General features: G+C 39.6%; 3 protein-coding genes across 4 annotated transcripts; 1 reads left to right on the forward strand and 2 right to left on the reverse strand.

Moving 5' to 3' along the window:
• Window positions 1-8,743: 8,743 nt before the first annotated feature.
• On the reverse strand, window positions 8,744-36,802 carry CCDC169 (coiled-coil domain containing 169). Its single transcript, XM_059466684.1, is given in 9 exon segments — window positions 8,744-9,536; window positions 9,538-9,582; window positions 12,910-12,986; window positions 16,288-16,341; window positions 16,542-16,640; window positions 29,962-30,002; window positions 30,099-30,209; window positions 30,656-30,738; window positions 36,726-36,802. Coding segments are annotated over 9 exon segments (612 nt in total). The 3' UTR covers window positions 8,744-9,511.
• A 5,025-nt stretch (window positions 36,803-41,827) lies between these two features.
• On the reverse strand, window positions 41,828-59,265 carry SPART (spartin). Of its 2 annotated transcripts, XM_059493409.1 has the most exons (9): window positions 59,152-59,265; window positions 53,410-54,245; window positions 52,069-52,266; window positions 50,966-51,070; window positions 49,078-49,207; window positions 48,095-48,289; window positions 46,945-47,103; window positions 46,776-46,866; window positions 41,828-44,044 (listed from the first exon to the last, which is right to left on the reverse strand). In XM_059493409.1, the coding sequence occupies exons 2-9, from the start codon at window positions 54,241-54,243 to the stop codon at window positions 43,858-43,860; spliced, it is 1,899 nt and encodes a 632-aa protein (XP_059349392.1). In that variant the 5' UTR covers window positions 54,244-54,245; window positions 59,152-59,265; the 3' UTR covers window positions 41,828-43,857. The 2 variants fall into 2 exon arrangements, with proteins under 2 accessions (XP_059349392.1, XP_059349393.1); XM_059493410.1 differs by lacking the exon at window positions 50,966-51,070.
• Window positions 59,266-90,026: 30,761 nt separating this feature from the next.
• Window positions 90,027-96,292, forward strand: CCNA1 (cyclin A1). The gene is made up of 9 exons (XM_059466204.1): window positions 90,027-90,187; window positions 90,373-90,524; window positions 91,627-91,867; window positions 92,089-92,210; window positions 92,882-93,105; window positions 93,719-93,923; window positions 94,791-94,904; window positions 95,568-95,701; window positions 96,024-96,292. The coding sequence occupies exons 2-9, from the start codon at window positions 90,390-90,392 to the stop codon at window positions 96,073-96,075; spliced, it is 1,227 nt and encodes a 408-aa protein (XP_059322187.1). The 5' UTR covers window positions 90,027-90,187; window positions 90,373-90,389; the 3' UTR covers window positions 96,076-96,292.
• Window positions 96,293-106,741: the final 10,449 nt, after the last annotated feature.

The raw sequence follows: 106,741 nt of genomic DNA on the forward strand, positions 1-106,741 counted from the left end.
CATTCACTCCCTACCAAGCATGATTCCATTGGTAATAGTGATGGCAATAGTTAATCCCAGAAAGCAATACCTGGATTTCTCCATGCCAAAACCACTGCTTCCAGCAGCTGAAACAGGGCCTTCTACCTGAAAAATCAAAGACAAAACCAAGATTCATAAATATGAGTCATTAAAAGTCATTAAAAACCTTTGGTACAAAGTACTTTCCCCTGATGTTTCCATTCTGAAAATAAAATACATATTTTAGAAAAATAATCATCAACATCTAGCAGTATATGTTCTTTTATTTATTTTTTTTCCCTGATATTAAATAATGTCTTTATTCCAGAAAAGCTGCATGCACATGTTGTCCAGACCAACTTCAATTTCCTACCTTTTCTACCAAAAATCAAGCAGATAAATCAAGTGGGAAAACCAAGCAATTTTCCTTGAAAACTATTTGCATTTCTCTGGTTTGTGTTTCCACTACCCAGCTAAGAGTCAGATGCCACAAAATAACTTTAGACATGGCCACCTTTAATGCTTCCTGCACAGCCTTGGTTTAAAAATGCAGGACAAGATGTATACAAATAGAAAATGCTTATTTGATAACAGTGTCATTCCTGGAGAAAAAATCTTCTGGTATTTCTGCTCTCACTGAAGAAGCCTGAATTTATCAAGAGTCACCAGCCTGACTAATCAGCTCCTAGACAAAAGACTTGATATCACTGCTTTGTTAAAATTGTCAAAATCACAACTTCAGGCTCTTAAATATCAGTTATGATTAAGGTCAGTGAAGAAATAGAAGAGGGAGACTGACCTGTTATATTTAAAAGAATTATTCTTGGGCAACAACAAAGTGAAATAACTAAACTGGTAAGAGCATCGCTCATGGAGATGTGCGTAATCGAAATGTTGATTTGCCTGGTGATTTGAGTGGGTGAAAAGGTCACACAAAATCTCTTCAGGATTCCTTAATAAGGAAACCTTTTTCTTTCCGTTGACTAAGATTACTCTCAGTGTTTTTATATACATCCATTTCAAAATGTGAAATAGTATTTGAAAAAAAAGGCAACTAATAACCTATTTTATTTACCCATTTCAGCAGTGTTTTCTGTTTGTCAAACATCACAGAATTCTGAATGACTGAGAAAAGCATGTGTGATGCAATGTACACACAATGACATCGGTGATGCATTCATTTCTGCTCTGTAGAAAACTCCAGTAACAAGAAACCCTCCAAAGGCTAAACTGTTCCAAGGACATTTGAGAGTGCTGAAATGGAGCACAGTGCAGAATTTTCTGGTTAAGTTGCATGTCATCGTGAAGTGGCAAATAACTGAAATGGAAGCTCTCCTCACTTGGTTTGGATAAGATAAAGCAGAATTGATAGGAGCTCTCCACCATTCCTGTTCATCATCCTGGACTACTGGCTGGCTGGCTTACGCTTCCTCCCATTCAGCATCTGAGTACTGCAAATTTTAACTTTTCCCATCTGAGTACATCCCCCCATTCAGCATCTGAGTATTACAATTTTTTAACTTTTCCCATGCAACATACAGAGTGTCAGCAGTACATTCCCCTTCTAGAAAATAACTTGTCAGTCCTATAAAATTCAGGCCCTCTTTGAATCTACTCTATAAAGTCCTTTCAAAATCTGTGTCTTAGCATAAAACATATTCTGTGTTATCTGGACCATTTTTTAGGGGTCCAGAATTCTACTAGATGCTCTTAGGCCATCTTCACTATGTTATATAGGGCAAGTACCTCAGCTATGCTTACACTCCATGACTCAAAAAGAATGCCAAAAGCATGCAGGTTTACTTTAGAATATCTCTTTTTTTTTTCTTTATATAAGAATATTACCAGTCCATTAAACTTGTTAAACTTTATCTTTACAAATAAAGAAATTATGGCCTCAGCAAATGTCTTTTGTTCTGTATCAGAAGTATATCCCTTGCCTCTAAGCACCACTTTTGATTTAAAAGAGTTCCTCAAAGGCATTTCTTAAGTAAACCTTTCAAAGGTTTTTATAGGGTAACCTTCTTCCTCTCCCCCACTTTGCACCAATGCTTATTTAAATTTGAAGTTTATATGAATTTTGATTCTACATTGTTTTTATAGTCATGCTGAACTTTTCCTCAAAACAACTCAAAACTTGCACAGACCAGTTCTGCCTTTCACTACATAAACCTGTTATTTAGATTTTAGGGTGGGTAATTTTGGGTTGGGGATTTTTTTGTTGCTAGTGGGGTTATTATGTTTTTGCACCTCATCAGAGCACTGGCTGAGAAAGCTGCAGGGTGCTATGCTCTCTGCAGTGTTAGCATGTTCTTTTCCCCATTTTCTGTATCTTTGGGCACACACTGTTTCATCTTTCCTACTTGGAAATGCCATGGGCACTGCTCCTAAGTGATGGTTGTCCATAGAGCCATCCTAAGCAGTACAATTAAAGTAACTTCCAGTGAAAGTTTTGATGGTGAGAGGAGAGAGGACAGACAGTTCAGAGGACATATCAGGCACCACTGTGGCTGGTGCTGGCAGTAGGAAACAGACGGTTACCAGGCCAGAAAATAACAATGGAATTCTTCTATGGCTCAGGCTGCAGGTGACCAACTTTCACAAAACAAGTTGAAGCTCTAAGTCTGCAGCCCTGTGAAATGCTACAGTGAGAAATGATGTGCTGCAGATATCAGAAAACAGAAGAATCAGCAATTAAGGCAATTAAGTAGGCAGGGGAGATTACCAGGAGGAGTGAGACAGCTATTTTTGCCAAGAATTTTGGAATATGTGCCCTAAAAACTATTATAACTTCCCCCTACTGAATGCCAGCCCAGGAAACAGTGTGAAATGCCAGATGTCTGCAGCGCCTTTAGTACAAGCTCCATCTTTGTATCCTTCTTATCGTTCTCAGGAAAGGCTAATTGCAATGATATCCACATAGTGACAAAATGAGTCAACAGTGGAGAATGTGCTGCTATCCTGAACCATGAGATACTGTCAGATGCTGGTATCTACCATTAAAAGCCTTCATGTTGAGTTAATTGTTGATTTTTAAATTTTTTTTTCTGGTTGTCAGATGCCTAAAACCTGTGGCTTCCAGTTACATGAGAGATCTTAGCATGAAGTAGGGTCATGGAGAGGACAGAGCAAGTGCATGAACCCACCACCCCTGTAAGGTAACTCTTACACACGTGCCATGTGCTAACCCTGTAAACCCCGGGCTGCCAGGAACAATCTGGGGCATGATAATCCTGTAATTATCAACAGCAGGTGCTAAAGTGCTTAAAGTAAATCACTCCTGCAGTCAGCAAATTGTTATTTATGTCAGCACCACCAAAGAGTGCAAATCTGATAGGATGGGTGGCAGCCAGTGACCCCTGGAACTGGGGGCTGGGAGCTGCAGGGTATCCCTGGGCAAGCAGGGCAGGGCAGGGCAGGGACCATCTCACTGGCCCCACCAGGAGCAGTACAAACTGGGGACAGAGCACCAGGGGCATTTCCTTGGGGACAGGGACAGCCAAGGCTGGGGCAGGACATCTGCCTGCAAGTGGAGCTGGGGATCAGGGAACCAGGGTCAGGCCCAGCCCAGAATGACTGAAGCATCAATGCAGAGCCAAGGAACTGAGTGTGGTTTTATAATATTGTTTGTTGGTTTCTAATTTTGATCAGACTGGAAAGAGATTTCTTCTATCTTCTTAAAGCCTTTTGTTGATTTGGATTGTGAGGAATTCCTATTACTTTTCCAGCTCAGCATGTCTGTGGGTACACCCAGAAACTCCAGCCACTGCAGATATTGATAAAATATTAGCCAAGGCAGCAATGAGCACAGCACAACACAGTATATTTCCGGGATTGGTGCTTTGCTCCAAATGTCTGGAGTAAAATCTTCAGAAAGAAATGGTCCTCCATTCCTCTCCTCTCCAGCCAGTGAAGGATATGGAGTTCTCACACCTCTCTGAGCCATGGCACAGAAGCAGCCTCCTACACAGGTGTTGATGAGACTGAAGGTCTGGCCTGATAAGTGCTTTCTGATGGCAGCCTCAGGCAAGGTAGATTATTTCATCCAAACATTTTAAGCGTATTTGGACAAATTACTGTTGCCCAAGGAATGTATTGTACTAATGAAATTATGCTGTCAGCCATTGCAGGCCTGGCAGGAATTGCAAACTATTTTAATCCTCCAAGAACACATTTGCCCAGGCAATAATTTGACATGTCATCAGTAAATTCTTAGCTCAGCTTTTTAAGAGACAGGAACATACAAAAAAGGATTGATCTCTTGGTTACTGATTCCTATCACAATTGCATCAAATTTTCTCCTAAAGTCTGTAGCAAATTGATCTATGGGCTGTATTTTCCCACCTGTATATTGGAGGTCTACAGGCCTTAGGAGGGCTTTTTAGCATAATGCAGTAGCTTGTTGGTTTGATTTCAAAAGAACATGGAGCTTGCCAAAGGTACTTAAAGGGAAGATCAAAAAGAAAGGTAATTTGTCCTTGTAAGTACTGATGAAACATGAGAATAGATCTCTGGGCCTTGTAAATTCAATGCCTAAGAACAGGTCCTCTGTTGAGTGCTGGGCTGCTGTGAGACAAAAAGATCAGCCCAAAGGAGAGTCAAATTGCAGCTCAGTATTACTTCTTGGCTGAGACCCTCTACTGATCTTGGGTGTCACTGTCCCTAGTCAGAGCAAGAGAAATAAAAAAAAAATGACAAGAACAGAGTTCAGCTTACATTTCTATAAGCTGGACAGGTTATTCTGAATCTGGCATCCTATATTTTCTTTCCAGTCAGGGGAAAGAAATCCAGTTGATGTGTCATCTGATCCATTTTAAGCATCTCTAGAAGAATGAGAGGAGCTGCACTCTGAAGGTGTCTGTTTTGGTTTTGTTTTTTTCCCCATTGACTACTCATTGAGTATACAGTGATTAGCTCAGATTTAGATGTATGGCTTTTAAGCTGCAAACTGGGACACATTATTCCCAGGCTACTTTTCCTTCTTTTCATCTTTTTAAAAGATTTCTCAGTATCCTATTCCTAATCAGCACAGAATGAGTCAAGAGTGCACAGCCTTGTTGATTCATCCTTCCCCCAGAATAACCCTTCAGCTGTGCCCAATTTTTCTGGTCCCCAGTCTGCATTGCTCTGTTACACCACACCATTCCTGAGCAGATTCCACACAGGACAGTTGTTGTTGTGTGGAGGGATCAGACAGATGCAGGGGGAAGCGCCTGTTGCAGGGTGGTGTGGGAGTGAGGCCAGTCCTGGATCTCACATGGGGTCCTTCTCTTTACAGAGCTGACATTTTCCCCTGTGACAAGACATGCAAAGCAACTGGTGTCACTGCTGACTCACACTGGGCTGTGTTCATCAGGAAATACCCTGACATCAGTCTTTACTGGTAAATCTCTACAATAAGATGCAGCAGCCACAGCTGTTTCTGCACCAACAGAGCACCAATATTATCCATCTACATCATAAGACAAAAGAAAACCCATTTGATTTAGGTCAGGCTTATTTAGATTCATTGTGGTTTTACCAGCTGGCTTCCCTCCAGCACCAGTGTATGTATCTTTGTGTTACTTCTCAGCAGCAGAAACATACTGTTCTCCCCAAATTACAGATGGGATGCTGAAGCAGAATTCATCTTCTCCCAGGCAACAAAGGGAGGGGTGAGAAGTTACATGGGAACCAGAGCATAGGAACTTTACCAGCCTAGAAATGGAGCCATTGAGAGCCCTTTCTGTGGGGTGGTGCATTGAGCTGCTCCCAGAACCACAGGCAACCACATCAGCATGCTACTCCTGTAGACATGAGAACCTCATTTGATCTCTACATGGTTCTTCTTAGTTGGTAGTTTAGGGCAAAGATTAGTGAAGTGGAGGAAAACTGGATTCTAAAATGTAACCTATAAGGTACTAAATCCAATGTTTGTATTTTTGGAAGAGAGGGTTAAACTTATCTGCCAAGTAAATAAGGTACTGCCACCTTTGAAAAGCCTCATTATCCAATGTAGAGCTGTCTGCCATTAGTGTGACACCTGTGTGTAAAATTATAAGACTGTGGCAATTAGCTATAATTTTAGTCCATGCACATTATATATGCTTCCAACTAGAGTTAGTTCAAAGTACATGTCATGTTTGAGACCAGTTTGGCAAAACCAGTAGAAGCTTAACAACACAGAGTTTCACTTGCTCATTTATGAATTTATTTATTTGCTTGCTACTGTGTCTGCATCACATTTGTAAAAAGGCCTGCACAGCATCCTTCTCTACTGGAAATGTATTAAGCCTAAATTATGCACTTCATCTTTGCCAGTAGAGATAGAATATCATAAGAATCAGGGAAACTGTCAGCTGTACCACCTAGTCAGCTTAAATACAGAGAACCCATTAAATAAAGTATTTAAGCAACAAAATATCATGCTTCTTATTAATGATATCACCCCAGTTCTCTGTAGCCTGTGGTTATGCTGCATAATTACATAATAATCAGCCACACAGTCAATGCCTGTCCAATAAACATTTTAATTTTTTCCATCATAGAACAGTACACTGCTGCTAACTGATTAATTAAAAACAAATATCACGACTCAATACCATACTTAATCATGAGACTCTAAAATAAAAAAAGAAAGGGTTTTTTTTGGAAATAAGAAATGTGTGCTTACCGGCATTTGAGATTTTAAATTTATATTTTCCAGAAACACTATGGGGTAAATACTTAAAATGCCTTAGTTACCTCAGAATCATGACTCATCTGAAATTAATGGAATTACATGAGTAATCATGTAAAGGCAGCATACTGTCAAGTGCTGAGTTAGGATATCAAATTCCCCAGTCCATCAATTAAAGCCACTTACACACTACAGTCAGTATATCTGGAATATCAAGTACATTCAACACTGAAGGAAGAAGTTTGGCCAAACTCAAACCTTCACGTCTGATCCTGTCTGCCTCTGATGTTTAGCTCCATTCAAACACTGACCACAGCTGTCAGCAATCCAGTTTCCCATTTTTGGTTTCAGATTTCTTCAGTGTCATGTATGATGCATAGAGACTTGAGAGGAGCCAACTTTATCTTGGAATGGTTGGCAGCATTACAAAACATCACCCTGTTGTGAAATCAGGGGAAAACCAGACATCACTACACTCCCATATCTACTTTAAATAAACCTGATTCTGTCATCTAGGCCTAAAATAATACTGCATACTATGAAGTACTTGAAGGATTAATTAATCCTAAATGTGCTGAAATATTCATATCAAAGATATTACAGAAAGCCATCTAACTGTTCATTTTTGCAAATGTTAAAAAAAGCATTTCACAGGACAACAAAACAGTAAGAAAAGCTCAAGGTAGCACAAGATAAATCCAGGAATTTCAAAACACTCATTCACCCAACCTCACCAAATCAAACAAATAATTCCTACATGTTTTGGGAAAGCCAAAAGTGTAAAAGTTTTATTTTGATCCAAAGACATCTACACTTTTGAAACCAACAACTCTTTTTTTGCTGATGCAAAGAAATTTGAGTTGTCAAATTTAGTTACCATGTTTGTCCTTATTTTCAGAAAACCAAGAAAGAAATGAAATGCCAAGTAATTAAAAGAGTATGAGTATTGAACTATAACCATTTTGCACAACAAAAATTACAGCTGGACATACAATTACAATGGTAAAAAAGCACACGTTTTAGCAATTAGTTATCATGCTACTGCATTTCGAATCCCAAATGAAATCAAATTGTTCTTGGCAATTTGAAACAGGGACTAAATAGGACATAGTCTGCTCTTCTCCCAAGTCATTCCTGTACCAATACATGTCTCTTTTAAGGCTTCAAAAAAAGTCTCTTTTTATGTCCTCAGTGAGGAATACCCTTGAGGGAAGCATCCAAGTCTCCTGTTGTGAAAAAATGTTCTGTCATATTTGTGCAGTTTTTCCAGTTATTCTGAGGTGCTACACAGACCAGACTTGAGTGCACTAACATTTGATTAAGAGACAGCAGTAGGAAATGCTTGCTGCATGAATCCAAGAACTGGATCTTTGTTACTACTGCAGATGTCCCTTGTCTTTTATGCCAATAGAGCCATTATGGTGATTTTTTTCCCCTCTCCTTCACCACAGTGACAAACGCCAGCACAACAAAGATTTGGGAATTTTTAATGTGAAAAACATAAACAGAAGAGTGCTAACCTAACCAGCTGTGCTATGTTGTGAGGAAAAAACCAGCCAGGCAGACCAACCTGCTTATGAAAGAATGATACCATGTGCACCATGGTAACCTGACAAATATCTGTAATGAATTTCATACTATGTAAGAGAAAAAAAACAGGGATTTCCATACTGAATATGCTGTACCATGCTGCATGTCTTTGCTCTCTGCATTTCAGAATGACACCATTCGTTTGTCTTTTACTATGAGTTAATTACAGTGTCACTTTAATGCTGCCAGGAATAAGGAACTATTAGTACTGCTCTTAAAGAGGGAAAAAACTTTATTGCAAAGAGTTAGGAATGCTCTTAAAATAATAAAGGGCAGTCATGCAACCACTTTTGCTCTGCCAAGAGCTTTTAAGATGTAACCCAGAGGACTAGAAGCTTCATTACCAAAACATTTTTCCCATTGCCACTTGAAAAAATTTTGCCAAATTGAATGACTAAAATGTGGGTAATAAAACTGCAACAATAATTGCATGCTTAAGAAGAAGAGACAAAATAGTTCTACTTTCACTGAAGAGATGACTTTTAGGACTGGCACTATTTTGGATCCTAAAAGCACAAGGATCAATGTCACTGAAGAAGACAGAGATTTTTATGACCCCAAGACTGTGGATACAAGGGTTCATCTGAGAATTCAAATTTCAAAGAGCAACATACCAGTATCAGGATATATGTTTCTGTATAGAACATATACAGTGTTTAAAAGAAACAACATTCCTCAAGATAGGCTCTGAAGATTCCTTAATAAAAAGTGACCAATTTTTCTGTCATTTCTATCCATTACTAGTGGCTGAAGCAGCTAGAAATGGTGCTGTGCTTCTAAACCATGTAGACAGAAAGTGGTAGTCAACATGGGATCTGTGGCAAGCCAGCTTTTAAAAAAAGTTATATTTAGACAATACTTCAAGTTACATCAGTCTGCCTTCTTCTTCTTGGATTGAGGTCAAAAACACTAGAGGCTTGTTTGTTTTCCATGACTGCATAGTTCAAGGATCTACATGGTGTATAAGACATTAAATATCCTCCAAGTTTTCCAACACCCTCAGAATCACTGATGTGAAGCAGAATGGAAATGGTCAGAGGTCACCAGTACAAAGACGGCAACTAGAAGATCAATTCCATTAGGCAGAGGAACACATACACTAAGGCAGCCAAGAAGACACTGGGGTCTGGCATTGCAATAAGACACAAATACCATTATTTTCAATTTAGAAAATTTCAGTCAAATTAAATTTTTTAAAAAGTGACTGGAAGTTTTTGGCATTAATATTAAATCAGTGCTTTAGCTGTGGAAGGTGGTTCACTCCTACAGTCTTTTTAATTGATAGTTTTTGAGGATTAACCATCTTTGGGTTTCCTGGAACACTGTGTCTTCCTCTGAAAAAAAATGGGAGAAGTTAGTCAGCAAATGTCGCATTGCCTGTACATTTTAATGGCTAAAAATGTGCATGCTTTCTATATTTGCATATCTGATTACTACTGTGAATTAATAAACCTGAGAAAGGAAAAAACAAGTATATTTCTGGGTTCGCAGGTTAGAAGAGAATCTAATTATTCTGCAAACGCAATCTTCATCTCATGATTCCTGTTACCTAAATGATGTCATTTGGAGAACATGAACAGAATACTAAATATTGGCACTAGAAGAGTGATAACTGGCTACAGAGACATTTTCTTTAGTTAAAGAATTCCCACCAGAAAAGGGGAAAACACTTCCTGTAGATGTAGTTACAGCACTCTGCAGGTATTCCACTCTGGAAAGTCAGGCTCTTGAACCCATGATCACCAGAAGTGCTTGCAGGAGATGCTGCCACCAGACTTTTGAAGTGGTATTCATCATGGATACATACACCATCTACATGAAACCAGCTAGAGCTTCATCTTGATCATCTAAGAAATCTGTGGGAATATAAATAAATCTCCAGGGAAAGAATGGGGCTTTCTCAGTCTGCGATGGTCATTCTCCTGAATAAGAAGCCTGCCTTTCTGCTCCTATGCAATTGTCCCTTTGTTTCTCTTCCTGTTTATTACTGCAGAGGAAAGACAGTACTTAACATACTCTAACAACAATATACAGAGCTTCAGTGTCTTTCTCAAGCAAAGACATTTTGAAGGAAAATATATCACATCACACTGTTATATTTGTCATGATACCCAGATATGTGATAGAAGTGATGGTATCTGTGCAAGTTTCAAACTTGTGGGGAAAGAGGGAACAAAGTCAAACTTAGGGCTCACTAGTCTTCTTGGGATTGACACATTTTGTTCCAGCTCTTGCAAGCAATCTTGGTCTTAGAGAGAGAACTGTGCCCATACAGATATGGAGGCATTTCTACTGAGAGTTGGAAGATCACAATCTAAGGCCCCAGTGTGCTTGAAAATCAATTATTCAAATTCAAATCAATTGATTACTCAAAATCAATTGATTAAACTGTAGATCACTGTACAGCTGAACAAAGCAGAAAATGCCTGTGTGGATTTCTGCAGGCAGCAAAACCTCTTCCACTCAAAACCAGCTAGACTTATAGACTTAGAAGCCAGGTAATTGCAGCAGTGCAGTGTTGAAATTCAGCTAATAAGCCCCATCATAAATCTCAGTGTAACAGCAGAGGTCAGAATGACAATAAATTGGCTGCACAAATTGCATCAGAGATATGAGCCATCAAGACCTCCATGTTCTTCCCAGCTGTCAGCTAGCCTATCTTCTTGTCCTGTAATAACCACAGAAAGGACCTCTGCTGAACTTGCTTCTGTTTTGGATGGCCAGGAAACTGAATGCATCAACAGTTAGTTGTTGGAACTCTTGTTACTGAGAATTTTTGACTTTCTGTGCTGACAGGCACTGATCTCTATACCATCTCACACATTTAATCCCAACCTTAGCAAAAAAAAGGAAAGAATCCACATTAGTGTTCACAACTACTACACAAAAATGTTTTCAGTGTTCATTTAATACACAGGTTGGGCTTTCTGTACCTGTTCCTATAGTTAAAACAAGCATTAAGCAGTTTCTTAGTATGGTTTGAATTCCAATGCAGGTATTTTGTAAAAGGGGAACAAAGATGAGATAAGAATTCTAGACAGAAAATGTTCAAATTACTCTCAAGAACATGCACGTCTTCTCTTATTTTAATGAAATTATTTCCCATTAATGTCAGCTTGAACAAACAACCCCCAGGCTATAAATCAAAACATAATTAAAAAGGAATAATATAAAAATGGCTGTAGTTACCTTGTGATGTTCATGAGGTACATACTTATATTCTAGTATTTTCTTAAAACACAAACTATGCCAAATCCCTGCTCTTACATCCATGTTGCCAGCAAAGATCAAAGTTTGTCCTGAAAGTTTAAAGTTACTGGCTATAAAAGTAAATAATCTGAAAACTAGGTTCTTATATACTAAGGACAATTCAAAGGATGAAAAATTATCTTCATGTGTTTAAAGAACATTGAAAAGTAAAAAAAAGTCCTCTTAGGGAAAATGGATTTAAATGGGATATTTTGTTACACCACACATCTTCTGAGACCAGCAGTTACAAGACACTTTATTTTCTTTTATACTTTATTTTCTTTTGTTTGATATAAAGAAAATTATATGACAGAAACACACTGTTTCTGTCATATAATGGCAGGATAAGTAATGATCTACTAAAATAGATTGTGAAAAACCCCACCATAATCACAAATCAGTGCTAACCCTCAGCAAACCTCCATATCTGGCTGATGATATTTAATCTCACTGCAGAGGCAGTGAATGTTCCTGGTTCTAGCTTTCTGACCTTCTCCATAGGAACCATGTTAAATATCACTGAGGTCAAAAGTGATACAGTGGCATATGGGGCACTTCAAACCCACACAGTGCTTTTTATGTATTGAGAAACTTCAGTTATAGAACTGATTTCATATTGTACTGCATCAATTCATATTATTAATATACTCTCCTGGAACATGAAGATTCACTATTACAGTTTATGAAATCCTGTGATTCTGTGCTTACACAGAATGAAAGGAAAAAGCTGGTAAGCAAACAGGTCTACACAATATCATGTTTATAATTTACTCATTACATTTTTAGATTATTCCAATATATATGTGTATGCTCATTTTAATAATATAGGCAAGTGGGTTTGTGCAAGACTATCCACTGTGGGACACAAAATACATAGAAATCATACTATCTTAGGAATTTTCCAAATATAAATTATTTGGGAGAGTTTCAAAATTAAGTATTATATCTGCGTGCTTCCACACTTTTGTAAGCATCTGTTTATGGCCACTGGAGGCAGGTGACTGGGTAAAACAGTTTTTCATATGTGCTCCCTATATTCTTCACACTTTATACTCTTAACGTATTCAATTCAGTTAAAATATAAATCTTCTCAAATTTTAAGCTTATCTACAAGTATTGCAATCAGAAATTAATTTTATTTCTATGTATCTCAGAGCAGGTGGACTTTTTTCAAATTTATATTTCTAAACCATATAACTAAACAGAAGTCTGTTAAACAGTGATTTAACATATCTATTTTCAACATTTGCAATAAATAAAATTGATGAAAAGCAATATCAAAAATTATGTTGAGTAATACTTTGTCAGTGGGCTTATGCTGGGATATTTATCATGAACAGACAGTTGCATTGTTCGAAACAGTACTTAGCAAAAAAAATCAATCAGTAAACAGGAATATAAAGGAAATTTACCTCAGCATCTGTTTTTCTCCCTTGCCAGTCAGAGCATCGGGTTTTTTCCTTTCAAAAATTTTAGGTTTAGCTGAGGTCTGCAATAGCCAAATTTTTACAAAACAAGTTAAATCCTAACCCAAATCACAGTTACAGAAGTAAACAGGATTTGCATGGATTTACTTTATTGAAGTCAAGAAATTTTTGTAATTGAGGAACTCCAGTATTAAAGATGCTGGCTAGCATAGTTTATCATATTATCATATCTGAGCAGATGTGATTCTGTGACACATGAGGCAAGACCAATGCCAAGGTTCCCTTCACTGTTTTTGTAATTTATAAATATAGAGAGCTGCTATATATGATTATTTTCCATAGCACTGTTTTTGCTGGTACGGTTTACTCCAGGCCTATCTCAACTAAAATTAGCCATGGTTGTACAAGCAGCTTTCCAGCTGTAGCAATCTATAACCTTGGGCCTTTTCTACAAAGAAATCCCAGTCACAACTCAGATGCCACTCTGCTAGCAACAGTTTGTGGCAAAAATCTGGCCAGAAAGAAGGGCCTTTTTAAAGAACCACTATAGCTCTTCTTTGCTTGGCTCTGAAACTGATTTCTGAACACCATCAGAGAGTGCCTTTGAGATCTGTGGACTCCAAATCCTAAACCAATGCTTTGCCAGACTAAAAACAAAACAAAAAATGCAAACAAGAATACACCAGAAACCATTACCTCTAGCATGAGCTCTCAAGATTGTGAAATTTTTTATTTCTTTTAAAACTATAATTTAAAACTGACTGCATCCTTATGGGCCAGATAAGACAAACATCAAAAGCACTCAGAAGATAAATATATTCTGTAAATAAATTTTAAAAAAGGCAGAAAAACACTCAGTAATAAAAAGGTAAATAAAATAAATGACTTCTCAGAAACATCTTTGTCTTCTGCTTCTGCCACAGGCTTCAGGAGGGATCCAAAACAAAGCAGGAAAAACCTGCTGGCTTTTCACCACCTGGTATTTTTTAATACCTGCCAGTAAAAAACTTCTATTCTATGATTTTTTTTTCTTACTGTCACCTATAAAAAATTACAAACATAATGAGATAAAACAAAGGCTTAAAAGAACACTATATTCTCTGTAAATAAGAGAGTGTCACTAGGATACACTGTTGTCACAGGACAGCAATACCTTGTGGTATATTTACTGTGCAAGGTAAGGAAATTGTTAGCCTATGGGTAAATCCTTCTGACTCAACAGCAGCCAATATTACTGTGCAATATTACTCTAGAACATTGATATTTCAGTACAGTTGAAAGAGTCTGTACTGAATGTACATCTACTTCTGCCTCTATTGTTGAAGTGGACTGTTAAAAGAGAAGGCAAATTTTAACACATACAGATTTTAACATATGCAGATTTTAAAATAATATAAAAGTCAAATCAAAGTCATGGCAGAAAAAGACCCGAAGGCAACACATAAACCACTGATCCTTTTGAAATCAACAGTAAACCATAGAATCATACAATATCTCAAGTTGGAAGGGACTCATAAAGATCATCAATTCCAACTTCCTGCTCCTCGCAGGACTACCTAAAATTAAAGAGTGTCATCCAGTTGCTCCTTGAAGTCTTAGTGCTATGACCAATTCCCTGGGGACCATGATCCAGTGATTGACCACCCCTTCAATGAAAATCCTTTTCCTAATGTTCAATCTTGCACTTCCCCTGATGCAACTTCATTCCCTTTCCTCATGTGCTATCACTGGTCACCATGGAGAGGAGATCAGCAGCTTCCCCTCCTCTGCCTCCCTGGACGAAGGTGCAGTGTGGGGTGAGGTCACTGCTCAGCAATGTGGTCACCCCTCAGCCTTCTCTCATCCCAGATGAACCAACCAAGTGACCTCAGCTGCTTCTCATAAATCTTGCCCTTGAGGCCAGACCACACAGTTCACCCTCCCTGGGACACACTCACATAGTTGGATGCCCTTCTTAGACTGAGGTGCTCAAAACTGCACACAGCAGCTGGGATGTGCTGCCCTGCTCAGATCAGCAATGTACAAGGTAGATTTTTAATCTAAACTACTCACACTCTGCTTAGAGCTCAGGAGGAAGGACAGAAAAGTCCCCAGGGAAATTAATTTCATCTTGACCTAAAACAGATGTGATACTTTGCACATGATTCTTTCTTCGTGGATTACATAGGATTCCTCTACGACTACTTTAGAATGGCTATTTGATGTTTAGAGAACTAAAGATAGGAATAGTAATCTGAAGATGACTATTTTGCTCTCATATGATACTGAAATCATGAGAGTAAATAATTAACTGCTGAAAATATAATGTGCTAACTACCTTGAGTGTTGATGGCAAAATCCTAGATCCCAGTGCCTCACTAAGCAACATGCCAGTGTATATACCTCACTTCAAATGGTGTCTTATGCATATTTAAGTGTTTTCATAGGAGCTGAACATGGGCACTCCTCTTGCTAGCATGTTCAGTAATAAAATCTGCTTTTATTTCCTTTCTTCCTCCAGAAGTTCTCAGTTTCACTGCTAATGTAAAAATATTAACAGTTATCATGAGCATTTTCCAGGCTTTTTCTTGGTTTCATGCTGGAAAGTTCATTTAAGCAATTCTTTTAGATTTCCCAAAGTAGCAATGAACCGTGTAAGGGAATCAGTTGCCTACTGTGCAAACACATGCTAATTACAGGCTTTTACCCCAGTTAGCTATGAAAGGGACTCAGTGGCAGCAGTTCTTGAATATCACTCTAAGCTATTACTTTTACATTATTTAGGAATTTAGAGCTTTTCAAGAATAATAATCTTTACAGATTTCTTTACAGGTTTCTCCAGTTTGTAGTATTAAATTTCATGTATTACGTAATTTCCATCAATAAAATTTAACCTGTGATTTCATCAAAGCAAGGTGTTTTATCCCTGCTTTATAAAGTTAACGGAAATATATCCTGACTTTAATTTTGAACTGGTTGGATAGTTTATCTTTAAAAGAAAAAAGGAGACATATGAAAAGGAGGAATTACTACTTAAGGTGGCTGTCACTACTGCTGACAATTCGCTTCTGTTCTATTCAACTGCACAGCAGTCTTGTGACTAATGGATGGCCAAGCATCAGAAAATTGCTTTAGTTTTCTCAGTTATGGGCACTTTACTATGCTAGGGAACACTGAAACTCCAATCGATACAAAAGCAAAAAAAGTATTTTAAATAAACTGTATGATCTTTCAATTTATGGCTCTTATATTTTTTGAAAATCAGCTTTTGTAAGGTATATGGTATACAAATGAAGTAATAAAACACCCTGATCTAATGGCATTACAGATAGTGTTTTTATATTAAGAAAGCATTGAAGTTATTGAGTCACACATGTTACTTACCTGTAAGATCTCTGAGAAGTACAAGCGCCGCTCATCATTAACTTTGTGGTAAGCCTACAGTTAAAATGAGATATAGGCTCATCATTAAGAACAAATTTTAAAATCTGAATCATACAAAAGATTCAGATATACAGCAGAGCCTTTTTTCAGTGACACATTTTTTTGGAACTATTCTATTGTGTGTTCCACACACAATCTGTTTGCCACACAACATAACAGCTTTTACAGTCCAGAGGGATAGAGTGATTACAAACCTTTGCTTCTTGCTCCAGTCTAAGTTCATAGTCCTTTAGCTGGTTCTGGAGAATTTTCTTTTCTTCTTCTAGCTGTTTAAGAACCTCCTTTAGGGAACCCTGTGATTATGGTAAATAAAACAGTGTTTTACATCTATTTCCATTCTCTATAAAGATGACATCACCATAGTCCTTATTCTTCAAGCATTATGATGTTTGTCATTCTCTTTGGTTCCTGTGCATTTTTTGTTTTCATGGTGCTAGCTGGCACACTGCAGAGGCAAAAGCAATTAACCACATGCTCCAATTACCAGCTATGCATTACACATTTCCACTATGTTGACACAGGTACATATTCCACACTGCTGCTCCTTGGCATCTTAAGCAAATTCACCTTGTGGTAACTAGTCCGAATTGCTCCTTTGCTCTAAGAAAAATTCCCTCTGATTGCTCTTTTTTAGTAGGAAGAAGCTTTCACATCTTACCAGGACATCCATTTTCAAACTGCTTTCTGAGAGAGCTGCTGGGCTGGTTGAAGAACCACATGGGACATCCAAAGTAAGTCATACCAATTTGGCTAGAAAGCAATACTTTGTGGGGTGTGCAGCCATCTACATTGTCTACAATAGGAATGAGTAACACCAGTAGAGTCCATTTTTGGTTACTGGCACTAGCCAAATCTTTGCTTGTTGTGTAATGGAATTAAAACACACACCCACACTTGGGAGGACCCAAGCAGGTCCTCTTCTACTACTAACACAGGGAATTGCTTTTCATAATCCCATTCATAATTTGATCCATTCCATCCAGTGGAGACACAATTATATGAGTTTCGTCCTCCAAATTCAGGAACACTGCATTACAATAAAGAGGAATTTGGGCAAACATACCAGGAGGCCTGTGTGGATGAACAAGCAGCTCCTGGACAAATTCAAACACACAAAGGAAGCCTAGAGAAAGCCTAGAGAGCCTTGAGGAAGCCTAGAAACGTAGACTGGTAGTCTGGGAGGAATACAGGGATTGTTTGAATAGTCAGGGATCAGTTTAGGAAAGCTACAGCCCTGACAGAATTAAACACAGCCAGCGATGTCTGATTTACTTGTTGCTTCTATAGATATGTTAGTGATAATAGAATGTCTAGGGAGAATGTGCATCCTTTCCAGAGAATGGCTTGAGAGCAGTCTTTAGAAGGAGGACTTGGGATGTTGGTAGATTAAAATCTTGGCATGATCTGGCAATGTGGCTTGCAGTCCAGAAAGCCAATAGTTTCCTGGTCTGTATCACAAGTGTGGTGAACAGGCTGAGGGAAGTGATTTCCCTCCTCTGCTCTGCTCTCTTGAGACCCCACCTGGAGTACTCCATCCAACTCTGGGGGTCCCAAGATAAGGATCTGGACTTCTTGTAGCAGAGAAGGACCAAAGAAGGACCACAAAAGTCACAGGGCTGGAGCACCTCTCCTCTGAAGACAGGCTGAGATATTTGGGGTTGTTCAGTCTGGACAAGAGAAGGCTCTAGGGAGACCTTACAGCACCTTCCAGTACCTGAAGAGGGCCTACAAGAGAGCCAGAGAGGGGCTTTTTACAAAGGTACGTAGTGACAGGACAAGGGGTAATGGCTTTAAACTGCAAGAGAACAAGTTTAGATGAGCTATTAGGATGACATTTTTTACTGTGAGGGTGATAAGGCACAGGTACAGGTGGTCTTCAGGGTTGAATGGGACTCTGAGGAAGACAATCTGGTGTAAGGTGTCCCTGTCCATGTCATGGGGGTTGGAATTAATAGATCTTTAAGGTCCCTTCCAACCGAAATCATTCCATTATTCTATTATTATTCAAGGTTGGTTTACACCTGTTTGTTCTTGTACTTAAATGTGGTTTAAATAACTGTTCTTCCTCCTCCCTGCAGTTTCTCCCCAGCATGTACATACTGAAAACATGAGCATCTTTTTTCCACATTCATTTTATGAGGATGATTAAGCTGAACTTGCAGAAATTATCTTTCACACACCAGGCTGTCCTTTCATCCTAGTAATCCCTTTGTACACCAGGCTGGAGCTCAACCTTCTTATGGCTAGAGAACAGAACTGGCCTACATTATGCAGTACTCCAAAAGCCATCTCATTGCCTTGAACAATCACTGATACTTCTTTACCTATATAAATTTTAGGATTGCATTTTCCTTTTGCACAGCTGCACAATAATGGCTCACAGTCAAGAAGGCATCAGCTAGAATACCTAGATGCTTCTCTGCAGTTGTATCTGTTCTCAACTCATAACATAATTTCTTTACTCTTTTCTAAAACCTTTGGTCTACACTGTTAAATTTTACTCACATTTTTAATAATCTAGTCTTCACTGTCTTTCTTTTTCTAAACCACATCCAGATCCTAATTATATTATATAATTGGTTTCAGGAGAGAGATATCACAATCTAATTCTACTGTGTGTATCAAGGTCATGCATTAAATATTAAGGTTCATCTTAAACCTGGTCCTGGAATACCTGTGCTTGTACTCTCCCAGCAGACTCCTTCACTAATCACTGCTATCATGTTCCATTTGCCAGCTCTTTACTCCTCTAACAAATCTATTCATTTTCATTTTCTCCAAATTACTCAGTCACTTCCCATGCGACATGATATCTTTATCAGAGGTCACAGTGAACAAGATTACTTATTTATTGTGACAACAAATATATTGTTTTATCACAGAATGTCAACAGGTTTTCCCACCATGAGCCCCTTTTAATAAATCCATATTTCAATTTCATTTTACAACAACTATTCCTCTCTTTATACTGAAAAATGAGCTTTTCTTCAGTGCACAAATTGTGCACGTTTATTAGAACCACTTGCTATCATATCAGTGATGTGACAAGCCAGTTCTTTCAGAATCCTGAGATATGGATTACCCATTTGCCTCATTTCAAGCATTTCAAGCATATACAGCTCTTTGAGTTTTCATTAGGATTTGGTTATTGTCATTTCTTCTTCCAAGTACTTGCTGACATTACCTATTTTTTCCTTTCCTGCATTTTATAGTTTCTGCCTTTATTTAAAACTTAGGCAATACATACATGTTTAATTTAAAGTGAATGAATTCATGATCACTTGATCTGACAAGTTTTTTGACTGGCTTTTCTGCAATGTTCTGGTAGATCTTAAAAATATAAATAGCATTGTGTCTCTTTCATCTATTATTTTCTGATAAAATGTGTTAATTATCCATTGAGTTTTGTGCCTCATCATTATTAGCACTTCTTTTTAGTCTTTATTTACAAGTCTAGCATACAATACAATTTCAGTCAGTAGTCTAATAATATTATATTAAAATTCATCCATCCAACTATTATATTTCTATATATATATTTGACTGGATGGATTCAGTCTGAGCTGAGGGTATCTACATTTGAGTGTGCAAATGTGAACTGAACTCCTACTAAGAGTCAGAGTGAAGACAATCAATGATGTGCAGTGATTCATTCAGCTAAGTAGCTAAAGAGCTCAGCTCAGTTCAGTTCCATTTGAATTGCTCTAGAGAGTCCAAGACATTCACGTGTGGCAGATATGACACATGGGTTACACAGGACACCTCCTCCTGGAGCATTAATGGGCTACTGTGCACTGAAACATCTTGAAAACTCTTTGCTTACACAACTATTCCACTGAAGATGCCAACTAACTAAATCTAGACACAAATCTCTTTACTTAGCTGACTATATTAATAAGACCTGTAGCTGCCTATAGTAGAAATTAAAAGACCTAGTGAAGAGGTAGACAGCTACATATGGAAAAGTAAAGTATTTTTTTATTAGCATAAAAGAAAAATATTTAAGAGATTCATATTGTTCAATGTACATTTCAATATTATTTCCCAGTACTATTGTGACTAAACTTTGTTTTCCAAACCATTCTCAAGATTAATTCATCCAAATATCTGACTAAGACAGAATCAACAACATTATTGTCAAAGTCTTTCACGTCTGCTACATACCACATCTATCTCTGTTTTGTTCTTTCCTGGCAAGTGTGTACCTTTAACACTTGTCATCCCTTCGTGGTTTTGCTATCAATGCTATTACATTCCTGGACAGTCAGGTTCTTCCATTTGTTTGCTCAGGTCCCCTGTGTAAAATAAGTACCTGGTTTGGATTTTTTTTTTTCTATTTCTAACACGAGCACCTCCTTAGTCAAAATAGATGAATCTTTTCCTTTCTATACTGATTACTTGACCATTCCCTTAATAATAATAATTTATTTCTTCTCACAATTTTAATGCTTTACTAGGCCTTTGTTTACCAGATTTTCCTCGTAAACACTGAAACAAGATAAGAATTCTCCAAATATTTTTCCATTCTTTTTTCCATATGAATTTATAACTTTTCCCTTTTTATCATGCTAGTCTCAGATGCAGAAGGCCAGTATCCACGTATGGTTTATTTCTCGGAGAGTTTATGAATGCTTGCTGCTGGTAAAAAAATTACATCTGCCTGTTTTAAGTCTCCAGTCTTTTCTAGCATCTGCAGATTATTGCAAGTTTTATTCTTTTACATAATTTTCTGCATAACATGTTACTTTTTGGTTCCAAATTTTTTTTTCATTTTAAAAATTCTGGGTTTCCTGAAGATTTCCCTAGGGAGAATTTCTATTACAATCAAGATTTTGCAGGAGCATGGCGAAAGGCACAGTACTTTTAAAACATTGCAAGAGAGAATAACCCCTCCCCATTGTTCAAAAGAAAAAAAAGAGATACAGAAGAGTTGTATCTTTGAGGAGTATTTTGCCCCTGATTCAACCATTATTAACTTTAATCTGTTACAACAGGCATACTGGAGACATGAAAAGAATTGAGGAGTAGTTGCAGGTTTTTTTCCTAATTAAAGCAGAAGTGCCTTGGATGCAGATAAAATCTTTGTCCAAATACAGAAGGCTCCTACAGTCAATTCAGGCAATGTTGGCCAATTCATGGAAAAAAAGTAAGCTGCAGATTAAAGAGAAGATTTGGCTTAATTCCACTAGGGTCATGTGCTATTTCATTTCAAACATCAGTGTCTCTACAGAATTAAACAAGACAGAGAAGATCTCAGCACAGTTGAACTAGGAAACTATTTTTTTTTCCTTCTTGACCTTAGTGCACATTAAAAATTATAACCACCTGAGAGAATATTTTGTACAAAATATTTTGTATCACCTACTGCATATTTTGTATCACCACAGTAAGCTCAAATACAGTAAATACAAAAGTTCATGCTCCTCTCCAGATTTGTTCTATGTAATTCCACAACACACTATTTATTTCTTTACTAGATTGTCCATCATTGTTATATAAGACAACAAGACTTGGTGTTGCAGCTGTTACTTACAACAGAGCAATTTGGTGTCTCCTCAGTGATGGTACTCATCTAATTTCTTTGAGTTCTTTCACGTACAAAGTAAACTACTTTTAGATCTTTTTTCATTAGTCCTTTCAGAAGCACTGTCTATTTTTTGCTGCCAATGCAGCTGGTCCACTGCAGATGCCTGGGCATTCATTCAGCTCTGGAGCAAGGATGTTATCCAAATGCAAGCAAACAAACTGTGCACTACACTGCTTTTGATGAGCAAGCAGACGGAAATAGGTTGATAATGTGACTAAGAGTACACAGTTACCTCATAAATTGTAATAAACCTACCTCATAAATTGTAATAAACCCACGATTACAAATCCCTTGTGAAATAAGAATGCTATAAAATATTCAAAATTTAGATTGGGAAGTGAAGCTCCAAATCAAAGTAGGACTGGAGTTGGAATTACACTTCAGGCAGAATTTAACATCTTAGTGCTAATAAAGCAGTCTATGCAATGTCTTACATTCTTCACATCTGCTTTTGTCAAATAACAGGGAGGCATCTGAGCTGTTGCTATTGTGACTGCCCATACGACCAAGCTGAATCGAGCTGCCTGGTTTGCTGCTGAAAGCCTTCACGGAGTACCAATACAAAGCTTTCCAGTTGTCATCCTTCTAACAGGGTACAACCTGGCAAGGATGTTCTACTCCTATTACCTGGAGAAGAAAGCCTCTTCTATCTTACAGCCTAAAATTTAACACAGAAATAAAGTAGTTTAGTTACATTTTAGCCCTCTGCTTCCCCAAGACTTGAATTCTCATATCTCATAGCCTGAGAATGCCCTTGCCACCGTCATACCTAACTAGTGCTGACACAATTTTTGAAGCCAGGCTGTCAATGAGTCAGAAATACAAATATTTGCATGGAAGTAGATAGAAAAAGTGAAAAAGGCTGAAAGGTCATGTCTATTTCTGAAGTAAAGGCAGGATTTCAGGCACACTTCTTGGATTTTTCTTACCAACTCCTATTGGTTTTCCATCTCTAATATGCAGTCTCTTTGAATCCCAATCTAGCTGCGTTTCTCACAGCTAATACCTATTAAATTTACTCAGCTATCTCAGCCTGAGAACTTCTATTCCTGCATCCATGAACCTTATTGAAGACACAGAGCTCAGTATGGCAGTACTGAAGTTCTTGTGGAAATCTCATGACACAGATGTTCCTACTCAACTAAAAGACCTCTCCAAGTCCCCAAACACTATAGAATGCAATTTCAAAACCAGACACTAAGAAACTTTAAAGGACAAAACTTCATAGAGGTTCTAGAGGTCTACTTTAGCCAGGACTGATTGTAAGTTATCTCCCACTCCCACTTTCAAGGCAGTAATTGGGGAACTAGCAGAGTCCTTGTTTATCTGCAGGTTTTAGCTGCTGTACATCAGCACAAATCAAGAGGTGAGAAACAATATCATATCAACTCAGCCAAATCATTAAGAGCTGGATTTGCCTTTCCTGAATTCTGTGGGAAGCATGCAGAAGGAAACCTCACCAGAACAGATTCCATTCTCTATGATCATGGTTGTAGAACCAGCTTAGTACTTCACACTGTAAAACTACACAAAAGTTCACAGATAACAGAACTTAAGGCATACAGTAACACCGACTTGTAGCAGAGTTCTTACATCATGAAAAAGACTGAAAACAAAAAAAGGACCAGTGATAGCTCAAGAGAGCCAGAAGGAGTTTCTAAACTATGCAGATATCCCCCAGAATGAAAAATTGTCCACAAAACTCCAGGATGAACCAGTATGGTAAGTTCAGGAAAAGCTTTTTAGAAGTAGTGTAACTGAATCCTGATCTTTTTTTAAAGATAGATTCATTACAGGTTCTTCTACTAAGCTTTGAACAGTGGGACATTGTATGCCTGAAAAGAAGACATAAGCTGACTTAAGATCTTTAGTTTTCAATATATCATCTATGTCAAACCACTCTGAGCAAGCTGGTAAAAAGCTAAAAGACACGCTGAGATTTTAAATGAATACTTCCTTTATATAGCAGAATTTTGTGGTGCTTAGCATGATTCACTCTCAGAGCAAAGACACATTCATCTTGTGTCCAGCAATGACCAAGTCCAGAGTTTTACAAAGGGAACACCAATTCTCCAGTTTCTTTTTACCCACCATTTTCTTTTCGCTTGACTGAAGTTACACATTTGGCTTAATATTGCAAGAAAATGAAATTATATGGAAAGATACTGCGAGTGAATTTTAAGGCCACCCACACAAGTTGCTCTCATTCCGGATTTTTCCTTGCCCTGCTCTCAGTGGCAACAGAGGTAACAATTTCTAACAATCATTTCACAACAGACAAGGTGAAAAATCCATTGCATCATCAAGCAGCTCAAACTTATTTTCATCAGAGCCCTGCTCAGGCGGACTAATAATCCTTATGGCAATTTGCTTCTTGTTTAATTTTTCTCCATGATTTAGAACAAAAGCAATATATCTGTCAGTTTTGCTTTAAAAAAAGCAACACAAGAAGCCTTTAACATATCATTTCAAACTCATTAGTAGCAAAACCAAATAATACATCTTTAGTTTTACTGAAATGGAACTGGATTTTAGATTGGTATCAATACGTTCACGAGTCATGCATCGCATAAAAAAATTATACCTTAAAATTATTTAGCCTAGCGTATTTCTCCATGCAACATGCACTTGGATCCTCTAAAAGCGTCAGCGCAGGCGGGGAAAGGCTCCCTGCGCTTGCCTAAATGCCAAGTGCCCCCTTGTGGTCAGCACCATCCTTAGATTCCAAACCAGACCCAGAGTGGAATTGCTTTAGTGTGCTGTACTAGTGCACAGGGGTGGATGCTCACTCGCTAAATCCTTATTTCAGTGGTCTCTGCACAATGCTCACAGGGGTTATGCGCTGACTTGGGAAGGGGAAGTTAAAACGGAGACCTCCAGCGCTGTGGTTCAGACTGACAGAGCAAGGAACTGAGGAATTCTTGAGAACGGACAAATAGGAATGTCACTTGACTCCAAGATTTTTCTCTGATTGTTTTCTTTGAAACACAAAGTGGATTCTGCCTCTGGGCACACCACAAAGTGATTTGAGTAAAACAATTTCCTGGTTTGAGCAAGGCCACCAGGAGGAACAATTAATGCCAACTTGACAAGGAAAAGAAAAAAGGTCTCTTGGAGGTATTTGAAGTATTTATTTGAAGGTCAAGTATTTATTTGAAAGGAGTAGGAAGGGGAAATCTGTGAGGAGGCAGGATAACAGCTTAGGGCAGTCAGACCAGAGACAGACCCTTCTCCAAAATACTTCCAAGTTTCATGAAAAGCTAGGATACTAGATTTCTTCTTTCCATAGAGCTACTCATGGATTAACCCAGGAAGAGCAGCAAGGTTCACTTAAGAGTCACTTGCTAGGAGAATTGTCAACATTTCCTATGACATTATAAGTGCTGATGTTCCCTATAGGCACTTATCAACACCTACTGAAATACAAAGTCTTCACTGCATGTTTTCACAAACCCAAGATTCCCTTCCTGTCATACTGCAATCACGTATGTCTCCAGAGTGACACTGCCACACATTCTGCTTATAGCTTAAAACTGACAGCAAAAACTCTGAGGTGGTTGTGTGAGGCTATCAGCTCTGTGGTCACAGTCTTTATAGAAAGGCAGCTTTGCATAGCCAGTATCTGGCCCTTAACGTCAGAATTTTCTCTTGTGTGGTGCTGGACATTCAGAAAAAATGGTGATTTATCCCAGAAGCCCTGGTTCCTGGGCTAATCTTAACTAGAGCGTTGCTAAGGCAATGCTATCAGGAGTGTGCTCTTCTGAACTGATTTCGCAGTGTGCTTTTCTGTATTTGCATACTAAAGCTGCTATCTAGGGATTCCTTCCTGCAGAAATGGTGAGAGACAAAGGAATAGTTTTCTTTCTGTTATATGAGAAATTATGCTTAGCAGAGAACATGTATTTTACCAAACCTCAGTTTATAAAAAAATGCAAACAAATGAAAGCAGCATGTTTAAAAGATACAAGTAAAATTCACATCTTGTTATACTTTAGAGAGAATGCATTCCTTCTGTAATTATTTCTGAAGAACTATATGACATTTGTATTTTTCACTGGGACATAAAGGAAATTACTGACTAAACAGTTTTCACTGTTGGAACTCCCTGTGCTTGTCACTTTTATTTTTAATCTGCCCTCAGTACACAAAAATTGTTTTCTATACCCTGGCAGTAAGAATTTCTGTGTTCAAGGTATTGGTTCTGCATTTATTGCTACATGGCATCTACATAATTTTTCTGAATCAAAAAAAGGATTATCTCATATCAGTATAAGGACTTCAGAATAATAACTGTATATATAAATGGTGTAGGGGTGTTTTTAATAGAAAGAAATTACCCTTCAGTTCAATTCTAATTCTAAAGCAAAAATAGTGCAAGCCATCTGCAACAATTACTGCAATTTTTCAACACAGAAAATCCTCTGTGCTTCCTTGTTCATCACTCCAGAATTTGCATTTGTATTCTTCTCTTTCATTCAGGTTTTTATAGATTGCTGACTGCCAGGTCCCTGATGACTAATATCTTTTTTTTTTATTTTGCCTGTAGTGCTTGATATTAAGAAAATATTTTACTCTACCTATATCTAAAGAGATCGAATTACTCTGCAGACATGTTTTTCTCCCTCTATTCACTATAGTAGGACCTTAAATAACTAGCTTGAGTGAGCTAAATCTCTTTAGCAGATCTGAGATAACTCCTCTGTTAAACACAGCTGAAATTGTTTAATAAAATAAGAACTGTTAAAAGTTCTTCGAATAACCCTAATTACAATTTTAAATTTCTTGGGAAGACAGGTTATAAGTACTTGAAAATAATATTTAATTTTCTAAATATGTTGCTCAAAACAAAATCTACTGAAAATCTACTGTCTACTGTTGCCACATTGTAGGAATTGTATCACCTTGCTGAAAGAACCACTTTTCAGTCTTTCCATAGAGCTTCACACAATCACAGAATCAACTTTTTTGGGATCTTCAAGTCCAAACATGAACACCGCACTGCCAAGTCTACCACTAATCCATGTTGCCAAGCATCACAATACTTGTCTTTTAAATACCTGCAGGGATGGTGACTCAACTACTTCCCTGAGCAACCTATTCCAGTGCTTGACAAGCCTTTCAGTGAAGAAATCTTTCCTATGCAATACACTTAGGAAGTATATTTTCATATAGGAATATATTTCCTATTCATATGCAACTGCAAGTTGAAAGCTGACTATCACAGTGTACTTTTGATTTTACAGACACAAGCACCATGCTTTATATACCCACTCTCAGCATTTTTACTTTGAACAAATGTATATTGATGACTGGCTGAAAACTGTTTTTCTACCACTCACATCTGCTCTTTATTTTCACCCGTGAAGAAGCTAAATATTCTTCCCTAATCTACTGAACAACCCTCAAAACCCCAAAAGAACTTCAACAAACCTAAATGCTTGAACACCACAAAAAATGTGGTAGAAGATAAAACCAATGTTTTATCTTCTAAAATATATATATATATAAAGCAAAGCAGCTCTTCATTCTCCAACAGTATCTGTAAATAAACACTTACTTTTCTAATGGCTTCAGTTTAAAAAAACTAAAACCAAAACAAAAAACAGAAAAGCCCACATAATACCTTAATATTTTTCTGTTCTTTCCATCTCCCAAAATCAAAACAAGAAAAGAAATGAAACATTTCATTAAATCCTTAAAGCACTTCCCTTTCTGATTAGCAAACAGGAAGATTTATTAACTCTAAGGTGGAAAAATTAAGTAAGGATTTGAAACTGCATGGTCTAGTACATGGGCTCCAGACTTTACCAGGCTTCACTGAGCCTAGGACTCCTCAAGCTCTTCCAGACTCCTTCTGGCAGTATGAACCTTTCAGTTGGGCTGGCATTCTTCCCTTTATGGGAACAGTAATCAAACCTCTGTGAGCCGTGGCTCATTGGTGAGCAGGCAATGCAGTGCATAGCAGGGATTAGAAATGTACTGGCTTGGTGGGAAAGGAGATTATCCCTTGGGTAATGCCTCCTGGAGTGCCTGGCAAGGTGTAATTGGATTGGTTAGGAGAGTACTGGCAATTGGACAGAAATAAATACTTGTGATACTATAACTATGCACGCCAGTCTGTGCTTTACAGGCTGACAGGAATAATATCATCCAAAGCAGACTGCTGTAAATTTTCTAGATTAGTGTTCTGTCTTCGAGACTTTTCTTTAAACATAATCCCAGCTCTATTATCAGATGAATTTAGTGAAACAGGAAAGTGGGATGGGGAAGATTCTGTTCTCTTTTTAATTGGCTGCTAAAGAAAAAAAAAATCTTGCCTACCTAAAAAGCACCATGGTCTTTAGGACAACACTAAAACTGGAAAAAATGCTGACTGTTTGAAAGCCTTGGATCAGATCAGAAAAAGCAGTTAATTGTTCACATCCCGTTTACAGCAGATAATTATCCTTCCCACTAACAGAGCATGCAGCCTCCTCTAGGCTCACTAAACTCCCAACAGTCTTCAGATTCTGAAGTACCAAAAAAGTCTAATGGTGACACTTTTGCAAATACAAGCAACAGGAATAAAAATCACAACAGCCCTGCTTCATAATGTTCATTATCACAATCTATTACAAGGCATTATCACATCTTTATCTACCTTCTCTATTTCTAAAACTGGGTAAAAAGCAGAAAAGTTGTCAAATATTTCAGCAGATGACAGGCTAAGGCAAAAGCACTTCTGAATCTGCAATTATTTTTTTACTTCATTTACTACCTTAGAAAACAAAATTACCATAATATTGGCTGGGTTTTTTCCTTGTCATTTTATCCTCAAGATTGCAGAAAAAATATTTTATGCTATGTTGAAATAAAGGGCATGAAGTATGAGTGCATTAAGGAATAAAATTTAAAAAATGAAAACAGATACTTCCTTCCGTGATGCAAAAATTTACTGTAAAATGAGAACTTTTCCTGTGACTATATCACGCAAAATGTTACTCCAAATATTCACTTAGGTTATCACAGTTAATACAAAACTGGGATTATTGACTGATACAACAGAAGATTGTGTTGCCATGCAGAGAAGCCTCAAGAAGCTGCAGAAACAGGCAGAGAGTTCTGTGGAGTTTAAATGCAGTCCTGCCCCTGGGGGAGAAATAATCCTCGGCACCAGTATATGCTGGAGCAGACTGGCTGGGAAGCAGCCTGGGAGACGATGTCTTTGGGGTCCTGGTGAGCAAGGCGACCCCAAGAAATCAATGCACTCTTGCTGCAAGGGTGGCCTGTGGCTGCCTGGGCTGCATTAGGAAGATGCTGCCAGCAGGTCAAGGGAGGCAATCCGATCCTTACCCTTAACACTCATGAGATTTAGTGGCAGTGCTGGGTTCAGTTCTTGACTCTTCAGTACAAGAATGATATGGACTTCTCGGAGTCCAACACGGGGCTATGAAGATGATTAAGAGACCAGAGCACCTGACAGATGAGGAAAGGCTGAGAGATCTGCAACTGTTCAGCCTGGGGGACAAGAAGGCCCAGTGTTTCTTATCAATGTGTAAAAATTTGTGATGGGAAGGAATGAAGAAGAAACAACCAGGCTCTTCTCAACAGTGCCCAGTGATAGGACAAGACTGAAACAACTGGAACTCCATTTGGTCACAACTGAAGATATCTTTTACTGTTAGAGTGGTCAAAGGCTAAATGATTCCATGCAGTTTAATGTTTTCCCATTTATTCATAGACCTAGTTCAGCTATTCCATCTCGCAAGCTGTACTGCAGATTGAATTATAAAACCTTCACTCAGGGATAAATTTCACTACATAACTCTTCCCAACATTCACGTTTTACATACTTCCCACATAAGAATTTTACTCAATATTTTATAAACAATTGCATATATGAAACAATAAAAACATAAGCAGAACTGATTGTTTTTTCTTCTAGACCAGACTGCTGCTACTTTTTGTCATGAAAAAACAAAGACTATATGAGTTTTCCAACTAGACTGTGATTTGTTGTTAAGCCAGCTAAATGTCACAGTACTTACCACAGGCATTTTATCAAAGGTGCGAACAAGGGACAGTTTATCTACAAATAAGCAGAAAATTGTGACCTGTTGATATAATTTCAACATCTCTAATAATCACTAATTCTACTGAAAAAGTTACGAATATCCCTTTCTACCTGCTGGATTTCCACGAATAAGCTCCACCTTATCTCGAAGAATATTAATTTGCCTTTCCAGCTGCTTGTTCCATTCTACTTGTGTCTCATATCTGGTTTTCCATTCATTATCTTAAAGAACAAATACAGAATTATTGTATTTCCAGATTGGTTCATGTCATTTTAAGCAAAAGCATTTTTAAATCTGTTCCTTTTAACTAACTGGAGACTAAGAAAGTCTTCACTTAGTAATCCTCATAATAAGCATCTTTGCATATAAAAGAGCTTGGAAATATAAATCAAGGGAAATTTTCACTAGGCTTACTGTGGTCAGAATATTAACCAACTCTGTGAATTTATATTATTCATAGCTTCATTAATAATTAAAAAAAAAAAAAGCTAGCATGGCCAGACATAGTATTTCTTAATTTCACATCTGAAGCACCACAGTTATAATAGTAACGTCTGAAAAGCAAAAATTTAAATCTCTAAATAAAAATCTGAGCCCTTGTAGATTCTTCCTATAATAATTATTTGTGTTTCCTAATCAATTAGAAAGACTGTTGTAATTCACTTACCTTCATTTTCAGTACTGTTAAGACTTTTTTCCAGTTCTGTTACAGTGTTTCTCAGTTCAAATATTGAGCTTTCAAGCATCTGCCTGTGGTATTAAAAGAAGTCAATAAATTGCTACACAAGCCAATAAACACCTCTTGTACTAGTCCTATTACTGAAATCAGAAAAAAATCAGATCAAATATATTTTCAGAAGATTGATTCAGAAGATTCAAATCTTTTGGTCATTTCTATGTTACATTATCTTGTCCATTCTTAAATGTATTGAAAAATGGTTACGATGGTGGTTATTACAGTGCCTTTAAAACAATGAAGCATTTCTACTTTGCAAATAAAACTACTTCCAGAAAAACCCAAGACTGACATTTCCTAAAATATAGTAATTTTCTTGCCATCTATCAGAATTAAAAAAAATGTAGAGGGGACACTGACTCTAGATTTTCATCTAAAAGAAGATGCCCAATGAGTATTTTTTTTAAAACAAGAATATGCCTGAGAGATGTGCTATTTGAAATTCTGTATTAGTTCTTCATTTTGACTTACTGCTCAATGATTAATAGTCATTTCCTAAATTGCACCCATATTAAATTCAATCAAAACAAATTATGTTTTATGACTATCAGAAAAGAAAGTGAGTAATTAAAGTGAGTGTTAAAAAAAATACAGGACCTCAAGCCACCATTTCTTAGGAAAATATATTTTTGTCCATCTTGTATACTGGTCAGCCAGAAAGCTGAAAGGTATGATGAAAACCAGGCTCTTTCTGCCTTGGAAGGTAGCCTTCTGCCTCAGAAGCAGAAGGTAGCAGGGGACTTTGACAAGAGCACAACCCAGCTGGCATGCTTCAGACAAGGTGCTGGGCGACTCTCATCCTTCAGAGTGGCCAGATGGTAGTTCAGTGTCTTACAAGGAACCCTATGATCTTGATCAAATCAAGAGGACATTACTGATAATTTATTGACCATATTCATGCTAAAAGCCTGGGGGATGTCTATGGAGAAATGCTCCTGCCTGTGAGGTCTCAGGATGTCAGACCACACCAGGACAGGTGCAAGCAAAAAACACAATGCACAAAAGCGCAGAGGCAGTTTGTGGTTTTGGCCTTTTAAAGCCAGGTTTGGAAGGCCAACATTTCAAAAAAACAGTCAGTGGTTCTGGAGTACCTCAATTTTTCAGTGCCCAAATTAAGATATTCCAAAAGAACTGAGAACACAAACTCTACAAAGAAGGCCCTTTGGGAAATGCTTTACAATGCCAATATGATGACTGATGTCTTTGAAAACTTAGCCTAATTCATTAAATGAGAGAAAATTATTAGGCTGTAGTATTTGGGGGGGGGGGGTGTTTAAAGGAGAGCTTCCATTGTCAACACAGATATTAATTTTCTGAACATGTCCACAAGAAACACTCTTCAATAAATAATTATCTAATCTCTGAGAAATCAAATCTCTGAGGACAGAGATTGATTACTGAGAAATTGTATCACCTCTTGCACTCCTTGTGCTCACATTCGGTTGGTTTTGCACTCCTTGTGCTCACAATCACTTCTTTTTCATAGCTTGAAACAACAGATTTCAACTGCAAGCTGCAGAAGCAAACCAACTGCTCATAGGGAGTTTAATAGGTAAGCTTGGAATAAGGAGGGCTGAAGAGCTGAAATTGCAAAGAAATATAAAGAAGAGTAATTTAAGGTAAGCCAAGTTTGTTTTCAGTGAAAGAGACACACTGGAGAACAGCAGGACAGACATTTTGAATGGCAGGGGGGAGGTGGCGCTTCCAAGCCCTCCTTGCTCCATTGCACTTTTTGTCTTTACCAACATTAAATTAACACAGGGGGCACATTGGCAAAAAATAGCTGGTAACTTGCTAGAGACAAAAAGGATAAGGTGAAACCCAGCCAAAGATAGCCTTGAAGCATGACTCAAAAAGCTTTAGATGTAGGAAAACCAAAGGAAATCTGATTGCTGCTGCCTGTTTTCTCCCACTCCAAATAAAAGAGGCAGATGGCTAGGAAGAAGAAAGACAAAATCTTACTACATTGCTGCTATCATTTCAACACAAATAGATAAGGTTTCTGCAAAGCAGATTTCTATCAACTTCTCAGAGCTTGGAAAAGAGGAAATTATGATGACAGTGAGTGCTAAAATGGGAGTTTTTAAAAGGAAATAACTCTGAAAATTAGAAACAGTCAAAGCTGTAACCAGACCTGAGCTGCATCAAAATGAAATTGTTTTCATTTTCAAAGAAATCTCAACTAAGTGCTCAGGTGCAGAGGGAAAACACAGGAAGAATAAACTCTTTAAATCCAGTGTTTCCAGTTTTCAATTTCTGTTACCATTCCAAGACTAGATAAAACATTTCTTTCATTAGATTTTATTATTCTTTCTGCGCCATTAATAAAACTAGAAGCCAGATTCCAATTATATTTTGTTCTGATGAGTATATGTACGAAAATGGTAGATTATCAGGTGTCACACTGTAATTTCTAAACTGACAGAAAGTCTTTTTTCCATGTGGCAACAGAAACCAGTTTTTTAAAAAAATATAATTGTTATTCAACATTTAGTAGTCCAGTAGCACCCAGAATGCATCCAGGGTGAAACCACTCTGTTTTAGGCAATGTATATTCAGTAAAATGCAATCCCTGCCCAGAGAGAGAAGGGATGTAGAAATAAATAACTTGGAGAGGCTTGGTAAGTATTGCTGGGGTTTAATGTTAATTTTGCATTTTTGGAGTTATTTCTAATTGTGATAGGAAGTGAAGGTCATGCCACGTATCTGTTAGCATGAATTTAATGCAACTGTGTATAGCTGGCTACCTGCCCAGAGACTTGGTCTTTGCCTAGAGGGACTGCATTGCCCTTTTTACCTGCAACCCCACATAGACATAAATAGTCTATTCAAGGCCTATAAATCTTATCCATGTCAATGGACAATTTACAGTCATCACAGAAGAAAGCCTGTAAATCCTGAAACCTCACATTTAAGTTATCATGAGAACCTAACCACATCCTTGCATACTAAGCATAACAAAAAAAGCTCTTATGAAGAAAATGAGAAAAAAATATGCAGTTCAGATAAGAAGGCTCTGATTGAAACTACAAAAGAAAAGAAAATGCTAAATTGCTTTTTAAGGCTGTCTACAGGTGCTATTTTACTTGACAATGGCAGCCACTTAGGATGAAAACCATTTTCCTGCACGTTTTGCTACCCAGGTCTGGATATCTGGAACATGTATCAGGCAAAAGGCTGCCTGGAGCGATTTTCTATAGTCAAGAGAAAAACTCAGGAGAAAAGTCAGGAGAAGCTCAGGGCAAGTCATCAGCTCTAGGGCATCCGTTCTATAACATAGCAGATCTTTACTGAGTCCTGTGGAAGATAAAATTCACAGATGCCTTCAGAATCTACGAACAGAGCAGAAACAATATTGCACAGTGCAGGGGCACCACATGGAAGAGCACACACAGTACTGAAAGCTCAGACTCCTGACACTTGCAGTCAGCAGTGTGCTGGGAAAATGCTGCAGCTTTCCTGGCAAGGAAAGCCACAGGAAATGAAATCTCACAAGCTGAAGTAAAATACAATTCCATCAACATTACTAAGTAGCTGACATGCATAAATATATGTCTTTAAAACCTCTCTGTCTAGTAAGAAGTGCACTGCAGTATTATATGCCTTCTCTCTCTCTCTCCCAGAAACATTTGCCATTACATTTCCCAATCAAAACGTGCACTGAGTCTTGATCACAACAACACAGAGTCAGATTTGAGCTGACTTTCATTACAGTCAGAAAAAATTTTGAAAGATTTCACAGTACTACATCCACAATCATTGAGAATCAGTAGGTACATTAGGAAGAGACCCCTTATGGACATGGATGATTCAACTTACTCTGTGAAGTAGAAATCTCTTCTTCATGACTGCTAAATGAGAGTGGTAGGTGGGCTGTTAGCAAACTGCCTAATTGGCACAACAATCAGATATGCCAGTAAAAAGAAGACAAGGGTGAAATGGCAGTGAAGGAATGCAGACATCTATCTGCAAGCCACTCATCCTCAGCTTACTTTCTGCCCAAGGGAGAGAAACTGGCACCTCCTAGGGTGTGAGTCATCTCATGCTAGAACAGCAGGGCTAAGTAGGTCAGATGAATCACACCTTCAAAAAGCTTTTCTGTATTCATTGACTACACATGCCACTGGTTTAGATGGAGATGTCTAACAAGCCTGGTCACTGGCAATTAAGCTGAATAAATAGCTCCTGGGAAACAGACAATAATAATACTGTCAATTTGCACACAATGACTTTCACTTGGACCTGAAAGTCTTTTACTGCCATCACCATAAAGGTTTTTATTAAACATATATTTTGCTTTTATCCATAAGTAAGTCACCACAACTCAACTTTTTACCTGATCATCATTAATAGCATGTGTCAGGTAAAAGAACTGGTGCATGCAGAGGATAACTGATCTACCTACCCTGAGACACAACTAAGTCAAGAGATTTATTAAAGGTCATTTGCTTACACATTGGTGCAAGCATGTCCAAACTACTTTTTGTGCCATTTTGAATACATAAAGTGCCATTTTGAATCTAGTACTGGGTTTTCCTTTTCCATTTATGAATGAACATTTTATAAAGTCCACAACTGCAGGACTAGTTTGAAGAGGTCTTCAGCTCAGACACTGAAACAAACATTGTTCAGATGAAAAATCAGAATGAATAGAATGCTTGAAAATGGTATGTAAATGTAAATATCAAGGGTCTGAATTAAGGCAGCACAGGAGCTTCTGACATTTCCTGTTTCCATTTATTAACACTCAAAAGGCAATCATGTTGTTCAACACGGGGAAAAATGTGTAGCTTCCTAAGCAAACTGGGGAAAAACCAATCCCACCAGGCATGAGCATCAACAATTATCACAGCACTGAAACAACTGCTGCTTTAGCAAGGGGACTGACTGCTAAAACGAACACTTCTTCATCCCGGAAAACTACATGCAGAAATGCCATACCTTAGAGGTCTCAGAGATATTTACTGACCCTACAGACAGGTGAAAACCAGCTTTCCACTTTTACTCAACGTTGTAGAAAGAAGTGTCCAAAAAGGCACCTCATTCTCCATTTTATTTGTCTTCCCCCAGCAAGGCATGCACCCATGTAAAAGTCTTCTCTGTTTTTCCCCCAAAGTGGCTTCCCAGCCCAGTGTTCTGTGCTTGCCTTGGACACATATAATTCACTCCACAGTAGGTGATATGGGACTATGTTTCAGATTTGTGATGAAAACTGTGTTTACAGGACAGTGATGTTTTGGTTACCTTCAAGCATTGTTTACACTGGGTCAAGGCCTTTTCTGCTCCTCATCCCATGAGTGAGAGGGCTGGAGGTGCACAAGGAGTTGGCAAGGGACATGGCTGGGACAGCTGATCCCACTGACCAAAACAACATCCCAAACTAAATCATGTCACAGTCAGAAATAAAAACTAAGGTCTTGGGACTTGGTGAAGCTGCTTTGCCTCAGGAAAGGTGCTGGTGGTGAACACCTGGAGGTTTTTGCATCAATTACTTTTCTTGGGTTTGCTTCCTTTTTGGTGTTGTTGTTACTTTTTAGTTATTAAACTGTCTTTGTCTCAACCCACAAATTATCTCTCTTTCACCATTCCTTCCTTCTCTCCCCCATCCCACCCTCCGGGAAGAGAAGGAGCAAGCGGCTGTGTGGTGCTGAGCTGCCTGCTGCGGTTAACCACGGCAGCCGGCCCTATCTTCCTTTTCGTCTGACATGCTTTATCCCGCTTCTCCGGGCTCCCCGTGCTACTCGCATCCTTCCCGGCGCCCAGCAGAGCCAGCGGCGCTCCCCGCGCAGCCGAGCCGCGCTAAGGGGCTCTGGCCACACCGTGGGCCCAGCCCGCTCCCCTCACCGCGGAGGCAGCCGCCATTTTGCCGCAGGGAGGCGGCGGGAGCGCCCCGCGGGCGGTGTTGCGGGGCTGCTCCTGGAGCCGCCGCCGAGCGCGGCCTTGCCGCTGTGCCCGGCCTCGCCGCCATGCCCGGCCTCGCCGCGTCCCCTGCCGGACTCACTGCTTCCGCCTCTCCCGCCCCAGCTCCAGCGCCAAGCGCTCCGGCTCTGCCGGCCGCCGGCCGCCGCCTTCCCCCATTGCCGCCGGCGCCCGTCCCCCCGCATCCCCGCGTGGCCGCGTTGCGCGGGGTGACGGCTGCGAGAGGCCGGCGGAGCCCGAGGGAGCGGCGCGCTGAGGCCACCCCAGCCCCGGCTCGGGCACTTTTTACTCCTCACTCCCCGCGGCTCTCCCGCTGCCCAGAAAAAGCCGAGAGGGGAGACGGGGTCGGGCGCTACTGCCGGCACCTGCCCCGTCCCGTCCGCCCGCCTTTGCAGCAGCGCTCGCCCGCCGCTGCTGTGACGGCCCGCGTTGGACGTTCTGCCCTGTCCTCGGTCTAGCGAAATGCCCAGCATGGGGCTCGGCAGCACCAGAAACGGATGAGGGAAATAGGATACAGCTTTGGCCTAGTTAAGAGTTTTGACTGTGTAGGTTGAACTGTGTGCTGAGCTTTTCATGACCTAGGGAAACACACGTGTGCAGATTTTTAAAAATATTTCTTCTGGATGGGAAGTAGGACGATTTTAAGTAGACGCTGTGACCCACATGTGAAGGCAGGCACAGTGCGGTGGAACCTGGCCTATGGCGTGACCAGCCCATCTTTTAGCACACTTGATAATTGCGATCTGTGCTATTTCCAAATTAGTGTGTAAGACCCTGAGACAGGAGAGTCCAGAATAATCAGCCTTAATCATCATCACTGATCAAATCAATGGTGTTAGCCAATCTGTATTGGAAAATAATTATCTTACATGGTCTTGATGATTAAAAATGTTTGATGTTGCATTTTTCAAACAAGGAATTTCAGATCAGTTCATGGGTTTTTCAAGGTAGATCTTTATGGGGTGTGTTAAACAGATTATTGCTCTAAGAGTGGTATCACTCTGTCAGGTTCTTCCTGTCACCTTCTCTGGCTGCTTCAGTGCCAGCTTTTGACATTTGTGTGACTCTACAGGGAGCCAATACAGCTCCTGAAACATTGAGAACTTACATAAGGGAAAATGTTTAATGTTCTCAGTTTCTGCTGGTTGGTGATCTGAAGTGCCTTACCAGCTGCACAGGAAAGCACGAGACTTGATGCAAGGGACAGCGTGAAACTAGGAGTAATTGGTGCACTCATAGATCAACTCACCGTTTCACAAGACTTAATGCTCACTAAAGGAACTATCTGTTCACTTTCCCAGGAAGGGGGTGAACTTTAATTTTCCTTTACTGATATATTATGAGAAAGGGTATGTTTTTCTCAGTTCAAGGAATTCTGTTGCATGAGTAGCAAGCCAAATGCCATAGCCCTACCACTTGCTGGGTAACAGAGCCACTGATTTAAAAGTTTAAAACATAGGTTATGTATTATCATTACTTTAACATAGCATAAACCAGTCCTGAAATGTTGTGAATTGTAATCCTAAAGTGGTAGTGTGTCACATTGGAATTACCCAATCTAATGCCTCGCCTATACTGTAACAGCAGGGCACTAATGCAGCAGGACCTAATGAATGGGAGTACAATGGTAGGATGGAGAGTGGGAAGACTGATTCTAAGAAGAAAAAGTAATTTTAATTTCACTTGTCTGATATATGAGACTCCTCCTCTTGAGCAGGAGATGATTTTTGAGTCTCAAGTTATAACTGATGCTATCAGCTAATCAGTGAATTACCATCTTTGGTGTGGGTTGAATTCAAAATTTTCTGATATATTTAATCAAGAAACAAATTTAGAAGAGTGCTGCACTGTAACTGCATTTAAATTTAGCTGCTCATTTAGCTTTCATGTATTACTGAATGCTACCTTTTTAAGATTCATATTGAAAACCCATTTCATAGCAAACCAGTAATTTAAGTAATGACTTGGACCTAGGTTAGCATTCATAACTCACCAACTGTACTAAATATTAACAGCAAAGGTTTTAATCAGTAGCCATTTTTCTTGTTACAAGTTTTTGTGAACAACTGCTTCAAGATTAATGTAACCAGCCTGATTAATTGTTCTCAATGAGTGGGCACATTCAGAAAGCTCAGGAAGAGGCCTGGAATCAGAAGTCTGAGAACAGAGAGCACAGGGGAAGTGAGGGCTGTATCCCCACCCACAGCGTACTCTTTCTGCCCCAGGAGACTTTAATGGGACCTCCTCTCCAGGATACTTTCAGGTCCCACCCTCAGCCAGGGATTACTAGGTGTCTTAACCAGGTAAACTCTCAGGAACCCGGTCACTGTGCACATAAGGATGAGCCCAGACCACACTGGCTGGGTTGGCACAGCACTGCAGGTCTAATGGGGTGCTTCGCCTGATGGTTTGGGAACTGAAGTGAGAGAAAAGCGTCTGGTGGACTGAGGTCTTGTGTGTGTGTTCCAGGGTGACTTTATAATGCTGAATTGTATCCCCATCCATCTGTTTAGCCTAGAAACAAGTTCTGCACCTTTAAGACTGGTTCCGAGTGATGGGGGGGGAGAGAAGAAGCGTGGAGCTTGTTTTTAGGGACTGCATTTGCTCCCCCACATCTTTTTCCTTGACTGTATTATCTGCAGCATGGACAGATGGCAGGAGAGAGCTTTCCTTTGGATTTTAGTTAGTTTTTAGCTAGTTGAGGCAGAGGAGTTCCCTGGACTGTGGTTTTTCTTTTTGAAGTTTGAACGTGCTCTGGACTGAAGAGCACTGGGAGCTTGCCCCTGTGGCCCACTGGTCTGGGCCTGGACCGCAGCATTCCCTGCGCTAGAGACGGATAATAAACTGAGTGAGCCAAGCTACAGCCCACAAAGGGGACTTTTTGAGTTTGTCATCTCTTCGGAGCGGCAAGAGGTTTTATTATTTAATATTGTCCCCTTTTTGTGCTGGTGAATGCTTTGCCTGTTCAATAAACAGGTTTTTTCCACTTTTCTCCAAGGAAACCTTTTCCCGAACCAGCTGGAGGAAGGGCTGCTCAAACTGCTTTTTAGAGGAACCCCTTTGTAGGTTTTCTCCCAAATTTGCCCTAAACCAGGACAGTGTGTAAAACTTCAAACCATCAATATTTTTAAGAATCACAGCAGTAACATAATGACACTTGCAACACTAAAGAATTTTCCTCCATTTCTTTATTCCAAATAAATTGGTTAAAATTAGGTATATGGATACTGCTAAAGGCATTATCATTGTTTTAAGGCTTTTAATGGGTTGAGTTCAAAAATTTTAGTAAGAACAGCTAGAAAACTTAGTCACAACACAATGTGTTCTGAAAACAGAATTTTATATTTAAATAAGTATTTATGATATGTAAAGGCATTAAACACCTAGAATTACTTAAAAGCAAGGTAAACCGGTTGCTGAAGGCATAAATTGATTTTTACAAAGAAGTTATTTCTGTAGCACCAGTAACTAAGGTATGATGAATGGCTGTGTGGGCAAGGGAAAACTTGTGGATGTTGTATATTTTGACTTTACCAAAGACTTTCATGTAGTCTCCCACAGTACTTTTATAGCTGAATTGGTGAGTTCTAGATTGGATAACTGGTTCATAAGGCTTCTGGAAAATTGTCTGGGCACCAGGCTTGCAGTGTGGAGATCAGCAGTATGACTGCTTGACTCTGAGATCGGTACCTGAGCCAATACCCTTAATTCCTGATTGACGACCTGGAAGACTGAGCACCAGCCCAGCAAATTTGATGATGGTGATGAGTTGGGAGGAGCAGTTAGGATGCAGGAGGAAAAGGGTGACCATTCACAGGTAGGTGAATTCAACAAAAAGCAAACGCAAAGCACAATATCTGGCATGGGTAGAGCCCATGGTTCAATAAGGCTGGAGTAGTGTCTAGAATGCAGTGTTGTAGAAGACACAGCCTTTCTGGTGAAGAAGCTGCCATGAGCTGCCAACAGCTTACAGCAAACAAGACTGAAGGGCCCCTGGGCTGCCATAGCAAGGGTATGGCCAGGAGCCTGAGGGAGAGTTCTTCCACTCTGTTCAACACATGCTGAAGTGCTTAGCTTTTGACTCCCAAACAAGTTCCAAGGGCTGCATTAGGTCAGGAACTTGCCTTTGTTCAGGCTGGAGAAGGCATAAGGAGAGCTTAGTGCTGTAATTAGCTATGTAATAGGAAAGTCTAGATAAGAGGGAGAAGCCAAAGTTTCCTCCAGTGTGCATGATGAAAGGATATGCAATAGAATGCACCTTCATTTAAAAATGTTTGGCTCAGTATAAGGGGAAATATTGAGCAGAGTTAAGTTGGGTAGAAGTTGCCTAGAAGGGCTGTGAAGTCTCCATCCTTGGAGATAATCACAACATGAGCAGAATTGGGGCAGAGTACTGTGCTCCAGACTAGCCCTGTTTTGAGCAGGAGGTGGATTACAGACCAGGAGCTGCCTTCCAACCCTCATCATTCTATCCTAAGCTGGTCGGCATGGTTTTTTGTAGTGGAAGATATGTTTACCAATTCTTTTTAAAGGATTATGGATTTATTCAGGGAATATTAAAAATAGACTATTCCAAGTTGGTTTTAAAACAGCATTAAACAAACCAATCAAACAACCCTTGGAATCCAGAAGAATCTTTTCAAATACAGGGGTTCATATTTGAGATAAAAACCATGGTTTATATCTACACAATTATGAAAATTCCAGAGATGGCCATAGCTAAGAATGACTTAGGGATCATTGAAAGTAATCCTCTCAAGACAAGATTTGAGACCAATATTGTAGTAGAAAAGTATTTGAATAAATTTGGAAGTAAGAATGCCTTAGGAAATCACATAATAGCTAATACACTACACGGCTTACTAAAATTTCAAGGACTTCCATGTATCAAAAGATGTTCAAAGAAACAAAACCAAGCTATGAATAGAAAGCCAACCTAAGACAGGAGGTTTTGGGAGGTTAATATATAAAAGGGAGAGCTGAGATAAGGCAGTAAATGTGAGAAGGTTGTTGTATATGGTGGAATTATGGAGGAGAAGCCTATGGAGTGCTACCCTGGGCCGAAGAAGTGGAAGGGGAAGCGAGCTAAGTTCAAGCATCATACCATCAGCTGGGAAAATTAACTAAACTTTGGAACAATGTAAAAGGGAAGATCATGGATATAGCACATTACAAACTGCAAAATGGGGTAGGCATCATTCAAAAAATAGTTTTAATCCATTTTGAAAGACATACACATGAAGTGAACAACAGCAGGTTAAGCAGGACACCACTACCTGATACTGATGGCATTTAAATGTTGTTTTTCCTCAGTGTACTCCAATGTGGTCTCTTGAAGACTGTAACACCTTGATCTTAACTGTTGTTTTAATGCAACTTTTTGCTTTGACGGTTTATAGATGAAACTGAACGGTATGAGCTATATGCAAAACCTTGAAATGCGAGGGAGAAAGAAGATACAAATACCTATATCCCTATTGTAAATATAGCTCATAGGAACAAAAAATGCTTTTGCTAGTGTTAAGTCTTCAGCAATCTTTAACTGGTTACACAAGCTGACAAGTGGCAGACTATAGTAACAGAAATTGTTGCAGTGTACTTTGGATGGAACTTATTAGTTTGAAATATTTAAACTCTAGCTGATGAGCTTGTTTATACTGTATATATAGCCCAATACTGCAAGTTTATTATTTCTGAAGAAGTCCTAGTTCTTCCACTTATGGATCCATACAGTAGCTTCATATCATAAAAAGGTCAAGCACAGATTTTATTTTTATTGCATAAATCAAAGTTACACTTCAAGTGGTTAGATTCTTTCTTTCACATTTCTCACTTTAAAGCACACACCTGCAGTAGCTACCACAAAATATGCACCTATTACCATTCTAACAGACTGTAGTTGTTACTGTATTTTTTCAATCTTCTACAAATATCACTTGCCACCAAAAGTTTATAGTTATTTTCTCCATCTACATGAAATGGAGATACGTTGTAGGTTGTTGGCATTCTGCCTGTTGTAGGTCCAGCCAATATTAGAATGTGTAGTAGCTTTAAGACTCAACAGTAAAGTGTTAAATAAGTAGCAGTGTCAAAGCATCTCAAGGATTTAACATCTTGAGTTATTTTATACTGTGGTACAAATGGGATGACAAATCTATACAGAAGTGTCTATTTTGCACAACTCTTAATAAAAAGGGTTTGTCTTCATTGTCTTTTTCAATACTTCGCACCCTTGTGCAACTATCAATTTAATGGAATAAAGATGATGACCAACAGACCTATTTGTTCAAACATTAGGAGTCTTCCATTATGAGGTCATGATATATAATCTCAATCTTTCTGGATCAGCCGAAAAGTACAGAATGCATAGAATTTCCCAGTGCCCTCTAATATTGTCACAGAAAAATACTTTAATTTATGCAAAACCATACTTAGTCTCTCTACATAGAAACATGAATTTCAAAGAATCTTTGTATATTCCTTATGAAGTCAACTGGAAAATGCATTTTTCTAGAACTGCAAATACTCTCTTTTAGAAAAAATACTTGGTATCTTTGGTTTACTTACATGCTGGATGAGGAAAAAAAAAGTTTAAAAGGGAATGACTACCTAATTACCTGAGGTTCATCTTTCATTTCTCCTAGCATGAACTTTGGGTAAGATCAGCTTTTTTGTAGGTGAAAAGAGAAATTCTCTATGAAACAATGAAACACAATGCTTATATTAGTAGTAGATATTAAATAAGACAAGCCTTGATTAGTAAAACTAATTCTTAAGGATAGTTATAAAGCCAAAACTGGTAATTTTACTTATTCCAGAACTAGCCATCCTACTCTGTCTGTATCACCATCTTCTTTATAAATATAAAGTGTTACAAAAATACTCACAATAGTATTTCTATATTAATCTATTATTCCATATATTATTTTGAAAAAGTGCTTAAAGGTGCAAGTATATGAACTGCAAACTTCCAGTTGCCTAAAGCCCTGATCCAGTTGTTTAAACCTCTTGTTCTGTACTGAACAAGGAGGTGACAACTTTCATTTTTCCTCTTACAAATGCTCTTCCTACTTTTACATTTTCCTTTTAAATTAAGTAACAGTTGCTTGAAAAGTACATTGTGACTTATGTTCAATGTCAGATGAGCAGTGTAGTTACTTCTAAATAGGAAGTTTAATCTCTAATGTAAGGCTCTGAGAAGTACTTAATTGCTTTCATTTTTTACCCTTCTTTTCATTATCCAATACTTTATATTCATCTAGCACAGCATGGCCGGTTTCCTTCGCAGTTTTCTTTACCACAGATTTGATACCAATATTTTCAATGTTAAATGCTGTAACACCAACATTGATTGCAGAATTCATTGCGTTGTCTGTAGCATCACCAGCATCCTCTCCATACCTAAGGAAAGAGAACAGTTTTGTAGATCTGTATGCTTAGTATTTTAATCTTCATTGAATTCTTTTGAGAGCCAAAATTCAGTATTTCCAAAAAAAAAAAAAAAAAAAAAAGGCACAGTGCCCAAATGTCTACAGAATAAAATTAGAATTATTAGAATTTATGAAGCCATTTGAATAAAGGCTGCTCCTCTATCAGATCAATTGCTCTTTGAAAATACCAATATGCTCCTTCTCTTTTTCTTCAAGAACACTTCCAGTCTTTCTCCCTTTTTCCCCTCCAATTTTGAAGAGTAAAAACCTATTTATAGAATGATAAGAAGGGAGGGGAGAGAAGTTTTGTGCAATCACCATGGGTCCTTTTTCACCTTAGTTCTTAGGTAAAATTCCTACACTCTCTATATAGAAAGCCAACTGTATCCCGGGCTGCATCCAAAGCAGCATGGCCAGCAGGAGATTCTCCCCCTCTCCTCTTCTCTTCTGAGACCCCCACCTGGAATGCTGCATCATACAGAACTCCAAAAGGGTCAACAAAACTATCTTGAGGACACAATGAAAATTATGAAGTGATAAAAACCTTTGTTCTCTCCCATGGGCTGTGAGTCCAGCTTTTTTGTGCTTTAGTGGCAAGTTGGCAGTCTCACACTAAGGACTCAGTTGTGCACAGAGAGCACAATGAAGGAGGACAAGAGCACAGTGAGAGCAGTAACTTCAACTGTTCTGGCTAGACATTTCTCCAGAGAGCACTGCAGTCAGACAAACCAGGGCAAAGGGAAGTATTCCTGGCAGCATCAGAATCCCAGCAGTCAGCAGAGTTACTTTTTCCCTGTGGTTGTTACAACAAGAGGTTCTTAGAGGACCTCAAGATAGAGAGAAGCAAAGAATACCCAAGAACCCAAAAAATCTATAATATATCAGTAGAGCAGCCAGAGCATGTGGTTGGAACTAACAATGAGACCAAATAAAAAGAATTCGTGGGTTTTTTGTTTTGCCTTTAATTCTCTGATAGAGCAGCAGCCTTGAATCATCAACACTGGATTTGCAGGACAAAGAATTAATCTCACAGCAGATGTATCTGTCAGTTCGATTAGTTTGTCAATTTGATTATTTTCACGTCAGGAACATCATAAGCCAGTACAGCATCAGTAAAATAAGTAACCTCATTTAAAGTACGATTGTAGCTTATCCAGTACAGTAAGAGTGACAACTTCCTAATGTCTGATAACTAATTTTTTAGTTTGTCTGCCTGAAGTGCATAATTTTTAACTGTTTTTTTTTTTTTTAATTGTGCAGATATATACACTGCATTTATTTAAATAGTTTTAAAAAAAGTTAGTAGCATGGGACTTTGGCAGACACATTACTTCTGAAGCTACATTTTCCCACCCATTTTAATCAACATGCATAGGATGAGCATCTCTTTAAAATTCCATCCACAAGGGTACTGCAGCTAAATTTTAGCCTTTTAAAAATTTTATTTAGAGACACTGATGGTGCTCCTTTAGCTTTGTTTCCATTAAGTGGAATTTAGCTCATTCACTGGTATTTTGAGTGGCAGACATCTTTGTCACTGAAATAAAAAAAAACAGCTTACAGAAGGGAGATTATGTAAAATTTTAATCTAATTATAAGGATAGGTTTTAAAGATTCCATATCAAATATTTTCAATCATATTGCAGTTAGCTACAACAGGTAGTTACTTATTGTTTTTCACTCTTAGTGTCTGTTGTCTGCTGATCTCCATATTTCCTATATTTGTATCTAAAACAAAAACATTAACATGAATTTATGTGAAATGACTACCAGTACAATTTCTCCTGACATTCCTACTGCAAAAAAAACATTAGCAATAAACTACACCTGACTAGAACTTTGCTATTTAGCCTCCTATTTGAATCGCATCACAACACAATCCTGAATACCAATCTGCTTAATACTGTATGCTGATGTTTATCTTGTTACCATTGGCTTGTAGCCTGCATGCACTTTCAGCAATCCTTTTAAATATCTCTTTTGCTACACTTATCACCAATTCCATTTAAACTGCTTGCTTCTGCTTACTCTTCACTTTCTATTAAATCTACTGCCTTTTTTCTGAGAGGTGCATTTCATGTTTCACAGTTACTTCAATATATTCCATTATTCTCCACATGCATACAGCTCTCATCTTTCCATCAACTTAGTATCATCATCTTAATCCCAAATGTTATTGTCCTCTTCTCCCACTATCTTCTTCTAAGAACATCTTAATTCTGCAAGTGAGACTGTTCTATTATTGCTATATTTACCTTAGATTTGCTTACAAAATTTTCTTAATTTTCGTACTGCCTTGCTTTAGCCAAACCTGCTGACAGATGAGGTTCTTTTATTTTTTATAAATTTAGCTAAGTTTGCATAAATTCAGGATTAGAGCTCAGAGGTTTAAACCAGTAATTTTTTTTCATAATGATATTATATAATAAAGATATAAATCTGAACATTGTTTGTAAGACAGCCTGAAGCTGTAATACTTCTACAAAGAACTAAAAAAATACTTCCTACAATTCCTCATTTTGGATTTTTGCATACAAGAGATGCTTGTTACTGTGCACTTACCACCTTATCACATGCTACATAATTACAGCAAAGGAGGCATTTCAGTTAGCTTCCCTGCACTTCCATAAGCTTTCCTTGCCAGTATTCAGAGACAGTAACAGTGTGCTATAGAAGATGAAAACAATAAAAATGTTACTTACTTGTATTTGACTGTTTTTACAGTCTCAGTTGAAACACTTTTAGCAATGCACTTCGCTGCACTTTCTAAACCTTGCCACACTGTTGAAAACCCTGTAGAAACAATCAGCTTATTTCAGTTCATACCATTAAAAATATGTAATTTAAAAAAGTGTAGGGAATTTTTATTACCTTGAACTCCACTTGCTGCTACAACCAGAGCACCATCAAAAGTAGATTTTCCATCTTTATCTTTCTTTAGGGATTCTGGAACTAATTTGCTGCCATGCTTCTTCACGTGTGGAGCCAGCTCCTTTCCGACACAGCTTGCTATAGAACACACCCCTTCAACTAACATAAAAAAATAGTATGCAGGTTATTTAGTGAGAACATAGAACATGCTTTAAAAATCTTTAATCATAATTAACAGGAAGTTTCAGTGAAGTTTTAAGTGATGTTTCTATTTATATACACTTATATAAAAGACAGACTTTAATCCGCATGTAAGTGCCCAACTGATACAAAGCAACTTTATTTTTCAGGTTCTACATAGCTGCAAATCCTAAGAAACAAGTAACGTTGGCCTTGTGAATAATAAGTTCCTTAAAGGACATTTATATGCATCTCACACTCAAATTTCAACAAACTGTTTCCACTACTTTGTTATCTCTAATTGGTAGACAGAGAACAAGCTGCTGCTTTCCTGACTTGTCTTCTGTAGAAGTCTTTCTTACAAGCATTCCAACCCTTCAAAGTAGTTATATAAGATCAGCACAATTTAGTTTTAAACTTGGATGAGTCACTAGATGGTAAATATAAACATTATATGCAAATAAATAACAAAATTAAGTTACTGTGAGTTGTTAAGGTTTCCAAGCATCTCTGAATATCAGGCCATTTCTATTTTGATATTCATACATAGTTAGATTGACTTGTTTCAGGTGTGTGTGTTTAAAAATATGCACACACACATTCTCTTGTCACTGTATGTTAGTAACCAGTGAGAGTAGAGGTTTAAAAAATATGGCTACCAACTTAAAAAAAATAAGAGATAACATTTTGAATTAACTGTCTAAAACTTTCAAAAGCATGGCAAACTTAAGACTATACAGACTATTCTTTTAGGAAAGAAAAGGATGTCTCAAGGCCAAGTAATACGTACCAGTCTTAAAGCACATCTCTTGCAGGAGATAACTAGGCACAATCTAGGCACTACTGATCTCTGAATTTTATCAAGTCAGTAACTCCTCCAGTTTACTGGCTAGAGAAACCAGCTTGCATTTTACGAAGTTTTTATTATTTAAGACAAAAATATTCTATTCTATGAGATGGAAATTTTTACCTAAGAATTGGCTGACTTTCACAGCTCCTCCAGTAGCCTGTTTTGCTACGTGAAGTCCCTTTGCTACAGTTGGGTTGACTTCCACAGGCTTTTCTTCTGGTTGAATGTGCTCTCGCAGTTTAGAAGCTCCTTTGTGAATAGCTTTACCCGTGTATTCTGCTCCTTTCATCAGGCCCCAGCTTACCCAAGATGCACCTTCAAGACAAAAATTGATTTTCTTAGTATGTACAATATTGTGGACTGTGATTCCTTCATCTATCCCTCCTCTGCCTGTGCAAAACAGGAAGGTTTAGAAACATTCCCGATTGGAGTCTGCAATTATATTTTCCCCTGAATGGGACAGCACAGAAGTCCTGCAGTAATTTCTGCACATATACCACCACTTTTTACATTCATTTTATTTAAGTTTAATACAGCCAGCCCACATCCAAACATCAGCCTAATTCAGATACTCATTTTTTTCATGGATATGCCAGCACCAGCTCAGTTAGAATTTATAGAACTGCACATCTCAATACTATTAGCACTCAGGAAAACATACAAACCCAACCCTCTAGTCCTCCTTGCAGATTCATATACAATCAGCTGTTGGTCATCTGTATATTCCAAAGGTTCTCAGAGGAAAAAAAACCCCACATGTTTATCTGCAGAAATCACAACAGATGCCTACTCCAATATGTGCTCATACAGGGGTAAAATTGTTCTGTCACAGTGGTTTGAGTCCTAGCAGGTGATATTTTAATAGAGTCAAATGAGAAGCCAAATTCATTTGCAATGAACAAACTGTTGGCAGTGGATTTATATTCTACATGGTTTTTATAAAGCTTATCAAGGCATCCTTTAGAGGATCAACACTGGAACTAGTGCACAACTACTTCTGATGACTCTGCTTCTATCAGCACCCATACATTTAGGTGAAAATATGTTTAAATGTCACTAACATTGGTTTCTGTTCAACACAAGTCCCCTTATTACAGCTGTACCTGACAAGATTCCATGGGCAACTTTCTCACTCCATTCTGGTAACTCTTTCTGATCTTCTGCTTCTTCAGGTTGTGGCTGGATATGTACAGTCTGAGGCAAGTGAATTGCATCACTAGAGGCTTCAGAAGGCTGACAAATGAAAGCAAACATCTGAGCATCTACTTTGCAACCTATCATCAGTATTTCTAGTTTAGCTCATACACATCCACTGTCAAGTAATACTAAAGTTGTGCATGCCTTGGGTAGATGTACAGAAACTCAAGCAAAATTTAACACTCAATTACAGTTTCCACAAAAATTATAGACATCCAGGAAAGCTTATCAGGCAGGTCAGCTTTTTTGTACACTTTTTTCATCCAGCTACAATGAGAAGGTTTGCTTGCCAATGCAGCCATATGGCCAAATAACAAGCAGGGAAAATTTACACTACTTGTTCACCAGCAAAACAGATAAGAGACTGTCCATCTCTCATTTTTATCTTCTCAGACAGAAGTCAACTGTTTTGTTATTCAGCATGGGAACTGCAGTCTTTGGTTAAAGAATCCAGCTACACTAAAGGAATGCAGCTGTTGAGGTTGTTTTGTTCCTCATTCTTTCCTCCCAAATTCAAAAATAAAGGAGATTATTCATGCTGTGTGCTGTTGCTGCTTTTTCAGACTGGCACAGCCAAGGAAAACATCAAACTATGCACAATACTGACCCCTATTTAAGGCTGGGTGGACAGGTCCTTTGTTACTTCGTGTCAAACTCTACTGTTTCTGTAGTAAATGTTAATCATTAAAACACAGCAACCACTACCACAGGCTGCTTAACACTTCTAAAATGTGTAACATCACTTTACACAGCTCACAGGCAATGTATAACTAAACTTTAATTACAGAAACCTAAAAAATTGTAATAGGTTTAAGTTTTTGTTAAGAGAACTTGTCCAATGTAAAAGTAAATAAGCCCCTCAAGCATTTCAAAGATTGAAAGCACTGCAAGTTAATGACAGAAAGAAAAAACATTTTTGTTTAGTCTAGAAGAGTGTAAATGAGAGCATTTATAGATTAAACCCACAGCCAGATCAGAATACACAATACAGAACAGTATTTCCTAATACAGGGAATTCTTAAATTCCCCTGAAATATTTACTGGATATAAAAGCAGGGTATTGCACATGTTGAATGTTGTAGTAAAACAAACATTAACAGGAAAAAATAGATAAACCTTAGGAGGTTGCTACCCAGGTTAACAATGTATCACTGACATGTACTACATCATCATTTACTGCTTGACAGCAAGGTGAAATCTTGGAGCTCAGGAAATGTCTTCAGCGTGTGACCAAAACACTCTGAGGGCTGAGCAGGAGAAACTACCTCAATGAACAGCTATAGGTAAAAAACAAAAAAAACGCTTTTAAAAAACCCAAACTATGTTCCAGATGTAATTTAGTTATGCCACAGGTTGGAGCACTATAAAGAAAACCAGTCAACAAGACTTCTAAGATCTACCCTAAGGAGCAAAAAAAGATGGATTCTCTAATAAGACAGGGAACTCAGTATTGTATTTATATTAAATACAGTTGTCAGTTAGATCCTCACAATTACTATGTAAAACAGACACATTAAATGGCCATCAGACTAGGCTTTGGAATACTTGTGCTATATCAGAGTTTTTAAGACTTCAGAAATATGCTGATTTGAAATGTGTTTGAAACCAAACAACAACACAAAAAAGCCATCCAACAAAAAAAAAAAAAAAAACAAAACAAAAAAAAACCACAAAAAAAAAACACCCACAGGACACAGCATACACAGATGCTGTCAATCAAATCAGCAATTCTAACATGCATTTCTGTGACTTTTTTTTTTTTACTATAGGATTTTTGAATGTCCTGGAATTTACCTGGACTTTGTGGCCAGACCTCTGTTTAAATTTATCTTCAAAATGTGCTCTCATAGTTGCTGGGAGCTCTGAAGGTAACCCTACTCTCTCATGGGATCCTGGCACCTGTGACATCGCATCAGGGAACATTAACAAAAACACAAAGTTTTAGGGAAATATAGAACTAATAAGATATCCAATTTGAACTACTTCTACACAGGAAAAATGACAGAATTTTATCCGGTGAGTGAATATCACATAGCTCTGTAGTACTTTCCTCTTTTAAGAAAAGTTAGTGGCCTCCTGTGCTAGTGAAATTCCCTGCTGAACTCACCAGGATTTAGACCTTAACAGAACTCCGCCCTCATGGGATGCCCCAAACTGGTCCTTCATCATCAATGAATTCAGCTTTTGGTGAATCAACAAAATTCTTGCATGAAAAGGTTTAATGATGCTATAATCTTTTAAGTAGCTATTGATCACCACTCTTCCTCAAATTATGCTCCAGGGCTCTTACAGTAATATTTTCCACTTTATTACAAATCACTGAATTTTATTGCACACTTTTTAGACTATGGGGTTTTTTTTTGTTTTCTCTACCTGTCAACATCTTCCTGCATTAAAGCACCAGATTCATCTACTTTGAGATCCCATTGGAAGGCAGATTTCTGAGGTACATACTATTTTCCCAGATCTTCTCTGAAGTGGCTTAACATTTTTGAACTGTAAACATGTTTGGGCATGATATTCCAAGAATGCCATCATCAAAACTACGCTGAGAGTTATGTGCATGTACGCATAAGGAAAAGCATGCTTTCTCCTGAACACGTAATTTCATTCTGGGTCCTATCTCTTTCAGAAAAATAGAGAAAATATAAAAAATGGTCTTGAACTCCACTCTGTGCTTAGAGTTTAGTATTTTAAAACTTCTGTTGTCTCATCTCACAGGACCTACAGTTTCATTACAATGCTGCTTTATCATGGCTACTTTATCTATTTGTCACAGATGAGCTTACCACAAAGACAAAAATCTGTCATTTTACACAACTAAATGTAAATGTGAGAATATATTGATGATTTATACCTTTCCTTATTGGCTTATAAAAGACTGCCCAGAAATTTACCTGGATTCGTAGGTCAGACATCTGTTTTAACAGATCCTCAAACAGCTCTCTGTCAGCTGCTGGAAGTTCTGAAGACAGCACTACTCCCACGTAGGACCCTGGTATCTGGGACATTGTGTCGGGGAACATGTAGACCCCAGTATTGCAGCACAGAACAGGAGACTGGGTACACATCAGAGGATACAACCAGTCACAAACCTAGGTAAAACAAGTACATGGAATCAAAGGATGATTTTAAAAAGAAAGATAGGCAGAACATACTGAAACACACCATAAACTTGATTTTCCATAAAATTTCCAGTGGAACCTTCTAGTGAAAGGTTCCCTGCTGATGACAGTGAGGGTGGAAATAAATTATCTTTATGGTCCTTTCCAACTCAAACTGTTTTATGATTCTATGATGAAAAATAAAAAGCCTTATATCATCCTGAACAAAAGAAAAACAATCCCCATGTGATTCTGGAACTATCATTCTTGATTAGTTCTGACAGTCTAATATAGAGAAAGTATTAATTTTCACAGGATAGAAGACTAGAATTCAGGATGGTACTCTCTTAACTGAGGTCTCATCTTGAGGCCCAAATGAAAAGAACTGCCAAACAAGTCAGGATTCACAGTGCCTGTACCACTCTGGAGATCTCGGGACAGGTTTACATGAAAGGACAAATAGAAATGCATGGCTGTCACTGGCCTACTATTGAAGACACCTAACATGAGTGGAGCTGAACCAGCAGACCCCAGATCAGGATCCAGCAGACCCCAAACCAGCCAATCTTAGCTGTAACAAGAAGATCCAGAGTCAGAATCCAGACCAGAAATATTATGTTCATTACAGAACATGCCCACATGAAGAAAGTAAGGACTGAAAAAGTACAAATAATGCATCTTTTTTATCTGTAGTTCTAAGTCTGGATAAACATAGACCCTCAAATTTCAAATTATCAGTTGTAACTGCAATACCTTATCACTAATTGACAATGAAGTGGGTAGCACCTAACCCCATTTTATCCTGATTTGTTACAACAGGTGAATCAAAATGTCTTCTCTACATGAAAAAACAAGTCAATTTTATGAAATGGAGAGACATCTTAAGTCAAGTCCTTTACATACTAGAATTCACCAGAACAGTGAGCACTTGAAAACCTTGGGAAGGCACAGAGGTGCTTTCCACAGAAAGAGTTGTAGAAGTGTGTACCTGCAGAAAACCATTTCTGCAGCACCTGTATCATCCTTCATTTTATCACAGGGATATTTAGGCTCACAAGAGCAAGAACCTAAGAAGATTTCCTGTTAGAGCTTTGTGACAGTTTTAATTAAAGGAGAAAATTATTTTCCTGTTACCTGAAGAAATGCCGGTGGACGATTCCGAGCAGCTTCACTATCTGTATCCAAGAACTTGACGATGCGCAGATATCCAGGATATGAAGGAGCACTAACCTGCCCATCAGGAGTCACAAAAAATATCTGTACTCCTTGGGGAATCAAGATCAGCTCATCTGCATCCACTCCCAGGTTTTCCAGGGGAGGTGGCTGAGTACATTTGTTGTTGTAGTAGTCCTCACTGACAGAAGAAAACTCCCCAGAGTCTGTGCCATAGGACACAGTAAAGTGGCCATTGGTAGCTTGAGGAGTATAGGCAGGAGGTGCTTCATTTGGCAGACAAAGAGGTTTTGCAGATGATGGACTCATGGCTGGAATTTGCCCCTGACTCACAGATGCAACACTTCCATCTGCTGCAGGCAACTGACTTGGAACAAGCAGAGAATTAGGGGGAGGGGGTCTTTCTGGCTTTTCTTTGGAAGGAATGGAGGGGTATAATTTGGGCACCCCAGGAGGGGTATCCATCATAGCAGGAGATGCTTGTGCTGGTGGGGTGTTTTGCTCTAGACTGCCGAGTCGAGCACGAACATTTTGCAGGGTTTCTCTCATCTTCTGTTGCATTTGCCTGGCAGACTCCCACTGGGACCCTGCACACTCAGGACCCTCTGATGGAATGCTAACTCCTCGCAGCAAGTGGTTAAGCCCTTGCTCATAGTAACTTCTTGCCTCTTCCTTCTGACCCAGTTCGTCTGTATTCAGTCCTTTATTGATAAAAAAAAAGGCTTTCCTGTACTCTTCATTAATGGCTTTAATATTTGCATCTGCTTGCATAACTGGATCCGGCAGTTGTTCCATTACTGCAAATTGGAATAAAAATCAATAAGAATACACAGAGAGAAAGCCAAACAATGTTTACCTTAGAATAAAATGTCTTCTTAATGATGACCCTACTGCCTGTATTAGCAGAAATCTATCTAGTTGCTTGGAACAGTGTCTGATATGTTATCTCCTAATAACCTTCAGATTCAGCTGACATGATTCCAAGACAGCAAGGAATCTAAAACCATCAAATATAGTTGCATCACAGATATTTATTTCTTAATAATTAAACATCAGAAGAACATGGGCATGCCCGATACTAAATTTTTCATCTTCAAGATCAGTAGCAAACAAGAGGAATAAACAACTAACTTTAAAAAAATCTAACTTTCCCAAAAACATCTCTAAGGTTTTAAAAAATTCAGTTACCATTTTGTCTATTTAAATAAAGGCTGAACTTTCAAACAGTATATTTCCATTTGAATAATTTAAGAGAAAGCACTCAACAGATTTTTAGATCTCGATCAACTAACATGAACAAACAAAACTGTGATATACTTTGAACAGTTAAAGCTGTGCTTTACAAAATAAAAACATGGAATTACTTATTTCCTTTACAGTGAAAAAAGGCAACTGGTGTTTTACAATCCTTGCACCCCTAGTGCAAAAAATTCGAAGTTCCAACATGTACAAAAGTTTGCAGATTCTAAGCCTGTTTCAGAATGTATTCCTCAAAATGCCTGATGTATTTCAGCTGAAGTGTGGAAAAGAATCCAGAAGACTTGTTTGAATTCTAAAATTTGTTAACTCATTGTTTTAACTGTACACAGATTGTCGGTCTTGGCCAAACACAGGAAATACAAATAATTAATTCCAAGGAATTTGGGTGTGGTTTGGGTTTTATTGCTGGCAGCCTTGAGAGGAAATGCAGGCAATTATACTAGAAGAGAATAATGATCAAACAAAAATGGGATACTGTATTAAATTAAAGAGCAGATATTTTCAAGCAAAACCATGATTCTCTGCAGTAAGGGAGTTGAAAGAAAGGAGACATCTGTCAATCACAATGATATTAAGCCACAGAAAACATGGGGGTAAGTAAAATACAAAGTGCAAGACTGAAAATACATCCATTACATGGGCAGAAACATTAACACCATGGTACAGAGCTTTGGTGAGAATTCACACACTGAGCCACATCCAAGGAAGCTGTGCCAGAAGAGGTGGGCAGGTTTTTTCTCTGTGATGAATCAATCACTCTTCCCTAGAAAGGTGTAGGTTTGGCTTACCAAGGCAATACAACAAAGGCTAAGAGATTGGATTAGTCTCTACAAATATAATGGGTGAAAAGAAGAAAGGAGATCAGTAATAATAAATAATTACTTGGAAAGAAAAAAGAATTAAATCCAAACTTGTAATAAAATCCTGAAATAGTACCTACATTTAAGTTTACTTAATGTCTCTTCTGGTTTTAGACTATCAACAAACTAAATAAAAAAATAATCTGGAAAATATCCTCCCTCTACTCCAACAAAAACAAAGAAATTTACAAAGTGCAGGTCATGAAAACATTTTAAAGAAGCAAAGAATACTGTGTTCTGCTCCCACACTCTATAATGAAAATGCAGAGAGCATTTAGGTAACTGATGCATCTGCAGTCACACAACAGAAGTGCCATGTAATATGGGAGGCATCTGTTTTTGTGATGCTACAAAATCCAATTTCACATAAAGTCAAGATGAGTGGTTTCAGTACAACAACAGATACATAGCTCAGAATAAAACAGAGAAGTCAGCCCAGTGGAGTGGGTCAGCAGCAGCTCAAGCCACCAGGTTCACTGCCCATCATGCAGCAAATTTTGGGCTAGAGGAGAGTTTGCTGATTGACTGCAGTCACTTGTTGCCAAGAGGCTCGGCATCTTTAAGCTAAAGAACACTGGCATAAGTGTGTATTTACTAACCACCAAGGACATCAGCTTTAGAAGTTAAGAGTATGCTCCTGACCGGCACAACAGCAAACACTCAGAGTAAAAGCAATTGGAAAGAACTCCTTACTAGGTTGTGTATATAGGTGGATCCTTACAGCAGAAAAACCTGGTGACAGCCAAAGCACATCACTGTGTATCAACACTTGTACTTACTATTGAAAAATCCACTTTTCCTTTTAATTAGGGTATGAAGATGAAAACCAATTTAACAGTAAAGACTCTGATTTGAGAATTGTAGGTTGTTAAAACACAGAAAATGTTTAGAAGACTGAGAAGGATGGACAAGTTTAATCTATTATCACCATTTACTTTTCTATTGAGCAAAATGTAGTGATTTAAGATTTTTTGTGCCTGTATCTCCAAGCCTGTATAAAGTCCTTTCTCAAGGCTTGAAGTAAATGATTCATTTGTGTGAGCACAATTGCAGTACAAGTCCCCTTTGACCCGTGTTTATTGATTTGGGGTTTTTTCTGGGTGAGGCTAACACAAAGATACTTTACAGGTTTCAAATAATCCTTTTGCTAGTGATTGTTAGCATATAACAAGTGACATCAAGTAAAATCCTAACTACATTTCAACTTAATATTTAATTCATTTACTCTTCACTGTATAGTTCTCATACTGACAACTGCACTGTTCTTGCTAAAGCTCAGTCTTTAATGACACTGGAAAAGCTCTGAAAGGAAATGGAGATGTCAGCACCATCAGTGTCCACAGAGCACTGGTGCACAGCACAGCCACAAAAGCTGGCTCAGGAACTCTGATTGTCTGAAACATCCCAAGTTTGCAGTACATGTGCAGCACAGTCACCTCCAAATAATGCATCTGGTTGGCAGAGCACTTGGAAATGGAGGAAGGACATCACAGTGGATTTCAAGCTAAACATATGAGAACCAAAAGTTGTCACTAAACTAAACTTTCATTCTTTCATGAACTAAAATTTCATTCTTTCTTAGTAATTGTTTACAACTAATACAAAAGAATGGATGGTATTAAATAAGCTTATCTAATTGCTCCTTCACAACAGAAAAATAAATATTACCTGAAAGAGAACATTTAAATAGCAATCTAATCATATCCAAGGAATATACTTTTTCACTTTTTTAAATGTACAATCTTAATATAGCATTTAAGTGTCCTGCATGTTTTAATATTTATCTGTATATTTTTAAATATTTACTCCTGTAATACTTATTACAGGAGTAATCCACTCCTGTATAATGCTGAATCTCATTTCCTCTGTTTTAAAGCTGTAATGAATGGGATAATGTGTATTACAATACTGAGAGCACTGCCAGCTAATCTTTGGTCCTATGGCCTGTTCAGATCAGCCCAGATCTGTACAATTTAGTGTTAATTAAGATTCAGAGGAACTTTGTCTGAGAGAAAGACAGTCCAAAATTGAGGCAAGAGCTAAAGGGCACTGTAAATAATCACAGATCAGTCGAGCACTTGAGCCCTTCTTCTTCTATCAGTACAGATATACTCTGTGGTTTTAAGTGACTTGACCAAAGGAGGCTACAGTGCAACAATGAAACTTGAGTTTAATTTGATATTGTAAGCTACCATCTCACCCATCCTTCCTCTGAAGCAGCAAAGTCCACTCCATTAAAAAGTAATGTATATTAACAAAAATACAGGTCAATGGTGGATCTCACTGCTAGACTGTAAACATGAAGTCTAAGGCTTATTAAGAGGATTAAACAGCCTGACTGACAGAGGCAGATACACTTGCCAACTCACTATTCTTGAAGGAGAGTAGGGGAGGAAAATGCAAATCAAATTTTAGAAAAACCCAAACTAAAACACACGTAATCCAAGAGCTCTTCTTATTTGTAAAACTGTTTTTCTCTCAGCCACCAACTACGAAGCACCATGCAAACACAATTGTTTCAGCCTTATTTCGATATGAAAAGAGCAAGTAAGAAAGTATTAGTAACTTTCAAGAATTGAAAGATTTAAATGGTATCTAGACTATAAACTAATACAAGCCAGGTACTTGCTAAGAAATTTACCTTTTTATGCTTTTAGCTTATTTAGGTTGTTTAAAGAAGCCTTTAATTTTTTTCATTAAGTGGCGGCCTACTCCTAGTTTTTAAGGAAAGTAAAAAAATTTGTCTTACTAGATAATATCACAGACTAGACAACAGAAAGAGTTAGTGCTATTAAAGTAATTCTTCCTCTCCAAATTACCAAACACTTCAGTAAACTGCCATCCTCTGACATCTCAAACTACACCTTCTTCTCAGGCTGGTATCCTAGCACCTACATTCACTCAGCACGTCTAATTTTCCTCATCTACTGCAGCTTTAAGATTATTTCTGTCCAAATAAAAGAGCTTCCTTCTTGACTCCTCGGTCTGCACCTCCATCACATGCTGTCACCACAGAGCTTCCAGGCCCCGGGTGCCTACTTGTCACTTCTCTAAAAGAGAAAGCAGAGAACCAGGAGGGCAGACAATGCCCTTCATCTCGCAGCTGCGCTGCCCGGCACTGACGCTTTCCGCAGCACCGAAGTACAAAGACATCGTACTACCATTCCAAAACATTGCAAGATCGTCATGGAAAATTCAGTGTTATGTAAGACTGCTATTTAATACTATTTCATTAGCTATGTGTGCCTGCCGGTTTCTGATCTCTACCAACGTTTTAGCAGATTCAAGAAACTCCAACCGGTCTGACACGAATCCTTTAAAAACAAAACAAACAAGACAAAATAAAAGGAGCACCTCTCCGAAGTACTCTGACAAATAACCCCTCAAGACATTCAATACATTATTTACCACCAGGGTCACCTCAACCTGCCCAGATCCCGGCCCTCCCCGCCTCTCCCTCCCACCACCTGCCCGCGGGGCCCGCTCCGGTGCCTCCCCCTGCCCGCCCCGCTACAACCAGCGCCCCCCGGCTCCGCAGGGACCCCCGACAGCCCGGCGGGGCCCGACCCCGCGCCCGCCTCACCGAGCCGGGAGCCTCCACACCGCGCCGAGCCCTGCCCAGCCTGGCCCGGCCCTGCCCGGCCCGGCCCCGCCTGCGCCACCGCCCCCGCCCGGGTCAGGCGCAGCGGGCGGGGCCGAAGGGTCGCGGCTGTGGCGTCACCCGGCGCGGGCCGGCCTTGGCCCGGGGCGGAGCTTCATCAATCAATAAAGAACGCTGAAGTGTGCAGTTTGTCCTGGTTTTGGTGTTGTTTTTTTCTGTTTTCTATTTGTCTGTTTGTATTTTTATATTTTTGAGTGTTGCTTGTTTGTTTGTTTTTGTGAGTTGGGTTTTTGTTGTTTGTTTTGTTTGGGGGTTTTTAGGGGGGCAGGGTTGGAAGGGTTCTACACAGAAGATTAAAAATGCAAAATTGGAAATGCGGAGTTAGCAGCGCGTCTCATACGCTATTCCTACTTCCTTTTTTTTTTTCCTTTTTTTTCCTCTTTTTTAATGCTCCTGATGTTTAGGAGGAGCAGAGGTGTGTGCATGTTGATTTCACTTCACTATAAAGTAATTTCGCTGGAATATGGAATATCGCTTCTCTTTTGACTTCTGGTTTCTGTGGCTCTCACCACCATCTACGATCAGCACATCAAACTGAAAAATAATATATACCCCTAGTGATACCATGGTGGCTTTTTTCCCCGTTGTTTTTCAGTAGCTGAGTGGCTTTGCGATTTGAAAGGAATTGAGTGAGCAATTTAAATCCATATATCTCTTCATCTTTTATTGAGAATCTGTAATTCTAGTTAGGTGCTCGTGCGTGTACAAAAGCACGTATGCCCAAATTCTAGTTGTGGAGTCAGTATGAATATACAAAAAACGGAAAAATAAGACCCAGAAGCTATCATTCTGAAGTCTCCCCTTTCATATCATATTTTCACATTTCATTTTGACTGCTACTCTAATTGTGCCGAAGAGGTAGGCTGCACTGAGCAAGGTTGCTCTTCCAAAGGTGGCTGTCTCCAGGTGAGACTTATTTACCAGCCAGGGCAAGCTGGAGCTGGTTGTTGCCCTAAGTCCTGGGCTGTGGGAATGGGTAGATGAACTTGTGCACTGGTGCTGTGAAAAAACAAAAGGAAAAATTACCTCACTAAACATCCAGCTTTGCCTTAGAACATGAACACTCATAATTTCGGTCAAACTTCCAAGTGTTCATTGAAACAGCTGCTCCATTGAAACAGCTGCTCAAATTACTGGATATAATCTGGCATATATTACTGATTTGCAGCTTTGATCATCAATGCTAAAATTCTTCTGCAGCTTGACTTCCAAGTGGAAAATTTCTAGCCTGGTTAGATCTAGCAAAGGTGCATTCCAGGGTGCATGACTCTTTTATCTGTGCTATCTCTTCCAGAACTTGCTAGGTTCCAGCCCTGTTAAGGCTCACTAACTTGCTTTCTGAGGTACTGTGTCTGTATATGACTGTGTTCATTGTTTAACACGCTTAGGACCACAGACCATAAGAAATTCATAGTAAATATTGACTTTACATAGTGGCAGGCAGCCCTGCCCAGCCCTTTGACAGGTGGGTTTACCTCTAAGATTCATTTAGCTCCAAAGTATCTTTGGAAATTTGTCACGCATTGAGATTTCTAGCATAACATTTTTCTAGGAATTCTGTGTTGCAAACTTTTCATGTGCCTGCTCTTCAGTCCTTTTCCTACTGACAAGAAACAGAGAGCAGCCTGAAAGAGAAAAAGTTGTCCACACATCAGGGAGAGTTCCTCTTTCGGAACAGCAGTGATGATGAGAGACAAGCTGTCCACAAATCAGGGAGGGTTCCTCTTTCCAAACTGCGGTGAGGACAATATTTGCACGTGAAGCAGTGTGTGGAGAGATAAGGGTTTGGGTTGGTGGAGAGGACCCTAAACATTTCTTTAAGCAGATGGCGCATTGTGCTCAGGTAACCAGATGTTACTGGATTATGTTATGCCTGTATATGCAAAGCTTACAAGGAAGTAAAGAATTATTTTATTACAAAAAGTGACACTCTCTTTTGAAGCAGGGCCACAAGACAATAGAAGGACTTTTAAAGGTTTTTAACCATGCAGGGGGTACCTTTGCCAACGTTGTTTTGTGGGAGCAGACCTTGCGAGGTCCAGAAGTTGATGAGGGGCATAGCGGTGTCAGAAGCAAGGGAGGGGTGAGCTGGACAGCTAAGTACCAAGGTTGTGCTCTGAGCTGTTATAGGAACACTTGGGCACATGTGCCCTGACAGCCTGTCCTTCCACCAGACACTGCTCTGCTGTATCGCCCCCACCTCACTTGTCAATTTATATAAGCCCCAGTACTTTTGCTTTAAGTCAGAATTAGACTGAGGGTTGAATTGCTACCATGACATGTTCCCTCCTACAGCTATATAAATAAACTGCTTTTGCCTCACCTGAATCTGCAAATTTTAAACTGTCTGGTTTTTTTGCAAGTCTTCAACCTCATTTGTAAAAGCTGTATCTTTAGTGATTTCAATCTTAACATCAACTGTGGGCTTGTTTAATTTTTGTCTGCACTTTCATAAAAATAATTTCCCCCAAATATCTCCTTTTTATACTTTAATAATATAAAGTTCTATGCAAGCTAGGCATTATCTGTGAATATATCTGTATTAAGGTATATAGGCACGTATAGATCTTTCTAAGCTGCTTAAGCATCACAAACAGTGAAATCATCGAGGGATCTCAGACTGATCTGTAAATGCTAACAAACCTGGGAGAGTGAGGCTGTGAGTAAAAATGATGTGAGAATTCTCCCAAACCACATAGTTGTATGCAAATAAATTTCATTGACTCACGCCAAATGCCAGTACAACTGGAACCTGGTTACACATCTGATGGGAATCAGGGTGCATGGACAGAGTGCTTTAAGTCAGCAGCCCCTGAATCACTGAAGAAAGCAAAATAAATCACTGTTGTGTGGATACAACGGAATATGTAATTATTCCACAGCTCCTAACAATAGTAAAAAGTTTTGTGGTAGATGAATAGATGATCTCACTCTGATTATTACCTTTTTTCTGACTTCAAACTCCATAATCGTTTGCAGAAAAAAATATACTGAGGCCAAGCAAGGAAACAGCAATAAGAGCTGTCTGACAAAGGCAATATTGCACCTTTTTGAAATTATGCCAGCCACTGACCTCAGACTGAACTGGCACTTTGTTAAGGTGCAAGAACACATCTTCAACATCTCTGTGCAGTGTTAACAGCCTTGGGCTACAAGCAGGGGTAATGCACTTAGAGCAGACAAGTATGAAACATCTGGAAAGGCACCTAATTCCTGAGACGATCCCATCTGGGATGGCCAGTCCCAAAGGGTTTTGGAATAACCTGACTGTTACCAGTATAGCCCTGAGAAGAGGGAGGCTCTAGTTCAAAGAAACAGATCCAGGTCCAGACAGCATCTGTGCACTGCATTTGGCCATGTGCCAGACTGCTGCCACCTTCTGCAAGTTTTTCCCTGCCTTTTGCTGGAAGCACTTATTTGCATGTGTGTAATCACTAAATCCTGTCTCCCCAGTCTGCTGTATTCTTGTGTTGTACCTACAGAGCAAGCACAGAAAACCAAGACCATTTTATGGGACCCCAGATTTAACATTTCTGACTGTCAGAGATAATACAAGCATGGTCCTCAAGTTCAGGCTAGGGAAAATTTTTCTGGAAAAGGATCAGTGTGCTCTTGGAGGGTCTGCTAATGGGGACAGCAATGAGAGAATGAGAGAGACAGATGATGGGCCAGCTTAAGTTGACTGGGAGTTTGTTTATTCAGCAATACATAAAACAAGTTGACAAAAATGGTCAAAACTGGAAAAAACCAGGGAAAAAATCTGGCTCTGTAAAGACTAGTGGTAACAAAGCTCTTCTCTTGGATGGTTTATGGGTGCTGTGACAGACCCACAGCAAAGCTGGGCACCACACTACTCAAGTTATTCTCACATGTTGATACAATATTGAGATGCTGGTTGTTCAGTTCAGAGGAAGAATAAATTCAAATGCTGATGGAGTGAGTATTCCATCATGCTTTCTTTGTGGCACTTGGAATAGTGGATGCTTTATTAGATAAAAACTATATGTTTTCCAGAGTGATGTGACATACTGCCAGACTGCAGAAAGCAGCAGAGATGTTGAAATATTTTTCTTTCAGCACCAAAGTTGGAAAAGTGTGATGCTGTCAAAAAAGAGAGACTATTGTTAGGCACTTTGCACTTCATAAGTGCAGGAGTGAAACTAATAAAGAATACTGAATTATGACATTTATCCTGGGTTTCTTGGTTGTTGTTTTACAGGTTTTTTGAAGAGGGTGGAAGGCTACACAGGAGATTAAAAATGCAAGATTGAAGGTGCAGAGTTAGAATGCAGTGCATCTCATAATTAATCCATAATTAAACATATTTTTTAATACTCTTGATGTTTAGGAGAAACAGAGGTCTGCATGTTGATAGCGCTTCACCATAAATTATTTTCTCTGGGAACATGAAAGGTAACTTCTGTCTTCTGGTTTCTGTGGCTCACACCACAATCAAGCACTAATATGTCAAACTGAAAACTAATTATAGCACCAGTAAAATTAAGTGTTGTTTCTTCCATGTTATTCAATGTCCAAGTGGCTTTGCCTTTGTGATAACCTGAATTAGTAATTTGATTGCATGTAGTCTCTTTGTCTTTTAATAAGAAGCTGTAATTCTAATTAGCTGTGTCTGTGAGTGTGTATGTGTGTACAAATGCACATAAGCCCAAACTTTATAAAATTATATTGGCAGAATTAGGGCCTTGTAATATGTAAGATATGATATGTATGTGGTAAGAATAAATGTAATCAAGATTTTGATGTAAGAAATGAATTTCATTTTAAGATTAAATTTCATCAAGAAATTTAATGTAAGAATAAATTTCATCAAGATTTTGCTACAGATGATGTGGGGGAACATCTGTTTTCCCCATGATTTAGATGAGGCAATCTGTGACCCTGCCCATGGAAGTTCTAGGTCATCTTCTTGTAGTCTCAGCTCTTCACAATTTGAAGAGATATGCTGATATTGTATAGCTAGATGGCAGCATTCACATTGCTTTGAGAAAAACTGTAGTTATTTGTATGATTGGCTGCTCTGTTACAGTTAAATGGCATGGTCCTATTCTGAAATGTGCTGCCTGAGAATGGCTGAATAACACATTTGAAAATCTGACCATTTCATTTAGGTGTCTGAATTGGAGGTTTATACTTTGGCCTCACAGATAAAGAGTATGAAATGTAGTACTTACCCATTTATCTAAAAGGATGAAAATTTGATGATGGGCATGTTTAGCCTGAAATCAGGCTTTGTTGTATCTTATACGAGATTCCATTTATGTGAGACTTTTGTATCATTAAACAATCTACAAGCTTGTTTGGATGATACAGAAAATGACTTCGCTTCTGTTACAGAACAAAATACTTACTCAACAAAGTCTTTATGAATGTCCAACAAGCTCCTCTTATCATCTATCCCAAGCCTTACCAATCTCCTCAAGTATAACCCCACCACCTCTTTCCTTGCCCTGTAAAGGGACAAGGACACCTTTCACAACATTAGCCCTTTTTCCTCCCTACTTGTTGAAGATGCTTATTTTTCTAGTCCAGGCTACTAGACACACAAGCATCCTGTCCCTAACATGTCAGCCCACATGAAGGTGAGCCTTGGAAGACCCAGGACAGGGAGACTTGGCCCTCCTGGCTCACACAACCCAAGACATACACAGAAGACTACTGTGAGCAAAGTTTTGGCTGTCTCCACCTTGTCCTTTCAGGTTTCTGCGGGATGACCTGAGCCCTGGGGCTCATTTGCTAAAAGACTGCTTTGCAATTATATGCAGCTTTGGGTGCCCAATGTTCTATGAGAAATAGATTTTGATTGCACTCAGCTGTAGACCAGAGTGAGTTGCAAAGGGCTGAGTGCCCAAAAAACACAGAGGAGTGAGAGCAGGGAGGTGAGTGTTATGGGTGGTAAGAAGGAGACAAATAGGCATGGACAATAGTTCTGTGCAGCACAGACAGTACTTTGTAAATCAAAGTAAAGGCTTTGACACCATTGCCCACAGCATTCTCCTGGAGAAACTGGCTGCTCATGGTTTGGACACTGGGTAAAAACCTGGCCAGCTGCTTGGGCCCAGAAAGTGGTGGTGAGTGGAGCTACATCCAGCTGGCAGCCAGTCACTAATGGTGTTCCCCAGGGCTCAGGACAAGGGGATCTGGACAAGGGGATCCAGTGTCCCCTCAGTTTGCAGATGACACCAAATCAGGCAGGGCTGTTGGCTGCTGGAGGGCAGGAGGGCTCTGCAGAGGGATCTGCAGGCTGGATCCAAAGGGCTGAGGTCAATTGTGTGAGGTTCAACAAGGCAAAAAGTGCTGGGTGCTGCACCTGGGTCACAACAATCCCAAGTTATAAGAAGGAACCTTTAGGATTGTGCTGACCTGATCTGGAGGCACAATGAGATCCTGGCATTGTCTTTTCTGCTAAGCTGTTGCTGTGGCCTCAGCAATCAAAACAGGATGGAATTTATCTCTGCTACCACAGTTCAATTATTTATGTATTTCAGCTAACTGTCCTTGGAGAAGCTATTGAAAGATTGGAAGAACCTTTTCTGCTGCTCTCTGTACATTTTTATCTCTTGTTTGCAGACTAAACTGCAGAAAAGAAAGCAGGATGGCATTGTAATGCACAGAGGTTTGAGCCTGAAATGAATACTGAAGTGAAAAATAAGGCTTTGTTAGCATCTGTACTGCAAACTAATGGATAGCAGAGAGATACTTACACCTATTTTCAATATTTCTGCGTAACACTGAAGGTTGTACTGTGGCCATATCTGCTTGAAGTCATAATGTAAAATGTAAGCATGATTTTATTAGCTAGAATGCACCATTAAGTTTCAATTCAGTAATTCTGGATTTACAGCCTTGTTTTGACTGCATTACTTGCTAACCCATAGACCAAAAACTTCCTGAATTTTTTTTTGATTTCTGTAAATCCAATGCCTATGCTTTTTATTTTATGAGAAATTTTTTATATTTACTCGTTTGATGGACAAAAACTGCCATCAGAAACTGACATAAAGCTCCAAAGTTTCTTAAAATGAGTAATATCACGTAAAGGTCAGTAAATCTCATAATGAACAGCTGTATAATATGGAACAATGGTCAATAGTTCATTCAATCTAATCATCAGAAGCAGTAAAAGTTGAATGAAAAAGCCACCTGAAAGTTCACAGCTCTGTTATTAATACTTAGGAAACTCAGTGAGGAGCCTTGACCTTGAATATACAGGTAAACATGCTAGGTAATATATTCGTTTGCAGTATTGAATTCATTTTTAAATTTGCCGAAACATAGAGAAAAATGAGACAACACTGACACAGACACATAAGTACTTCTAAAATGTGATGGACTGAGCTGCCAGAAATGGACCTACATCTGTAGGATTCTGTCCAAGGGTCTAGAGAATATGACCTGCTAACCTCTGTGTTTATGCTAACTCCTCTTTCTTAGATTAGGAGGCTGCATCCTTTACCCAGACATGTCTCATGGTTATTCCAGCTTGGATATTACAATATAGAAGTTGAACTTTAAGCAAAAGCTTAGTTTTTGTCTTTATGTTCTTCCTTAGGTAAACTGCCTAGTACAAGTGTTGGCAATTTGTTCCATTGTATAAAGAAGCTACAGTAAAATTACTGTTTTCTTCATTCAATCTTCTTGAATGAAGGAGAAATATGTATTAAATTTAGTGGACATGAAACTTTCCTGAAATGAAAATGACATTTTTTAAACTTTCTTGAATTTATATTAAACTTCAGAATTATTGCAATTGAAATATTTAATATCTACTTTTTTTTTTTTTATAAAGGGAATACAAGGAAAACCCTCTGGGACTAATTTAAAACGAATTCCAATAACTATCACTGAGAACTCTTTAACCTACAAGATAAAGTATTGAAATGCAAGTAACAAGGTAATATCTCAATTACTACATTTTAATGAGTTTCATACTCTATTCCCTCAGTGCCTGAGACATTATTATATTCCAGAATGATTTTTTTATTACCTCAAATATTATTTATTTAATAAAATATTTAAGAAAACATAATATGCAGTTTAATTAAAGCTAAGGGGGTTTTTTATGTGCATCATCTCAATAAATGTTATTAAGGAATTAACCTGGCTTGAAGTCTCTATACCTGTAGGACCAAAACATCCTTCCACTTTCCCTCTTGCAGACCAAATGAACTGATAGTCTTTTCACCCTTTGAGTACTCAGGAATTCATGCTGTTTGCATACTAGTGAAATGCAGAAAGGCCAAGGGCATAATGATCTTAACAGTCAAATCATCCTGGTTTAAAACCAACCAAACAAAAACAACACATGAAGAACTGTTTCTTTTTCTTTGATTTGACAGCTGTTTTAGTGCCTTTTATGCCATTTAAGGTAGGTTTCCATTATCTGCAGACTGATGGGGCAACAAACTGCAGCACAGAGCTGAGAAACTTGCTGAAATAGTCCTGCTGCCAGAGAAAATGCAGCACCACCAGTACCCGAAGGATTTAAAATACACCCTCTTGGCTGTTTCTATGGTGTGCGGTAGTTAGTTCATTGCTTTTGTTTGCGTAAGCTGACAAGAAGCAATAGGACATGGATCTCTCTGCAAAACTAAGGGGCTGTGAGAAAGGCACGCTGCTGTGCACAGGGAGGCACCTGCATTTGGGCAAGGTGGCTTGCATCATCTGGGAAAAGAACTTCTGCACAGTACCTGTACAGCACCTCACAGTGAAAGGTAAATTAGCTTTCCTCACAATATGCCATGTTCCTCTTGGATTGTTCAAATGCTTACTTTGTTCTAAGTTAAAGAAAATGTGGTTTTGAAGATACTCATTCTCTATGACTTGTTTGTACTTGTAAAGTGCTTTAAATTCAATACATATTTACTCAAGTGGAACTTGTTCCACTGTTCTTGTCAACTGCATGTATTTTATAAGTAGTTTCAAGAGCTGCCTGAGTAAAAAAAATAGATACTCAAGAGCAGAACATTGTTCTCCTGATTTAAGGATGGGTAGCTAAGTTGTTTATTCTATTTCTTTGGCTTTTTGAAGCCTTTAGAAAAATTTAAAAAACCTTCCTGTATACTTTTTTGTCTGGTAGGCATGAAAACGTCAGTACATTAAAAATACTTTTGGAATTAAATTAAGGAGCCAGTTGCAACCTAAATCTGAGTTCATCCTTATTGAACTGAATTAAAAGGACTACACACATTAGAGGTGAGACAACTTCTGGTTCTTTCTCTAGTTTGAAATACTTAAAGAGAACTTTTAGCCCCTCTGAAACATAGCACTCTCATTTTCTTGTATTCTGTCTCAGCTTTTGTAGTTACAGTAAAAGCAGCATTTTCGACAAATCAACTATTGCCCTGCAGTTAATTTTCCCTTCTGGAAAAGATTATAGACAAAAAGATCTCAGAAATCAAACATGAGTATATAACAAAAAGAAACGTTATGTAAAAAAACAAGTATGGTAGAAACCACATTTCCCTAATTACATGCATGGACTGCTCCCTCCTTAAAAAACATACTTGACTCTTGTAACCTTACTGAAAGTAATTCTATTCACTTGTTAGCCAGACTGACTACACTACCCTGTTTATTGGCACCTGATGTTAAGATCATTGTATGGTCCCAGTTGTTAGTCTACGTTAAATGCACTCAAATACAGTAAGACTCTGACACTACCATAAAGTCTTGATCCAAATTTTTAAAGAGACTGATGGACCAAGAGAAGTCAACATAAACCTGCTAGCAGGCTGATATCATATGCAAGGAAGAAACAAAAGACAGTGTATGACTGAAGTAATACCATACGGGTATGGAAAACTGAAATTTTGCTAAGAGTTCAGTGACAATCAGGACATTGCACTTCCTGTGCTCATGTAAGGGCTCTGGAGGGGAGAAGGGTCCACTCCAGCCTAATGCTTACGTACTCCTTCTGACTGTAAAGCAGAAAAACTTGATGAGGTAATGGGAAGGTGTATATAATTAAGAGCAATGCACCAACAAATGTTCATTGTCAACCTGGCTCAATCTAAAGCACCTCAGGCAGCCACATGGTATAGTTTAATCAAAAGTTGATTCAGAAATTTCTTGAACAAATTCTGTCATTAACTGCAGAAAAACCTAGCTAATCATCGTACAATAATACACTATTTAAGTCTGACCCCATGATTGATCAATTTACTTTGTGGACACATTCTACTTTGAAAATATAGAGTAAATGACATAAAATTTTATGAATAGAATATTTGTTTGTTAAATCATTTAATACAGTCATTAGAATCAGCAGCTAATCCCACCACTTTGCCACTCTTACAGGCACTTACTGCTGTAAAGGCTGTTGCCATGTGTGTTCTTGGAGTACAAAGCACAGTGCAGGGCTTAGTGCTGGAAGTGCTAGCCTGAGCAAATTATCCACTTTGTGCAGTAGCCCCCTTCTGAGGAGCAGCAGTGGTGGCTGCAGTTGGTGAGGGCTGGGAGGTCTGAAGCAGAAAAGGACATCTGTCCAAGGCCTTGTTCGTATCTTTTTATTCACTTTCTACAGAGCCCCCGAGGTGTCTCCCTGTGAGACCGGTACTATACACAGGTCTTCTGTGAAGCACTTGAAAACTGAAGTGTTTTCAAGTGTCCAGACAGAAAGAAGAAGGTATGCAGGGCCACCAAGCTGTCTTGTCACACTGGCTCCTGAGAAAGCCCAGGAGTGGTGGGGAGGTTCAGGCAGGCACTCCAGCACTGATCTCTGTCAAAGCAGCTGCATTTCTTGCACAAGTGACAGTCAGGATCAATAATTTGGAAAACTGCAGGAAGGTGTGTCTGCTGTAACAGTTGCAAATCTGCAGGAATGAGGCCCAGGTGATGTGGGGTGCCAGCTGTGCTGGGAGTAGCTGGGGTGTCAGGCAGTGGTGGCCGCTGTGAGAGTGCTGGGTGGCATGTAGGGTAATGGAGGAGCACCAGACAGGCAGCCAAGGACGGGACAGGGACAGGGACAGGGACAGGGACAGGGACAGGGACAGGTAGGGTCCAGTCCAGCTCAGCTTGGTGGGTAAGGGCATAGGAGGATGTGTGTGAGATCTGGGGCAGGCATGTGCTATGGGAGCTCCTGCAACAGCAATTGCTTGAAAACTCATTAACTGCATCTTGCTTCACTCCTGCCAAGACCTAAAGAGCTAAAAATTTATTGTATTTCCCAGCCTCTCCCCATGATACATCCCACTGGCCTGGAGGGGGAGCTGCCTACACGGACCCTGCAGCTTTGAGGCAAGCGGCTCGTCCTCGTCAGCTGGAGAAGCTGATTTTCACAGCTCATCCTTTATCTGTAAAATCACTTGAGCTCTTCCTCAAAAATGGCTGAGTTTCTGTGATTCCTTTGTCTGGTATACACAGTTAATTAAAATCTCTGGGTGCAAAACTTTTTTGAATAAGTGTCCTAAATAAGTATTGCCAAAATGATTTTGAAACTCTGCTTATCTCCATATTTTTTTCCCTAGCTTGTTTCCTTTGGAAAAAGGCATAAAAATAATGAATAATGTGATGATACCATCTTTTCTATTGCTTTAGTTTTCTAGATGTCAGTATTATCTGTTTCAGCAGTCATCATTGCACAGAGTAGACATAAACTCTCATTAGGAGATTGCATTACAGCTTAAATTACACTTAGCCATCACCTTGAATTTGTTTGTATGTCCTTCAAGCAAATTCTAAGCCAAAAAATCATTAGTAATACCTTAGTACTCCTGGTGTGCACCACCTTTACAAACAACTCAAATGTTAATAATTTAAATTTATACTAAGAAATAGTGTCCCGTGTTCTCATAAATGAAACAAATCCTATCACTTCGCTGTTTTCTGCTAAAGCTGGAAAAACACACGGTTTATGACTTGGAGGCGGCAAGTAAACAATATGCATCACTTGTCGACTCTTTCCTTCTGAGACTAGTATCAGCTGGAAGCTGCATATAAATATTCTATGTTGATCAATACACAAATGTCAATAGGCACATAGAGAAGGCGGCTTTTAAAGAGCCATTTATGAAAAACTTCTTAGAGAAGCTGCTACCAGAGGAAGAGAGAGGCCTCCTGTGTATTTGGTTTTGGTATAAGTGTCTACAAGTTATAGACTAGTTGATGTGTACACTAGTCCTGATTAGCAGGATTGCACATCAGCTGGAAGCACTCTCAGCATCTAACATCAGCAGTGCTGCACCTTGCTGTGGAACTGAAGAAACGTGTGGCTGTCACTGCTGTACTCTGGTCTTGGATTACAAAGGTGTTGCAGTCGATTAGTAAAACACACTGCAGGTTAGAAGAGCAGGTATTTTCATTCTTACAGCAGTAGAGATAAAATCTACACAGAGCTTCAGGTGCAGTAACAATTTCTTTTAAATAGACTGAGCAAATCTATCTTTTTTTAGCAATAACAAAGAAAGCTATAGACATTTTTTAAAAATCTAGTTACAGATTTGATCAGCAGAGAAGGTGCCTAAAACAAAGAACTAAGAGCACTGGAGATAAGCATCCTTATCATCTTTTTGCTACTTTCTTCTCACATTAGTTTCATCCATTAGGCCCAGAGGGGGGGCTGTGCATGGGGCACCCCACCAGCTTTGCCTTCCTGCAGTGCCTTGCAGCAGCCAGCTCTTTGTTTTTCTTTTTAGTTACATTTCTCAGCTTTTCTTTGAGTTTCTGAGTTCCGTGATTTATCTTTTTTTGCTCACCAGAGGGAGACAACAAGAATAAACCTCTTTGTTCCAACAGTGATAAAAGCACAAGAGGGAAAGATGGTATCCTTTCTTCCTTCAAATCAGCAAAAGGTTGTCTGAGAGAGTGCCATATGTGTGAGGCTGTGGATTAAGGAGGTGTATTGAGCCAACATGAGGGCAGGGCATTTTGCTTCATCCTCCTGCCAATCCAGCAGGAGTGAAAGATTTGCAGGAGAAAAATAGTCTGCAACAATTCCTACACATGTCTATCCAAAACATCTATCTCCTAGGGGGAGAAAAAGCAGTAACAAATTGTTCAAGAACATGGGTAGCCAAAAGATCCTGACCCTGCAAGCTGCATATCAGAATCTCATGTAAGCTTTGGGACCAATTTGTAGGCAACAGCTCTCCCAGCGTTCTAGCACTTCATTTTGCAGGGTAAGATTACACTGGGCAAGTTAGGAATGGCAGTCTTAGCACGACATGGTGGTTTGCTTTTTTCCCACCATGGAGAATTCAAATTATCTCAGTAGCACACTCAGCCCCATGGGGGCCTGAGGTCTGTTCTAGGCCATTGAGACAGGGCAGATCAAGAATTAAAGGGTGATCATTCCTGGTCTAGATAGCACTCTGAGCATAAAAATCTCAACTTTTGCTAAATATAGCTTTTTCAGAAAGAGATGTTTAACATACTGAAATCATAATGAGCATAGAGCCTTTGGTGGCCCACATCATTAAACTGAAGTTCCTTCTCCTGCTTATTACTTCAGCATTGTCACCACTAGCACTAACAATTTTATGAACCTAAGCTGGTTTTCCCCACACTTTTGGATGGTCTAAAGTCCTCAGAGAAAAAAAATCCTTTGTTACAGAATAAAATGAATGCAATCCCCTGGAAATACTTGTTTTATCTTAGTATCCCTTCTTGGCTTTTTGATGGACTTTTTTGGTTGAGCCAGAAAGGAAGAAAGCATAACTCTATAATCTTGATCTAAACTACCAAGCAGCAGATTCAAATCAGCAAATTCTGGGTGTTTATCAGTGTGAGAGTGGAGGAATTTGCCTCACTGGTAACCCTGCTCAAGGTAGCAGGGCTGGGTTGCTTTGCCAATGCATTCAGTGGAATGCCAGGCATTATCAGTTAATAAGGATCTTGCTACAAAGCCTCATCTCTGTATGATGAAGAAGTCATGCATGTTCCTTACTAAGAAGCTGTGCACACTTTTTCTTTCAAAACCAGTGTAAAAAGCATAAAGAAACAAAATTATTTTTTCTTAAATGTAGCATATCTTATTTTTCTTACATTCTTACTTTGTGGTGGGTTTGTACAGATAATGCTGTACATGCTACAATATATGTTGGCAGTATTATTGAAGAGCCAAGCTCAACGGGAGAAAAAATATGAAGTTTATCTCATTATCTTTAGGATAAAATTGCAAATGGGTGTATTTTCATAAAGCTTCCCAGTTCTCACCATCTAGTTCTAATTAAAGTTTTGTGTAAATTCATACATCTTGTCATAAGCCCAGAGAAAGTATGGGGAAATTAAAAATTCAAGACATTCATACAGTCTTTTAATTTTGCATCTTTTACTATCTTTGCTTTAAACTTTTGCAGGGGAAGCTAATGCTGTCCTGTCAAGAGAGATCTTTTATATAGCAGCAGTACCTGCATGTGGAACACAAAATTCACACATGAAGCTGAGCTAATACACACAGAGACATCCACCCTCTTCCCAAGAACCTTGAAATGCAATTTAAAGGGAGTTGCAAGCAAAAGGAATTATCGTTGGGAAGAATGTAGGGAGAGGACAGGATATCTCAGATAGCACCGAGACACAGAAGCCATTATAGATTTAGCTGTCATCCTTTTAATTTCCTGTGTATGTAGTGAGCATTTGGCTGGGTGGGTATTTCTGGCTGCCTCTAAAATCAGAGAAAAGCCTGCTCTGCTGGGAGGTGAATAGACAGACTTGTTCAGCGTGACATTTCTCCCCTCTAAAGGCCATCAAATTTCCAGAGTGCCCCATAAAAACTTGTCTTCCTGAGAGCCAGGTTGCCTCTCCAATTCAGGCAGTGCCAGGGTGTTATTGTTGCCTCATTTTTTGAGGTCTCTCTCTCCTGTTGATCAGGGTTGGCCCTGGATCAGGGAGCTGATGCACTTTGCATGGCAAAACCTTGTGAGAGGCAAGGTGATGTTCTCATTAAAGAACATGGTGATGTTCTCATAGCTGTGAATCCCTCAGGAACATCCTGACCTTCAAGAAACTCTGTTGTTTGAGCTGTTTTCTTCAGAGAGGCTGCTGCAGAACCTGGAGGAAAGGTCTGGCATACAGGGCACACACTGACATGTCGGGCAGAATCACGGGAATATGTCACTGATGAATCATTCTGTATTAACTCACCTACAGCTCTACAGAGGGTACGACTTGCAGAAAAATCATGAAATGTTACCTCAGGTACTGCATAGCAAATCAATTAATAATTAGTAATCCAGTAATAACAACCAATTTCTAAAGTTTAATAGAGTCTTGTGATATAAAATTGTTTCAGATGGTTGTGGGGACTACAGATTTTAGGAACTATAGGTTTTATATCCATATGTATGTGTTTGATTTCTTACTACCTTGGATTTTGTACAATCATATGCATATGGTAAAAATGCTGCAAAGCTCAATCAAGTCAGACAGATAGCAACATAGTTTGGACATTTGCAGATGGCCAGATGGGTGGAGAATCACATCTTCTATAAAGCCAGGGGTGAATGACCAGGCACCAACGTCTAACTTGAACAGTGAGAGATAAGAATGTTTTTAGCAATTAATTAAGTAAAAGTGCATTTATCCTACATAGTACTTGTTATAGTGGCTTCTGAATATGTTGTTTTAGCAGCCTTAATAGCAAGTCTCAACAGATCATGCAAAAAAACTGAATTGTCTTGGCAGTCACAACATTAGTCTGCTACACATTTAAACAGACTGTGGAAATAGAATTTTTTAATAGCTGAAGTCCAGGCACCTGGCAAACAGAATGTTTTGCAAGGAGATTGGTTTATTTCCCTTGACAGTTTTATTAAACTTTAATCACCTTTTCAATGAGTGCGTTGTTTAGTACCCACTGTTCCTATGGCCTAAATCAGGGACTTTTAAAAAGATGAATACTTATTTTTCTGATTCTCAAGCACAGTGCAGTTCTGCTGTCTTTCATTATCAACTGTAAACCAGAGATAGAAATTGTGTAGATAAAAGAAGGCAATAAAACAAAATTAAAGTGCTGTCAACACTAAATTTGTCAGAAATTTAATGAGCTTTGCCATAATGGGTGCTGATTATAGGTAATATTTCACAATGTCATTCATCACTCAACAAAATAATATACTTTCAGGAGACAGCTGTATCTATGTTCTGCAATGATGGAAGTACTTATAGATGAGATTGATGTGTGCTGTGAGCAGGTGCCATTGCTACCATGCTTCAGTTAAAAGCTGTGTGGATTATATGATGTTGAAGTTGTCTCTTACCCAGTATTTGCTTCACAGAAAGCCTAAATAACAGTAATTGAACACCCAGCTCAGCTGGAACTGTCTGCTGCTAGCCATTTCTAAGGTTTTATGTTGATCTGATGTTTGCCTCATTTCCCTCTGGTCTCTACGCTGCAGCAATGTCTGTGGCATGTGAAGGTGAAGCTTATTATGAGTCAGGAACCAAAGGTGTATGATAAGGCTACTGCCCTGCCTGGAGACTGTGGATCCCCCAGCCCTATGAACAACCACCCATTAGCAGCTGGGCCTCATGGGGACAGCCTTTATGGCAAGCACTATAGAGTGGTAAAAAATTCTGCCACTTTAATTGCTCTACCATTGCTCCTGGTACCTAGGAACCTTGCTTCTAGTTATTTTCTAGGGAAGAGAAAAACCCAAAGAGTTTACTGATGGATTTACAGGCAGATTTTCCAGCTAGGTCAGATCTTTCATTTGCCTTCAATGCTTTTTTTTTGTCACAACTATAAATCTAGCTGTTTCCACTGATTACATTCCACTTGTGTGGATGAGAAAATTAGGTAAGTCACATCTGCTGGGCATCATCCTCTACTCATTTGCATTGGTGTAACCAGGTAGTTGCTACACCTGTAAAAAACAGAGGGACAGTAGCTCTCAGCACAATGACTCACACCTGGTGGGTGTGCACACTAATCTCAGAAGTGTCTTTCATGGTGGGGAATCTGCTTGGAAACTGATTTTTTGTGTTCACAAAGAGACTTCAGCATGGACACAGATACTCAGACAACCAAAAGCAGGAAGCCATTTCAATTCCAGATTAACCTTTATGTTACTTGCTACTTCAGGTGCCATCACACAAAAAGTATTGGCTGGATTTCTTGATAGCAGGGTTTGAGAAGACTACATCAAAGCTAATAAAAAAGGCATTTTTAGAGGATATGTCCTTCCAAGTCCTTAAAATCCTTGTTGATCCTGGTAATCTTACTCACACAATCACCTCATTACTAGAGCCCTCTTTATCTGAAGGAGTACTAAAAAATCCAAAATCTGGCCACCTATTACCTGGAGCTGACTCTAAGATTCAACACAATAATATTTCTGAAGCTAAAAAAGAAATTGTGTAAAAGCACTAAGATTTTAATTGGTACCGCAACCAACAGTATTCCGAATTCTTCAAATATGTAGCCACTGCTTTATTATAACTAACTTTTGTCACCGATCCATCTGATATCAAGACATAAAGAATGTAGGAATGAGCCTATGAGCCTATGTGAGGCTATGGAAGATGTTCTGAATAATCTAATATGGATGGGGAAGAAAAAAGCAAAGCCATATTTAGCTGACCCTTATCAATGTCTCTCACTGTACAGTGCACATAGGACTGGACTGAACATTGACATTGAGTTACTCAACGCTGAGTGGCCCAGGGTAAGCCTGGAAAGCTCTAAATCTGGGGCATTTTCTAGTATCCTCCAAAATATCAGCCAAGGCATAGACAGTAAAGTTTTGCCTTTTTGAGGTATGCCCAATCACTTTTGGATTGAGATTTGTGAAAGTGATTTTCTTTCTTTTTTTTGGACACTCTGAAAGATGTTGACAATGTTGTGAAAAAGGTCCACTAGCTCTTTAATGAAGTCCTGACTCGATAAATAACTCAATAATAAAGAAATAAATAAATAAAATAAACAACTGGGAAACCTCATTTTTTCTCCAGGTACACTTAGATGAAGACACAAATCACCTGAGATTTATTACAAAATCCAAAATGGTGCAGTCCAGTTCAACATCTGGTAGCCCGAAAGTTGACTCAGATTTCGTTTTTACACCATAATTTCCCTTTGGATATTCATAGTGTGTAGACACGTTCAGTTTGGTGTTTCTCTTATTTCACAGGGATGCAATCCAAACTCAGTGCCCATGCAATACAGCACACCCTCCTTCTGCAGTACGTGCTGCAGTACCCAAGCTCCTCAGGACTGAGAGAGAAGCACGTTCCTTGGTAACTCCCTGTTCTCAGACCACAGTTGTTCAGGGCACCATGTCGTTTGTTTCAGCCTGTTTTTATTGACTGGGTAAATAACTCCCTGGATTACAGCAGTTGCAGTTTTCCCTGGGGTTACATTTGGCAACAACCTGCTCACCCTTCTTTAACTGCACTGTTAATTAGGAGGCCTGTGTTTCCCTTCTTGTCAAAAGCAACTAAGCTCCTTGCCACTGGAATTCTTTTTTTTCCCTTCTCCTAGGGTAAGAGAACAGTGATTGTTTGTTTGGTTATGCTTCAAGCCTTTCGTATGCTTTTAATAAAATCTGTAATTAATACTTTGAAAGGGTGTTTTGTTCCTTCTGTCTGAGCACATCTTGAGCACAACTTTTCAATGGCAATAAACAAAAATAAAGAATAGTTAATTGCGCTCCCAGCATGACTCTAACATTACTTGGAGTTCTGCAATAGCCTTTGATGGCTCCATGTGAATGTCTAAAAGAAGTCAGTAGGATATTTGTAACAAGCAACATGACTCCATTAACATGTCAGAGGGAGAAGTTTGGCCAAATACTGTCAAATCTTTCACAGTGTAAAAATCCAGAGACACTGGACTTTCTGGGTACACAGGGCAAGCTATTAGTGCTCTTTTCCTATTTTACAAGAAAGCAGCGATTGTCTTTGACCTGTTAAAAAGTATATAGAGCATGTAAAGCTTGCATGGACTGCAGCTGAAGTCAAAGACAAAACTAGACAAATCAATACAAGCAGAAATAGCATTCCCACATGGAAAAATAATAGCAGTATAATTTCTAAATAGTGAATACATTTTACTTACCATCAGATATCACAGTCTGAGAGTTTAGTTTTAGACTTTGAAAAATTTAGACATTCATATGCTTCCAGATAGAAAATAACCACAAGAGATTGTATTCATCTCACATAACCTGTTGAGAGACTCTGTCTATTGCCAAAGGAGGGAGAAAGGCACCTCCTGAGGGTGGCTCAGGTTTTCAGTCTTTAAGCTACAACTTTAAAATTAGATGTTCCCTTGACTTGTAAGAGAACATAAATTTCTCTTGTCATTAAGAGACGATAGTTTTTCAAGTCAGGCATACTATACTTTTCATATCTGGACTACATGAACATTTTCTCTGATTTATATGCCACTGATCACTATTATGACTAGAAATCTGAAATATAATGAGGATGCAGCAATTTCTGTAGCCACACAATGAGCACTTGAAAGAAACTTTGTATTTTTCTGAAGTGTTGGTCCTTGCCTGAGGTATGCTGTTTAACTAGATGAACCACTGATATGCTAGGAAGACTGTCATGTACTTATTAATATCTTCTTATTCTTACCTATTTTCTTATTCTCATAAGAGCTTTATATTGCATTTTAAAACTTTGACCTGTCTGAAGAAAAGTTGCATTTATGCAGATACTGAATGAAAAATATATTTATTGGCTCTCAAGAATCACACTGTTCTCTACTATGAAGTACCCTGCTCAATGCTTAAAACGCTTTAGCACTTTGTACTGTAACATTTTTATATAGTTTGATTTGAAGGCATCCAGCTTGTTCTGAGAATCACTTTAGTACCCAAAAAACTAAATAGATAAGTTTGTTACAATGCCTTAGGACAGCAATCACAGGTGTATTTAAAAGTGTGATCCTGGGAGAGGGTTGTTCTCATGTGCCATATCCATACAGCCTTCAGGATTGAGTGTGGAGATATAAGAAATGGCAGCTCTATCACATGCAAAGTGTGTGTCAGATAAAGTGAGAAGGAGGTGGATTGAAAACTGGCTGGAATGGCAGGCTAAAAGAACTGTAGTCACTATCACAAAGTCCAGATGGAGGCAAATCACTACCAGAGGTCAGTACTGAGGCCAACCCTGTTTTAACATCCTCATTAATAACCTGGATGATGGGAAGAGTGCACCCTTAGCGAGTTTGCAAAATTCAAAATAGGGAGGAGTGACTGATACAGAGAATTGGTGTGCTGCCCTTCAGAAGGACCTCAGCAGGATGAAGAAATGGGCTGACAAAAGCGTCATAAAGTTCAGTACAGGGAAATGCCAAATCCTGCACGTGGAGGGGAACAAGCATATGCTGAGATCTGACTAACTGGGAAGCAGCTTGACAGGGAACAATCTTGGGGTCGTGATAGACAGCAAGGTTACCCCAAAGCAGCCAGATAGACAGCAAGGTTACCCCAAAGCAGCCATGTGCTCTTGCTGCCAGGATGGCCAGTGGTGCCTGGGCTGCCTCAGAGAGAACATTGCCAGCAGGTTGAGGAAGGTGATCTGTCCTCTTCACTCAGCATTGGTGATGCCACACTTGGACTAGTTCTGGGAGCCTCAGTACAAGGGACAGATTTCTGAAGTGAATCCAACACAGATGATTAAGGGACTGGAACATCTGACAGATGAGGAAAGGCTGAGAGAGCTGTTACTGTTCAGCCTTGAGAAGAGAAACCTTGGGGGAATTTCACCTATGAGTATAAAAATGTGATGGGAGACAACAAAGAAGAGGGAGCCAGGTTCTTCTTCAATAACAGGATAAGAGACAGCAGGCATAAGTTGAAACACAGGAAATTCCACCTGATCACAAGAAAGGTGGTTTTTTGTTTTTTGGTTTTATTTTTTCTTTTTACTGTGAAAGTGATCAATCACTGCAACACATTGCTAAGAGAAGATGTGGAGTCTCCATCTGCAGAGATAATTCAAACCCAGTGGGCAGAAGGCAGGCAACCTACTGTAGCTGACCATGCTTGAGCAAGGGGGATGAACTAGACAAGCTCAAGAGCTCCCTCCCAACATAAGTGATTTTGTGACTTTGTCATTGCTAACAGCTTATTGTAACCACAGTTCCCTGCAAATGCAAACTGAATGGCTGTTTGCTCTGTCTTTATAGAAAGCTTCCAGAAACTTAGGTAAAACTAGCCCAAACACATTTGTTGAGTCTTTTTTCCCTCACAAAATCATATTATAAAAATTCATATACACAGTTGTCCATGTATTTAATTTTGGAATATTTTCATTTCAGAAAACTTTGAAATTCCTTCCTATTTCACTTTATGCATTTTTATTTATTATTTTAAGTGTTTCATAACAGATAAGCACTAGTAGTGCTGCAAGATAGATTGAACGCCTAATTTTTAGAATCAGTACAGGAGTTAATACATTTTACTGATTGAAACAGCTTCTTAAATATTGTATCAGGTTGATTAAGTTCAGTGCACAGAGAATCTAGAAAAGTTATTCTGTACAACCAGAAAGTAGTAACTCATCTTCATGATAAAAGGAGTACTGACTCAAATGAACAAGAAAAGAGACACTACTTATAGGGAGAGAGGAAAACAGTGACATTGATGTCTCGTTTTGTGGTATCTAGCTCCAAAGGCTTCCTTGTTCACCCTAAAACAGTGGGATTCCATGTCTCCTTCACCCTAGTGCTGAAATCATTGCAAGAATCAGGTATAAAGCTCTCTGCAGTGCACCAAATACATGCTGGAAGAGGGCCACCATGCATTGCTGTCAGAAAATAAGATCTGAAACCCTGAAAACTTTGTAAAAAAAATAAAAGCTCTTTGCTCTCTTGGCACTAAGCACATATAAAAAATATTAAAAAGCAATCTGAATACTAGACACTAAAAGGGAACCTAAATTCATGAAATGAAAGAAAGCTCTGTAAGTACTGTCTCTGATAGTATATTCTTTTTCAAGAAAGGCATTTATTTATCACTGTCTTATCAGTAGCCCAGTGGTAGTCTGTGAGCTAGAGATAAAATGATTTTTTTCTTTTTTTTCTGGCTAACAAATGAATTCTTACAGGATTCTAAAATGGCTACAGTTTGCTCACCTCTCAGATGTCTATCTCTTTTTAGAAGGGTATCAGAGGTAAAGTTTTCCCAGACTTTAGAGACAACCAGTAGTTGCCTATTAACTACCTGAGAACAGGACATGGGTTGGCTTCTGGGGTAGAAAGTAGGGAATGATGAAAACAGGGAAAAGGCAGCAGCTGGAGGACAGAACAGACACCAATCTCTTGACTGCCCAGAGTAAGAAGGGAGGAAAGAGTTTGTTACTATATTTTCTGAGGAAAGAGCTGCTTCTGGCATAAGGAATTAGGTAAGGAAAAGCATGCAGGTGAAAGCTTATGGGGCCCTTCAGTCAGTGATGCTACAGCCCAAACACAGCTCTGCAGGAACTAACTTTCAGAGAAGACTTGTTTTCATCTTAAAGGTCAAAGGTCTGTTAGATCATCTCACTGAGCTTCCTATTAGCGTACCAAAATCTTTTTTCCCCAATTACTCCAGAATACAGTCCAGTAGCAGGAATGTTTTTGGATAATGTACATCTTAACTAAAGGCATACTGAAAGCCTTGAAAGACATCCTGCTTTCCCCTGGGGGCTTGCTGTGATGGGTCACATTACAAACATTTGCTCTATGTCTAATTGAAATCTGACTGTTTTCAGGTACCTGTCACTGAATCTTATTATCTCAGTTTCTGCTAGAATAAATGGGCTTTGCAGGCTTGGTATCTTCTTCCCCGGGGAATCCTAATGCAATCCTGTCATCTTTCTGTCTTCTGCTTAGTAAGATGCTAAGATATTTAAATCTCTTCTTATAAGGCCCTTTTAAATTTTTTATACAAAAACCTCCACATTTTTTTCCTAGCATTTATCCTGTTCAGCATCCCTTGCTACATTTTTATCCCTTTTTTAATATCCAGCCACTGCATATTATATTTTCTCTATTTAAACCATTGTGTTTTCTACATTATGGAGTTATTCTCCACTGGATTGAATTTGGAAATTCCAACTCTGTGATCCCAGAGATTCTCAGTTTTCCAAGATGTAGCCAAGATTAATGTTGCCAAGTCAAAGAGCAAAGACTACCTGAATAGGCTTTTTAAATTTTAAACAATGTAAAATAGATGTGCTGAATTTTCCAGTCCTCTATTTTCCCCTACTAATTACCCATCTCCACTGTTTATATATAGATTTGTTCTATATGTAGATAATTAGATTATCCTATAGTTTGGATTTCTTAATTCGCGTTAGACTTTTAATATCTCTCCCTCCTACAAGGTCATTTTTTGCAGCTCTGCATTGCATTTTTGTGAGAGATATACACTTGCAATTACAGGAGTTCTACAAATCATCACTGTGAATCACAGACATAAATAAACAAGGCTGATGAAAGACCTCTTACTGCTATCAGCTATAACATGAAACAGGTTACACATATGGGCTGTGACCTGTGAGATCAGATTGGTATCTAGAGTTTTAATCTCTGTTCTTGCTGTGGTAGAGAAAAATGGCTATCATTTATCACTAGCAAAGCATGCAGCAAGCAATAAGAACGTGGGAACTCAGCTACTTTAATAGTGGCTGCTGCGTATGTACATAAGCAGTGCTGTGCCACACGTCTACTACAAACAACACACTGTAATTACGAACACAGACACAGAATAGGTGACTTGAAACAGCAGAGTTCAGATAACTGCAATGGCAAAGTGTAATTGCAGTGAGCAAGTGTCATTAACTAATCTACTTAGATAATCAAGAGCCAACTAAAATTTCTCCACTGCACTGTGGAGAAACCACAAGGTATTCCAATTAAACCAAAGAAAAAAGGCAGGGGAACTCATCAAGTAAAGGAAGAGTTTGGCTACTTCTGTTTCCTCTTTCAACACTAATATACAGGGCTAATAATCCTGGTATATAGTTTGTGACAAAATGCACTGTTCTTTTTCTTTAGTTCGAAAACAGCAAGACTGCAGTGCTCCAGGTATGATCAGTACAGTAGAGGCTATTTGCTTCACAGGTTATGGAATCCACATGGATGATCTGGTGTCTCATCTTGGAACTCATCCAACAGTTTTAATGAGTCTAATCACTGACTTCTAGGGAAAGCAGGGGAAAGAGTGCCAGGGACATGAATCCACCTGGGAATGGCTCTGTTAAGCCATCCTCTGTTTAATCAATCCTTTCACCTGTGCATGGTGGCATGTAGTCATGCACTTAATACGTAAGGCATAGAGTTCAGAGGACAACCATTCTTCCAGTTTAATTAAAACACTGCCGTATTCCAGCAATGCCAAATCTTGCATGCAAGGCAACAGTTACTAGTCATGATTAATTCTGATAAATAGTTGTAATTTTGATAATTTCCTCCAAAACCAAAAACATGCATTGTTTTTGTTCTGAGATTTTGTTGTGCTGAGCTGAAGCCTTTATGAATAGCCTTTGCCTTCACAACACTACAGATGTTGATTATTGCACCTATTTTTCCAAACAACAAATATAAAAACTGTTTTCCAAGATTACTGTTGCTATTACTATAAATTTTGTTTTATTACTAAAAATTTTTGTTGCAGATAACAAAAATTCAACTACTCATGCACAACTCATATGCTTTATATATACACACCACTACGTTTGAATTACTAACACAAAGAAATAGAACTGAGAGCAACAAATTAATTGTTCTTTTAATCTTAGAGTGGTTTGTATTGGAAGGGGATCTTGAAGATCAACTAGTTCCAATCCCCCTGCCATCAGAAGGGACACCTTCCACCAGATCAGGCTGCCCAATCCAACCTGGCCTTGAACACCTTCCAGGATGGGACATTCACAATTTCTTTGGGAAACTTGTGCCCATGTCACACCACCCTCACAGTAAAGAATTTTTTTGGTGATATCTAATCTAAACTTTCTCTCTTTCAGTTTGAATCCATTCCCCTTTCTCCTGTCACTACATGCTCTCGTAAATAATGTCTCCCTATCTTTCCTGTAAGTTCCCTTCAGGTACTGGAAGGTCACAATTAGATCACACCTTCTCTTTTCCAGGCTGAACAATTCCAATTTTCTCAGCCTTTTTTCATAGGAGAGGTGTTTCATCCCTCTGATCAACTTGGTGGCCTCTTCTGACTTGCTCCAACAGATCCATGTCCTTCCTGTGCTGGGGACCCGGGAGCTGGGTGCAGCACTGCAGGTGGGGTCTCCCCAGAGCAGAGAAGAGGAGCAGAGTTCCTCCCTCACCCTAGAGGCCACCCTGATTTGGATGCAGCCCAGGATATGGTTGGGATTCTGTCCAGATGCTGCACTCTGAGAGCTTGTTTGTGCTTTGTAACCCAAGAAACAGTCCCCAAGAGTCAGCTTCCACAGGATCACAAAGTCAGAACGTGAGTTTCTTTTGAAACTTTTCAACTGTCAGCTTCTAAGTAGAAATAAGCAGTACCTGTCAATAACAGCTGAGTAACAGATGGCATAAGTATAGGGACCATAATTTAGGGCCTGACTGAGAAAAGACCTATTATACAGCAATGACATTTCAGCATTCACTTCAGCAATACCTGGCAGAAGAACCTGGCAGTGGATCTAGATGGTTATTAAAGAGAGTGATTTGAAGAATTCAGAAATAGCTGTTTCTGAATTATGCAGTACAGTTTCAAGGTTCTGTCAAAGTTATGGGTGTTTTCCTGTGTAGCTCTGAAATGAAAAACAAGAGTTGAGATATTAATGTTCTGTGCAGCACATTAATTTAAAACATGCACAGTGCTAAAGCTTGCTATCAGCTGTTTTATAATACAGAGAAGCTTGTAAGGGAATAAAATATGGTTTGCAGAAATGTTTCATTTTAAGTTTGATGTTTTCTCTTCACATGAAGCACAAAAGGATATAGTTTATGTTCTATTATTGTTTTGATACTGAAAAAGCTAATTTTCTTATACTTCTGGGTGAAATAGGAGTAACTGCAGTGGTACTGGGCATCCTATATAGTCACAAAGCTAGTGGGACCAGACTGCTGTGGAAAAGCACCCCCAAAGCTGGAACTCTTTGGAGCTTTATTTGTCATCTTTTACACCACTTTATACAGAAACATCTTTGGGATCAACTTTAGGCTATTCTGCTGCTAACCTGTAGTACAAAGCACCAAGTTACCTCAGTGTACCTTGTGATCCAGTAAGAAACGCACTCAGACTTCATAAGCTATTGCTAAAAACGCCATTTTCTAGAGCTAACACAAGAAACAGAAAGAATATATGTCATTTTACATCCCTTCAGATGGTGGGAGCCCCGAGCCATGCAGCATCTCACAGACCTCTACTCAGGGCATATGGCACAGATCCCATCCTGTAGAAAATTTCCCTAACACTTTGGTTTTGAGATCTCTTATAGAATTTTCTGAGAAAAAATGATGCATTCATTATATCTGTTGTCAAGCAACTGTATGTTCACATGAGAACCTGCTGCTCTTCTACAAGATAATGCCAAGGCCACACAGGTGGCGTAACTGGAAACACAGAGTGGGAGCTGCCTGTGGGCTCCTCTGTTACCATCACCCTGCTGAGTTTATCCTGAAGGACACGCTCTACATGCAGCACAGGGCAGCACAGCCTGCTTGAGTTGACATTCCTCATGGATTGCTAACTCTTTGATGCACAATAGTCTTCTGGTTAGGATTGCTACAACCCCAAAGGGGAAAATCTTGCAGCTGTTCAAGCCTTTAGGCTTTACTTCCCTGCTGTGGGCATCAGCTGGTGCTCTGTGTCACACTGGTGGGTCCCACTGCTCCCTGAAGTGAGCTCTGTCTATTATCAAGCATGAGACAGAGTGGCAAAGGCTTGTTTCTGGAGGGTCCCTGTATTATCTACCATGAGGGTAATGGGATTTGCAGGCAGGCTGTGCTCCAAGCTTAGGCAACCTACTAGGATAATAAAGATGCAGAGTGCATCAGGCTTCTCACAGCATCAACCAAACCCTGTACAACACAGCTGCAAGCACAGAAGACAGAAAAAGATGTAACGGGAACAAGATGCTTATGGCTCTGTCTGGGCCATAGTTCAAATTCCCAGTGCAGACAGTGCTAAGTGATCTATCACTATGTATGTGGAGAGTTGGTGGCTCAAGACTATATCTTGGTCTTGTCTGTATGCCTTGGCCAACAACTCCTGAGCCCTGCACCTATGTCTCACTTCTTGACCATTTTTCTTATTTTGGTGGTTCAGAAAAACACCAAAACTCAAGATACTATGTATTCTTAAGTAATGTGAAATTTATTTACTGGTAGGAAAATTAGAATACACTGCAGCCAGGGGACTATTCACAACCCAAGTAATCATAGCCATGTGAAAGAAGTCACGTTCTTTACTTCTTTGGTACTTTAAGACCATACAAAAAGTCCTGATGGGACCTTGCAGGTCACTGCTCTTAATGTCAAGGAGACTTCATAATTCTTTTTAGAAACTTTCTGACTCTAAGACTGCTCCCAAACCACATTTCCTAGGGTGTTATGCAGCTGTGCATCAAATTTGCAGTTCAGGGGGATTTCCATTGTTGCTCTGCCATAAAGCTGACCTCAGACAAGTCTGTGCCACACATGGACCTGCTGTGTGGTTGCTCAATGCATTGGTCTGGAAAGACTTGCCAAATATTGAATGTGACCTGGCCAAAGTCATTGTAACTGTGTCCAACCTGCCTGAATGGGTTTTCCTGTATAAATGCTATGTTGTAATTCAATGTGAGACTTAGAGGAGCAAGGCTGGGAAGTTGCAACAGTCTTCCATGAACTGCTTCTCATCTTATACCTGCACTTAATTGGAAGACTACAACTGTTTTATTGTCAGTAAAGATGCTATTCCCAGGCTGCAGGCCAATAACTATTTAGGCCAAGCCGAAAGCCCAGGGATTAAACCACACTAGGGACCCAAAAATACTCCAAAGGGTGAAGAGAGAAGGGGACAGCTGACAGTGGTTTAATTTGTGGGCAAAGGGATCCATGCCCCAGATTGTGAACTGAAGCCTGTGCAGAGCTTGCTGTGTAAAAACTGGGAATTAACAGTGATTTTCAGAGAAAAAGCAGGAACCAGTGCCTGTTCCCACAGCATGGAATAAGACCCTTTAGCTGAAAAATGCACCAAAGCTGGACAACATTTGAAGAAAATACTGCAAGAAGGAGAAAGATCTAAGGAACTAGGAAAGACAGACAAGACAAGAGACAAAGGGCTTTAACACTGTCTTTTCCTGAGGTACAGAGGAAGAAAGCATCCTCGCCAAGTCAGGAATTGCTCTGACTTCTATGTCTTCCTAGAAATCATCAGTAAGACAGTGATTACTGCAAGAAGCCGTAGGAGTTCACTCAGGAAGGCTTCAGCTTTCTCTCAAACACAAAGGGAATCTCACAAGCAAATGACTAATGGCCCAAAGCTTTGTTTGATTTGCTGCTACAATTATGTAGTGGCTGGCAAAGCTCACTGGCCTCCCTCAGGTACTAATCCATACTGGGCTGTTTCAGAGAGTTCCTGAGAAACTGTAGCTTAGATAACCTCATTAAAAGCATTTGAGAGGCGTTTCAGCTACATTAATGCATGATATGACTAGTGAGGATAGCCATATGCTGCTTATATATAAAAATATTAATAAGTCATCTCTTGGCTCGCTGAGATTCCTATGTTTAAATGGAATAAAGATATGATGGGCACTTGGATATATAGAATGCTTAGAGACTGAAGATGAATTTGGTCATCCCATCAAAACAAAAGGGTAAGGAGTGTTTCAAGTTCAACTTAGGCTAATATTTGATTTCAAAGGCTGGCAACTAGACTAATTTCTTTTCAGAAATTAAAACTTGGTATGAAAATGTTTAAATAACTGCCCCCAAGTGAAGTGTTCCTTGTGCAAAGCTGGGAGTTCGAAATTAAAGAAAGAGAAGAGCATGGATATACAACATAATCTTCTGTTCCCCTGACTTGCCTTTGCCCATCCCTGTAGCTGTGACAGATCCACTACAGTAACTACCTGCTTACAACCCTGTTGCTGCAAGGACAAGGAGCCCCTCCCATCCAAAAGGAAAAATAATGTGTCATGAACAATGGATCAGGTAACATTTTTCACCTTCAGATATACCACTTGCTCCTTATGATAAAATCCTTTTTGGTGGTTCAGAGTGAGTTGGTTAAAAAATAAATGTAAGAAGAGTGTGGAGAAAAACTGCAACCCTTTAATGCAGATTGGATCACAAGAACTGCAAAAACCAATTCTGGCATAAGACCCTGCTTGATATGTCTGAATTTTGGATCAGAGCTTCTACATTGCAATCCCTGGAGAGCATCTCAAGTATCATCACTGCCAACGCACAGACAGTTTTAACAAAATTCTCTTTAATTTGGTCTTACAAATCTGCAACAAGGGAAATTCTGAAATTTCCCATGCTGTCTCTTCTGGGGCATCACGATTCTGGCATTTAACCATCATGCTGAGGTTTCAGCTGCTGTAGTTCTCATTCCTTTGTCTTCACTAAGAACTTTCAGAGGACTCAAACAGGCTATACTTCTGTTTATTCCTGCTCAGACAGCTATGATCCTGGTGAATCATGCTCAGGCTGAGGTTCACTGTAACCTCCTGATTCTTCTTCATGGAGCTGCTCCCTACCTGGCTGTTCCCCACCCTGCATTTCTGCATCCACTGGCTCTGCCCCTGCACTTGTGCTTCAGGAGCATCCTGATTTTCCTGAACATTTATCCAGTTTGCCAAGATCATTTCAAAAATCTGACCATGTTCCCCAGCATGGCCACAGCCTTCCCACACGTGTTCAATTTGCACGTATCACTATACACATCACTGGTGACAAACTTTGCTGGTTTGACTGAACGAACCACTGTGTTTCCCATGCTGGCAGCTGAGTGCTGCTTAGCTGTGCAACAGTACAGTCAGCACCTAGCTGTCCCTCAGCTTAGACTTATCACAGGAGTCAAACCCACCTTTACAAAGAGAGACCAGACTTTGATTATCAAAGTCCAAGCCTGGCTGTTCGCACAGAGCCACTGCTGTCACTTGCACATCTGTGAAAAACACCAATCACTTGTTTTTTAAATTTTAAAAGTTTAATAGTAATAAAATGGTTATAAAAATAGTAATACAATTAGAGTAATAATAATTTGGACTATTTGAATTAGGACTATATGAGGCAATGGAGACAAAGAGTTACGGACGGCCGGGTACCTTTTTCTGGGCAGCATGAGCCCGAAAAAGGACACCTATTAACAAAAGATTAACCCTTAAAAGCAATAGCCTGTTGCATATTCATACACTTCATACATGATGCATAAAATCCATTCAAATACACAATTCTGTCGAGTCATCGTAAACTTCTTCCTCTGAATCCTAACAGTACCTTCAAGGCGGGAAGAAGTTAGTTTCTTCTAAGAGGGCAATAAATTCTTTTTCTCTGAAAGATTTAGATGTCCTGTGGCTGCTATCTCGCTGGGAGTCCTTCCTTTACAAAAAGTATCCTACATAGCATAGTTTCTATCTTAACATTTTTTATAACCTAAAACTATATTTAACACTCTACTTAAGAAAATTAATACAGCATTACTCAACGCATATAATATTCATGTCAATATTTGCGAAAAGCCAATCATAAAATTCATGCATTTTCCCCAACATCCCATCCCTGCGCTCCGCGCGTTCGGAGCGCAGCCGGTGCGCGGCCGCGGCGGCTCCGGGCCCGGGCGCTGCGCGGGGCCCGCGCGGGGCCGGGCGGCGCGGCCGGGCCCTGCCGGGGTCACCATGGCGACCCGCGGCCGGCGGGGCTGGCGGGGCGGCGCGCCGGGGGTTGAGCCGCCGGGCTCCCAACCGGCCGCGGCCAACAGCCGCCGCCTCCAGCGGCCGCGCCTACGCAGGGCCGGCGGGCGGCCTGGGCGGCGCAGGGCGGCCGGAGCCTCCTGTGGGCTGGTGGCGAGCGGAGCCGGGCAGCGCGGTGGGGCACCGTCATCCTGCGGGGCGGGCGAGAGGAAGGGGTTGCTAGGGGCGCATTTGTGGTCGTTCGGAGTTTTTTTTTTTTTGTTTTTGTTTTTTTTTTTTGTTTTTTTTTTTTTTTTAATTATTCTTTTCCCCCCCCGCGATTTCGTTTTATTTCTGTGGGTTTTTTCGCTCCTCCGAAAGGTACCGACGTCGGGGCGATGCATCGCATCGGAGAGAAGAGCCGTGCGGGGCGGCGGGAGTCCTGCCCCGCGGTCCTCCGCAGCAGCAGCGGCCGGGCCGTGCTGGGGGTGCTGACGGAGAACGGGCAGCTGCAGCAGCGGCCCGGCGGCCAGGTGAGCCCCGCTGCCCGCAGCCCTGCCGCCCCCCTGCCCGCAGAGCCCGGCTGAGCTCCGCGGCCCGGGGCTGGCAGCCGCCGGCATGAGCGGTGCACGCACCTGCCCCGAGGCTGCCGGCAAAGACCTGGCGTGGCGGGGTGAGAAGGTGACTCGGGCTCCAGTTCTCAAGCGTGAGTTTCCCGAGAAACCCTACTGGTAACCGCACAGTCCCACCCTGCGGGTGTTTCCCCGTGGAAGTAGTCTGCGTAAATAATTCATCCTGGAAGGAAGGGATACTACTCGGCCGCTTACCCTCCACAGTGTTGGGGGTGGTGTAAGGAAGGGCCGTCCACTGACCCGAAGCTCTCATTGCTGTGTGGCTAGCCGTGCTCACTCCAGGGTGCCAGTGCTTTCAAGACGTTCAAGTTAATGACGTGTGGTTTTTCTGCCTTTCTGTCCCTTGAGCCCTCCTGGAGTCTGCTGGTGGGGCAGGGATAATGTTACTGTTCTGACCTAAAATAGCAGCTGGTATGGGTGCACAAAACTCTTCTTGATTTTGGCTGTATAAAGCCCCTAACTTAGCTGGTGGCTTACTGATAGATGGTGTGAAACATTGTAGCCTGGTCACGCGTAGTCCTAGGGGTTGCGATGTTTAAGCTCAGAAATTCAAACTTCAGTTTTTAACTCTGCTTGAAGTGCCTTCTTGCAGATGCAGTCCTTCCTAAGTCTGTGACAGTGCTTGAGCACTTTTGTTAACTTGCTGCACTTGCAACTGCTCCTTGCCAGAACTGAATGTGTAGCAGGCTGCACTTCCCAGCCCCATTAGAACTGAGCAGCGCCCATGTTCTCCTTGGTGGGAGGCACCGAGTATGATGCTGCTCCCCTGGTTTCCTGACTTTTACTACTCTTAATTCTTTCTGTGAGGAGTCTGTCACAGCAAGACAGCTACAAGTGGCACCAACTTCATAGGCATCAAATGTAGCTAGTTGGTGGGTTTTGCATGAACTTCTGTTATTGGTGTCTGTTACACTAGGAAAGTGATTTTCTTTTTGAAAACTAGTGACACACTGTTTTCCTCCTGAGCTGCCCTCCCACAGTGTTACTGTGTTCTCTGCTTCAGGGTGCTGCTATCAAGCGCTTCTCTGGCTTTGAAAGCACCATCACTTCATCTAGAAAAGATGAAGTGCCCAACTGCATCATCAGTGCTGCACCAAAGCAAAGTTTTGCTATCTACATAGATGAGTCAGAAGATAAAGAAAACTACAGCTGCCAAGTGTCTGAAGAGCTGGAATTAAGCCACTGTGAGCTGGATACCAGTGCAATGACATCCACTATTCACCGGCTGTTGGATCTGAGTTCAGGTAACTCCTGTTACTGCTCAGATGGTGTCCATAGCACAGCCACGTGTAGGGTGGTTATGAGTTGTGAATTGTAAGCTAGTGAGTAGCTTATGTGACAACAGATAGCACTGCCAGCTAACTTGGATTGTGTCTACATGAGGGGCAATACTTCTGAGCTAAAATTAGCAAGAGAAAGTCAAGAGATTAATGATAAAAATGTCTTGCTGCTTCCTACCTGTTAGGCTCTCCTATGGTAGTGGACACATCCTTCCAATCCCAGCCAGAGGATCACATGGAAGATGTTGTAACTCTGGCTGTGGGAGAGTATGCAGAAGACATTCATCAGTACCTCCGAGAGGCAGAAGTAAGTTGCTGTGAGAAGCTTATAGGTATCTGTGGTAGGCTGCAATATTGCAAAGATCCAGCCACTGAACTACAAAGAAGAGGAAGTAAATAGTAAAAAGTAATTTCTAAAGGCAACATATAGTCGGTGATAAGTTCTTTCTGGATTAATGCATCCCTGTTAATTCCTATGATGGGAGCATCTCTTGACTTGTTTGGTATGAAGAATTCTTGCAGATGGGCATAGAATGCTGAAATAATGCTAAAGCAGTTTGATGTGATCTCACTGACTATAGCAGTAGGTTTTCCTACCTTGTTGTGTCAGAGCAATGAAGTGCAGTCTCCTGATGGGAAGAAGAGGGAAAATCTGCTTGGTTCATTTTCAGGTCCTTCTGAATGGCTCAATTGATGGCAAAGGCTGTCCATAGTCCAGGAAGTGTTTTACTATTCTCCTGCTAACACCAAAGCTTCAATCTATCTCTTCAGTCTAGAAATACTAGAGATGTAGAAATTCTAGAGATGCCACTAGCTGGCAATAATTACCATTAGCACAATAATTGTACTTAGTACTTCCAGTTATTGAGTGGGACAACCCCTGCTCTTTTAGTGTAAGTATAAAGAATATTCATGAGTTCAGCCATCCATGGTTCTCTTCAGAGTGATCGTCCTGATTCTTCAACTCTTTCCAAACAGGTAAGATTTAGGCCCAAGCCCTACTACATGAAGAAGCAGCCAGATATCACAACAGGAATGCGTGCTATCCTGGTAGATTGGCTGGTGGAAGTAGGGGAAGAGTATAAACTTCGAACAGAGACTTTGTACTTGGCAGTCAACTTCCTGGACAGATTTCTTTCCTGCATGTCTGTTCTCAGAGGGAAGTTACAGCTTGTAGGAACAGCGGCAATTCTTCTGGCTGCGTAAGTGTTCCATCTTCCTAAATCTTGGTGATCCAAAGCCTATTTTTGGGCATAGTCTAGTAATGTAATTTGAAGGAAGGAAGGTTTCATTAGTAGATAGCTTTTCATGATGTCTCAAGATTAGCAACATAGGCTCCTTTGGTACTATTAAAATGAAATATTTAATGTTGAATGTGAAAAGTTGTAGTGAATGTGAAAAGTTGAAAGTGAAAAGCTTGTAATCATAAACACAGTAGCAGAAGCAGTACAGTGTGAAACTGCTAGCCTGTAAGGCTGTAATGGACTCAGTTGCAATGTTCAGTTGCCCTTTAACTGCTCTAACTAGACAGAGTTAGCAACATAGCTTAGGGGTGCACGGGTGTTTGTCTGGAGTGTGCTTTGTTTCTGAGAGTTGCCCACTGAAAGCTTGCTGTTAAGAGCTAACAACGTGAGCGTATGTCTATCTAGACCAATGACTTGGAGTTCCTCTAGGTATATTTGCCCAAGTTTGAAACTAAATTGTTAACTAGCCTGGAGGAACAAGTAAAATTAGAGCTTTCCACAAGTTTTAGTAATGTCATGTTCTCATATATCTTCAAAACTGAAAAATGTGGCTTCTATATCCCTTTTTCAGGAAGTATGAAGAGATCTACCCACCAGATGTGGATGAATTTGTCTATATAACAGATGATACCTACACAAAGAAGCAGCTGCTAAGAATGGAACACTTGCTTCTCAAAGTGCTGGGTTTTGACCTAACAGCCCCAACCATCAACCAGTTCCTCCTTCAGTATATTCAGAGGCGTGGGATCTGTATGAGGACAGAGAACTTTGCAAGGGTATGGACTATCTGCCTTCTGGGACTGAGGGGGAAGAAAGTGATCCTTAAAGGAGAACTACTTGCATTTCATGAAGCTGTCTTGGCAACAGGCCTAAAACTGCATGTTTCATAGCAGTGGCTTGTGTGCTGAGACTTTTGGATAGATGTCTCATGGAAATCCCAGGTTTGGTCTGTCTTGTCTGGTCAGGGGATAATTCACTGACCAGGCAATTAGATGGTAAAAATCTGGTGGTTTTTTTTTCGAACAGTGCCTGTGTAGCAGGCTTGTCCTGGATTTGGTGCAACTGTGTATTGCTCCACAATGACACAGAATATACCTGCATAGCTGCATAGGAGTTGCCTGGAGTGGGCAACCATGCTTAGAAACAACAAAATTACAGTAAAACATCTGACCAGCTGCTTCTCTGCAAAGGGTATAGGATTGTACAATAACTCTACTCCAACAGAACCTATATTGTGCTTCTTAGATCTGTCAATTTATCCCTGATGTCCAGGTGTTTATCTATATAAACAAGAGCCTTGGCAGATAAGAAGAGTGTGTCTGTCATTTTTATGAAACTTGACTTTTCTGAGTCTTTACCTGTAAAATCAAGTCAGATCTGATGATGGAACCAGAACTTCAGATTAGATTAGATTAGATGGGTTAGTCTTTGGGAAAATGTGGTCTTTCTGTCCCCCCTGAAACATGATAAAGGATCTTCTGTAAGATCAACAGGACTGGAATGCTAATTCTTCTCACTAAATACATAGTTTGTGCTTTTATGCATCACACTGAGACCATTGACAAACTTTAATACTTGCAGTATTGGACTGATTGTACCAACTACGTTGATTCTTTTTGAAAAACTTGGATTTTCTTGTTCAGTATCTTGCAGAGCTGAGTCTCCTTCAAGTTGATCCTCTTCTGAAGTACCTTCCTTCACAAATTGCTGCAGCAGCCTACTGTTTAGCAAACTATACAGTGAACAGATCTTTCTGGGTAAGAACAACAACTGTGCGTTAATAAATAGCTCAAGCATTTTGTTATTGTTAGAACTGAGCTGAGAAGGAGTAGCTACAAAGTATATTGTTCTGAAGGCTGAAATCCTAGGATGAGTAGCTGTTCTTGAGTTAATGAGACTACCTGATAAAAATGACTGTTAAGTAAACCTGAAATATCCTGCCTCTTCTCTGAAACAGAGGAGATTTTACTGTCTTGCTCACTTGTCAAGGCTGTACCAAAGGCCCCACAAATGTCCTAAACTACACCCCCAGATACAATTCAGGGTCTTTCTGGGAGAAAGGGGAGAATTGATTCTGGCTACTTAAGTGGCTATACTGCTGTGTAATTGTTGTTGCTTTACCACAAGCCTTGGTAGACCTTCCAGCTCTATGTTGGAGAAACAGCTTTAGTGTAGAGTAAGATCCAGAAGAGATGTAATGGATGCACATGCTTAGAGCAGAAGGAGCTTGTCAGACTTCATGGCACCAAGGAAGACCTAGAGTGGAACTGATGGCACAATACAATTGAATCTTTTTCATGCTTAAAGAGTCTAGAGTGAGCTCTGATGTAGTGAAAAGAGTTTCTGCTTCCGTGGGAAACCCATCTTCTAGATGGCTGCTGGCTACAGTAGAGTAACACTGTTTTTTCTCATCTGACCAGCCAGAAACACTTGCTGCGTTTACTGGATATTCCTTAAGTGAGATAGCGCCTTGCCTGACTGACCTGCACAAAGCATGCCTTGATGCATCCCATTGCCAGCTGCAAGCCATTAAGCAGAAGTATAAGCACCCAAAGTAAGTAACCAGTATGCCAGTGTCTTGGATAGCTGTAAGCACAGGATGACTCTGGTTTTCCAGCTTGGGCTGTGGCTGTTGTAGCTCTCTTACAGTTGTCAGCCTCTAGTTCTGAAACAGAAGCCTCCATCAGCCCCTTGAGCAGAAAACTTTTCTGACCAGAAAAGTGATTAATCCATTAGTATGCAGAGGCGTTGGATAACAACTTTGTCTGCAATGTTGCAAGATGATGCTTCTCTTCTCCAATGTATTGCACAATCAGGTGATAGTTTAGTTGAAAAATCTGAAGCCAATATCTGTAGTCACTTCATTTCTATTCCAGGTACCTGCAGGCGTCTCTTCTGGAGCTCCCAGCAGTTCTTCCTCTATGCTAGACACTGTGGATCCTGGACTTGAAGATTACTGTGTCCCAATCAACAAAGCTGGTCTAACATTTCATAGAGCACTGCGGGTCATGTGTCTGTAACCACAGTGATCAGAATGGTTTTTAAGCTAATATTTTTTAATGAGATGCCTTTTTAAAAATAGGTATTAGACTATAGCTCTTAACATAACTGAAAGCACTTTTAATAAATGTCTTATTACACTTTACTTCTGTGAATCTTCTGACTTCAGTTAATACCTGCAGTAACAGTGAGTGGAATGAATTTTTGAATGTTTTGTTTTGTTGTTTTGGTTTTTTTGGGGGGGTGGGAGTTGTTTTTTACTAAATAGCTGTAAGCACTCATAAGCTGGCTGGAGTGGATAAAGCAGAGCTTGAACCACCACAACCTGGCATCCCTGGAGGTGATTTGCTGTAGTCCTGTTTGTTCTTTCTTTAATGTGATAAGATCCTGTGGGCATGAACAGAAGCTATTTGCTGTGACTTGTTTACTGTATCAGACCAAGAACATCCACATGCAATTGGTCTTTGAACTCTGAACATGTTTGTAGAAGATCATCAATGTTGAGGTAAAAGTCAGACTTCCCTTTATGGAAACAAAATAGGGGATTGCCCTGCAGGGAGCTGGGAGAATGTGGCTGGCAGAGCATTGGGAGTTTTTCATACACTGATGAACAGACTGCATTAGAGAGCAATGCCAAAAGCTGTGAGGTACTGGAACAGCAGGGTTGATCTGGATGGCTCCTGTGTCATTCTTGTAGTGTGGGATGTTGTTATAACAAACCTGTCTGAGATGACCTCTCATGTCACTAGAGCACTGCTGATCCTGTGTGAAGGGAGGGCGATGGGACAGAGCTATTAGCTATCTTAGCCTGAGCTGCTACATGGTCTTGTGTCCCACTGTCAGGTATTTGTTAGGTAGTGCTTCAAAAAACCCCAAACATCCAAACAGGGCACCACCTTGTACTCTCAAACACAACCACTGTCCAAAGTAGTTTAAAAAGTTGGTCATATTGGTCAACAGGTAGAGAACTATGATCCACTCATATAAATGGTAAGGTAAGTCTGAGGTGTGCTCATACTGCAAGAGTTTAAAACTTCCAGGGCTTACTGCTTCCTAAGAGAGTGATCTGTACAGTGCATTATGAGTTTCCAAGCAAGAATAGGTTTAACACTTGACACCAGTATGCAATTCAGCAGACATATTAAGTAGCAGCTAACAAGCTGCTATTTTAATTTAAAACCTGATTATGCCAATACGTGTGATGAGGCTCTTAGCTTTGGCATTTCCTCAATTTATGTAAGACTTCCTTTCCCTTAAATCCTCCCTGTGCAGCCTGATGGATCTTTCTAGCAATGCAAATTCTTGTATTTCTCTGAAGTGGAGGTAGTGGTTGTGACTGCTTCACTTGTCTCAAAGTAAACATCCTTTAAGGGAGGAGAGTATTCCATTTCAGTCTAGCACAGTCTTGTGCTGCAGTTTCAGTCTAGCTCTTGGTCTCTTGCTTCAAACACTTTCTAATCAGTAGAGTGAATTTGTCTTGATATGTCTATGATAATGGACAGTGAAGTGACCACACATCCCATGCTCATGTCTGTGGCATTCATTTTGTGATGGGGGCCTCAATCCATATTTTCTTCATGCACTGAATTTCAAGGCTTGTGGACATATGATCTAAAGGTGGGATATGAACTTCACTCCTGCCTGCAGTCAGCTTCTTTAAAGAGTGTCTCAGTGCAAGGGCTGTGCCTGTAGCACCTACCCACAACAGGCAACTCTTGGCTGCTTGTTTCACAAGGAAGTGGTGAGTGCCCTGAGCAAGTGTTGCTAAGTCTGCCCAGCTTATAATTATCAGCTTGTTTGGTGTTTCAGGCTGAACATAAAATATTCTGAAACCCCATGTTAATAAGATTCTACCTGTAAGTAATTGTGCTCACTGAACTGCAGCTAACTAGTATTGGGTATTTTCAAAGCAGAAATGAATGTCTCAGGTGCAGGACTGTTTTTCTTGTGTTACAGGAGACTAAAGATTTGTGTGGTCATGCTGCAGCAGTAATGGGGAAGAGATGAGTTTTTGTTCTTATGAACAGTCTAAAACCACAGTCGTGCTTCATGTTCCTGGGCCAATAGACTTGGTGCATCTAACAAAGTGAGAGTCTGAATTTACTAAGTGTTTTAATATCTGGAGTCTTTCTAGAAGCTACACTTTTGTTCTGTTTTACTTTCTTAAATTTAACTTATAACTGCAAGGCTATTGCAGCAGTTTCACTTCACATTCACAGAGCTTCAATTCTTTGGTATACAAATAAAATATACCTGGGGCTTTTTGGTGTTTTTTATGATATGTGAAGACTGTACTTCATCTGCTTTCTTGTTTTGTAATGATTTTGCAACTCAGCTTTTGACTAAAATATTGTTTCAGTCCAAGGCTAAAAAGGGTAACAAAAAAAAAAGTAGTTAAAATGAAGAATCACATAATGCTGCAGTCTGAATGCTAATAATGGGTTTGGGCAAGATGGATTAAATTTTAATTTGTGAGACACAAGAAACTCATCTTGAAGTGGTCTCATCTGAGATCTGTAATAATATAATTTTGAAAGTTCCTGCTCTAATCTCACTGCCTTTTGTTGAATTTGTCTTATTCAGAGCTAGGGAAAAAGATTTACTGCTGTTATAGGAGTGAGCCTTGACTCTTCCAAGGTGAGTTCTATCTCCTTTCTCTTTCAATGTGAATCATCACACTTAACTCTGGCCTACCCCTTGTGGGCTGTTCTCTGCAGATGATACCTGAGATCAAGTGATAGAAGATGCTACAGTTGGGCATATAGTGGTAATCAAGGTGAAATAATGCTGTTTTAATAGATGAAGTGCTTGAATACAGATGCAAAAACACGTAGGAATACTAAAGGTTGTACTGAAAATCAGGTATACAGGAAGATGGATTTATAAAGAGGGAGATGAAAGCAACCCAAAAGAAAGCTTTAAGTTTTCAATGATGTAGTGCCTCTGCAGTGTGGAGAAGCTAAGAGGTATAAAGCTCACAACCTTGTGTGATCCTTGAAACAAAACTAGAACTAGAATGAGATATAGATAGAGATATCTATAGATATAGATATGGCTGAAGACAGCCATATCATGGAAAAAAAAATAAAAGGTAATGGATATTAAAGCTTAAACTGAGATGGTCTCAATTCTTGACCATCATCCTTAGTGTCTTGTAAACCATGGCCACAAATAAAACTTTTGTTGTTGTTTGGTTGGTTGATTGGGGTTTTCTTTGCTGTTGTTTTTTGGGGTTTTTTGTTTGGGATTACTTTTGTTCAGGAAATACTTGGACTGTGGCAGTTTTGGAAATGCCAAGGATGATCATGTTCAGTTTTCTCTGCTGTGAAGGTCAGTCTTTTGAATGTCAGCATGTGTATTTCAAAGGCTGAATATTGACTTTTATGCAGGTCACAGTGTCTTCCCCCAGTTAAAATTTACTGGGACAAAAGCTACTGGTGAAACAGCAGGCTGAGCACATCCAAGGAGCTTTGAGGGATCACTCAGTACTCCTAGTGGAGTAGGTTGGAACTGAGGTGTTGAGGATTTTATCTTTGATCCATGATATTCAGTTCAAGAGGTCTTTAACACTGGTATTAGAACAAACATGAACATCCCTAATCTTATTCTAGCAATTTCCATAATATCATGCTGCAACTTTCAAGAGACTTGGCTGCCTGATAGTGGTTTTCTGTGTTGTAGTTAACATTTTTAACCATTAATTTCTAACAATATTTTAGCCATCTCTGGTGTTTTGAGAAAACTGTCCTTATAACTGGAGATGTATTGTGGATCCACCGTTCCCTTAAGATTAACAGGGATAAATGCTACTTGATACTTTAGGGGAAGGTACTGGCTTAAAAGCTATGGTCTGCCTTTGTTTTCCTCTTCTCTGGGGTGAGTTAAGGATGACTGAAAGGTAAGTAGGTGTTTAGAGAGAATGCTTTGATTGTGTTCAGAACAGTTAAGCTGCAGAAGGTTGTCTGCCTTACTGGGAAATCTGGCTGTGTGATTAGTCTGTGTGCATACCTACTTGTTGTCAGTTCTACAAGTGACTCAAATTGGCTCTGATCACTGAGGTGGGTTCTTATTTTAGCCAGTGGCCTTGAAGCAGCTTGTGGGGCTGCTCTTAAGCATGAGAAACAAGCCAGCAACATCACTTATTGCTTCCTGGGTTTAAGCTTTTTATTTTGCAATATTCCTCAGCACCTGCTTCCCCAGAGCAAGATCATCTTCCTCTATTGAAGAGCTGTACAAACTGTGCTAGGCAGATGTGAACTGGAGGCAGTACAGGCCCATCCCCTACTTCTCAGATCTTCTAGAACTCTTAAGCTAGCTCTTCTGAAGTTTCTGGGGTTCTTTAGTATTTATAGTGGATGTATGTATTTTCCCATTGCATAAGACAAGAAATGCATGGAATACTTTGTTTTAGCTGTTATTTGTTTCATACTTCTCTTGTATGGCATCCTCTACTTTCTCTTGGATGCTTGTTTATATTGCATCTACTTAAAATGCAAAAAAGACAAAGCTTTGCATGATGAAATGTCCATTATAAACATCCCTGACAAAAGTTTATGGAGAATGTGCTCTGCAGAGATATAGAGAAACAGTGGATTAGGTATAAACCTGTGTGATAAGTAATATAGCCAGTTACAGCTCTTCTTCCTTGTGCTTTGTCACTGTAGATGGCAGTCCTGCAAGCATTGAAGAGAAACTTCAGACAAACTTACAGGACAGCCTACAGACAGATACTGACCACATGATAGAGTTAATCCTAAAGTAGATGCCTACCTGCATCAAATTAACTTGTGTCTAGGCCAAGAAAGACCAGGCAGTCCTGGCCAGAATCCCTCTGAAGATGCTAAAATTATGGTTCTGTCTTGGAGTTTTGCACAGTGCTTGCCTGTAGGGGGATAGAATATAAGAAAATAAAGATAGTGTAGAAAGTAATCTTACCCCTAAGGAGTTGCAGCTGGCCAATTATCAAAGATTAGGAACATGCCTGACTTTACCAGGCCACAGCTGTGACCAATGAGAAGAAGAGTGCTATAAAAGAGTGGGGTGGCTGGGTGAGAAGGGAACTGGAGTCAGTTGGCTGCTTTGTGAAGAAGAAAGAGTCAGTGCTCTGAGGAGATGCCCATGAGAAACACCAAGAAGGTATGAAACTTTTGTGAAAAGGAGACAGCATTATGGATTCCCTGCAATAAGATGACAATACTTGCCCAGTTAGGCTGTGCTGGTACTGAAAAATAATTGTGGACTGAGCAAGGACTGTTTCCTGGCCAAATGTCTGTCTCCATTTGGCTTGTTTCTATGATTCTTTGGGCTGGCTAGCTTTTTAAGTAGATTTGTCTTGGAGAGTGCTTTTGGAGTAGGACAAAATAGTCAGTGTGAGCTAAAAGGCTGTGAGGGTGTCTGTGCTCAGAGCTTGTGCTTGCAGTCTGCCCCTCTTTTGTCTTAGCAATGTGTCTAGAATGACCAAGTGTCCCTGCCATTGACACCAGTAAATACCTAGTTAAACCATAAAGGAGTCTTCAGACCTTGTTTTTTGATCTTCTTTAATAGGACACAGAAGAGCCTTACTGGAGCCAAGTGCTGAAAAACCAGGCTCATGATGAAGCATTGAGTTCTGGCAAGAAACAGTCTCCTCCCTCCACCATCTGCTGCCAAGCTGCCTTTTCTGCTTGTTTACTGTTGTTTGTGTTTTGATGTGTAAATTACTTTAAAAAGTAAGAGAGGGCGCTAGACCCCACAGCATTCAACAGATGATGTGAGCTCCTTACAGGAGAGTAATGTAAACTCCCTGCTTGCTTAGGTAGACACTGTACCAACATGTATCCCAAAACAGAAGAATCCATTTGCATGGGTTTTTTTCCCTCATAAAGAGGATAGGAATTTCTGAGCATTAATGAAATGGATGGGAAAACAGAGTGCAGATGAGCAGCAGCAGCAGTGCTGTTCCTGCATGTGACAAGGGAGTGAGGCACTGAGGTGGCAGAAGCAGGTTCTCTCTGGAGCACATCTGCGTAGCACAGGCTTTCCAACAGCACACCTGTCCCAGTGCAGGGTGTACTGTCACCTCTGTTTGCTGAGGAGGCACAGTTGGAAAAGACCTTGAGCCTTTTGCTTTGTTGAACAGAGAGACGCTGTATCCTGATGGTTTCTGAAGAACAGGCCCAGAAGAGGGCACTAGCATCCTTGGTCTGGGGCTTGGAGGGAAAGCTAACCTCAGCGTTCCCCAAAAGGGTCACAGTCCAAAAAAGTGTTTGGTCTTGGGTTCATTTTTACGTGGTTTGCATGTAGACTAGCAATATGCATGATCACTGCATCAACGTGGCTTTGTTCAAAAAATTTTTTGTGAAATGTAACCAGGATTTAGCAAAGTTGCAATGTAAGGTTGTCAGCTGTGCTGCTTAGCTCTCACATCTGGTGATCCAAGGATACTTAGACAAAATAAACTATCTTTTCAGGACCTCTCTAGTCTTGTATGTGAAGCTTGACTCTTTGCCCTAGTTTATCAAAATTTTTCTCTAAGACTTTTTTCTCCCTGGCTATAAATCCAGGCTAACTGATGTTGCCTTAAAGCTTGATTCAGAGAGGATAAAAATATGATGGAAAGTGCTTTGCTAATATTCATTACATAAGTCTTCTGTGGAAGCAAGTCTGATGTAGGAATGGCTCCTTATATTGTAGATTGGGCAGATGAAGCATTTCTAATATTACAGATCTTGTATGGTTTATGTATGAAAGAGGGGAAAAAATAGCTATAATTAAAGTTTGAATGTGTTTCTTTTGCTCATTGAAAATTTGAATGCTGGTTTGTTTTGGTTGGGGTTTTTTCAGTGTAATCTAACTAGATGGAGAGTGTTTATGTATGACAATTGTTGCCCAGTTCAGATATTTAAGTGTAATTTTTTCATCTTGGTCATTTTGTCATTGTCCTGTCCCAACATGAGCTGAGTTTTACTTTCACAACCTGCTCATCCATTCAAATTTATACTTGTCTTTTTCTACAGCTATTTCTAAAATGTGTTTGCTCTCATTTTTAATCTGTTAAATAGGAGGCAGAAGCTGCACTGTCAGAGTCAGTGGAAAACTTTTATCCGGAGCAGTCATCTGAGTGCTGCAGTGGTGTCTGACAGTTCAATAAAAAACTTCTCAGTGAAGCTTTTTAAGTCAAAGGGAAATGTTTTCTCCTTGGACAGTTATGTTGCTGAGCTATGACTGAGCCTGTATTCCTTACTCTCTCTGAGCTTTTGCAGGTATTTGTACAGATTTATTTTAAGGCAGTTGCTGAGCTACATGTCATGTGCACAGAGGTACAGGCTGCCTGGGACACTCCATGGAGGTTGGCTAGAGGAAAAAAAAAATGTTTTGCTCTGGCTAACAGTAGCAGCTTTCTGGAGGTGGTGTTGTCTCTGAATGAAATAGACACCAGGGAGAGCAGAGTGTGTTCACATCACACAGGTGTGTCTTCAGTAGGCACTTGGGCACCTGTGAACAAATGCAATTTTCCACACATGCCTGTGCACTGCTAGCTGGACATTGTGCTCCTTCCTCTCTCTCTTTTCTTGTCATTTGGTGACTGCTCACAGCTTTCAAATGAAGTGGAAGCATGATGTGGCCCTGCAGAGGCTCCTTTGCCAGCAGGATAACACTCTGCAGGATTCTTGGCCCAGAGCCAGCAAGTAATAACTATCCCATGGGGCACGATTGGCACACTAGCAGAGCACACCCAGTTTTTAAAGTATCTCCCTGCATCCAGTCTTAAACATGAGGTTGGCTCTTGACCTTCCATTACTTTTCCTGTATCACCTGGTGTAAAGATGAGCCCAACAGGGAGCAAACAGCCTCTGACTGCCCTATTTTTTCTGCAAGTAATCAGTGCAGAAAGCTCTGCTGCAGTTTGCCAGATTTTACCTCACGAAACTTTCTGCAAATGGCTTATTGTTTTAGTGCATGGACTTCAGGCCATCATGACACTCATAGCATAACCACTGCTTGTGTTCCCAGATCACTGAGCTGGGCAGTAAGTAAGTGATGTACAAGTGGATTCTGCTGTTGAATATTGTTCTCTGTTTGCTGTATGGGAGCTGCTGATCTCTGTAACTCCCACTAGGGTTAAAGCAAATGCTGACTGCACTTAACTGTGGAAAAATCCTTTATTGTATTTTCAGATGAAACCTCCAGAACCTTTCAAAGCAGAGTTGTAAAGAGAGAAGCTTTTTTTTTTTAAAGCCAAAGAAACAAACACAAAACAAGGTACAGAAAACCCAACACACACCAAATTTAAATTCATTAATCAAAGCATAATAAAGACTATGCTGTCAATATTGTATCAATACTGTACTGAATTGTCTCTAGCACAACAGAACATTAATCAGAATTCCTCCATCTGGAGAAACTTGTGGATCCTTTGGGATGGGAAAAGCCTCCACAAGGTTGGTTGGAAAATGTTTGAAAAATAACAGAACATTTGCCAGTTTCCTGGTATGGCATGACAGGAGTGATCATTCCTGTAAGGATGCGCAAGGAGATTGTGGAAATTTCTTTGTGGTAACTCATCTTAAAGGTATTGAAAAAGTCAAGATTAACATTGAGTGTAATGGTATAAAATTCAATGTAACATTAAAGCTAAAGAAAAAAAAGCTCATTACAGTACTGAATGTAGGGAATCCACCTGTCTTTGATCTATAAATTGATAGAGATTAAAGGCTGTCACTAGGTTTTTTTTTTCTGACCTTATTGAATGCTCCAACTTCAACTAGTGAAATCTTCATGGAATCTCACACAGCCATCAAATGGGGCCTGCATTTCATGATCAGAGTTTAGGATAGGAACATATTTTACAAATATTTTTGCCATACTCTGCATCCAGGGATGATGATAATTCTGCCTAGACCCCTCCATTTTTTGATACAGAGCTTGGCTCCTAATTTTTCGTAAGGAAAGATCTCTTGGCACTGTAGAAAGCTAAGGAAATACATGCCGCTTCCACTGCTCATCAGTAAACACTTGGACTGAATGAGTGGGTAGTCCTATTGTGGCCAATCCCATTGTGCAGGGGCTGAACAGATCATGGCTTCTTGTTCAGAGAACATGATTACTCTTTTGCTTAATTCATTGTCTCATTTGTATTTGTTCTGTCTTTAATAAATGCTTTGTAGGATCCTGCTGAGCAGACTGCTTTTCAGTTGTTTCAGCAGTGAACCTTTTAAGTTAGTTTGTATGAATAGTCTCAAAGCAATAGAAGAAACCTCTGTGTACAATTTGAAATAAGTGTGTGTTAGGATAGTTGTGGGTGATGGTTAATTAGAAGGCTTGTTGCACCTCAGGTTTTGGCAACAAAAAGTGATAAGGTTTTTTGCTCGATATTGAGTCAAAGTGTATAGAGGCCTTAGCTGATGTTGTCTGTATAGATGCATCAATTTTTAAGGTCAAAAGCAATTATCAGACTTTCTAAGGCCTTTAACCATGTTTGGGTGCTACTAAATCCCTGTTGAAACCATTCTATTTTTGACTCTTATATATCTGACTCTAATTTCAATTCCTTTAATTTTCCTTTCACCAGCTAGGCTAAAGAGCCCTTCACAAATTGCATTTTCTTCTCATGTCAGAATTTAACCACAGCAATTAAGTTACCCTATGTTTTTTTTCTCTTGTAAACGAAATGGACTGAGTTTTCTATGCTTGGGGTTCTTTTAATGGCAATAAATTATTTCTAGCTCTTGTGTGTTCGCAGCAGTCCTCCCCAGTTACTGAACACCCTCTCACAACATGGATATTGGGGGATAGGATGCAGCTCTCATCATGGTCTCATGAAGGCAGTAAGTGTAAGCTGCAGGTCTGCAAGGTCCACAGTCCCAGGGAAAATAATTTCCTAATGAGTACTGAGAGTAACTGCTGGCAGCTTCACACAGCTGAAGATATGGCTCTTGCTGAAGCCTGGTTTTAATGTTTTAATGAAAGCTGATTCACCAATTTTTTCCCAGTGTATAAATCAGAGGCAATCTCTCTTCCTCCTGGCAAGCTATCCAAGCCATCAGTTAGGCAGGATTTGGCCAGATGTCTTCCATGCTGAGAAGCACTGCTAATGTATACTAACTGTAATTATTATGCTAGTATTAAGTATCAACTTCTGGTTTTTATATGAAATCACTGTCACTAAATGACTTCAAGCTTTTCCAGTATTTATTTAAATTTCAGAGGTAATAGTATGGATTTTGATCCTTATTTTGTTTTTGGTAATGCTCACCTCAGTGTTGCTTGGATGGTCAGGCATGGCTTGGGCTTCTTAACTCTCCTTTTTTCAAAGTGTACCAGAAGCAGATAAATAAGGTAAAGGAGGATAAACAGTTTATGAAGTCAAAACTCTGAAAGGAGCAGGCAACTTAGGGGTGAAGGACACAACAGAGCCTGAGGCATGCAATGATGTCTTCCCCCTAATCTTTCCTGGCAGCATCATGCTGATGCTTTCCATCTGCGGTGGAAGAGGATTGAGTTAGGGAACCTCTAATTACATGGCTCTGCTGGGTGTCTGTGGTGAGGTGCTGGCAGCAGGGGGCTGCCCTGTGCAGGACACAGATGGTTCCAGTTGCCCCTGACCCACACACCA

The sequence above is a fragment of the Ammospiza nelsoni genome, chromosome 2 (genome assembly GCF_027579445.1).
Source record: "Ammospiza nelsoni isolate bAmmNel1 chromosome 2, bAmmNel1.pri, whole genome shotgun sequence".
NCBI classification, from domain to species: Eukaryota; Metazoa; Chordata; class Aves; order Passeriformes; family Passerellidae; genus Ammospiza; species Ammospiza nelsoni.

Excerpts from the sequence above, each read along its gene's own strand:
- CCNA1 (XM_059466204.1), top strand. The coding sequence starts at position 90,390 with ATGCATCGCATCGGAGAGAAGAGCCGTGCGGGGCGGCGGGAGTCCTGC. Across the intron at positions 93,924-94,790 it reads GGACAGAGAACTTTGCAAGG|TATCTTGCAGAGCTGAGTCT; the intron begins GTATGGACTATC and ends TTTCTTGTTCAG. Across the intron at positions 95,702-96,023 it reads CAGAAGTATAAGCACCCAAA|GTACCTGCAGGCGTCTCTTC; the intron begins GTAAGTAACCAG and ends TTTCTATTCCAG.
- SPART (XM_059493409.1), bottom strand. The coding sequence starts at position 54,243 with ATGGAACAACTGCCGGATCCAGTTATGCAAGCAGATGCAAATATTAAA. Across the intron at positions 51,071-52,068 it reads TGTCTGACCTACGAATCCAG|GTGCCAGGATCCCATGAGAG; the intron begins GTAAATTTCTGG and ends GCGATGTCACAG. Across the intron at positions 49,208-50,965 it reads GGTCTGGCCACAAAGTCCAG|CCTTCTGAAGCCTCTAGTGA; the intron begins GTAAATTCCAGG and ends TTCATTTGTCAG.